At 40.9% G+C, this 124,588-nt stretch overlaps 1 protein-coding gene across 1 annotated transcript; it reads left to right on the forward strand.

Annotated features, from left to right (window-relative positions):
• Positions 1–34,490: 34,490 nt before the first annotated feature.
• On the forward strand, positions 34,491–118,047 carry LOC126092420 (acylglycerol kinase, mitochondrial). Its single transcript, XM_049908006.1, has 8 exons — positions 34,491–34,668; positions 35,039–35,158; positions 55,323–55,494; positions 76,530–76,730; positions 76,955–77,276; positions 95,950–96,105; positions 96,308–96,444; positions 117,688–118,047. The coding sequence occupies exons 1-8, from the start codon at positions 34,559–34,561 to the stop codon at positions 117,799–117,801; spliced, it is 1,332 nt and encodes a 443-aa protein (XP_049763963.1). The 5' UTR covers positions 34,491–34,558; the 3' UTR covers positions 117,802–118,047.
• The last annotated feature ends 6,541 nt before the right edge of the window (positions 118,048–124,588 follow it).

Here is a 124,588-nt window from a genome sequence, read left to right on the forward strand (position 1 = left end):
AACATATTGTGTAAACGAACAGACATCTGTGTCACTATGTGATATAAAAAAACCAGTAATCATTTAATACAATTTTATCAAAGTCATGCTGTAAGCAACACTAACAGGAACTGTAATAGTGTGTTGGTATTCACGGAGGAAGTGTGAACTCTGAGAACTGTATAAGTGATCAACTTGGACAATGAACACTTATGTGCTGTACAACTGAAAAAAAAAACGCGAGGTACAAACATTAACAAAACATATCTGTGTGCAGTGACTGAAAACACAAAACTGTGATCAGTGTGTGTTCGAAACTGTACAGACAACATTTTTAGTTTGGACGCTACCTCCTGTGCGCCAACAATTAAAATGATGTCATGGACCATGTAGTAGGACGTTACTGCAATGGCAACTACGGTGGAACGCCGTCAAACAAAAATTGTGAAACATAAATATTCCATACGAAGTGATGACAACAGGGATGTGCAGTGCTTACTTAAGCATCATATCTCCTGCATCATTCAGCACCAGTACATGCAAACGAACACGAAAATACCAAGTAACTGAGTGTGTGCCTAGATGATGCAATAATGTTGACTAATCAGTTCTTACCCACAGCCATAACATCTTGCAAAATCTGTTCTATAACATATGTGCATTTGTTTCATGATTTGCACGAGTCAACATCCTCTCCCATGCTGAAAACTTTAACGAGCGGTGCGCAACAATGCAGACTCACCACGCAGACAAAATAACGTCGTTCCGTACTCCACATCCTGACCGCCAGCTACGGACAAGAAAGAAGACAACAGTTTCCAGCCGACGCTCCATGGCAACAGGCACGAGGCACCGCGGTAGCGACATACAGCGCCATCCACACCACACGACGAGAAATGCGCCGACAAAAATAAAAAAAACTCAAAATATTACCAACACAATATAAAAAAATTTGATGAACACTTTCATATAAAAACTGTATGTTTGTTTCTTTTTCAGAAAATTTTATATTTGATGTAAATACTTGTAATACCAAAACATGTAGAACCAACTTATGTAAGTAACACAAAGGGTTTAATCTATCAGCTCTGCCGAGGTTTTTCTAGGGTTTCCCTGCGGCCCTTGTCCAAATGAAAGAGCTTGTTATATTGTAACTGTCCCCAGTCATGTTATGTAAAAAGACTCAAAATGAATGTGTACCCATGACCTAATACACGGTAAAGTGAACTGAAAGTGTCCAACGAAAGAAAGAAAAGTGACACTCGTGGTCTACAAGAACCAAACATTAAGCAGTGTGTTCCTTGTAGCCCATGGGGCCGTGTAGTGTCCCTTTTGCAATATTCACCATTATCGAGATGAAACATAAATAAAAATGACTGTATGTGGCTCAAAATGAATTACAAACATTGATTTAGCTGCGAAAGGTAATAACACTAACTGTAAAAATATACAATATAGATCGATAAATGCCGAAAAGACATTATTTTTATTGTATGAGATTATAATGTGATTATCTTTGTAAGATTATAAAACACAATGCATGCTCATTCTTCTGTCTAGTCTGTTTTGTTCTGTTCGTTCTGGTGTTCGCTGGAATAAGGTACTCCAGCTATTGTGCTGCGCTAGCACTTGTTTCTGTCGTAACGTAATTGCAAATATTTAATGGTGTAAACTGTGTCCTAGTAAGAATATATTAGTATAAAGTGATCTCCATGTGTTATTTCAAGCACCTACGCCACATTTATCTTATGAAAAGAATATTTAATGAAAATTATTTAGCATGTTTCCAGCTGCTGCGGAGCGAGTAACAGTGATCTCTGACTGCTAACAATTAGCCGCCATTACGCGGTACATTTAAAAATATTTTTTCACAGCACAATGTCTGATAGCCGGAGCGGAACAAATTATGTTAAAATATTCAGTGAGATTAATTGAAGGAATCCAGTGAACTAATTTTATTAAAACTTGTCTATTTTCTGTGATAGTAATAATTTCAGAGCTGAGTAATACTACGCTATTGCATTTACAGTAATTTGTAGGGAGCCTGGTGCTCAGTAAAACCAGATACAATACGTAATTGGCAACCTACGAAATTCATTATTTTGCTTATTATATCTCTCTTGTATTTTTTTGAAAGCTAAACGTAAAAACTAACTTCACTAAAAATCAGTAACAGATCACGATAAATCAAAGGACAAACAAATTTACTAGGAGAGTGTTTCCTCTAAATAAATAGTTACATTATTTTTTTAAGAGATATAATAAGGCTTCCAAGAGACAGCGAAGCTATTGAGACTGCGTCGTATTAAGTTTATGCCATCAAATGCTATGCATCAAACTGTACCAAATTAAGATGTATGCATGCAGACTGAAGCGACGAATCGAAATTTTGTGGACAAATACAAAAAACTTCCTCCTGTTCTTATTTTTAATTTTATCTCAACCAAACATTTATATGAGATTCTTTACATTAACCTCCAATATCAATACCTTAGAAAGATGAAATGGATAGATCTGAAGGACACATCACAACATTACAACCTGAGGATTTGTTCCCTTGTTCAAACTGATCATGAATTAGGCACTAAAAATTCTTATTGCAACATCAGAAACAGTTATATTTTCACACAACTTCGTAACAGAGCATATACAGGATATGTCTATACAAATCACAGGGTTTGAAAGCATTATCTATTAAATTAACTCTGAAAATCTTTACTGTCCTTCAATCTTATAGTCATCTGCAGTAGCTGTTTTTGGTCCCATCAACACTTCCTCATAAAATGATCTGTACTCATGTGGAATGTATGTAACTATCTTGTACGTACATCCTTGATCCTCTTGTCTTGCAACAGAATTTTTCCACTGTACGCCATTTCCAGGGGAATGTGGGACACACTTGTTCTCTTGCAGCACAGATGTGTTCTCCACCACACCATCAGTGAACTCAGATGCGGTAAAATAACCTTCAGGTAAGAAGTATTCTAACTACCTGTATATGGAAATCGAAAATGAGTACATCTCCAGGGATTTGATTGTTGTCATTTTTGCCAAACTAACATGCTTTTAAACCATCCAGAATAGTTATTTATGAATGTTATTTATTTACCTTTAGTGAAGTATCTCTATTCTCAGACACCACATGTTAAACACAAAGCAGTATTCCAATACACTGGAAACACAGGGTTTTAAGCAAATGAACAGCAGATACACACCGACTTTTAGAGCAACCGCAGCACTGAGGGTGGATGAACTCTAAAGTGGCACATGTTCCCTTCTTCAGACTAACAAATATTTCAAAGTACGATTAAGCTGACACCAGTGGCTTTTGTTCTCTTTTTACAGATTGCAGTGTGCATCTATATGCTAAGACATGTTCGATGAAAACAAAAATCTATGTTTTGGTGCTTGTTCCCTTCTTCTTCAAACTACCGATTACATTTTAATACCAAGACATGTCCAATATCTTTTTGAAAGGTATCTTTAGATGAATAAAACCACTACTACTACTACTACTACTACTACAACTACAACTACTGTTACTACTCCTACTACTTGTCTTACGGAAGCAAACTTGCCAGTTGCTTGGCAATTGTCTTACCTCACAGTGAGTACCATAACCAGAGCAGCTGGTAGAATAAGATTTTCTGCTGTAGGATGAGATTTCTTGCTCTTTACCACAGAGTAGGTAACTTTGTAAGAAGAAATCATAGTTTGTTTCGTGGAAGCTTTTACCTTTGTTCTTTCATTTCGTGTAACTTGTAAGAAAAGTATTCTCATGATTTTTTTCCTAAACTACTATGATTTGACTATAAATGTCGTTACATTTCATGAGCAAGGATGATTTCAATAGACTGTGTAACGAATGACTCATTGCAGTCATTCTTCACTTCTGATAGTAGACCTTGTAAAACCAAAATTTATGTAATGGTTATGTCACAGCCGAAGCCCAACACTGGCCAAAGTAGAAACTGGATGGCCAGCCGAGAAGTGGCCAATGTCACTTTACACTGGCTGGGCAATGTCCGATTTTTCCTGATTTCGGGATTCGGCCAGCAAGTTCGTGAACTGGCTGTGACCGATCGGCCAAACTGCAAAGAAAGAAGGAAAGAAGGTTTGATTGAATAACTGCAAACTGTATAAGTCAGGCAAATGCCAACATTGCTCTAAATTGACTAGCCAATATCTGATCCTTTCTTGAGTTCAGGATCTGGCTGGACAGTTTGCAAAGTGGCGTAGACACATCAGCCACAATAGAAAGATAAATAAAGAATGGATGAACATGTATAATTTCCAGCTGTATGCATGAATTTATTTTCTCTATCTCACTTATAAAAAATATGAACTTTATACTATCTATTCAATTTATAAATCTTTTTAATATAACCGGTGTTCTCTTACTGCAAGTTAAGCTTTTACGGCATTTGGGATTACACAATATTTTCTTATTTCTGCATTTGCATCGATTTGTGGCGCATTTAGTAGAACACTTGCATCCATGTACCCTTGGCCATATATAGCGTGTTGTCAGGCATGTCCTGTTATTGTAAAACCTAAACAATTTTTCGTTTTCATATATCTGACTCCACTTTTGGAAGAACACTCCGCAGCTCGTGGTCTCACGGTTGTTGTGTTCTCGCTTCCCGAGCAAGGGCTCCCAGGTTCGATTCCCGGCGGGGTTAGGGATTTTCACCTGCCTCAAGATGACTGGGTGTTTGTGTTGTCCTCATCATTTCATCATCATTCATGAAATTGGCGAGATCTGTTTCGTAGTGGTTTTTCTTCTTTGGCCATGCATTCCAGCATGATCTGTTTCTCCTGCACAATGGAGAACTCGTTTCTGGTGTATAGTTGCTTGAGATTGCCATGCTCTGTTCCCACCTCGTAGAAAGTGTCTTCGTTGTTCATGACAACTGCAATAACGCAAATGGGCGAACTGGGAGAAAGTAAAAAAAAAAAAAAAAGAAAAACAGACAAACAAAGAAGCAGCTTTTGTAAATAGTAAACGTTCTCTTACCACATGTGAAAGCTGCACAAATATCACAAACAGGTTACCAGAGAACGTACAGTATTCACAATTAATCCAATTTGTCAGGAAGAAAAACAAGGAGCTGAGGTAGGACCTTCTTTGAAAGCAGCAGCTATCACGTGCACGGAATGTTAACACTGAAGCTGAATGAAATGCTGTCTACTGCACAATGTTGTCTCACCGCAGTATGCAGTGCGATTTAGCCAGGGATATCCTGATGTATGCACAAGCACATCGCATTTTAGACAGGCATCTTCAGACAAATCGCAAAATAGCCGGCCAAAGTCAGATCCACTCCAATCCTTTCAAGTAATCGGACTTTGGCCAATCATCTCTGCCGAAGTGCGAAATGGCTGGTAATTCACGATCTGGCTGATCTTCAGGCTTTGACCACGAAGTTATATTTCCTGTGTTTTCGTATAATCACATGTTTAGAACTGTATAACCCACTTGAAATATCATGTTGTAGTGCTTACAATTAAAAATTTGTGCTTGCTGACAGAGAATTACCAGTAACAGAACACAAACAACAATTGAAAACGATCAAAATTCGACAAAACTAAACTTCTAACTAATCGTTACAGAATTTAAAAAATGAGTCGCACAGTACGATTCGAGAGCCATCTACCACAGTATAGTATTGATTTTTTTGTCAAAAAAATAAAGCATGTACATGAGCATAAAGCTTGTAGTTACTCAGAAAGCAAAGAAACCAAACTATTATTTTTTAAAAACCACGAAGAGGCTCTTACTATAAAATATGGCACCCCTTGGAAAGGTAATGCACAGTTTGAAAACCCCTATGTAGTCCTGCTCTTACCTATAATTTCAAGTTGAGTACATCAACTCAGTAGGGACAAATATTAAGTGTTAGAATATAAGGTTTCTGATTTTCAGTTTCTCTATTACATGGTTTTCTCGACCTCTTATATGTTTTTCATCAGTGTTACAGTAATGGATAATTCATTATTATGTTTCATCACAGGCAACTTCTGACATTCTTCTGTGAATAGACTTGAAATATTTAATAAATCTTTATTTTCAATTCGAATGTTGTCAGATATTGGTGAGATAAAAATAAAATAGCTGCCATGCTTTAAATCTGGTGTAATTCACCAAGTCATGTTTCCTGTATCGAAAAGGAATTACGCTTAATAAAAATTATTTGTGGTGTGAATTCTGGAATTTCCCACTGATGTTTCTCCAAGGGACTTTGAATACTTATTAATTACTTCTCAGTACATTCACTAGTTTATGATATTTCTTGCAAGTAATACATCCCTTTTCTCCAGTAATAGGTCCATTCATAATGGCAGTACATATTAATGGAAAAGTCTATAAACAATTAATGCCATTTTGCCCAAATGATATCTATTATTGAGAAAGAAACATTTTCAATAACTTGTCAATATGGAAACACAATCAACTATTAATGAAGAAAGATTTAGGAAGAGCATGAAAAATTTATTCGTTGATGACACCTACTATTCCACTGATAAATTTTTAGTGAATGTATAAAAGCACCGACACCAGCATAAACAGCAGTAATGTGATTGGTATAAGTAAAATTTGTTTTGGTATTTATTTTGATCTGATGACAGTAACCTAGTATCATTTAAAGTATTTTAGAAGACTCACATAAATACATCTGTGTTTCCACAGAGAAGAATTTCTTACATGTGTGCCCCCCAACACCACTTACGTAAGTCAACTTTCGTGTGGAAATACTCTCCTTCCACACTGTCATGTCAACCTATATATAAATTGCTAAAGTTAAAAGCCAATTAATATCCTCACTGATGAAGGAAAAGGAAGCATCATATTTAAAACATCTGTGATCTATCAGAAGCTTGAGTAACTTAACAATATACCTTTATGGTGTTGTATATAGCATCCAAGTACTTAACACAAAATTTTAGAAATAGTGTTCTTCAGTATGCAATACGTGTACTGCAGTGATGAAAAAGATTATTACACTCAGTAGACAGCTGCTTTACTAGTGTATTGGATACTTCCAAACGGTATCTACAAGATACCTATTCACATGTTAAACATTTAAAGGACTGTTTTTTCTTTGTCAACTTCAGAATAATGGACTAAAAGCTGTGCAATCATATTTACCCGCACATGGGGAGAAACTACTTTCACTCAACGATTACTTGTTCACTTTGGGTGAGACAACCTTCTCCCTACAAGAAATTTTACTTGTCGCCATCTTGAAAGCCACATAAGTAGTGTTTCCAACTTCGGTTTGTAGAAACAGTTACATTTGTGAAGGGGTAGTGGTGAGGGGGTGGCATGTGTAAATAATTTATGCCTGTGGAATCCTGGCTTATTATGGGTTTTATACTATCAGTACATATCCATAAAATTCATTCATACTAGTTGTCACATCACAGCACCATCATGTCAGTGTATATTCACACCTTCCATAATGTCATGTGATGTGAATTCGCTTAGCCCAATACCCAGTGTTGAAAGGAGCATTATGAGTTACCATCCAAGGCACAAAAAGTCAGAGTAGAGTATTGGAATTGTGGAATAACAACAATAGAGTTTATTAATGGTCAAAACAAATTTCATAACCTAAATTCTTGATCAGTTTTGTGTTGTAAAGTGGAGAGAAGTGAAACAACATTTCAAAACATGGAAATTTATTTGTTGGCAAAATCTGTATTACAAACACAGCAAACAGTTTTTATGGGGGAATAAACAGAGTATGTTTACGTTATCCATTATATATTTTTTCTTGTGTAGCTAGTAACAACATGAACAACTGTATTTTTTCCTTCATCAGAGCTGACTTATTTACTTAAAATATTAATTAAGGAAAATAACTTCATCATCTTATGTTCTTATGTATGTACAGCGTGTTGTCAGGCCTCTCCTGTTATTGTAAAACCTAAACGATTTTTCGTTTTCATATATCTGACCCCACTTTTGGAAGAACACTCGATGGAAAATGTCCGCAGCTCGTGGTCTCGCTGTCGTGTTCTCGCTTCCCGAGCACGGGTTCCCGGGTTCGATTCCCGGCGGGGTCAGGGATTTTCACCTGCCTCGAGATGACTGGGTGTTTGTGTTGTCCTCATCATTTCATCATCATTCATGAAAGTGGCGAGATTGGATTGAGCAAAGGATGGGAATTTGTACGGGTGCTGATAACCGCGCAAGTTCAGCGCCCCACAAACCAAATATCATGATCATCATCATCGATGGAAAAAATTTCCAAGTCGACAGTGAATATTTGCAGTTTGCTGCGAAAACAAGGCACGAAAATGAAAGAAAGATTAAGAAGGGAAGTAAGCACAAAATCCACTACCAAAACATGAGTGTGCCAGGAGGAAATAGGATAACTTCTGAGGTTAGGAGACAGCACCACCATCAATACTTTCCTCCCAAGAAACTAACGTGACATGACGTCCTTTTAACGGCCTGTAGGAGCGCCTCAATTTGAAATGCATTGTGGAATGTTTTGACATGATGTGACGGCCAGTGTGTATTGGCCTCTGTTTTGAACAGAAAATTTGTAACGGGTGTTCATATGTACAGCCACTGAGAGGGAAGCTGAAGTGCCACCAACTGTGAAATATGTTTATACGCTTCCTTTGAAACTGTCCACTGTAATTCTTATTAAGATTTTATCGGTGTTCTTTAACATGGTTTCATTTTTGCTGTTGGAGATACTTATCGTTAGGGACAGCTCGGCCTGAAACAAGAATAACCACAGCATTTCGTGGCATTCAAGTCGTGTCACGAGACGTCGTTCGCATGCTACTGCAGATACTCCATATCGGATTTCATCGTATTCAGATTCTTTCTGTACTATAACTTTTGATTCACAACACTATGTCACTTACAAACAATGGCGCATCGACGACTTATCGAAAACTTCTTTCTTAGCACAATTTTTTACAATTAAACGTCATTTAATGACACATCAGCAGAGATCCTATAATAATAAATACTGAGCCCAAGACATCTATGTGAATGTTGTCGTTTCACAGTATCTTTGCTTAGCAACCATACAACGCTAATAATTCAGATCGTTCGCAAAAATAATTTAAAATATAGATACATTATTAACATTATTAACATTTCAACGTTAAATTTCGTTGACTGACGTTCAACCTATAGCTCCTGAAATTCATGACTGGCTAACAGAGGTAATTGGAATCCATTCCGATTCTGTACATATCATGCAATCAGATACTGACAATTACTGTGTCTTTCTTAAATTTCTTAATCTGGTGACGGTTGACAAGCTTCTGGGAAAGTGGAGTATTGTAGCTTAATCTGTGCACAGACACGTACCAAAAAGTAATGTTTCTATGAGAAAAGCTGATTTCATATACAAAACTGTGAGTGTGTTGAGTGCCCTGATCAAAATCAATGAACAGTTAATCAAAGATGCTCTTTCCAGATATGGATAGGGTGAAATCTATAGTTAATGAAAAATGGTCAAGATTGTATAAACTGCAGTATTTCAGTGTTATCTGCTCAGTGGAAATGGAAATAAAGGCAAGTATCCAGTCTCACATATCTGTGGATAGTCACAAAACTCACATGTTTTTGTGCCTGGTCCAAAATGGCTCTAAGCACTTTGGGACTTAACATCTGAGGTCATCAGTCCCCTAGATTTAGAACTACTTAAACATAACTAACCTAAGGACATCACACACATCCGTGCCTGAGGTAGGATTCGAAGCTGCGACCGTAGCAGCCGCGTGGTTCTGGACTGAAGCGCCTAGAGGCAGAACCATATTTCAGAGCTAGTAGCATATACAGATATAATTACTGCAACCTCTGTAACTAATGTAAAATGTGCACTCATGTTTATTTATTTTCATGAAGCCTTTGGCTGTGTGGATCATAGGTTTATTACGCAAAATGAGGAAAATGGATTTTCATGAACAAGTTCTGAATGCAACTAAGAATATTGTGACAGGAGTCAGTGCTAACAGATCAGCAAATACAGTTAACATGTGGAATTCTCCAAGGAAGCCCTCCCTCTACGCTCTTGTTTGTCTTTCACTTAGATCCATTCCTTCATAATTCTTATGCCAGACTAACAGGAATAGCATTAACAGGGTATCAGACAGTCATAAGACTGTATGCCAATGATACAGTGAAATTATAATTACAGTTCCAAATTAGAAATAATTATCAAAAAATAGAAACACCAACGAAAATAAATTCATACTTCTAAATATATAGGGCTTCCACCACATTAACACAGAATGGGCAAAGGCAGTAAGTCAATGTAAAGCACTTGGCATAACTCTGACCTCTTGTGCACGAAGTTAATAGCTGTTAATTGGAGAAATATGTCAGGGCAGGAGTTACAAGAGAATATCTACACCATAATATAAACCAAGTGCACACAAAAAAATTAATCGACAACTGCATTCTCTCAACGTTTACTACATGGTGCAACTGTTTATGTTACCCAAAATAATATCCAGGAAGGTTATGTCAACTGTCACCAACTACCTGTGGAAAGGAGAAGTATTCAGAGTAGACACAAGAACAGCACTCTAGAACCCAAAAATGGAGATTTGGGATCAGCTAACATAAAAAACGAGGCCTCTGAACTTTTTATAAAAGGAATCACTGCTACAGTAAAAGAAAATTGAGACAGCATTATATCTAAATTATTCGAAATTCTCAGGCCCAGAAGTCTCCGAGCACCGGTAGATGTGCTAACAATAAACTGATGGTTCCTGCATGTAAGGACATACTTTGTGGAAGTAAGTTACCTCAACAATGGGATCACTACTACGACCAGGGACATTGTACTTCACAGAAAGAAATATGAAAGGAGAAGTAAAATAGAAAGGAAATATTCAAATATGGAATTGGTTGGTGTGTGGAAAAATATCAACGTTGGCAGACTTTCATCTGAAATATGCAGAGCTTAGTATAAAACTGTAAATAATATAGTTAGCACAAATGAAAGGCTGAATGAAATTAGGATTAGCTAAACAAACCTGTAATAAATGTAATATTGTGAAAACAGTAGTACATAGACTTATATGTTTTGGTAATAAACAAAGCTGGAAATGGCTCAGAAATCAGCTAGCTTTTCTTAAAAGGTTTTCAGACGACCATTTTGTACCAGCAATGTTCTACATGCCACAGCCTCGATACTTTCCCATATTACAGAAAATGCCGTTCATTGGTTAATGGGGCAGTATGTGAATTATGCCATTAATGATCTGGGGATGACAGTATAATTAAATTCTGAACATATGTTGTTGTTGTGGTCTTCAGTCCTGAGACTGGTTTGATGCAGCTCTCCATGCTACTCTATCCTGTGCAAGCTTCTTCATCTCCCAGTACCTACTGCAACCTACATCCTTCTGAATCTTTTATTTTTATTTTTATTTATTTATTTATTGTTCCGTGGGACCAAATTAAGGAGAAGTCTCCATGGTCATGGAACGAGTCAATACATGAAATTATAACACGATATTAGAAACAGATAAAATGAGATATAAAAAAACATATTCAGGTGACAAGTCGTAAATTTAAATAAAGGAAATCAACAATGTAACACTGGAATTTGCTTAATTTTTTAGCTCTTCCAGGAGCTCGTCGACAGAATAGAAGGAGTGAGCCATGAGGAAACTCTTCAGTTTAGACTTAAAAGTGTTTGGGGTACTGTTAAGATTTTTGAGTTCTTGTGGTAGCTTATTGAAAATGGATGTAGCAGAATACTGCACTCCTTTCTGCACAAGAGTCTTTTTTTTTTTTTTCTTTTAGGGCGCAAAACTGCTATGGTCATTAGCGCCCGGCTGCACAAGAGTCAAGGAAGTGCATTCCACATGCAGATTGGATTTCTGCCTAGTATTAACTGAGTGAAAGCTGCTAACTCTTGGGAATAGGCTAATATTGCTAACAACAAACGACATTAAAGAAAATATATACTGTGAGGGCAATGCCAGAATTCCCAGACTATTGAATAGGGGTCGACAAGAGGTTCTCGAACTTACAGCACATATAGCTCGAACAGCCCGTTTTTGAGCCAAAAATACCCTTTTTGAATCAGAAGAATTACCTCAAAAAATAATACCATACGACATAAGCGTATGGAAATATGCGAAGTAGACTACTTTTCGTGTTGAAGTGTCACTTATTTCAGATACTGTTCTAATGGTGAATAAAGCAGCATTTAGTTTCTGAACAAGATCCTGAACATGGGCTTTCCACAACAGCTTACTATCTATCCGAACTCCTAGGAACTTGAACTGTTCCATCTTGCTTATAATATGCCCATTCTGTCTGATCAAAATATCGGTTCTTGTTGAATTGTGTGTTAGAAACTGTAAAAGCTGCGTCTTACTGTGATTTGGCATCAAATTATTTTCCACAAGCCACGAACTTACTTCATGAACTACGTTATTTGATATTGTTTCAATATTACACACAAGATCCTTCACTATCAAGCTGGTGTCATCAGCAAACAGAAATATTTTTGAATCACCTGTAATACTAGAAGGCATATCACTTATATAAATAAGAAACAGCAGTGGCCCCAGCACCGACCCTTGGGGAACGCCCCACTTAACAGTGCCCCAGTGGGACTGAACATCACTACCACTCTCAATATTGCGGAGAATTACCTTCTGCTTTCTGTTCTTAAGGTAAGAAGCGAACCAATTGTAAGCTACTCCCCTTACTCCATAATAGTCCTACTTCTGCAGTAACATTTTGTGGTCAACACAGTCAAAAGCCTTCGTTAAATCAAAGAAAACACCTAGCGTTCGCAACCTTTTATTTAATCTGTCCAAAACCTCACAGAGAAAAGAGAATATAGCATTTTCAGTTGTTAAACCATTTCTAAACCCAAACTGAACATTTGACAGCAAATTATGTGAATTTAAATGCTCCAGTAACCTTGCATATACAACCATCTCGATAACTTTAGCAAACACCAATGGCATAGAAATAGGTCCATAATTGTCAACATTATCCCTGTCTCCCTTTTTATAAAGTGGCTTCACTACCAAGTACTTTAATCGGTCAGGAAACCGACCACTCCTAAGGGAAAAGTTACATATATGGCTAAGTACTGGGCTAACATACATAGAACAATACTTCAGTATTCTGCTAGATACCCCGTCATATCCATGAGAGTTCCTGGTCTTTAGTGGTTTAATTATTAACTCAATCTCCCCCTTGTCAGTATCATGGAGGAGCATTTCAGGTAACAGTCTCGGAACACTTTTTTCTAAGAGCGCTATATGATTCCCTGTTGGGACTAGGTTTCTATTTAGTTCACCTGCTATATTCAGAAAGTGATTATTAAATATGCGACTTATCAGTAACACGGACATACCCACTACGCACTGATTCTATATCCTCGACCTGTCTCTGCAGACCAGCCACTTCCTTTACGACTGACCATATGGTTTTAATTTTATCCTGAGACTTAGCTATTCTATCTGCATACCACATACTTTTTGCCTTCCTAATAACATTTTTAAGCACCTTACAATACTGTTTGTAATGGGCTGCTGCATTTAGATTTTGACTGTTTCTAACGTTTTGATATAATTGCCACTTTGTTCTACAAGATATTCTTATCCCTCTACTCAGCCACACAGGCTACCTGTTTGTGCTAGTACCCTATTTTGAACGTTCTAACGGAAGGTAACTTTCAAAGAGCACGAGAAAAGTCTTGAGAAAAGCATTATATTTATCGTCTACTGTATCAGTGCTATAAACATCTTGCCACTCTTGTTCCTTGATAAGGTTTACAAAGGTCTCTACAGCAACTGGATCAGCTTTCCTAAACAGCTGATGACTATATTTAACACGTGTTGCAGCACAAAAATCTTTTACAGTTAAAATTTGTGCATTATGATCTGAAAGGCCATTCACCTTTTTGCTAACAGAATGTCCTTCTAGTAATGAGGAATGAACAAAAATGTTGTCTATGGTTGTTCTACTGTTCCCTTGCACTCTCGTTGGAATTAATACGGTTTGCATAAGATTATATGAATTAAGGAGGGCTACCAGCATCCTTTTCCTTGCACAGTCACTTATACAATTTATATTGAAGTCACCACATATAACTAACTTTTTGTATTTCCTATAAAGTGAACCAAGAACCTCCTCTAGCTTTAGCAAAAACGTTGTGAAATCGGAGTCTGGAGATCTATAAATAACAACAGTTAGAAGCTTAGCTCCGTTAAATTTAACCACACCTGCACAACATTCAAACACCTTTTCAGTGCAGTTCTTTGAAACATCAATTACCTCAAATGGGATGCCGTTTTTCACATACATGGCTACTCCCCCACACCGCAAAGAGCACCTCGAAAAGCTGCCAGCCAACCTGTATCCTGGTAAAGGAAGCCTCTGAATCATCTCCTTATTTAAGAAGTGTTCAGATATACCAATAATTTCAGAGTCAACATCTATAACCAGTTCACTAACTTTATCTCTAATACCTTGTATATTTTGATGAAATATACTAATTCTCTCATTACTCAGATACCTAAGCTTTGTCAAAAGTGGTTCCTTTGTTAGAGAGACTTCCCTTAAGCAGGAATACATATCAGCTGACTTCAATCTAAAAAAGGTGCAGCTCCAACACCCACTACTGTAGGAATTTTCCTATGAGTGATCCCACCAACCCCACCTATGCTGTCACCTATAAGCTTTGCCAACCTCCCCTTCCCATACCTGTTGACGTGCAGGCCATGTCTAGTGAAACCCGTCCTGCTGATAGACTCCACCGACACCACTGAAATGTGACCCATGCTTTCTGTCATCAGCGCACCCCCAAGTCTCATGTTATAACGCCTGACGGCTGTATTAAGATGAGGCCAATCGTGACGCTGAAACAGTTCCACGAAATGCACATTCGTGTTGGCAGTCTGAGAGGCTATCTTTTCCAGGTCACCATCTATGTCATACTCCCCATCCCTGTCAATACTGTTACCAGCCCCACCCACAATCACTCCCGATCCTCTTTAGTAAAATCCCTACATAACCCCCCTATGTTAACAGTCACCTGAGCCAATCCTGCATTAGGCTTCACAATGCTGGTGACCTGGTACTCACTCCCCAGCACTTCCTGCAACTGCTGGCCTACACCTCTGCCATGAGAACTACCTAACAGCAGAACCTTCTTCTTCCTCTTCGACTTTGCAACTGTTCTAGTCACCGTAACTACTGAGGTCTGCTGCATACTTCCTACATCTACAGCTACTAGAGATTCCTCTCCACTAGACTCTGACAGTTGGTCATATCTATTGTAAACAACAATAGTAAAACTATCTGAAAATCTTCTTCTCCTAGCAGATCTCTTGACAACAGCCAGCTCCCATTCTCCAACCCCCTTCTCCCTCCTCATCCTATCTAGCTCCTCCTGTGCGTTTTTCAACTGCACCTGAAGGGCACAGATCTTACGCTCCTGCTGCTCTATCAACTTACTCTTGCTACATAACCTGCAGTTCCAGGACAGGATCTCACCAGAATGCCCACTGGCTTCCCCACTGCATTCCCCCCAGTGAAAATACTTCGAACAAGTCTCACACCGCAATCCACTACTCACGAACCTAAGGCAAAGCCCACACTTCTCACTCATGGTAAAATTTTACTTTTTCTAAGTTCTGCTACTACAATAAGAAGATGTTAAAAACCTGACTACAATAAACACAAACTTACTCTACAAGGTAAGTAACTACTATTATTAACAGTATTAATAAACAACAAATGTGAATAAAACAAAAGACTAATACAGAAAGAGAATCAAACGTCTAATGAGACAGTAATGAAGCTGAAAACAGTTCCCAAAAGGTTCTTCTGAAATTATTTCACCAGAAAACGCTAAAAACTCCGGTTGAAGACTACTATAGTTCCTAAATAAACCACTATACACAAACAATTAATTAGTACTTAGCTTTCGATGCGCCGCTACAGCTGTAACTGGTCAGCGCGGAATGTAAACACAGGTAAGAGGTTACGTTGCTCGATGCGAAACACTCACAAATATCAGGTCACAACTCAACAAAGGCAGAGGTGAATGAAGAAATCACTAATAAGTCACTTATATAGTAAATATTATCACAAAAACCGTTAAAATATATATCTGAAACCTAAAAATACATAAAAACTTGGAGAGCGATCTCACACGCAGTCACTCGCTTATGATGTCTGCTTAGTGTATTCATCTCTTGGTCTCCCTCTACGATTTTTACCCTCCACGCTGCCTTCCAATACTAAATTGGTGATCCCTTGATGCCTCAGAACATGTCTTACCAACCGATCCCTTCTTCTGGTCAAGTTGTGCCATAAACTTCTCTTCTCCCCAATCCTATTCAATACTTCCTCATTAGTTATGTAATCTACCCATCTAATCTTCAGCATTCTTCTGTAGCACCACATTTCGAAAGCTTCTATTCTCTTCTTGTCCAAACTATTTACCATCCATGTTTCACTTCCACACATGGCTACACTCCATACAAATACTTTCAGAAATGACTTCCTGACACTTAAATCTATACTCGATGTTAACAAATTTCTCTTCTTCAGAAACGCTTTCCTTGCCATTGCCAGTCTACATTTAATTTCCTCTCTACTTCGACCATCATCAGTTATTTTGCTCCCCAAATAGCAAAACTCCTTTACTACTTTAAGTGTTTCATTTTCTAATCTAATACCCTCAACATCACCCAACTTAATTCGACTACATTCTATTATCCTCGTTTTGCTTTTGTTGATGTTCATCTTATATCCTCCCTTCAAGACACCATCCATTCCGTTCAACTACTCTTCCAAGTCCTTTGCTGTCTCTGACAGAATTACAATGTCATCGGCGAACCTCAAAGTTTTTATTTCTTCTCGCTGGATTTGCTCAATATACAGATTGAATAACACCGGGGAGAGACTACAACCCTGTCTCACTCCCTTCCCAAACACTGCTTCCCTTTCATGTCCCTCGACTCTTGTAACTGCTATCTGGTTTCTGTACAAATTGTAAATAGCCTTTCGCTCCCTGTATTTTCCCCCTGCCACATTTAGAATTTGAAAGAGAGTATTCCAGTCAACATTGTCAAAAGCTTTCTCTAAGTCTACAAATGCTACAAAAGTAGGGTTGCCTTTCCTTAATCTATTTTCTAAGATAAGTCGTAGGGTCAGTATTGCCTCAAGTGTTCCAACATTTCTATGGAATCCAAACTGATCTTCCCTGAGGTCGGCTTCTACCAGTTTTTCCATTCGTCTCTAAAGAATTGGTGTTAGTATTTTACAGCTGTGGCTTATTAAACTGATAGTTCGGTAATTTTCACATCTGTCAACACCTGCCTCGTTTGGGATTGGAATTATTATATTCTTCTGGAAGTCTGAGGGTGTTTCGCCTGTCTCATACATCTTGCTCACTAGATGGTAGAGTTTTGTTAGGCCTGGCTCTCCCAAGGTCTCAGCAATTCTAGTGGAATGTTGTCTACTCCTGGAGCCTTGTTTCGACTCAGGTCTTTCAGTGCTCTGTCAAACTCTTCATGCAGTATCATATCTCCTATTTCATCTTCATCTACATTCTCTTCCATTTCTATAATATTGTCCTCAGGAACATTGCCCTTGTATAGTCCTTCTATATACTCCTTCCACCTTTCTACTTTCCCTTCTTTGCTTAGAACTGGGTTTCCATCTGAGCTCTTGATATTCATGCAAGTGGTTCTCTTTGCTCCAAAGGTCTTTTTAACTTTCCTATAGGCAGTATCTATCTTACCCCTAAGGATATGCGCCTCTACATCTTTACATTTGTCCTCTAGCCACCCCTGCTTAGCCATTTTGCACTTCCTGTCGATCTCATTTTTGAGTCATTTGTATTCCTATTTGCCTGCTTCATTTACTTATTTTTTGTATTACACTATAATTCGTTGCGTTTTAATACAATAAAACATTTTTGTGAAGAAAAGCATGGTTAGAGATATTTGGTTTGGTGTTGGAGAAAGCAGGTTCATGTTCTGCTACATGCAAAAATTTGTTCCCCTTTTTTGCGTTTGTAACATATTCCGCTTCTTTCTTATAAATGTAATGGAAAAATGTGCTGCATTATTTAATATTGTGCACATCTAAGTGAGTGACTCCCTCAGGAATGAGTTTCCTCGATTTTGTAACTTTGGTTTGAATCAAAATCGATAGATGAAACTCCTCAGCAATGATATTTATATTGTAGCTGGTTACGAATATTTTGCTGTTTATTCTGAGTATACCGCCATTTCCGAGGCTTTGGATACGCAGGAATCTAAGATGATAACTTATATTGCTGTCAGTGAAACAAGAAGCAATCACATTTTTAGTCTAGCTTGTCAGAAATACTTTTGCTTGTTATTCTGAGTACGTCGCGATTTCCGAGTGTGCGGTTAGATAGGAACCTAAGTGCACAGCTGAAATTGCCGAGAGTGGAAAGATGAGTAATGACATGTATATTTTTGCTTGTCACAAATACTCGTATTTTGCTGCAGTCGAATCGTTAACATGTTCGGCAGTCATAAAAAAGATCGGACCACGCAGCGAGTAGTAATGAACTCTGTGCAAAATAGAAAATGGATAATGATATTATGGGGTCTGACGTTGATTTGTACCATTGTGACGTGTACAATTAGTGCAGTGATCAACGATCAAGGTAGGTCGAATTACTAAAGAGTGTACATTGTATGTGTGTCATATCTTTGAACTGACTATCATTGTTTGGTTCCCTTCTCAGCAACCATAACTTGCTCCATTGTTTGGCGGGTCTAGAACTGCTTTCAGATCAGTCTGAGAAATTATTTTGGTTGTGGCTGCCCCTGCAACCAGTTGTGATGCAAGATGTACATGTGCTCCTCTTCTTTGTAATTAGCTTGAGCAGTGTTAAATACAAAAGGGGTGTCAAAATGCTTGTTACATGTGCCTTTCACCCTACAGTGGCGACCCCAAAGTGATTAAGGGGTAAAATTCTTCTTCCAAGCCTTAAGTATGATCCAATGTAATTACGATGACACCTGGCCCTGTGAAGAGGGATCAGCAAGGGCCACCCACAATAGGATCTTCCCTACAGTCGCTTATTGTGCCTGAATCGCCTCATGCCTCTCCTGGCAACACCTTATTGAGACAGGGTCTGTAAAGCAACCACCTTTTTGGCCTATGAGGCCTCAATTGTGGTTTGAACAAGTGGACGCCATTTCTCAACTGCACAACAGTCCTTCAGATGCAGACTAATTCGCAGACTTCATTTTGCTGCTGGACTTGAACGTAATCGAGCCTGTTTTGACTGTTCTGCCTCACCAATCTTTTACCATGTTTAAGAAGACTGTCTTGCAGTGATTTCTTGTCCTCTCCCCCCCCCCCCCCGCCCAGAATCTCTTCTGAAAAAGATTGTGCACAGTATTTTTGGTATCGAGGAATCCCCTTCTCAGCTACAACACTCGCTCCATGCTTTGGCGGTTCTGAAGCTCGTTTCAGATCAGCCCATGACATTATTTTGGTTGAGGCAGCTCCCACAACCTGTTCGTGAAGTTTTATGCGCATTTCCTGACATGTCTATGGACGAATTGGCTTTGAAGGCAGATGTTATGGGATGACTGCAATTTGATGTATCATTTGCTGACAAATCGTTCCCATAATGTTTCACAAGTAAACAGTTAGCTTTTGTTATGTCTGCCATAGAGCCCACAGAATACCAAAGATAAAAATGTCTCCATCGTACTGCACACAAATTCGTAGCTCCTGCTACCATGAAATGCTATTGATTCTTCACATTTCGGGCAGACCTGTCCCTAAAGCTGGATTCACACATGGAACTAATGTGATGCCACAGCTTGTGGCTTTCTGTAGAGGCATTGTGAGTTATTGTTGACACAGGATGCCACAAATTCTATGTATTTGCTCAGCTTTGAGAATGGATTCAACTGAAGTCAAACAGCTGGGTATTATGTTATGGCATTAAAGCTGTGACATGAGTTAAATATAAGAAGACGAAAATATTGGACCTGAAAACATTTCGCGAAGAGATGTATCAGGGGCCACAAACTCATTTACAAAAGAACTAACACTCAAAGACGAAAATGCTATCTGTTATGGAAAACTTGCCAACAGACAGCATGTAAATATCGTCTGTAGATAAGTCACTCTTGCAAGATTTTAGAATTTTATGGTACTCATTGATTTAGGCTTTTCAAATAACTAGTTTTTAGTTTAACAGCTTCCATATCACACTTGGGAGCTATTTCCCATTTGTAATCCTCAATACATACACTGCTTGGTCTCACGAATCAGAGCCGGCCGGGGTGGCCGAGCGGTTCTAGGCGCTACAGTCTGGAACTGCGCGACCGCTACGGTCGCAGTTTCGAATCCTGCCTTGGGCATGGATGTGTGTGATGTCCTTAGGTTTAAGTAGTTCTAAGTTCTAGGGGACTGATGACCTCAGACGTTAAGTCCTATAGTGCTCAGAGCCAGAGCCTCACTAATCATCAAATCTATGCAGCTCGCTTTTCTTTGTTACATATTAAGTTTATTTATTTATTCAACTAAAAATCGTTCAAGACTGCGGGATAGGCCTACATAATTGGTTTTCAAATATTGTGCATGCATACACACACACACACACACACACACACACACACACACACACACACACACACATTGCTACAGAAAATTAAACATCGAGGATTGCAGATTCGAGATGACGTGTTATGTAAATTCGATTGAGGCGACTTGCAGAGTGACTTGTGACATATGTATAGTCAAGTTTGTCGCCATGTATCGTCTCCCATATATTGATTACATGCAATTCCTGTATCATTTGCCGCAGCTCCTAGCGTTTAGTGCGAGCATACAGCTGAAGTCGCCTCCAAATCAGACATGTTCATAACGGCCTAAGAAGAGTGGCGCAATCTCCCCTGCATACACCGAGATCGACTGCACCTTCTGTTGGAACCCTACGTTCATAGACATTGATGATTCGTACTGTTAGCACTGTGAGCGCCAGTTTTCGCACTGATGGCAGGTACACCACGACCTCGGTTACTATGCCTCCTGAATGATGACCATAGATGTTAAGTCCCATAGTGCTCAGAGCCATTTACTATGCCTTCTCATAAAAGTATCACTGTTCTGCTGCCGCTGTCTGTAGTAGGTATAATGTATGTATCATACTCATAGAGACTGGGAAAACTCTCGACACATACTTCCTATAGAAGGACATTGCCGATGTCGGATGCACACAGCATGTCTCGTAATAGTTGCAATTTGATTGGCATTCTAATTGTATTAATGTTAATAGAGGCTGTTGGATACGCTTGGCACTGTTTCTCAGTTTGTAAAGCGGACGTGAATGCCTATGTTAACTAGTGTGATGCTGCTCGGCGACATGGTGTCGGTGCGGCCGTCTGCGTTTTCCGTGTGGTTAACGTCCTGTGGATGCACCACCCACCATTGCGGCTGCGTCGCCAATCTGGGGACCAGTAACCAATTCACTGGCCCAGTTCCTGTGCTGATTGTCCATCTCTCTTCAGGCTGTCCATCGTAGATGACTATTACTCTACATCCGCCGATGAGCATGTATGAGGGTACATGTTGTGTCAGTTTCATTCTGATCTGTCACACCCCACTGAGAACTGGTAGGTCGTGAAGTTCGACTTTTTCCCTCCAAGTAGCTGAGTACTCTTCCATATGGGCATAGAGCATCTATCACCAAGTCAGACAGAAAATTCAAAGATTCATATGCTTCGTAATCCCAGTCGTGCATGATCAATAGTTACCTCACCAACATGTCCGTCAGAAGGACGAAATTTGAGACCATGTTTAGTAACTCGAATGACTTTGTCACGTACTTCACCATTAATCAGTTTGACGTACACATCGTTACTCACTATGGAGAGTTGTATTCAAATAAGTTCGTTATAATCAAGGTTAACTTATTCTCGTAGAAACCTTTCAATTTCATAGGCTTTTGGTCAAGCTTGTTCATTCTAAAAACAAATCTTGAGTGTCGACTTTCAGTATGCTTGTGCCATTTTACAATGAAGAGCAAAATAAACTAGTATAGGCATGCGTATTCAAATACAGAGATATGTAAACAGGTAGGGTACCGCACTGCGGCCGGCAACACCTAAATAAGACAACAAGTGTCTGGCACAGTTGTTAGATCGGTTACTGCTATACAATGACAGTTTATCAAGATTTAAGTGAGTATGAACATGGTGTTACAGTCGGCGAATGAGCGATGGGACACAGCATCTCCGAGGTAGCGATGAAGTGGAGACTATCCAGCACAACCATTTCACGAGTGCAGTGTGAATATCAGGAATCTGGTAAAACATCAAATTTCCGACATTGCTACGACTGGAAAACTATTCTGGAACAACAGGACCAACGACGACTGAAGAGAATCGTTCAACGTGACAAGTGCAAGCCTTCCGCAAATTGCTCCAGATCTCAACACTGGGCCATCAACAAGTGACAGCGTGCGAACCATTCAACGAAACATCATTGCTATGGGCTTTCGGAGCCGAAAGTCCTCTGCTATACCCCTTCTGACTGCACAATACTAAGCTTTAAGCCTTGTCTGGGCCTATCAACACTGACGTTGACTGACTGAAAACATGTGGCTTCACTGGACGAGTCTCTTTTCAGATTGTATCAAGCGAATGGACTTGTATGGCTACGGAGACAACCTCATGAATACATGGACCCTGCATGTGAGCAGGGGACTGTTCAAGCTGGTGGAGGCTCTGTAATGGTGTGGGACGTGTGCAGTTGGAGTGATATGGGACTCCTGATATATCTAGACACGACTCTGACAGGTAACACGTATGTAAGCATCCTGTCTGATCACCTGCATCCATTCATGTCCATTGTGCTTTCCAATGGACTTGGGCAATTCCAGCAGGACAATTCGACACCCCACATGTCCAAAATTGCTACAGAGTGGCTTCAGGAACACTCTTCTGAGTTTAAAAGCTTCCACTGGCCACCAAACTCCCCAGCAATGAACACTATTGAGCATATCTGGGATGCCTTGCACCGTATTGTTCAGAAGAGATCTTCACCCTCTCTTTCTCTTGCAGATTTATGGATAGCCCTGGAGGATTCATGGTGTCAATCACCTCCAGAACTACTTCAGACATTAGTCGAGTCCATGCCACATCGTGTCGTGGCACATCTGCATGCTTGGAGGGGGCCCTAAATGATATTAGTCGGGTGTACCAGTTTCTTTGGCTCTTCATATCGATGTCTTCAAAACCAGCAAGTACACCGGATAGGTAAACAACCGTGCGCCCGAACTTCTGCAGCAGGGACATAAACAGACATCTATGTCGCAGCACTGCCGAAGGCAGACAGAAGAACTGAGCTACTAAACAATGTACATGAAGTTGGATATACCTACAATTTTCACTAAAAGTTTAATTTCGTTGAATGACGCTATCCTTCATTATAATAGTTGGATAGCATGTCTCAGAGATTAATTAATGTTAGCTTCATAGTGCTAGACATTTTTAATTAAGTTAGGGACCTTGTGTGTCGATGAGGTGGCATTTTTCCAGTACAGTGCAGCCACATTTTACGCACTTTCTCATTCTTTCGAACACTCAAAAAATATTTTTCAGGAGTTTTTACAGATGTAGTTGTACAGTGTACTACTACGTTTGTCACCCATTTTCCGAAACATAAATTCCAAAACAAGACATCACTGTGATTGAGCTTTATGACAGTAGAAGCAACGAGCTAGCCAGTGACGTCACAGGCATCACATGACTCAAATGGAGCGTTTTAGCGGACTTTCAAATTATTTGAATTTCGTTTCCGTTTTTATACAAGTACACTGAAAATCAAGAGGAAGAAAAGCATGTTATGAGCATAAAATGACATAATTAACAATTTAAGACGATTTCGATAAAACAGTCAAATACCCTAGTCCATTTCTGTGCATCCGAATACTCACTCCATAGATGTTTATACTGCCTTTTTTTCTTCAGTTAGACACCATTTAGTCACTGCTGTGTACTAATAATATCCATGTTCACTCAGTATCCGCTTCTTTTAGTGTAGCCTCGCTTTTCCTGTTCCTTATATTTTACTATTAAACTTTATCTGTCCATTACATATAAATTCGATCATCTTCTTGTAAGTTTTAATGTTGGGTTCAGATAACAAGGAATTGATTGACACTGGCTGTAGAATTTTATTCCTAATAACAAATGTTAAAAACTTGTTCCTCGCCTCGTTATATTTCCTGCATTGAAATAATATATGGTTCATATTTCCCTGAGTAGTGTCGTCACAATCACAGGCTGGTGTTGGTTTATATGCACAGGAAATGTCCCATAGTTGAGCCTTATTCTGCTTAGTGTGGGTGTTGCTTGTCAGGGTCCATAAACATACTCAAACGATGATCGTTTCAGAATTTGTGGTTGTATTTCTGAATAATTGCCTCCTTTGCGTTGTGAGCTTTGCGCCCATTCATTCTTCCAGGATTCGAATACCCTTTTTCAGAATAATTTGTCTATATGTGTAAAGAATAGATTTCAGCTATCAGTCGTCCTTTGGAATATTTATTGGCAGATCTAGTCCATGAACTGTGTACAAAGCCAGACCAACAGGCTTTACATGCATTGACGAAAAAAGGATAGTGCATTGAGAATGACTAGTTGCTAGCCGAAATCTAGATCTGCCAATAAATATTCCAAAGGACGACTGATAGCTGAAATCTATTATTTACAAATCAAAACAACGGTTGCTGTGTGCAACAGCCTCTGAATGGAGGGTAACCGGATTTGCCTATATTTGGTATAGGGAAGCTTTATGTCTATGGTTTCCCCTTGCTCATAGGTTGCTTTGCCAATTATCTGCTTTTTCATTGCCTTGGATTCCACAGTGGGCTTCCACCCACATAAAGGCAATCTGTTTTTGTCTTCGGAGACATCCGTAATACTAATAATGAAATTGGAGCAGGTACTCATTAGTGGTTTTTGAAACTTTCATATCTGATATTGTTTGAAGTATATTTTCAGAAAGTGGTACTTTTGTATGGGTCTGTATTTCTTACCCATACATCATTGTATTGCCTTTAATACTGCGATTGTTTTGGCCAGATAGGTAGAGGTGGTTGCTGGTAATTTATATTTTTGGCCTATCTGCAATTGTTGGCCAAATATAGCACAACCTGTGTTGTCCTCTCCTGCTATCTTTGATCTATCTTTGTATATGTGGATTACCCATTGTCTTGTTTTATCCATTTGTCTTTGCAGTGCTGTAATTGTCTCCAAGAAAACAGACTTTTCCTCTGTCATTTGGAATGAGATGCAATGCGTGATGATGAAATAGTCATATTGGTAAACAGGGCACTGCATACTTGTGGCGATATCTTTGCACTCATTTGCAAAATTGTTACATGGCAAAAAGAAGTCAAAAGGCTTTCCTGGAGAACAACAGTATAGTCATATAATCTGATGAATTGGATGCAGCGAGCATATGTATCATTCCACGAGCATCTTACTCTTTATATGGAGGGGTATCTCTAGCGCTTCCACCAGGAGTGTATTGGTTGGTGTGGATTTAATTACTCCTAAGCATTTGTGTATACAGTGGTACTGCAATCGATCCAGCTTCTCTAACATTTTGCAAGTAAAGTATTTGCAGTATATATATCCATAATCCAATCTGCATGTAATGAGTGAGCAATGTTGGAGAAACAGCACTGAAGGATGCACTCCCTACCTTATCGTAGAAAGTGATCGAATAATGTTAAACATTTGCACACTGGATTCGATTAAGGTATTAATATGTGACATCTAAGTAAGCTTGCTGTCCAGTGTCATTCCTCAGAACCGAATTAGTGCTTCAAGTTGAATTACTTTAACATCTACATGTGTTAACAATATCTTGGTACATAAATATTCCTAGTGAATATGGCTGCTGAAGATTTCTCTGGTGTCATCAGGCCATTTCCATAAAGCCACCAACTCAGATTCTTTACCTATGATGTAATGTCATCGCCTCTTGTAATGAAAAAGGGGAATTACACACTATGTCATCTGCAAACTACATAATTTTAACTGATTGAGTTGCTGCCCTCTCCATATCATAGGTACAATATATTGCATGTATTAGTGGGCTGAGTACCAACCCTTGTGGTATGCCATTGTTGACGGTGCATGTGCCCTTGAATCCGGTATCCTTTCTAATATAGATAGCTCGTCCACTGATTAATGATGACATACAGTCTAAAAACTGAGATTGAGCTCATAGTAACTTATCTAATAGTGTATTTGTCTGAATATTATGATATGGCTTTGCAATACCTGAAAATTGAGCTACTGTATATTTGCTCTCACCAAAACCAGCTAACTGGAAACTAATATTGCAATGATTTCTATGTATCTTCTACCTATATGGAACCCGAATTGCGACCCAGCTAGTAAAGATGAAGATTCTACCCACCATTCGAATCGACTTTTAATTAAAGAAGATGGTAAAAAAAATCAGCCAAACAGTTGCTAAACAAAGATTTACTAGCCCTTGATCTAGGTTTTGATAGTTCTAAAAATGGATTGTTCAGAAGGAATGAGCCTTATTACATCACATGATGGTACATTAGATTAGCTGAAGCTGAGCGGCTCTTGTCATATACACTCCTGGAAATTGAAATAAGAACACCGTGAATTCATTGTCCCAGGAAGGGGAAACTTTATTGACACATTCCTGGGGTCAGATACATCACATGATCACACTGACAGAACCACAGGCACATAGACACAGGCAACAGAGCATGCACAATGTCGGTACTAGTACAGTGTATATCCACCTTTCGCAGCAATGCAGGCTGCTATTCTCCCATGGAGACGATCGTAGAGATGCTGGATGTAGTCCTGTGGAACGGCTTGCCATGCCATTTTCACCTGGCGCCTCAGTTGGACCAGGGTTCGTGCTGGACGTGCAGACCGCGTGAGACGACGCTTCATCCAGTCCCAAACATGCTCAATGGGGGACAGATCCGGAGATCTTTCTGGCCAGGGTAGTTGACTTACACCTTCTAGAGCACGTTGGGTGGCACGGGATACATGCAGACGTGCATTGTCCTGTTGGAACAGCAAGTTCCCTTGCCGGTCTAGGAATGGTAGAACGATGGGTTCGATGACGGTTTGGATGTACCGTGCACTATTCAGTGTCCCCTCGACGATCACCAGTGGTGTACGGCCAGTGTAGGAGATCGCTCCCCACACCATGATGCCGGGTGTTGGCCCTGTGTGCCTCGGTCGTATGCAGTCCTGATTGTGGCGCTCACCTGCACGGCGCCAAACACGCATACGACCATCATTGGCACCAAGGCAGAAGCGACTCTCATCGCTGAAGACGACACGTCTCCATTCGTCCCTCCATTCACGCCTGTCGCGACACCACTGGAGGCGGGCTGCACGATGATGGGGCGTGAGCGGAAGACGGCCTGACGGTGTGCGGGACCGTAGCCCAGCTTCATGGAGACGGTTGCGAATGGTCCTCGCCGATACCCCAGGAGCAACAGTGTCCCTAATTTGCTGGGAAGTGGCGGTGCGGTCCCCTACGGCAGTGCGTAGGATCCTACGGTCTTGGCGTGCATCCGTGCGTCGCTGCGGTCCGGTCCCAGGTCGACGGGCACGTGCACCTTCCGCCGACCACTGGCGACAACATCGATGTACTGTGGAGACCTCACGCCCCACGTGTTGAGCAATTCGGCGGTACGTCCACCCGGCCTCCCGCATGCCCACTATACGCCCTTGCTCAAAGTCCGTCAACTGCACATACGGTTCACGTCCACGCTGTCGCGGCATGCTACCAGTGTTAAAGACTGCGATGGAGCTCCGTATGCCACGGCAAACTGGCTGACACTGACGGCGGCGGTGCACAAATGCTGCGCAGCTAGCGCCATTCGACGGCCAAGACCGCGGTTCCTGGTGTGTCCGCTGTGCCGTGCGTGTGATCATTGCTTGTACAGCCCTCTCGCAGTGTCCGGAGCAAGTATGGTGGGTCTGACACACCGGTGTCAATGTGTTCTTTTTTCCATTTCCAGGAGTGTATAAAATCGACCAAACAAGAATTATCCCAAGCAATGGCTTTAGATAGCAGCCAGATTACATTTAGCATACTTCAGAATGAATGCTCACTAGTAAATGCCCACAGGTAGAGGCTCTTGCCAACATAAAATTGTAACAGGAGTCACAGAATAAATATTTGCATAAGTTACATGTACATCCTGTCCACTGCTTTAGCAATACGTGATTACAGTGCAATTGGTCTGTAAGGAGTGACTAGTAATGGATCTTTCACGCTTTTCATATATGGGGACTATGATCTGTCTCTTCCATTCTGGGACTGATTCTTGATGCATCCAAATTCCGTTATAGATTTGAAGAAGTAATTCTACAGCACTGTCAGGCATGTTTTGTGTCATGGAATATGTGATCTGATCCATTACTGGGGCAGTGTTAAGGCTGTCTTTGATGACTAATGTCAACCCCGCCAGTACTGAACTGTGTGGTTAGCATATGCTGAGTTGCAGGAATGTCCCTCTGTCTCCTGAATAGCTTATTGCAAACTCATGGTGGAGCAGTAAGGTTACAGAATTTTTCCATCCACTCATATGATCGTATGTTATTGACTGCAGGGGCGATAATACTAAATCTGTTGAAGTTCTGCCATATCTCTAATGATTTAGTATTCTCGCTCAAACTATTTCAATATTTTATCCAACTTTTTGATAGATTTCAATATTTTCTTGGTTCTAGCTGCCATTTGTTTATAAAACAAAAAGTTGTTCACCTTGGATTGTTTATCATCTTCGCATAATGCGCAATTTTATCTTGTATTGCTTTATTGCAGCCTTCATTCCACAATTGATTACCCAATCATCTAGCTTTTGTTGATAAAAGTCGTTTTGGGATGGATTCGTTTGCTGTATGATATATGTTGTTCTCTAGTTGTGTAAAGGCCTGGTGTGGATGTTTTTTTCTGTTGGTTTTACTTCTAATTCAAGAATGTGGCAATATTTATATCAATCTGCTTTGTTCATCTCCCAAGCCAATTTGTTTGCAATATGTGCTTAGCTATTTGTCTAGTATTGTATATTCATAGTCATAGGGAAATGGTCTGATCCCATGCTATCCCTCACAGCCGACCATGCTGTGACTAGCTCATACAGGGAGAATCTAATGTTATATCCACTGCAATTGCTCTCATCCATGGTCCTTGGTTTAATGTTATAAATCCATCATTGTATGTTATCACATTGTAATCATCAATCCAAGACTTCATGCACTCCCCTGCCTTATCATTCATATGATGCCCCCATGCTGTGTGGTCGGCGTTGAATTTGCCACAGATTGGAAAGGGTTTTGGTATGCATTTGCAACACTGTGTACATTTGTTGTTTGAAATTCCTACAGGTTGATGGACGATATGCAGATGTAATGAATGGAGAATTGCCATGTGTTAGTACTTACTTATAGTGCTAAGAGGTTGTGTAGTGGCATGGTAAGTGGTTTATAGTTGAATTTTGTATTAACGAATATGACTACTCCATCTTTCCTGTCCCTTCGATCTGATCTTATTAAGTACTTGATATCCTAGACATCTAACAGACATACTTGGTTTAATCCAGGTTTCACTTATGACAGTGATGAGTAGTCATTAGTATAAATTTGTGCATGTATGACTCTCTGTTAGAATATACAGTTCTGGCATTCCACTGGAGGACTTTAATAATCATCACTCTGTTTATATGAGTGAAGTGTAAGTATGGCCTGTTTCTGTACTGATCCATATTTTTTTGTTGATACTAATGAAGCAACCGTTTTGTATATATTAGCTTGATCCAAGTTATCGTTGTTTAACGAGGTAAGCTGTGTTATTAGATTTGTTATTCTAGGCACCAGCTGTTCGATTATCGCCATATTCTTGTCCTACACTCTTGATACAATTGCCTGATGTGGTACAGGGGTATGTGATCGTGGTGCTTGTGGATTATCTTTAACAGAGATATTAGTAAATTTATATTCACAAAAAGCGGACTTGGAGTTGCCATAGTCTTTATTTGTTTTGTCCTACTGTGGTGAACAATTATCGTGAATCTGTGCTGAATGCTTTCTATGGGGAGGTGGATGGACTATTTCTCCCTCTCCAATTTACTCCTACCAGGATTCCCTGCCACAGTAGCATGGGGTCTTTGGTTTATATATTTTTCACCTTCCTTAAAGGATGCACTGTATCTAGCTGATACTTTCTTAATCTCTTGTTGTTTGAGCTATATTGGGCAAGACTTATCTCTCAATGCATGGTTCCCTTTACAGTAGAAGCAGTATACCGTTTCACATGTGCATTGAGCTGTCTCATAGTTCCCTCCACTTTGACTGCATCGAGTGTGTGACTGACATTGGTTACTAAGATGGCAATATAAAGGCATCTAAAACACTGCCTCGCTAAGGGTTTGTACAGTCTAACATTACACTTCATGCCATATGTTGTCACATTTCTGGTAGGAACTGTGATGTGAATGTGGCCACACATGTTTGCCTGGGTATGTGGTTCGTCGTTTCTAAATTATTTATTCTCTTGATCATTCTGCATACATGGGTGAATGTCTTACAGCTCCAAATCTGTTAATTCGAAATCTACGTTTCTAAAAACTCCCTGCAGATGTCTTCTGTGGTTTAGTATGTATGCTACCATCTATTTATGATGTAGCAGGTTATTCTCCGCAATCTTGTTTGCGATGTGTATGGGTCATCTGGCTAGAAAGGCATGTCGTATTAGGTTTAGGTGCTCCGACGTGGATGGAAGAACTGTGACACACAAATATACTTTTTTTTTCCTGCTAGACTTACCTAAAGTTGTATGGCAGCTCATTGGATGTGCTTGCAGACAGATACAACTAAGAAGTGTTTTGTGTTACTGTATACAGTGTCAGCAAGACTATGTCCATCCTGGATGGCACACTGTCAATCAGAGTAGTAAACACTTGTCCTTATGCGAAAGCTATAGATAGCTCCGCTTCTATACTAAGTCTCACAGGCTGATCTCCACTACTAACTGTAGCTTCAAGCAGCAACCCTGGAACTCCGTACTAGAACTGTCATATGTCAACGCCAAACATGAAACCTGTTGCTACTTGTGGCCGCTGTTTGTCACAATGCAGAAGTCCATCTCATTGGCGGCAGCACGGAGCTTACTGATTGGGCTGTGCTTCTCGTTGGCAGCGAAATTCAAAGCATCACCCATGGCACCAATTGGGAGCTATCTAAGTGGGCCAGCTTTGTTTACATTCCTTTGCAAGGTCACTACAGTTTGCAGCCTCCCTTGCTGGTAAATCTATATGAATTCTTTTTTCCGCACATTCTTGAGATCTGAGATGTGTTCTGCTTGTACCCAGAATCTGAGGTAGATAGTATCTTCCCCAGGGTCATGGTGTGGTATTTACCTACATTACCATTAAGTCCCTCAACAAATACATAAAATGCGACTGCTGCATCATTATAGTATCAATTTTTTGTCATATGTTAGCTCTGTATTTGTTTGTGAACGGTTTTCCCTTAGTATATTATTCTTTTGTTGCGTAAGTTATGTTCTAAATGAGTTACCATCCAGTGCAGTCCTCAAAATCCCTTCCCTCTACGGGGAAGGGGAATTGATCCTTCATTTATATCAAAAAGTGTCAGACGTGCATGTGTTGAGTGTTTTCAAATTCGTTACCTCCTTTGTTATTTTTTGCTGGTGTTGAATGGTGACTGCTCGTCTCTTCTCTTTTACTTCTTCCTTCAGCCCCAATGTGCGTTTTGCTATGGAGCTCGTCGTTTGCTCGATATCCATACTCATGTTTAGGAGAGGTCTCTTCCCTCCCCAAATGGGCCACTGTCCATATTTATTGTACCACTACTTGTTCTGATTATGCAGAGTTTTGGTCCTTTTCTATTTATTTAACACACTCGACTTGGATGTGTCCTAACAACTTTCTCCTGATGTTTTCGCAAAAAATGGGAAATTAACTATTGCAATCCCATTTATACCGTTGCTAACCAAAGATACAGAATTTAATGTATGTTTATACCAGGCCCCCACAACCGCACGAGTGATCGACTGTGAAGAACGGACAAATTGAATAGATGGCCGGCGGCCATTAGAGTGGTAAACTGACGCTCTGAGTTCGAATGTTTATACATCGCGTTTCGTTATAAAATGCCTTCCCTTGAGTTAGGTCGCAAACATAATGCCTCGTTTAAATACGTTACTACAATATACTTTTTAATTTATGAACAAACAGCAACTAGTTATTGTTTATGAATTTATCTTACGTACTACACGGAATCTGCCGTAGCTAAAAGTTATGTACTGGACCCCTAGCATTTTTCGTAGTTCATTTACTATAGATGTACGCAAAATGCATCAAAATACTTGAAGATTTGCCCACTGACTACCTTGCTTTAGATTTTATGACGGGAAGTGCGTTATATATGGCATAGTGCTTTGGCAACTCACGACCAAATTATCAAGTTTCAACCTAACATAGACCATGAAAACACTACCGATCAGCCAACTTTCTTCAAAATGATCAGAACATATGAAATGGTATTCTGTCGGTCGGAAATCTTGCCTCCTGACAGCGTGTAACCATTTTTGCAACAGCTGTGGTTTTGAGAAAGGAAACCTGCAAACAGATGCACAGACATTATGCTAATACCGTGTTCCAAAAACATTTATTAAGCAAGTGCACTGACATACAAAACAACTTAAAATATTCACATACCTGTGAAATGTAATATTCGTTTCTTTCTCGAATTTATTTGTACAATTAATCACTGCATAACTCTTCACCATTGTACTTCTTTTCATTGGAACGTACAGATAGTAGAATACGAGTAACAAATACTGCACGTACGCCCCAACAAATAAACAACGTTGAATCAGGGTCTTCATAAACAACAATACTACACAACACATCAGACTACAACCACTATAATGGCGTCCAGAGGAAGGTTCAAATCACAGTCTAACATAACAGTCGCGACACTTCGCCTCGATTTTGTTGCCTACAGCGCCACAGCGCTACCAAGCGGCTGGTAGGTTGAACTGTGAGTTCGGCGCGATCGTGAAAGGGAATAGTGATTGATTATTTTGATTTATACAATGGTTTTTACCATCGGGAGCGTTAGTAGCGCAATAAATTGCAGCAACAGCAGGAAGAAGACACCACAGCTGTCTCTTTTTAGGTTTCCTAAGGATTCTGAGAGATGTTATGCCATCATGTTACTAATCTGTATCGTCAGGATTCACTTGCAAACTATATGTGTATAAATGATGAATGTATCGTTTTAGGAGCAGAAAATGGCTTGTTAATAGCAGACGAGAAGACCTTATGAAGAAAGACCCAATTTACCTGTATAATAATATTAGGTTTTGTCCGCTACATTTCGAAGAAAACCAGTTCATGAACGCAGACAATAACAAACTCTTGTGGAATGCAGTACCCACACTGTTTGACATCCTAAATAAGCCACCTCAACTGACGATGAAGAGGAAACTGCCACAAAGATTCGACAGTCAATCTAAAGCTGTAAAACAGTCGTATGACACAGAAGCAGCCAGTTCAGTTATCCATGTATCAGTGCCAGATTCGTGCGAATCGTCACCACAGACGTGCTTTGACGATAAAGTGGTTAGATTAAGTGCAGCTGTTCATGTCTTACATAAGCGTGTAAAGTGTCAGAATGGGCAGATCGAGCGAAACTATTACGGGACAAGGAAAGTGCCTACAGACAGATTGTTTGAAAATTATTCAAATATTTGATTTTTCGTGAAATGTAATGTAATCAGCTCATTATAATGTTTTCAGCATATTTCTGCAACTATTTGGCAGTTGCCTTACCCACTTCGAATAATATAAAGATTAAGGTCGTACTTGTGGCAACAATGGCACACACAGTAGGCCTACAGAACGATAAACGAGCTGTCGATCGCTTTTGCATGTAGAGGTACATGTCTGTGCTTCTTACATGTGAATCTGTGTGTTTATATTCTTTTGATATCAACGTGGTAAGCTGCAAATCTGTCCAATGTCACAAGTGTTTCTTCACGAATGTGTTGTAGCTTGCCACTCTATTCATGGTTTTTGTCCATACTTGCGCTTATTTTAGAATCATTAATAGAAACATATATGCCTTCCGATACTAAACAAACTCTTGGAGGCAAGAAAATAACTCGAATAATTCGGAAATTACGTAGGAAATGGATGTAAACAACATTATGCTTACAACGCGTCTGACGTTCACCTTACCTGCCGCTTGGAGCGCTAGTGTCGCTCCATCTGTCAAACGGCAACTTTTACAGCAGTGAGTGTCGCGACTGTTATGTTAGACTGTGGTTCAAATTATCCCGCGACTGCAGCGCCATCAGTGAGTATAGTTATTTTTTATAAGGTCTTTGGTTTATACTCAATGGTACGTTCCAAAGATAAATGTAAACAATTGATGTTGATATCTTCGTTGTAATGGTCCAGAGCACATGTAAGATGTGTCGTCTGCTACTGTAAACATGTCTAGAATTGTGAAGTTCTTTAGAGTTATAAGAAATAATTGGAAGAAAAGTGTATTTGGAACAGTTGCTTTATCATATGGAGTGTCCTATGCCAAGGATAAATACGAGTAAGTTTGCTTTGTAATCACATTTACATTATGTACTTATGGAATTTCCTCGCGGTGCTGTGTAATACTGTCGTGTTGTGGCTACAGTAAAACTATGACCAAAAAATAGGCTAATGTAGTGAGTGTACCGGTGTGATTTAATTGTTGGTCTTTTATTTTCATGTACCTCTTCGTCAAAAAAGTCTCACATTCATTTTCGTTTCCTAATTTGTGTGATGTATGCTGTCCGTGCAGTTGAAAATTTGACAGTTGCATTTCCTGTTAACTTAAAATTTTCTTTCAGTACATTCTTATGTCACTGCTGTCGTACTTGTTCCATTTTTCCCTTTGCTAAACTTCGATAACGTTCATTTTAATTTTGTTTCAACAGGACCAATCAGTTGATGAGAGACTACTGTTTGAAGGCGTTACAATATGGGTCACTACCAATTCCAAACGAATATAATCCTAAGAAAATAGTAGTGATACTGAATCCAGTAGCTAACAAAAGGTAAGAACGCTCGCCATCTACTCAGTTGATAATTCTAGTTGTTGTTTTGCATACAGCTGTTCTTGGTTCTCATAACATAGGCCTGCAAAACCTTTGCTGCATAATTTTTTCTCATATTTGGGAGAAAATTGCGGAATGCCTACAGCTAAATAGGTATGGAGCTACATTTTTATAACATCTGATGTGTATACAAGGTTCCCATTTATTTTTACCGCCCTAAATAACTGTTTGTCCAGATGGAAATTATAAAATGTTTCAAGCAAATGTTCTTTAGCATCACGGGGACACCAATCAGCATGATTGCCCTCATTGTAGCTTTGTTTTCTACAAAGATATGAAAAACGGTATGACTTTTTTAAATGTCACCCTGTATTTTTTATTTGGTAATCCATTTCCTCTTCTAAAGACCTATTCAAAAATGTATCACAGTGTACCATTCACTGAAACTCAATGTTATTAATTACGTAGCACAACATTGATGTTGATGCTTCCAGCATTTGGTGCAGGTACTTGGGGTAATGGAACACATCCACGTGCTGATGTTGACAGAGGACAAATGTAAACATAAGCAGAATGCATACCCATCATTCCATCAGCTATGGTCAGTTGAAGAGTTGTGTGAATAGAATGCACACCAACGAAGAGAAGGTAGAAATGCTACTCATCTATGGGGAACGTAAGTTAGCAGAACAGTAATTACAATACTGTTTTCTTGTGTATGAGTACATTTAGTACAATAGTTTAGTCCTTTTAAATACTGTTGTGTATAGTAGGCATACCGTAAGGGCTGTGCTTCCTACAAACTGCATTGACGTAAGATTTCTTTTATTGTTGTTGTTGAAGGTAGGCGAAATGCTACGCAGGCAGCGGAACTGTACAGAGAGCGATATCCTGACAAGAACCAACCTCCCCAATGGATGTTTTCTCATCTTGTTGTGATGCTTCAGGAAACGTGAAGTTTCAACCCATGACAATGCAATTGTCATATCACTCGCACAGACGAAGCTGCTGAAGTTGCTGTTCTCGCTTCCATTGCTATGAATCCACATGTGAGCACACAACAGCTTGAACACGAGACTGCCATTCCTAAAACCAGTGTACATTGTATTCTTACACATCACCGGTTCCATCCTTACCATGTACACCTACATCAAGAATTGCATGGGAATGATTTCCAGAATTGTTTACATTTCTGTCAGTGGGCACAGCAGCAAATCCTCACCAACCCGAACTACTTCTCCAAGTTCTATTTACTGATGAATGTTCCTTCTCAAATAAAAAACAGGTAAATACAAGGAACATGCATTATTGGTCCAGCGATAACCTACAGTGGCTTAGACAGGTGGAACATCAGCGTCAATGGAGAGTTAATGTCTAGTGTCGGAAGCTTGGTACCACAATTATTGGCCCTTGTTTCGTCAATGGTGGTCTAAACGGCACAGCGTATGCCAACTTTCTCAGACTAATTCTTCCTCCTCTTCTGTCCCACTGAGAACCAGGATGTTTATGTGGTATCAACACGATTGATGTCCATCATGTAATGCCTTGCATGCACGTCATGTTCTGAACTGAAGGTATCCTGCCAGATGGATTGGTCGAGGAGGAACAATTACTTGGCCTGCTAGGTCTCCTGATGTAAATCCTCTGGACTTTTTTCTTCGGGGATGCATTAAAGATGTTGTCTATCGCAATATTCCAACAACTCCAGAGTACAAGCGGGAACATATCGTCCTTGCTTTTAATTCTCTTCAGCAGGCAATACTGGAAGCAATAAATAATTCTTTCATTTAACGAGTGCACCAGTATATTGGGGTCGACAGAAGCGTCCGATCCCACGCGTCTGCTTTGACCCGTGACGTAAGGGTGTTGTCGTGTGTGACGTCATGACGGCGCGGAGTTTGGTTTGAGTGTGACTGTCTCCAGTTCTGTTTTATCTTATTTTATTTACTTTTCTGATCTGTTCGTTCTACCTCGCGAGATTTTTTTTTTTTTTAAATTTTAAAACACTTATTACTTATTTTAATTATCTGTTTCCTCGAATTTCTGTTTTAGTTTATTATATTTATCTTTCTGATCTGTTCGTTCTATCCCGTGAGATTTTTTTTTAAAAAAGACAAAAAACACTAATCAGCTACTGAAGCATCTTTATCTTCTATGGGTTGCAGGGGTTACGACCCCTGGGGAGGTAGGTGGGTATTCATGCATGGCTGTCTTCACTTACACATTGTAGCTACGCAAGGCATCTAAATTTGTTTATATTTAGTTTGCCCCCCACCCAAAACACCCCATTTCCCACGCTTGTCCCGTTAGTGTCATTAGGCTTCTTGTGGAAAGTGTGTGTGTTTGTTTTTGTTTCCGCCATATTTGTGACGTCATGGGTCAAAGCAGACGGGTGGGATCGGACGCTTCCGTATTTCCGTATATTGGTGCCCAGGGTCACCACTTTGAGCACCTTCGAATGTTCTACTCCTGGGCATTGGCACAGGAGAGTCAAAGTCAATTTTGTGTTATGTTTTTCTTGGTTTCCATTTTTTTTCTGACAACTCCAGTAAGGGGATGAGTTTATGGTTCCAGGTTCAAAGTCAGTGTTGTGTTATGTAATTGATAATGTGCTTGAGTGAGTGGTACACTGTGATTCATTTTTGAATAGGTCTTTAGGAGAGGAAATGAATTGCCAAATAAAAAAATACAAGGTGTCATTTAAAAAGTCATATTGCTGTTCATATCTTCGATAAAAACAATCATGCTGATTGATGTCCCCCTGATGGCTAAAGAACATTTGCTTGAAACATTTTGTAATTTGCATCTGGACAAACAGTTATTTAGGGTGGTCAAGATAAATGGGACACCCTGTATTATAATAAACTGCTGCTTCCTCAAGGCACTTTAATCCTACCTTAGTAGTAATTCGCAAGGAAAAATTCAAGTTTCTGCAAGGTAGATAGCTTATACAGGCAGGATGTCCTAGAAGAAATGGTCAATATTCAGGAATGTAACAGGAACAATCATTTGAAGCAAAAAAACATGTGTTCTGAAATGTATCTCTTAAGAGCCATGAGTGCTTCTTCATCTCTGATACAGTGAAATGCATCTCTTGCTCTCAACAAGTGCTCATAGCTCATAAGGTTTGCATTTTAGAGCCCTTGTTTACTAGATTTTTTTTTTTTTTTTTTTTTTTTTTTTTTCTCAAATGATCATTCCAGTCATATGCCTGCATATTGACCACTCATCAGAGGACACCCTGTATATCTGATGTTAGGATGATGATGATGGAGACATCAGAATGAAATACTCCCTCTTCATGCATCGATACAAACATGTTCATGCTGTGGGAAATGTTGCTGGCAGACTCTTTGTGTAAAGATTATCACATTGTAAAACTTCAGAAATAAAAGAGAGAGAAAGCAACAGAAGCTTAAATTTTTTGAGCATGTAGCCTTATTTACATATTAATTTGTGCTGTGAATATAAAATGACTCATTCCACATCATTAAGATTTATCATTCAGATCATCCATGGAACATGAAACTAACAAACAAACTCAGAGACTTTGTCTTTAAATTTACACTTCGGTTTCCAAAACTACCTTTTCCTTTGAATATTACATTCCTACAGATGTTTCACAATAATTAGTTTGTAATAATTTGCTGTTAGATGTGTGCTGCAGTCTTGCCAAACAAATTAGAAAGTTATAGAATAAATGTTAATGCTTCGAGATAGTTAAAATTATATTTAAGATATGGAATTCAAAGGGCAGTTGTAACACCAGGAACTGAAAATTATATCTCATACTGGAAAATTATTTCACACGGCAGCCCACAAGATTCCATCTTAGGCCGAACCCTGTTTTTATTTTACGTAAATGATATACCACTAAGCCGCGCAGGGTAGCCACGTGGTCTGAGGAGGCTTATCACGGTTCACGCTGCTCCCCTTGTCAGAGGTTTGAGTCCTCCCATGGGCTTGGGTGTGTGTGTTGTACTTAGCATAAGTTAGATTAACTAGTGTTTAACCTTAGAGACTGATGACCTGAGCAGTTTGATCTCATAGAAAATTTACCACAAATTTCCAAAATATACCGCTAAATATAACATCGCTCTCAGTTTTATTTGCAGATGACACGTCTGTTCTCATTGGACACGTCTGTTCTCATTGGAATGAGACCACTGGGAAAAATTCCCCAAAGAATCATTGACACACTAAATTGTTTATAACATTTATATACGGAAAAAACACATCATTCATTTAAAACTAAACAGTCTGAATCAAGTGACTTCCAAATTATCCATAAAAATCAGTAACTTAAGGAAGCAGAATCTGTCAAATTCCTGGGGATATTTTTAGGAAAAAATTCATCCTGGTCTTTGCATATAATTTACTTGGCAAACAAGCTAAACAGTCTAGCATCCGCAATGACAGTATTGCCCTATGCAAGTGACATTGACACTAAGGAAGTTGTTTACCACAGCTATTTTGAAGCCATTGTAAGATAGGGAATAATCTTCTGGGGAATGCAAGTAGTGTAAATAGAATATTCTTATTCTGAAAAACTGTTATTAGAAAAATGTGTACTATTAAGCCTAGAGAGTCATGCAGGCATTTATTCGGGAGTCTTAATATTTTAACTATTTGATGTACTTATATTATGAACCATTTGTCTTTATCCTTACCAATCGAGAATTATTTATAGAAAACCATTTTGAACATATGTATGACACAAGTAATGACAAATTCAAGTTGCCACTTCATAGACCAAAGCTCTACTCTCAGATTACTCATTACATGGCTATGAAAATTTATATAAATTAAAAATGTAAAACTTTCACAGTATGAAACTAGGTTTACTGAAGATAAAATTACATCCTACCCTAGTGCAAAATGTTGTTATTCACTCATGGAATTTTTAAATGATGATTTCTTTGTAGAGTGTTGAAACAAATGTATTGTTGTGTGTACCTCTGGTAAATTATCTATATTGATGAGTCCCCTGTACAATCAGTGATTTATATATGTATGTCATGCAACATTAAAACTCTGATTCTGATTCCATTCCTTGAGTCCAAAAACATTTCCCATTTTACTTGTAAGGCTGATGTGTTGGTCACAAATAAGAAAATAATAGGTACCAGTAGTACTCACACTGGAAGCACGATGAAGAGGTAACTGTTATAATTTTGAAGGAAAACCTTTAAATTTGTATGAGACGACTATTGCAAGTGCAATATTCCTTCCAGAAATTCTTTTCTTGCACAGAATTTCTGTAGCGATGAAACTTAATAATAAATTAAAACTGTATGCCACACCAAGAATCAGACCAAATATTTTGTCTTTTGTGTGCACTTGTGTGGCAACTTAGCCTCCAGAACATTCACGATTAATCTGTGTAGGCATGTATCATATTGGCGAAGAGTTCTCGGGCTTCCAGCCGGGTGGCGGTGTCTTCAAACTGCGACGTTTCAACGAGTGATATACTCGTCATCTTCTGGCGAAGATGACGAGTATGTCACTCCTCAAAACTTCGCAGTTTGAAGAGACCGCCACCCGGCTGGAAGCCCGAGAACTCTTCGCCAGCTGTATACGCCGGGAAAGCATACATTCACATGTATCATATTGTTTGTTATGCCTGGAACAGTTTGTAATGGAAGGGAGCCTCCATGTTACATAGTCTACATAAAGATACAGTGACTATGGCACAGCAGGTGTAAAATAAAGCATGAGGCTACAGAGGGAGAGAGATGCTAAGTAACATTTGGCTAATTTGACTTTGAGAAGGGTAATATGTGAAGGCTTCAGTGATTACTATCCCACAACTGTGCTGAAAGACCTCTCTAAACTAAAAAACTCCATCTGAACAGGTCTCAAAAGACCCAATGGTACTGACAAAATGCTGTGTCATCCTCAGTCTATAGGTGTCACTGGATGCAGACATAAAGGGGGTTGCGGTCAGCACACCTCTCCCAGCCATTGTCAGTTTTCGTGACTGGAGCCACTACTTGTCAGTCAAGTAGCTCCTCAGTTTGCTTCACAAGGGTTGAGTGCACCTCATTTGCCATCAGCGCTCGGCAGGCCGGATTGTCACCCATCCAAGTGCCAAGCACAACAGCGCTTAACTCGGGGATCTGACGGGAAACGATGTTACCACTGCAGCAAGGCCATTGGTGAAAGACCTCTCACAAAACCAAAAGAAATTGCCTTCATATGTAATGGCTGGCAGTATCACCAAATTTTGTGTCCAGACATACATTTATATGACAGGATGTGAAATTGAGGGTAAAAAAGCAAAAGCAGAAATGCTGGACTCTGTTTTATAATGCTCCTTTACAAAGATAGAGCCAAGCCTACTTGTTGTTGTTGTGGTCTTCAGTCCTGAGACTGGTTTGATGCAGCTCTCCATGCTACTCTATCCTGTGCAAGCTTCTTCATCTCCCAGTACCTACTGCAACCTACATCCTTCTGAATCTGCTTAGTGTATTCATCTCTTGGTCTCCCTCTACGATTTGCACCCTCCACGCTGCCCTCCAATGCTAAATTTGTGATCCCTTGATGCCTCAAAACATGTCCTACCAACCGATCCCTTCTTCTAGTCACGTTGTGCCACAAACTTCTCTTCTCCCCAATCCTATTCAATACCTCCTCATTAGTTACGTGATCTACCCACCTTATCTTCAGCATTCTTCTGTAGCACCACATTTCGAAAGCTTCTATTCTCTTCTTGTCCATACTAGTTATCGTCCATGTTTCACTTCCATACATGGCTACACTCCATACAAATACTTTCAGAAACAACTTCCTGACACTTAAATCTATACTCGATGTTAACAAATTTCTCTTTTTCAGAAACGATTTCCTTGCCATTGCCAGTCTACATTTTATATTCTCTCTACTTCGACCATCATCAGTTATTTTACTCCCTAAATAGCAAAACTCCTTTACTACTTTAAGTGTCTCATTTCCTAATCTAATTCCCTCAGCATCACCCGACTTAATTCGACTACATTCCATTATCCTTGTTTTACTTTTGTTGATGTTCATCTTATATCCTCCTTTCAAGACACTGTCCATTCCATTCAACTGTTCTTCCAAGTCCTTTGCTGTCTCTGACAGAATTACAATGTCATCGGCGAACCTCAAAGTTTTTACTTCTTCTCCATGAATGTTAATACCTACTCCAAATTTTTCTTTTGTTTCCTTTACTGCTTGCTCAATATACAGATTGAATAACATCGGGGATAGGCTACAACCCTGTCTCACTCCTTTCCCAACCACTGCTTCCCTTTCATGCCCCTCGACTCTTATAACTGCCATCTGGTTTCTGTACAAATTGTAAATAGCCTTTCGCTCCCTGTATTTTACCCTTGCCACCTTTAGAATGTGGAAGAGAGTATTCCAGTCAACATTGTGAAAAGCTTTCTCTAAGTCTACAAATGCTAGAAACGTAGGTTTGCCTTTTCTTAATCTTTCTTCTAAGATAAGTCGTAAGGTTAGTATTGCCTCACGTGTTCCAACATTTCTACGGAATCCAAACTGATCTTCCCCGAGATCCGCTTCTACCAGTTTTTCCATTCGTCTGTAAAGAATTTGCGTTAGTATTTTGCAGCTGTGACTTATTAAACTGATAGTTCGGTAATTTTCACATCTGTCAACACCTGCTTTCTTTTGGATTGGAATTATTATATTCTTCTTGAAGTCTGAGGGTATTTCACCTGTCTCATACATCTTGCTCACCAGATGGTATAGTTTTGTCAGGACTGGCTCTCCCAAGGCCGTCAGTAGTTCTAATGGAATGTTGTCTACTCCCGGGGCCTTGTTTCGACTCAGGTCTTTCAGTGCTCTGTCAAACTCTTCACGCAGTATCGTATCTCCCATTTCATCTTCATCTACATCCTCTTCCATTTCCATAATATTGTCCTCAAGTACATCGCCCTTGTATAAACCCTCTATATACTCCTTCCACCTTTCTGCCTTCCCTTCTTTGCTTAGAACTGGGTTGCCATCTGAGCTCTTGATATTTATACAAGTGGTTCTCTTCTCTCCAAAGGTCTCTTTAATTTTCCTGTAGGCAGTATCTATCTTACCCCCTGTGAGACAAGCCTCTACATCCTTACATTTGTCCTCTAGCCATCCCTGCTTAGCCATTTTGCACTTCCTGTCGATCTCATTTTTGAGACGTTTGTATTCCTTTTTGCCTGCTTCATTTACTGCATTTTTATATTTTCTCCTTTCATCAATTAAATTCAATATTTCTTCTGTTACCCAAGGGTTTCTATTAGGCCTCGTCTTTTTACCTACTTGATCATCTGCTCCTTTCACTACTTCATCCCTCAGAGCTACCCATTCTTCTTCTACTGTATTTCTTTCCCCCATTCCTGTCAATTGTTCCCTTATGCTCTCCCTGAAACTCTCTACAACCTCTCGTTCTTTCAGTTTATCCAGGTCCCATCTCCTTAAATTCCCACCTTTTTGCAGTTTCTTCAGTTTCAATCTGCAGTTCAGATTGTGGTCAGAGTCCACATCTGCCCCTGGAAATGTCTTACAATTTAAAACCTGGTTCCTAAATCTCTGTCTTACCATTATATAATCTATCTGATACCTTTTAGTATCTCCAGGATTCTTCCAGGTATACAACCTTCTTTTATGATTCTTGAACCAAGTGTTGGCTAAGATTAAGTTATGCTCTGTGCAAAATTCTACAAGGCGGCTTCCTCTTTCATTTCTTCCCCCCAATCCATATTCACCTACTATGTTTCCTTCTCTCCCTTTTCCTACTGACGAATTCCAGTCACCCATGACTATTAAATTTTCGTCTCCCTTCACTACCTGAATAATTTCTTTTATCTTGTCATACATTTCATCAATTTCTTCATCATCTGCAGAGCTAGTTGGCATATAAACTTGTACTACTGTAGTAGGCATGGGCTTTGTGTCTATCTTGGCCACAATAATGCGTTCACTATGCTGTTTGTAGTAGCTAACCCGCACTCCTATTTTTTTTATTCATTATTAAACCTACTCCTGCATTACCTCTATTTGATTTTGTATTTATAACCCTGTAATCACCTGACCAAAAGTCTTGTTCCTCCTGCCACCGAACTTCACTAATTCCCACTATATCTAACTTTAACCTATCCATTTCCCTTTTTAAATTTTCTAACCTACCTGCTCGATTAAGGGATCTGACATTCCACGCTCCGATCCGTAGAACGCCAGTTTTCTTTCTCCTGATAACGACGTCCTCTTGAGTAGTCCCCGCCCGGAGATCCGAATGGGGGACTATTTTACCTCCGGAATATTTTACCCAAGAGGACGCCATCATCATTTAATCATACAGTAAAGCAGCATGTCCTCGGGAAAAATTACGGCCGTAGTTTCCCCTTGCTTTCAGCCGTTCGCAGTACCAGCACAGCAAGGCCGTTTTGGTTAATGTTACAAGGCCAGATCAGTCAATCATCCAGACTGTTGCCCCTGCAACTACTGAAAAGGCTGCTGCCCCTCTTCAGGAACCACATGTTTGTCTGGCCTCTCAACAGATACCCCTCCGTTGTGGTTGCACCTATGGTACGGCCATCTGTATCGCTGAGGCACGGAAGCCTCCCCTCCAACGGCAAGATCCATGGTTCATGGACTTACCCAGCTTATTTCTTACATGACTGTAGGGTCATTAAAGACACAGGAAAGGTTTGGATTGTGGGAAGGAAATCAGCAGTCTCCAGTGAAAGGAATCGTCCAAGCATTTACCTTAATGCAATTTAGCTAAACCTTAATCTGAATGGTCGGGTGAAGATTTGACCTGTCGCCCTCCCAAATGTGAATCCATTTTGATAACAATTTCACCATGTCGGTCAATAAAACTTTCCTTAGATTTCTTATATATGATCCAGTTATCCTTATTGGAGTGCTTTTTAAATGTATGTGGACAAATATCCAGTCAGTTCTTATAATATTTCAAACTGGTCCAAATATTGGAAATTGTTTTAAATGATCAGAAATGTAAAAGTGCTTGCTTACAAAAAATGCAGAAAAGTAGTATTGTGTGATTATAATATCAGTGAGTCACTATTAAATCTGTTGTCTCATACAAATTCATGGGTATAGCAATTTTTGGGGATACCAAACAGAGTGATCACATAGGCTTATTTGTAGATAAAGTAGGTGGCAGATTTTGGCTAATTGGTAGGATACAAGGAAAATGCAGTAATTCTGCAGTGGGGACTGCTTGCAAAATACACATGTAGTTCATTGTGGGAACCACACCAAAAAGGACGAACAGAGCATATTGAACATATACAAAGAAGGGCAGCATGAATGATCCAAGTTGTTTTTTTTACTCAGAGGAGAGTTTCACAAAAATTTGTGCCGAGAAGAATTAGTTGAGGAATCTATAAACATGCTGCAGCCCCTTACAGACTGCTCATTTTGAAACTGCAGAGACTAGGTTACACTAATTGTAGTGTGTACAGAAGTCTTTCAGTCTTTCCTTCTCATCCCATCCAGTAAGTCTCCTCTGACCTGAGGTTCTGCATGACTTTTCTGAACTGTACCTGTTTCCCTAAACCTCTCCAGTCCTTTTCCTTCACCCATCTTCCTTCCCCTTCAACTCTTATGCCAGAAGGAGCTACTGGCTCTGAAAGCTTGTAAAAGTTAAACCTTTTGTGTGTGTATGTTCTCCTCCCACCAATTGGTGAGTAGACTTTTTATCCATCCATTTACATTGTATTGTCAGTAATTGATTATTTTCATTCAAGTATTTAAATTATCATTCGTACTGTGCTCAGTGCAGGAAAACCCCATAATATGCTGTACAATGGGAGTACCATTTGCCATGCACTTCACATTCATTTGCTAATTATAGTTGTTGATATAGAGTAAAGGTAACCACTCACAATATAGTGTAGTCCAGTCATTGAATAGCAAGCAAGCACATAAACAAGACTGAAATCATCAATAAGCTTTCAGACAATGTCTATGTCAAGGACAAACTTTTTCAGTTTGTTTTAAAATTTAACTTTGCTGTCTGTCAGACATTTTATATCGGTGATTGTTGTGGTTGTTGTCATCTTCAGTTTGATGACTTGTTTGATGTAGTTATCCACACTACTCTATTTTGTGCAAGCCTCTTTATTTCTGAATAGCTACTGCAACCTACATCTTTCTGAACCTGCTTATTGTGTTCATCTCTTGGTTTTGTCCTACAGTTTAAACCCTCATGCTTCCCTTGAGTACTAAATTGGTGATCTGTTGCTGTCTAAAAATGTCCTGTCAAACGATCTCTTCCTTTAGTCAAATTATGCCACGAATTTATTTGAAGCTCAGTTCTATTCAGTACCTCCTCATTAGATATATGAAGTACCCATCTAGTCTTCAGCATTTTTCTGTAGCACTACATTTCAAAAAGCCTCTATTCACTTCTTGTCTGAACTGTTTTGGTCTACGTTTCACTTCCATACAGGTCTACACTCCATACAAATACCTTCAGAAAAGACTTTGTCACACTTAAAACTGTATGCAATGTTAACAAAGATCTCTTCTTCAGAAATGTTTTTCGTACCATTGCCAGTGTACATTTTATATCATCTCTACTTTGACAACCATAATTTATTTTACAGACCAAATAGCAAAGCTCATCTACCATACTACTTTTAGTGTCTTGTTTCCTAATTTAATTCCCTCTGCATCACTTGATTTAATTCAATTACATTCAGTGACCCTTGTTTTGCTTTTGATACTGTACATCTTATATCTTCCTTTGAAGACACTGTCCATTCCTTTTACAATCCAATGGGTCCACAGTGTAGGAGATATATCTTTGAAACATTATGTAATAAAGTCCAGATTGCTACTATAGTAGTTTAATGATGCATTAATTGTGATGGATCCATTTGAGTTAGAATGCTGTCTTCAGATCATCTGTGAAAGGTTACATAACATTTTATGCAACTTTCACAGATGGTCTGAATATGGCATACTATTCAAAATGGACCCATTACAATAAATACATAATTAAATTACTATAGCAGCAATGAAGACTTTATTACATATTGTCCATGCCCAGCCTCATAAACAGTTCAAAATTTCCCAGTGGGGAACTATGTAGATATACTGTTAAGACTAAACTTTTTCAGTATTAATTCACAACCATACACTTCAATATATTGATCACTGAAAAATCTACATTTTTCAGTGTTTTTGAACTTTAGCTCTGCCTTAATATGTGTAACAACTCTCTCCTTTTCACATATTAGTTTTATATGAGTAAAATGCCGAAGTGTAATATTTTATATTTAATGTATCTAACCTGGTGGTTATATGATGCTCAGATAGGCACAGGAAGTCTATCTTTCCACAGCTCTCTAAGTTTCCCAAACAGACAAGCAGCCCTCTTGCTCATTGATCAGTGGACAAATTACTGATAATACTTAGAAGAGACTGGAAGGTAAGCAAATGGATCAGATGACAAATGTCATTATAAAATGAAATTGAAGTGGACAAGGCATGTAACCATGTGAATTGATGGTAGGTAGACTAAGAAACATCTTTTCTGGACTTGAAGAGAGATGGTCATTTAGTGGAAAACTGGTAGGTGGCCTTAAAAAATGTGAGGAGGCAACGTGAGTCCTTGTATCTAAAACCTTAAAGTCCGCCGCTCGTGGTCTCGCGGTAGCGTTCTCGCTTCCCGAGCACGGGGTCCCGGGTTCGATTCCCGGCGGGGTCAGGGATTTTCACCTGCCTCGAGATGACTGGGTGTTTGTGTTGTCCTCATCATTTCATCATCATCCAGGAAAGTGGCGAAATTGGACTGAGCAAAGGTTGGGAAATTGTACGGGCGCTGATAACCACGCAGTTGAGCGCCCCACAAACCAAACATCATCACGTCATCATAAAACCTTAATGCTTAAAAAAGGCAAGGCCTATATCCAGCAGAAGTTATCAGATGGATGACAATGATGATGGTGTTGATGATGATTCAATAGAAACTACAGCAATCATTCGATGAAAATAAGAGAGAAAAATGAATTTCCAATGAATAACATTTCTGTAACCTTTGTACATGTACACTGATGAGCCAAAATATTACGACCACTGCTCACTGCAAGACCGAATACTGCCTGGTGGCGCTGTGGGCATGTGACACTGTAAGAAAAGTAAAAAGGGGAGCAAAGATGAATGGGGAATCATTGTAGCAACGGTACAGGATGAAGATGGGGAAATCCACCGATATGAGTGGCTGACAAAGGGCAGACTGTTATGACATAGCACCACAGAACAAGGATCACAGAAATGGCAAAGCTTGTTGGCACTTGCATGCAACAGTTGTGAGCATCTATAGACATGGTTGAAGGATGGTGAAACCACACATAGGCGATAAAGTGTCAGATGACCATACCTCATCATGGAATATGTAGTTCGGAGGCTTGCCTGCTCTGTAAAACATGATAGATGATGATCTGTGGCTGATCTCACAACAGAGTACACAAGCATAAGTGTCTCATAACATGCCATTCAGTGAACATTGTTAAACATGAGGCTCCTCTGTGTACAGCCCCTACATACTAGTGTGTAGAACCAAAATCGTCATCTATTACAATTGCAATTTACATGGGATCATCAAGATTTGACCAAGGATCAAAGGAAGCATGAATCAGTTTCCTTATTACACCAAGTTGATGGCCATGTCAAGATATGCCAGCATCCATGCTCTGTACCATGGGTGCAGGCAGGCTAGTGTGTGTGTGTGGGGAGGGGGGGGGGGGAGTATTATGCTATGGGGAATATTCAACTGGTCTTTCATGGGACCTATGGTAAAGCACAGACATGCTAATAGCACCATAAACATTTTTTGAAACTACCTGTCTCCCTTTCATAGGACCTACGGTAAAGCACAGACACTATAACAGCTATGTAAACATTTTTTGAAACTACCTGTCTCCCTTGATGCCTGGTGTCTTTCTTGCCAATGATGGCATCTTCCAGTATGATAACTTCCTTGTCACTATACCAGAATCATGCCACAGTGATTTGAGAGCATAATAGTGAACTCATATTAATGTCCTCACCACAAAATTCGCTTGATCTGACCACTGTGGATCACATCTGTGACACTATCAGGTGCCACAACCGCAAACCACTAGCCCGTAATTTATGGTTATCACATTATTTGTGTCTAGAATTGCTGGTGAATTAAATAAAAATTTAGTTTCTACTGGAAATAATATAACTTTCTTGGCAATTGCCTTTCCGAGATTGATGTCTGAAATACTCCTCTGCGATACAGACAAGAGGGAGATTGAGTCAATAATTAAATCACCGAAGACTAAGTACTATCATGGTTATGATGGAGTGTTTAGCAGAATATTAAAGTACTTTGCTGCACATGTTAACCCTGTATTTAACCCTATTTGTAATTTTTTCTTTAGGAATGGTCAGTTTCCTAAATGATTAAAGTACTCAGTAGTAAAGCTGCTTTATAGAAAGAGAGAAAGGGATAATGTAGATAATTTTAGACCTATTTCTATGTTATCAGCGTTTGCAAAAGTTATTGACAAGGCTGTGTATGTAAGGATAATTGATAATTTTATATCCCACGATTTGCTATTAAATGTACAGTTTGGCTTTAGAAGTCGTTTAACAACTGAAAATGCTATAATCTCTTTTCTCTGTGAGGTACTGGATGGGTTAAACAAAAGGTTTCGAACGCTTGGCATATTTTTTGAATTAACTAAGACATTTGATTGTGTTGATAACAAAATATTGCTCCAGAAGTTGGACCATTACGGAATACGGGGAGTTGCTCACAATTGGTTCACCTCTTACTTTAGCAACGGGCAGCAAAAGGTCACAATTCACAATGTTGATAATGGCTGTGATGTGGGGTCTGAGTGGGGTACTGTCAAGTGGGGGATACCCCAGGGATCAGTATTGGGGCCACTCCTGTTCCTTATTTCCATAAAAGATCTGCCCTCTAGTATTACAGGTAACTCTAAAATACTTCTGTTTGCTGATGACACTAGCTTGGTAGTAAAGGATGTTGGCTCAGTTACAAATAGTGCAGTACGCGACCTAAGTTCATGGCTTGTAGAAAATAAACTAACACTAAATCACAGTAAGACTCAGTTTTTACAGTTTCTAACACACAATTCAATAAAATCTGATGTTTTAATTTCACAGAAAGGGCATATGATTAGTGAAACTGAATGGTTCAAATTTCTAGGTGTTCAGATATATAGTAAGCTGTCATGGAAAGCCCACATTCAGGATCTTGTTCAAAGACTTAATACTGCCATTTTTACTACTCGAACGGTATCTGAAGTGAGTGATCATTCAACATGTAAATTAGTCTACTTTGCTTACTACTATCATTCACTCATGTCATATGGTATTACATTTTGGGGTAACTCTTCCCATTTTCTAAAAGAATTTTTTTGGCTCATAAATGGGCGGTTCGGGCAATAAGTGGTGTAAGTTCACAAACCTCTTGTCGACCCCTGTTCACGAGTTTGGGTATTTTGACATTGGCCTATATATATATATATATATATATATATATATAGTTATAATAGAAGGAAACATTCCACGAAGGAAAAATATATTTAAAAACAAAGATGATGTGACTTACCAAACGAAAGTGCTGGCAGGTCGACAGACACACAAACAAACACAAACATACACACAAAATCCAAGCTTTCGCAACCAACGGTTGCCTCGTCAGGAAAGAGGGAAGGAGAAGGAAAGACAAAAGGATATGGGTTTTAAGGGAGAGGGTAAGGAGTCATTCCAATCCCGGGAGCGGAAAGACTTACCTTAGGGGGAAAAAAGGACAGGTATACACTCGCACACACACACATATCCATCCACACATACACAGACACAAGCAGACATTTGTAAAGGCAAAGAGTTTGGGCCTTTTACAGGTATACACTCGCACACACACACATATCCATCCACACATACACAGACACAAGCAGACATTTGTAAAGGCAAAGAGTTTGGGCAGAGATGTCAGTCGGGACGGAAGTACAGAGGCAAAGATGATGTTGAAAGACAGGTGAGGTATGAGCGGCGGCAGATTGAAATTAGAAATTAGCGGAGATTGAGGCCTGGCGGATAGCGAGAAGAGAGGATATGCTGAAGGGCAAGTTCCCATCTCCGGAGTTCTGACAGGTTGGTGTTAGTGGGAAGTATCCAGATAACCCGGACGGTGTAACACTGTGCCAAGATGTGCTGGCCGTGCACCAAGGCATGTTTAGCCACAGGGTGATCCTCATTACCAACAAACACTGTCTGCCTGTGTCCATTCATGCGAATGGACAGTTTGTTGCTGGTCATTCCCACATAGAATGCATCACAGTGTAGGCAGGTCAGTTGGTAGATCACGTGGGTGCTTTCACACGTGGCTCTGCCTTTGATTGTGTACACCTTCCGGGTTACAGGACTGGAGTAGGTGGTGGTGGGAGGGTGCATGGGACAGGTTTTACACCGGGGGCGGTTACAAGGGTAGGAGCCAGAGGGTAGGGAAGGTGGTTTGGGGATTTCATAGGGATGAACCAAGAGGTTACGAAGGTTAGGTGGACGGCGGAAAGACACTCTTGGTGGAGTGGGGAGGATTTCATGAAGGATGGATCTCATTTCAGGGCAGGATTTGAGGAAGTTGTATCCCTGCTGGAGAGCCACATTCAGAATCTGATCCAGTCCCGGAAAGTATCCTGGCCTGCCAACCCAAAGTTTGGTACAGATTTATTGATGACATCTTCATGATCTGGACTCACAGTGAAGAAGAACTCCAGAATTTCCTCTCCAACCTCAACTCCTTTGGTTCCATCAGATTCACCTGGTCCTACTCCAAATCCCATGCCACTTTCCTTGATGTTGACCTTCACCTGTCCAATGGGCAGCTTCACACGTCCGTCCACATCAAACCCACCAACAAGCAACAGTACCTCCATTACGACAGCTGCCACCCATTCCACATCAAACGGTCCCTTCCCTACAGCCTAGGCCTTCGTGGCAAACGAATCTGCTCCAGTCCGGAATCCCTGAGGCATTACACCAACAACCTGACAACAGCTTTCGCATCCCGCAACTACCCTCCCGACCTGGTACAGAAGCAAATAACCAGAGCCACTTCCTCATCCTCTCAAACCCAGAACCTCCCACAGAAGAACCACAAAAGTGCCCCACTTGTGACAGGATACTTTCCGGGACTGGATCAGATTCTGAATGTGGCTCTCCAGCAGGGATACAACTTCCTCAAATCCTGCCCTGAAATGAGATCCATCCTTCATGAAATCCTCCCCACTCCACCAAGAGTGTCTTTCCGCCGTCCACCTAACCTTCGTAACCTCTTGGTTCATCCCTATGAAATCCCCAAACCACCTTCCCTACCCTCTGGCTCCTACCCTTGTAACCGCCCCCGGTGTAAAACCTGTCCCATGCACCCTCCCACCACCACCTACTCCAGTCCTGTAACCCGGAAGGTGTACACAATCAAAGGCAGAGCCACGTGTGAAAGCACCCACGTGATCTACCAACTGACCTGCCTACACTGTGATGCATTCTATGTGGGAATGACCAGCAACAAACTGTCCATTCGCATGAATGGACACAGGCAGACAGTGTTTGTTGGTAATGAGGATCACCCTGTGGCTAAACATGCCTTGGTGCACGGCCAGCACATCTTGGCACAGTGTTACACCGTCCGGGTTATCTGGATACTTCCCACTAACACCAACCTGTCAGAACTCCAGAGATGGGAACTTGCCCTTCAGCATATCCTCTCTTCTCGCTATCCGCCAGGCCTCAATCTCCGCTAATTTCTAATTTCAATCTGCCGCCGCTCATACCTCACCTGTCTTTCAACATCATCTTTGCCTCTGTACTTCTGTCCCGACTGACATCTCTGCCCAAACTCTTTGCCTTTACAAATGTCTGCTTGTGTCTGTGTATGTGTGGATGGATATGTGTGTGTGTGCGAGTGTATACCTGTAGGCCCAAACTCTTTGCCTTTACAAATGTCTGCTTGTGTCTGTGTATGTGTGGATGGATATGTGTGTGTGTGCGAGTGTATACCTGTCCTTTTTTCCCCCTAAGGTAAGTCTTTCCGCTCCCGGGATTGGAATGACTCCTTACCCTCTCCCTTAAAACCCATATCCTTTTGTCTTTCCTTCTCCTTCCCTCTTTCCTGACGAGGCAACCGTTGGTTGCGAAAGCTTGGATTTTGTGTGTATGTTTGTGTTTGTTTGTGTGTCTGTCGACCTGCCAGCACTTTCGTTTGGTAAGTCACATCATCTTTGTTTTTATATATATATATATATATATATATATATATATATATATATATATATAATGGAAAGCCCACATTCAGGATCTTGTTCAAAGACTTAATACTGCCATTTTTACTATTCGAACGGTATCTGAAGTGAGTGATCATTCAACATATATATATATATATATACACCTAAAAACAAAGATGATGTGACTTACCAAATGAAAGTGCTGGCAGGTCAGCAGACACACAAACGAACACAAACATACACACAAAATTCAAGCTTTCGCAACAAACTGTTGCCTCATCAGGAAAGAAGGAAGGAGAGGGAAAGACGAAAGGATGTGGGTTTTAAGGGAGAGGGTAAGGAGTCATTCCAGTCCCGGGAGCGGAAAGACTTACCTTAGGGGGAAAAAAGGACGGGTATACACTCGCACACACACACATATCCATCCACACATATACAGACACAAGCAGACATATTTAAAGACAAAGAGTTTCAACAGTTTGTTGCGAAAGCTTGAATTTTGTGTGTATGTTTGTGTTCGTTTGTGTGTCTGCCGACCTGCCAGCACTTTCATTTGGTAAGTCACATCATCTTTGTTTTTAGGTATATTTTTCCTTCGTGGAATGTTTCCTTCTATATATATATATATATATATATATATATATATATATATATATATAGTTATAATAGAAGGAAACATTCCACGAAGGAAAAATATACCTAAAAACAAAGATGATGTGACTTACCAAATGAAAGTGCTGGCAGGTCGACAGACACACAAACGAACGCAAACATACACACAAAATCCAAGCTTTCGCAACAAACTGTTGCCTCATCAGGAAAGAGGGAAGGAGAATATATATATATTCCTTACTGTCATTTCTTGTTAACAGTATTAGCTTATTCCCAAGAATAAGCAGCTTTCACTCGGTTAATACTCAGCAGAAATCAAACCTGCATTTGGATTGGATGCGTTTACTTAAACTTATGGACTGACTTTTTGCAGATTCGTAAACATTTATTTTTATCTGTTATCTGTTATTACTTTTATGTTGTAATTTCATGTACTGACACATTCCATGGCCTTTGAGATTTGCTCCTCAATTTGGTCCTACAGAACTAGATGTGTAAATAAAAAAATAAAATTAAAAAAAAAATGACGTCTAGTTTCACATACCTACCAAGGATCTGTCAAATCCATGACAGCAGAATCACTACTGTGATGCATTCTATAGGTACACAAACATGACAATAGGTAGGTAGTTGAAATGTTTTGGCTCATTGATGTATGTATGTATGTATGTACTATTCTACAAGTTACACTTTCAGAGAATTTCCAATATGAATGAAAAGTGTGGCTAATGATGTACTGATTTTAAAATCTGGAACCTTTTGCTGGAATTTAGCATTTGTATGATTCTACTGTGCAAAATCTGTTGTTTTGTGAGTTTCTTCAATCAATGTTCTTTGAATTGTATTATGTAGTGAATTGTTGGCTCATAATATGCCGAAGAAGCTAAAGTCAGAAGTACAATAATTGATGGAAACAGAAAGTTGTGTCTGTATATACTTTCATCCTTGTGCTGTACCATTGTCTACTGTATCCACACAAATAAATCTATAATGGCAACAAAGGGATGTAGTTGACGTCTCTTTCACTAAGCGACATGTGAGGTGTTCGTTGTGTTCCATCAGTATCTTGAAAACCCAATAAAAATGTAAACAGGCATCTAGAAATACATAGCACAAGGAATTATGCATTTATATTTCAGTTTATTAATGTTCATAAAAAATGTGTTCATTGCACATTTATTGGTGTTCCTTCTTCAGTTTTCAATAATTATACTATTCATTGCAGTAGTGTTCATTGGTATAATTCTCTTTTCTGTATTTAATTTCAGGAAAGCAAAGAAAAATTTTGAAAAATACTGTGCTCCATTACTTAATCTTGCAGGAGTATTTGTTGATGTTATGCAGACAGAATCTGTCGGCCATGCTTGTAATATAATAGAGAAAATTGATGCCAGAACTGATGCAGTTGTTGTTGCTGGTGGAGATGGGACTCTCTCTGAGGTAAAGAAGGAAACAAAACTCTAAACCCAAATATGTCAGTTCCTTTTTTTACGTATATAATGTAGGAAGATATTTTCCACGTACCAGGTATTACATTTACATTCCTAACTGCAGCAGTGCTTAACATGAAGTTACATACATTCACTGTATTCAGGCTGTTAAATAACTTTTGTCATTGTTGTTGTCTGAAGACTGGTTTGATGCAGCTCTCCATGCTAAGCATCTTCATCTCAAAATAACAACTGTAATATACATCCTCCTGGATTTGCTTAGTGTATTCATCTCTTGGTCTCCCTCTATGATTTTTACCCCTCACACTTCCCTACAATACTAAGTTCGTGATCCCTTACGTCTCAGAATGTGTCGTATCAACTGATCCCTTTTTCTTGTCAGTTTGTGCCTCAAATTTCTTTTCTCCCCAATTCTGTTCAGTGCCTTCTGATTGGTTATGTGATCCACCCATCTAATCTTCAGCACTCTTCTGCAGCACCATGTTTCAAAAGCTTCTATTCTCTTTATATCTAAATTGTTTATCATCCATGTTTCACTTCCATACATGGCTACACTCCATTCAAACACTTTCAGGAAAGACTTCCTGAAACTTAAATCTCTTACTTGATGTTAACAAATTTCTCTTCTTCAGAAACGTTTTTCTTGCCATTGACAATCTACATTCTATCCTCTCTACTTTGGCCATCATCAGTTATTCTGCTATCCAAAAAACAAAACTCATCCTGTTACCCAAAGCAGTGGATCCGCCCTCACAGCAGACTGAGTGGCAGGTGTATGCATCACTTGAGGCTTCGTCGACTTGTGACAGTTGTGGCTGCGGATTTCTAGGCCTGCATTGTCATGTAGAGATTTTAGTAATCCCCTTGATAGTTCAGGGGTGCACAACATGAAGGAAGCAGCTACTTGGATAGCAGAGCACTTGTGGAGCGCACATGAGGGTTTTTAGGCTAGATGGTAGCTCTGATGAACACTCACTGGTCGATGCACAGCAAGGGAAGTCAGTCAGCATTCGTAGTAAAGTAAACTGTCAAAATATTTGTAATAAAGTTCCTGAATTTACTGCTCTCCAGTAAAGTTCTCACATGCAGATTACCCTTGGATCAAGAGATGGCAAAAACCCGAAGTGGAAAGCTCTGAGATATTTACCGAGAAATGGAAAGTATATCAGAAAGACAGATTAGAAGCCATAGGAGGGGGGGCAGGTCATTGCACTTGACAAAAATATTGTCTCTGTTGAGATCGAAATTGAGTGTGACAGTGAAGTTATCTGGTCACATATAACAGGTGCAGGTGAAACCAAGTTAATTTTTAGATGTTTTTACTGGCCACCTGATTCTACTGTGATAATTCTAGACTCATGCAAAGGAAGTCTTATGATCAATAGTGTGTAAATACCCAGATCGTGCAGTACTTCTTAGGGATGACTTTAACCTACGCTAGCTCAGCAGCCGACATGCAATGGAAATATCTTAGACCTTGTAGCAACAAATAGGCCGGACCTTATTGACAGTGTCAGTATAGGAAAGGGGATTAGCAATCATGATGTAATTACAGCAACTATAGTTACAAATGTTAATAAATCACTCAAGAAGGCTGAAAGTGTGTTTCTGCTAGACAGAGCAGATAAGCAATTGTTAGTATCTCACTTAGAAAGTGGACTGACATCACTTTGTTCCAGTAAGGTGGACATAGAGGAATTATGGGCAAAGTTTAAGCAGATTGTAAATTGTGGTCTGGAGAGTTATGTGGCTAGTAAGTGGACGAAGGATGGACCCACCACGGTTTTATAACAACATTTGTAAGATGCTGAGGAAACAGACTGTTGCCCTTTTCATGCAAAAGAGAACGCACAAATGACAACAAACAAAGGTTAATTGAAATATGTGCCTCTGTGAAAAGATCTATGTGCGAAGCATACAACTACCACCGTCACACCTTAGCAAAAGATCTGGCAGAGAACCCAAGAAGTTTCTGGTCCTATGTAAGACCACTAAGCAGGTCTGAGGCTCCTATTCAGTCCCTTGTTGACCATTCCAGTGTGGCAGTTGTAGATAGCAAAATAAAAGCTGAAGTTTTAAATTTCACGTTCAAGAAATTGTTCACATGGGAGAATCATACAAACATACTGTCATCTGACCACTAGACAGACTCCCATTTGGACGACATAGTAGTAAGTATCCCTGGCGTAAAAATACAACTGAAACATTTGAAAGCAAATTAATCACCTGGTTCAGATGGAATCCCGATGTGGTTTTACAAAGAGTGCTCCATGGCATTGGTCCCTTACGTAGTCTGCATTTCTCGTGAATCTCTCACCCAGCAAGTGAGTAGAAAAAAGCAAAAAAATGGACCCACAAAATTACAGACCAGTATCCCTAACTTCAGTCTGCTGAAGAATTCTTGAACATGTTCTCAGTTCAAATGTAAATAAATAATAATAATAATAATAATATTCTTGAGATTAAGAAGCTTATGTCCACGAATCATCAAGGTTAACAAAAGCATCACTCGTGTGAAACTCAGCTTGCCCTTTTCTAACATGGTATACTATGAACTATGGATGAAGGGCAACAGGCAGATCCCATATTTCTAGATTTCTGGAAGGCTTTTAACACGGTGCCCCATTGCAAGCTGTTAATGAAGTTACAAGCATTTGGAATAAGTTAACAGATATGTGAGAGGCTTGAAGACTTCTTAAGTTATAGAACCCAGTATGTTGTCCTTGATGGTGAGTGTTCATCAGAGACAAGGGTATTGTCAGGAGTGCCCCAAGGAAGTGTGATAGGACCACTGTTGTTCTCTATATATATAAATGATTTGGAAGACAGGGTGGGCAGCAATCTGCAGTTGTTTGCTGATGATGCTGTGGTGTTCAATAAGGTGTCAAAGTTGAGTGACTGTAGGAAGATACAAGATGATTGAGACAAACTTCCTAGTTGCTGTGATGAATGGCAGCTAGCTCTAAATGTGGAAAAATGTAAGTTAATGTGGATGAGTCGGAGGAACAAACCTGTAACATTCAGAAAGAGTATTACTATTGTCCTGCTTGACAGTGTCAAGTCATTTAAATATCTGGGCATAATGTTGCAAAGTGATATGAAATGAAACAACCATGTGAGAATTGTGGTAGGGAAGGTGAATGCTTGACTTTGGTTTATTGGGAGAATTTTAGGAAAGAATGGTTCACCTCTAAAGGAGACCACATATAGGATGCTGGTGCGATCCATTCTTGAGAACTGGTTGAGTGTTTGGGATCTGTATCAAGCCAGATTGAAGGAAGACATTGAAGCAATTCAGAGACAGGCTGCTAGATTTGTTACCGGTAGGTTTGAACCACACGTAAGTGTTACGGGATGCTTCAGGAACTTAAATGGGAATCCCTGGAGGGAAAGCGACATTCTTTTTGAGAAACACTATTGAAAAAATGTAGAGAACTAGCATTTGAAGCTAACTGCTGAATGATTCTACTGCCACCAATCCTCCCACCAATACATTGAGCATAAGGACCATGAAGATAAGATACCAGATATTCGGTCTCATATGAAGACATATAGACAGTTGTTTCTCCCTCATTCTGTTTGCAGGTGGAACAGGAAAGGAAATGACTAGTAGTGGTTCAGGGTACCTGCTGTCACACACCATATGGTGGCTTGCAGATTACCTATGTATATGTAGATGTTATACTTTAAATGTCTCATTTCCTAATCTAATTCCCTCAGCATCACCTGATTTAATTCCACTACATTCCATTATCTTTGTTTGCTTTTGTTGATGCTCATCTTATACCCATCTTTCAAGGCACTATCCATTCTGTTCAGTTGCTCTTCCAAGTCCTTTGCTGTATCTGACAAGAATTACAATGTCATTGGCAAACCTCAAAGTTTTTATTTCTTATCCCTGAACTTTAAATATAAATTTTTCTTTCGTTCCCTTAGTGCTTGCTGAATGTCAGATTAAATAACATCAGGGATAGACTACAACCATGTCGCACTCCCTTCTCAGTCATTGCTTCTTTTTCAAGCCCCTTGACACATAACTGCCGTCTGAGTTCTGTAAAAGTTGTACATAGCCTCCTGCTCCCTGTATTTTACTCCTCCTACCTTCATAATTTCACAGAGTATTCCAGTCAGCCTTGTCAAGAGCTTTCTCTAAGGCTGCAAAAGCTATAAACGTAGATTTTCCTTTCCATAACCTGTCTTCTAAGATAAGTTATAGTGTCAGTATTGCCTCACATGTTCCTATTTTTCTGCAGAATCCAATCTGATCTGGGTTCTACCTGTTTTTCCATTCTTCTGTGAAGAATTGTTGTTAGTATTTTGCAAATTCTTGAAGTCTATGGGTATTTCGCCTGTCTGATACATCTTGCACACCAAATGGTAGAGTTTTGTCATAGTTGGCTCTCCAAAGGCTATCAGTAGGTGTGACGGAATGTCGTCTACCCCTGGCCCCCTTGTTTCAGTGTAGATCTTTGAGTGCTCTGTCAAACTTTTCTTGCAGTATCACATCTCCCATCTCATCTTAATCCACGTCCTCTTCCATTTCTATAACATTGCCTCCAAGTTTATCTCCATTGTACAGACCCTCTATGTACTCCTTTTACCTTTCAGCTTTCCCTTCTTTGCTAGGGGCTGGTTTTTTTATCTGAGCTCTTGATATTCATACTACTTCTTCTGTTTTCTCCAGAAGACTCTGTCTTTCCCTGATTATATGTGCTTGTAAATCCTTACATTTGTCCTTTATCTATTCCTCTTTAGCCATTTTGCACTTTCTGTCAGTCTCATTTTTAGACGCTTGTATTCCCTTTTGTCTTCTTCATTTACTGCATGTATATATTTTCTCCTTTCATCAATTAATTTCAGTATCTCCTGTGTCGCACAAGGACTTCTACTAGGCCTTGTCATTTTATCTATTTGATCCTCAGCTGCCTTCACTATTTCATCTCTCAAAGCTAACCATTCATCTTCCATTTTTTCCGTTCTCCTGTTATAGTCAATAATTCCCTAATGCTCCCTCTGAATCTCTCGACATCCTCTGGGTTCTTTCAACTTATCCAGGTCCCATCTTAATTTCCTATCTTTTTGCAATTTCTTTAGTTTTAATCTACAGTTCATAACCAATACAGTGTGGTCAGAGTCCACATCTGCCCCTGGAAATGACTCGCAATTTGAAATCTGGTTCCAAAATCTCTGTCCTAGCAATGTATAGTCAGTCTGAAACCTTCTGGTGTCTCCAGGTCTCTTCTATGTTTTCAGGCTTCTTTCATGATACCTAAGCCAAGTGTTAGCGATGATTAAATTATGCTCTGTGCAAAATTCTACCAGGTGGCTTCCTCTTATATTCCTTTCCCCCAGTCCATATTCACCTACTGTTTTTCCTTCCCATCCTTTTCCAACTATTGAATTCCAGTCTGTCATCACAATTAAGTTTTTGTCTCCCTTAATTACCTAGATAATTTCTTTTATCTAATCATACATTTCTTTGATTTCTTCATCATCTGCAGAGCTTGTTGGCATGTAAACTTGTACTGCTGTGGTGGATGTGGGTTTTGTGTCTATCTTGGCTACAATGATATGTTCACTATGCTGTTCACAGTAGCTTACCCATATTTGATCTTATATTTATAACCCTGAATTCACCTGACTAGAAGTCCTGTTCCTGCATATCTAACTTCAACCTATCCATTTCCCTTTTTAAATTTTCTAATCTACTTATCTGATTAAGGGTTCTAACATTCCGCACTCCGATCCATAGGATGACAGTTTTTTAAAATAATATCACAATAAAAAGTATTTCTGCTAGCACCTAAAATGTTCTATAACACTGTGATGACAAATTTTTGGATTGCAAGTTATTACATACCACAATAAGATTGTGTCATGTGCTCAACTAACAGCAAAGTACACGTTTGTACACATGTATCTCTGTAACAGAGGAACACACTTATCACTTCTGTTGTATGCAAAATTTGGATTGCAAATGTCTCCTAAGTTAACAATCCATATTCTGTTAATATATGACTTGTTGTTATGAGTATGGTTTAGACATCATGACATGTCGTGTTAGATGACAGTTCTACATTGTGAATATCAAATAAACATACTGGTACTTCAAGATTTTTCATTTATCTTAGGACAGTATCCAAGACAGAAAATGAATGCCCAATTACCAGTTATTGACACAGCCAGCACAGGAGGTCTCACAGACATATGAACAGAGAAATTGTAGATTTTTAAACTTCCAGTCCTCTCATTGAGATGAGTTTGGAAATGGGAAGAGAAAAAGGTATAGATAAGTGGGAAGGGAGGTTACTTCAAATCCCAGATTAAATGAGACAAACAACAACCACTTAGGAGCAATTGAAAATTTATAAAGTGCAATTGCAAATGAAAGTCAAAGAGACAATTGTAGGAGTGGTGAACTAAATACTTATAAAAGGGAAGTGGGAGTATTAATTTTTTAAAGTACACATTAAGCCAAGAAATAAGAGGGAAAGGCTATTGAGGAGAACTGAGAAAATGTGAAGGAATAATAATTACCTTAAGTAGAGCTATAGTAGGTGGTGAGAACCAAATTTATACTGAAGCCCAGTTTCCCTTTTTGATTGTTAAAAGTAGGTTTGTTGGGAGTAGGGTCCTAAATGGACAGAATAGTGAAGCCAGTGTACAGATCTATTGCATCGTTAATCAACTACATGTTGTGTTATATTAGTGTTAAGTTTGTTTTCTTCTTACACCTTGTTGGAATGTTACAGGAATGGAAATTATAGCTTATAAAAAAACATACCGACATGACAAGCAACCACTTAACTACAAGTGAAAAGTGTATGGTGCACCGGCACTATTAGTCAAGAGCTAATACAGATGGGAGGGGTTGGCTTCCATTTATTCATTTTTATTTCTTACATGGTTGTTGGAAGTTTGATAGCGACCATCTCAAAATAAAATTATAAGTAGACTTTTCATCTCAGGTGAAACAACAGAATCGTATCTTTAAAATTGCCACTCTCTTTACTACTAAAATCTTGCCAGTAGTTCAGTTCATATGTGCAACACTTAAGAATGAAAGTAACATTTGCCCCATAATATGTAACTACCAAGAAATGTAACTCAATGGAAGTAGAATCATACATAGAAAGAACTGCTGTGGCATAGTACATAAGGTAATTGAAAGAAATACACAATGACACAAACATAAATGACACTTTTGTTCAAAGGAAATAACTACACTGAAGTCACTGCAATTAATGATGATCCCCACTGCATTACAAAAGATGGGACATAGTTCTTAACAGAGTGTGTGATCACTGTGGAGAGCAATGCATGCTTTGCGATGTGCCCCCATGCTGAGCACAAGGTTTGGAAAGAAGTTCTCATTGTAGGGTGTTCCATTCATATCAGTGTGGTTGACAGCTGCTGGATGGGCTCTGGTGCATGTGGACATGCAGCAATATGTCTCCCCAATGTGTACCTCACAGGCTCAATGGGATTTAAGCAGTGCAATGTGCAGGCCAGTCCATTCACCAAATATCCTTCTGATCCAAGAACTGCTCCACCAGTGTTGCTCAGTGGGGTCACATCCATAAAAATGAAGTCAGGGCCATATGGACTTCTGAAAAGATTCACATGGGGAAACAGTACTGTGTCACAACAACACTGACCAATGAGTGTACTGTGTTAAAAGATTTGTAGTTCAGTATGCCAAGCAATGTAATGTCTTCCCATGCCATAACACACGGACCACCCAAATGTTCAGCAATGGTGTGTTCCAAAATGTCTCCATACGAGGGACCAGGGAACCATCACAATTTGCGGTGACTTCAGTGTAATTGTTGTCTTTGAATAAAAGTGTCATTTTTGTTTCATTGTATTTCTTTGAATTTTCCTCTTAACTATGTGATAGCAATTCTTTCTATGTGCGGTTCAAGTTTCATTGAGCTATGTTATTTGGCAGTGTCACATCATGTGAAAGTTACTTTCGTACTTAAGTTTTGCACACGTGTATGCCCTGCTTACTAAAGCTGTTCGTGTGTGGGTAGATAGTATGTGGGTCATGAAAACTCTCTCTGTGAGTTGTCAGAATAATTTGAGTCTGTTGCATAAGGAAGTTATAACATGATGCTCATCTCTACATAACTTGAAAGTGGCCATTCTGACAAAAATCAGCTGACTGTATATGGCATATAGACTTCTGTCTAATTATTGCACACCAACAAAGGAGCAATGACTTCACTTTATAGACATAAAAGCTCATCATTTGACTTCATTTGTGGATTATTTAATAGTGGGAATGATGCATTATCATGCAGTGCAGGCTTTCATAGCCCATATTTGTGTGCTTTCTGATTTTTACTTTATGCACTTTAGGCTGTGGTCCAAGGCATGTTTATTTGAATAACATTTTGTTTTCAATGGTAGAGACATTATCAGAGGGTAAAGAATCAGAAAGCAATACTCAACTTAAACAAGTGCAGAAGCCTAAGTGCTTATATATATCCAAGTAATGGTCAGTCCATGATATCTTCAGATTGTTGCATAAGATTACAGATTTATGCTGAATTGTGTTGTGGAGCTTGCAGTGGAGAAGAGTTGGTGCTGTTTGCTTTGTTTATCACTAAGAGTCACAACTTGTGTGATTTAAATCCTTTCCTTTTCTGTGCTTTTGAGTTTCAATGGTCTCTCAGTATGTCCTACCATAGTAGTAGCTGCTAATAAACCTTTCAGGATGTGACGTCATGGTCCAAGAAACTCTTCTGATCCTGACGTTTCATCCAGGATTGCGCTGAACATCTTCAGAGGCGCACCTTCACTGAGTCTTGGCGACTACTATAGTAGTGTTTGGATCTTGATAAAACCGTAGTATCGAAGAAACAAATTTGATGGCTCCCTGATCCCAGAGCATGATCTGCTGTGTTATACCCCACTTAAGGAACACGAACAGTTGTCATCTGGGAAAGATGGATAAATTGGCAGTAGATTGTGCTCCAGGACCAGTAAACCACCAAATTTGTTTCTTTGATACTGTGGTTTTTTAAGGTCTAATGATTACTATGTTAGAATGTATGGAGAGGCCATTGCAATTTAAAAGCACAAAAATAACTTTAACAGAAAAAAAGGATCAAAATTGGACAAATTGTGGGTCCTAGAGCTAAATAAAGCTAACAATATCAACTGTCCCCTACTACAAGTGCATAGCAGACATTGGCACAACTGCAGAGTCTTAGACAGCAGTCTGATGACATCAAAAACCAACCATTCCCCAGATATGTATAAACAGTGCAGCTTACTGAGCTGCTTTATGTTCGAAATTGCTTTCTTACTCATTATAGCCTCTGATGACATCAGCAGCTCTGAGAGACAAAATGTAAGGCAGAGAAATATGCTTAGGACAGTGACCTAAAACCTAAAAAGCAAAATTCATCAATGATATATGAGTTAAGCTTTATTACCGTATTTACTCGAATCTGAGCCGCACTCGAATCTAAGCCGCACCTGAAAAATGAGACTCAAAATAAAGGAAAAAAAGATTTCCCGAATCTAGGCCGCACCTGAAATTTGAGACTCGAAATTCAATGGGAGAGAAAAGTTTTAGGCCGCACCTCCAAATCGAAACAAAGTTGGTCCATTGTAATATGAGACACAATTTAGGTCGAATGAATGATGATACAGCTACAGTAGTTTGGTTCGAGTCGTAAGCTTAGCAGTTAAGCTTTACCAGGTAGCCATTGCTATGCGTCAGGCGCTCCGTCCGTATTTATACGGGTACCCTTCCTTTTTCACGTGCTTCGTCTGGTTTGAATCGATTGCTTATTTTGCTTTGATCTGATAAGTGCCGTTTTCTCTGTTATAGGTGTTTACGTCACTCTAAGTTGAAAATGCATCACTGTAATGTGTCATGCATTGTTTGTCGCATTCTGATAGTGCGTGTTTATGGCCTGTTGCCACTCGCGGCATGGCTTGCTTTTGTGCGCGCTAGCGCCGCTTACAACTAAAAAGAGGTGAATCGTCTCATTAGCGAAGCAATGACAAGAGACTGCTATTTGTTGTTGCTTACACTGCTGCTTTCTTTGAGAATGATCAACAAGAGCCAAATAATAGGCTGCGTATGATAGAACACATTCTGAACGAGAGTTAGGCGAAAAATTTTCTCCGTTTGAAAATCTTTGCGGCCGCTTCTTTAGTACATCAAATTCTGCACAGAAATTAGAGTCATCTTAGATTTAAAAATCTAGTCAGTTGCCGTGCTTCATTTCTGACTATATCACTATTAGGCATAAGAAAAATACGAATATCAACATGACACGATAAGTATATTCTTCTGCGTTTGCTGTTGTCTCACTCTAGTTTCGTAGTTTATTAGGCAGACAGGATTTAAATGAGATAGCAACAAACACGGAAGAATACATGGCAAAATGTTTATATTCGTATTATTCTTTTGGTGAATGGTGAAGAGAATACTGCTTGTGATTCACATTTCATCAGGTTACTATTAGCAACCATCTCTTCTCACAGTTAGGAAAAAATTCAGAACGTACTAACGTAGAGTTGGCCACATTGAAAAACATCCCAGTCTTGCCAGTCGGATTTTCGTAGTACATTGAAATTCTACTACATTCGAAGATGAACAATACGGAATTTGTATTTACTTCGTTGGATAATGTATGAAAATGCAGTGGTCTAAACTCGGGGCGGAGAAAATAAAGCTCGTCTTCCACCTTTCTTTTTTTTTTTTTTTTTAATTTATTTACTGACACAGAGGTTTTGGCGCCAGTATTTATCTTTGTGCCTACAGAGCATGCCTTTGTAGCGCTACATATATTCGACGACAGAAGTTAGTTGTGGCGGCACCTACCAACATTTTTCAGAACTTCCGCTTGCTTTGCACTCGATTCTAAGCCGCAGGCGGTTTTTTGGATTACAAAAACCGGAAAAAAAGTGCGGCTTAGATTCGAGTAAATACGGTACTTTTGTACTAGTGTTAGCATGTGGCAGGATGGATTAGGAGACTTGTCACATAAGTCCATGTGAATTGTTTAGAAAGTGAAAGCCTGCATGAGATTAGTCATATACTTTGTGATTGTATATCAGAACATATGTGTGACCATGAAGCTCATGACTGTACAAAAAGAAACATGTTACATGGAATGAATGGCATGTGTACATATTAAGAGACCATTGTCTGTTGGTGGGTTCAATGAGAACATGACTCTGGAGTAACCTCTGAACATTTGTATGACAAATAAACTGAGAGGTGAAGGATGACGGTGACCTCTTCCCCCATCCCACCCCATATGTTTATTCATTTCCTCTGTTGGGTCATTATTATTCTTCCTGTTCCATGTTTTCATTTCATATGTTGTTGTGTGTATTTATTCACTTCCATACCCCTGTGTTTTACACATGGTGTTTTTTCCCAAAGACGTCTTGTCGTATCATTGTGGTTTTTACTCCTTACCTTTGATATTTTGTATTCTTCCTGCTCACTGTTAGAACTCAGGACTTGACTATTGTTTGTAACCAGTTACTTTTGTCTGCATTTCTTGCTTTGCCCTCCTGTCACTTGACTGCTTTTCCACATGACAAAGAAATTGTTCTTAAGTTCTGGAAGATCAGGATATGGTGTATATTTCCTTCTGGGATTGCTCCTAGATGGCAAGTGTAAACATCTTTTCTGTCTCACATAGCAAGCCTCTGTTTATTTCTCTTTTATATTTCATATTTGCATATTCATATCAGTGGACAATCCAATGTGGAATAACAGGAGATGTAATATCCCTCATCCCAGGGTTGCATCTTCCATCCCACCTGCGAGCATGGCTTAAGTCCCTAAGGAAGATCCAGTTAAAAGACCTGTCACATACTTGTAATGACCACATCCTATTCCGTTCCTACCATCATCATTTCCCACCCCATCAGAGGCAGGGACACATGTGAAAACCTTCATGTTGTTGCTGCAACTAAATACATTTCAGTTCACAACCCAACTATCCATGTGGGTGATTTACTGCATGTAGGCTTGTTCCAAGGATCAACTGCCCAATGTGGAACATGCTGCTCAGCTCAGTGTGAATGATTTTAATGGTGGATGCCATCTGTGTCATCCCCCACCCTCAACACCACCCCCTGAAGTACACAGATGCCGACTCTCCTTCCAACATAACCCATTCCTGCAAATTTCCTGGTGCAGTCTTCTCAAATCCCTGCCCTCTACCTGTGTCTACCCCTATGTCAGCTACCACACCATTCCACCATTCTGTTCCAAGCTAACCAATATACTCCATCGTAACCCAATTATCACATCATCTCTGTACCTTTTCACTCAGGATCATCTAACTTCCCATTGTGCTATATTCTTAGTGATTTTCATATTGTCATTTCCTATGCACTTGTTTGCTACTGTTCCATAAATAGACATTTATCCTTTCTCTTTTTGACCCACTAATTCAAGCATCAAATTATTTGTTACCTCATAATTTAAATCTGTGCTATTATTTTCTGTTGTTACTTTTATCCTCATTATTCATCCATAGTGCAATATTTTATCTATGACTGAGTGAGATGGTGCAGTGGTAAACACAATGGGCTTATAACCTGGAGGACAGCAGTTCAAGTCCGTGTCTGGCCATCCATATTTAGGTTTTCCATGATTTCCCTAAATATCATATGGTGAATGCTGGGATGGTTCCTGATAAGGCACACCTGACTTCTTTCACCATTCCTTTCATCCATACTTTTGCTCTGACCCGTATGACCTCATCATTGACAGGATATTAAATCCTAATCTTCCTTCCTCTCCTGAGGTCTAAGGAGTCTTAATTTGGGGCACGAATAACAGTGCAGTCACAATTAACCAAGGTTTATTCATCCATGTACAAAAGAACAACAAGCTGTTACAAATAAACAGTAAGAACACATTTGTCAGTGAGTGCCTTGAGTGCCTGCTGCTCTGTCTTTATATAGAGAAGGGCTCTGGTAGACAGCACAGCAGCTGCCATGACATGTGCACAAGTCCTGCGACCCACCACAGGTAGCCTCTTGTGGATGGCCCACACAGGTGCCATTGGCAGGCAGACAATTTGAAGTGTATGCATCAGCGGTCTGGTGCCATGGTACATATACAGGTACTGCGTACAGTGTCTTTTCACCCCTCCTCCATTGGGGAGAGGACGCTCCTCCGACGCAGGTGTTGAGGCAACTTATGAAGCATCCATGGCCTCTGCAGTGTGCACTGCAGGCGATGACTGCAGCGGTTGGAGGAGATTTTGGGCCAGAACGGGTGAGGAGGGGTGGAGGTGAGGCATTCGTGGACACACATGGTGGCCGCCACTGCCTCCTGCATAGTACCATAAAAGAGGACTGGTGGAAAGGGTGCTGGTATCATCTTGACTTCCAGAACCTTAACATGGCAGAACAGCACTGACAGTGAAGTCCCAGCCACTTGGGTGGGGATATCAGTAGTGAAAGAGACCATACAGTGTCAAACAGCCGGTGGTGGAAGCACTGGTGGAAACAATGTGTAATGGGAAGGACCAGCAGCATGCTGTGCCCCAAAGGAGAGGCAGGCAGCAGTGAACCTGTGGCCCTCACTGTTGCGCAAGGTCGCAGTTGATCATGGTTGTGTGCCACCAGCCCCTCACTAGTTCACACTTTACAGATAAGGTGGCTGCAGAAGTTGTGGCCAGTGTACAGAATCCACTCTGAGGAGCCAAGAGCAAACTGTGACAAAGGCCACACTCACGGGTGTTGTTGGGGCAGCATAAGCAGATGCAGGAAAGTGGCTGGCAACTATGGAGCATCTTTAGAAAGTCTCTGTTCCCCCATCAGTGTAAACTTGTAGAAACTCAAGAAGTGTGCCAAGACATCATCTGTGGAGAAGTTCGTGATATACTTTTTCATTTGAAACTTGAATGTGCTGATGAGACATTCTGCCTTACCACTAGTCTGGGGGTAGAAAAAGAGGAACAGTCACATGGTGAATGTCGTGATGGGTGCCACTGATGACCTCACCGTTGAGTGCCCATAAGCTCCTCCTTGATGGGGGCTACATGGAAAATACTTCAGTGCCGGAAACCATTCTTGTAACCATTTATGCCACTTCCTTATACACAAATATTCCGCACATCCAGGGCCTCGCTGCAGTGGAGCACTTCCTTTCACGCCGATCACCTGCCACCCTACCTAAAACCTCTTTCCTCATTTCCTTAGCCAGCTTCATCCTGACTCACAACATCTTCACTTTCGAAGGCCAGACATACCAACAATTAAAGGGAACAGCCATGGGTACCAGGATGGCCCCCTCGTACGCCAACCTATTCATGGGTCGCTTAGAGGAAGCCTTCTTGGTTACCCAGGCCTGCCAACCCAAAGTTTGGTACAGATTTATTGATGACATCTTCACGATCTGGACTCTCAGTGAAGAAGAACTCCAGAATTTCCTCTCCAACCTCAACTCCTTTGGTTCCATCAGATTCACCTGGTCCTACTTCAAATCCCATGCCACTTTCCTTGACGTTGACCTCCACCTGTCCAATGGCCAGTTTCACACATCTGTCCACATCAAACCTACCAACAAGCAACAGTACCTCCATTATGACAGCTGCCACCCATTCCATATCAAACGGTCCCTTCCCTACAGCCTAGGTCTTCGTGGTAAAGGAATCTGCTTCAGTCCTGAATCCCTGAACCATTACACCAACAACCTGAAAACAGCTTTCGCATCCCGCAACTACCCTCCCGACCTGGTACAGAAGCAAATAATCAGAGCCAATTCCTCATCCCCTCAAACCCAGAATCTCCCACAGAAGAACCCCAAAAGTGCGCCACTTGTGACAGGATACTTTCCGGGACTGGATCAGACTCTGAATGTGGCTCTCCAGCAGGGATGTGACATCCTCAAATCCTGCCCTGAAATGAGATCCATCCTTCATGAAATCCTCCCCACTCCACCTAGAGTGTCTTTCCGCCGTCCACCTAACCTTTGTAACCTCTTGGTTCATCCCTATGAAATCCCCAAACCACCTTTCCTACCCTCTGACTCCAACCCTTGTAACTGCCCCCAGTGTAAAAACCTGTCCCATGCACCCTCCCACCACCACCTACTCCAGTCCTGTAACCCGGAAGGTGTACACGATCAAAGGCAGAGCCACGTTTGAAAGCACCCACGTGATTTACCAACTGACCTGCCTACACTGTGAAACTTTCTATGTGGGAATGACCAGTAACAAACTGTCCATTCCCATGAACAGACACAGGCAGACAGTGTTTGTTGGTAATGAGGATCACCCTGTGGCTAAACATGCCTTGGTGCACGGCCAGCACATCTTGGCACAGTGTTACACTGTCCGGGTTATCTGGATACTTTCCACTAACACCAACCTATCAGAACTCCAGAGATGGGAACTTGCCCTTCAATATATCCTCTCTTCCCGTTACCCACCAGGCCTCAACTTCCGCTAATTTCAAGTTGCCGCCGACTGACATCTCTGCCCAAACTCTTGACCTTTACAATGTCTGCCTGTGGCTGTATATGTGCGGATGGGTATGTGTGTGTGTGTGTGTGTGTGTGGGGGGGGGGGGGGGGGGGGGCGTGTATACCTGTCCTTTTTTTCTCCCTAAAGTAAGTCTTTCCGCTCCCGGGATTGGAATGACTCCTTCCCCTTTCCCTTAAAACCCACATCCTTTTGTCTTTCCCTCTCCTTCTCTCTTTCCTGATGAAGCAACCGTGGGTTGCGAAAGCTTGAATTTTGTGTGTGTGTGTGTGTGTGTGTGTTTGTTAGTTAGTGTCTCTATCAACATACCAACACTTTCATTTGGTAAGTTACATCATCTTTGTTTTTAGATATATTTTTCCCACGTGGAATGTTTCCGTCTATTTGATGTATATAATAGAGGGAAGCATCCCACGTGGGAAAAATATATCTGAAAACAAAGATGATGTAACTTACCAAACGAAAGCCTTGGTATGTTTATAGAGTCACTAACTAACACACACACACACACACACACACACACACACACACACACACACACATATGCAAGATTCAAACTTTCGCAATCCACGGTTTCTTCATCAGGAAAGAGGAAAGGGTGTGGGTTTTAAGGGAGAGGGTAGGGAGCCATTCCAATCCCGGGAGCGGAAAGACTTACCTTAGGGATAGAAAAGGACAGGTATACATTCGCGCACACACACACACATCCATCCACACATATACAGACACAAGCAGACATATGTAAAGGCAAAGAGTTTGGGCAGAGATGTCAGATTAGGCGGAAATACATAGGCAAAGATGTTGTTGAATGACAGGTGAGGTATGAGCGGCGGCAACTTGAAATTAGCGGAGGTTGAGGCCTGGTGGGTAACAGGAAGAGAGAATATATTGAAGGGCAAGTTCCCATCACCGGAGTTCTGATAGGTTGGTGTTAGTCGGAAATATCCAGATAACCCGGATGGTGTAACACTGTGCCAAGATGTGCTGGCCGTGCACCAAGGCATGTTTAGCCACAGGGTGATCCTCATTACCAACAAACACTGTCTGCCCGTGTCCGTTCATGTGAATGGACAGTTTGTTGCTGGTCATTCCTTCATAGAAAGCTTCACAGTGGAGGCAGGTCAGTTGGTAAATCACGTGGGTGCTTTCACACTTGGCTCTGCCTTTGATCGTGTACACCTTCCGGGTTACAGGACTGGAGTAGGTGGTGGTGGGAGGGTGCATGGGACAGGTTTTACACTGGGGGCAGTTACAAGGGTAGGAGCCAGAGGGTAGGAAAGGTGGTTTGGGGATTTCATAGGGTTGAACCAAGAGGTTACGAAGGTTAGGTGGACGGGAGAAAGACACTCTTGGTGGAGTGGGGAGGATTTCATGAAGGATGGATCTCATTTCAGGGCAGGATTTGAGGAAGTCGTATCCCTGCTGGGGAGCCACATTCTGAGTCTGATCCAGTCCCGGAAAGTATCCTGTCACAAGTGGGGCACTTTTGGGGTTCTTCTGTTGGAGGTTCTTGGTTTGAGGGGATATAAAAATTGGAGAGGGCCTGAATTGTAACCCAGCTGCCATTGAAGGACAGCAGACAATGTATGGAAATTTAGAGAAAGCATCGACAACCAACACTGAGTAAGAATTAAGGAAGGGCCCTGCAAAATCAACATGGATGCATTCCCATGGTGCAGGTGATGATGAGAGCTTCGCCTGTCGTGCCACCTTTTGGGTAATGCTTTGAAAGCAGGCTGCAACAAGATGTGCTGGGCCAAAACATGAGCTGATGGGCCAATGACTTAGTAAGCGAGGATCTACCTCTCATCCCTCCCCCCCCCCCCCCGCCCCCCACCTCCTCCCCCAGTATCCCTGATGTAGAAGCTGATGCACATCCCACCATAGGGCAGCTGAGATCACAAACATGGGTGACAGCCTGTTGGTAGCTGAAAGAATACCACAATTAAATACCGAAAGGTGGTGACGAAGGGCAAAATAGTTATGCAGAGAATCAGAAACCAATCCCAGAGGTCTGTTTGGTCAAATATACTGAACGAGGTGAACAAGTTGATGCAAAAATGGGTCGGCAGTGACAGCAGCTGTGATCTGAGAGCCTGCAGCAGGAAACCCTTCAATTGTACATTGCGTCTCAACATCTAAGTGGAAACAAAGGAGTTCATCCTGGTCAAAAGTAGGGTCCGACCCCATCATAAGCTGGGACAGCACATTGGTGTTCACATGTTGCGCGGTAGGCCAGAAATGTATTTCAAGATTGTGGCAAGACAGAAAGAAGGCCCAGTGCGGGAGACAGTTACCAGCTTGGTCAAGCAACAAAGCAGTAGGATTAAACAACAAAACCAAGGGCTTGTAGTCAGCAATGTGGTGGAACTTAGACCAATAAAAGAACACATGGAAGTTTTTGATGTCGTAGATGATAACAAGTGCTTCCTTTTCAACTTAGGAGTAGCGCTTATAAATGGAGTTGAGCGTTTTTGATGTTTAAGCTATTGACTGTTTGAAACCACTCTCATATAAGTTTGTGAGAATGGCCCTGAGACAAGAATGAGAAGCATCTGTAGCCAAAACCAGGTGGTGGCCAGGATGGAAAGTAGCCAAACAAGGAGCAGAATGTAATTTACGATTTCAAAAGTTTGAAGGCATGCTTGCAGGCCAGTGTCCACTGAAAAGGAACGTTCTTCTGGAGTAACTCGTGGAAGGGATGGACAATGTGGCCACACCTGGAATGAATTTGTGAGGGTATTCAGATTTACCTAAGAATGCATGGAGTTCTTTGAGGCTTGTAGGGTGAGGCAGAGCTGTGGTGGCAGCAACGTGATGACATAAAGGCTTAACACCATGCTGAGAAACTTCAAACTCCAAATACACAGTGGATGGCTGAAGAATGTGTAACTTGGCCAAGTTGCATTTGAACCCTGCAATATTGAAGAACATGAACAAAGTGCATAAATTATGTAAATGCTCTTCTGTGGATGCACCTGTAATGACAATATTGTCAAGATAGTTGAGGCAATCTGGAAGGGACATTGTCAGTTGTTCCAAAAAGCACTGAAACATTGCTGGGGCACTAGCCACACCAAATGGGAGGTGCTGATATTAGTACAACATAAAGAGCGTGTTAATCACAAGGAGTCATTTAGAATCCTCACCCTACATAACCTGTAAATAGTCTTCAGATAAATCAGTTTTGTAGAAAAACTGGCCCCCAGTCACTTTAGCCAGTAACTCATCCTGAAAGGGCAAATTCAGCTTTTTAACAGTCATGAGGGGGATAGCCCACTCATTCAACATAGTTGGCCCAATGACATCAGGTATCCACTTTATTGTGCAGAGTCACAGAATAAGGCACACATGGAAATAGTGTGGCTGTGCCATAGGTTTCAGGGTAATGTGGGTCACAAAATTAGTGTCACATCCAAAAAAAGAAGTGAGAACTCAGAACATCTAACTGCTGGTAAGGGACCTGGTCTGAAATGAGGTGCACCTTATCTGAAATGAAAAAACCAAAAGCATTGAAAGCAGACAGACTGAACAAATTGTCAGTGCAAGCGTCACCCACTACCAAGAAAGGCAAGGAACGAACCACAGATTTATGCATAGCAGGGGCTGTAAATTACCCCAAAATTGGAATATGCTGCTTGTTGTAACTCGCCTAACGTCAAGTAACTGGAGACAGTGCTGCAGGTCCCAAATCCACATATGCATGCAAGTTCAATGAAGTCACGGTTGCACCCATGTGCACATGTTGTCTGAACTTTGTGTCCCATCACTCACACTTTAATAAACAGTTGTTGTGAGTGATAAACACTGGAGAGAGAGAATTAACGTACATGTCCATGTCCACTTGGAGGGGGGGGGGGGGGGGGCTGGGAACAACACACAGACGATATGTGTCCTTTCTGCTACAGTTGTGGCATGTTGACCAGCACTTAGGGCATGTGGCCCTGTCATGTTGCACAAAACTGTATGGGCAAGATAGGAGGGCAGAGCACCGTCATTGCTACGGTGGTGGTTGTTCGGCAGGGAGTGGAGGCCACATTCATACAGCTTACATGTTGTCCCTCCCCCAATGACTGACTGATGGCCCCTGACCAGGGACAGGAGCCGCTGTGGCAATGTGACACCAAACCTCAATCTGATCACCTGCAGCACAAAATACTTTGAAAGGTTCAGCAGTATTTAACACTTCATCCAAAGATGGATTCTCACACTCCAATGCATGTTCCTTATTGGAAGTCAACCTAATGATTGTGTCATGGACCATAGAATCAGCATAGGAATCAAGATGAGCACTGGTAACAACCTGACATTTGTAACTGAAGCTATTGTGTCTGACCGCCCAAGCTTGGCAGGACTGGCGATGCTGTTTCTGATGACGAAAGAACTTTTATGTGTGGCACAATGATGTGTGCATTTATGGCCATAATTTGACAACTTACACATTTTATCAAATGAAAACAATGCAGGTTCCTGGAATATCATAAGGGGGGAAAGGCGGCAGCTACAGCGACGGCTTGGAAGCCACCATTGTGGCCGATAAGTTTGTGATAGCAACTGTAAGAGCCTGCTGCTGCTCCTCAAGGAGAGAGCACTGCCTCCATGGACTTAGCCAATAGACTAAGCTCATGGAAGTGTATGCCACACTCCACCAATTGTGTCATAATGCAAGATATAAATAACAGGCCTAATTAACCAAAGTGTATTCATCCATATACAAATGAACAATGCACATAGAAGCTGAAACGATTAGAACATGTTGATAGCCAGTGCCTGTGGCAGTGTCCTTATATAAAGGAGGGCTCCAGTAGACGGCAGCTGCTATGCCGTATGGACAAGTCTTGTGCTTCACCACAGATGGTCTCTGGTGGTGGCCAGCGCAGATGCTATTGACAGATGATTTGGAGTGTAGTGCACCAGTGGCCAAGTGCCATGGTGCATATCCAGGTATTGTGTACAGGGTTATAGCATAAAGGTTCTGAGTGACTTCCCTGTTCCTTCACTGCTTTTCTAATGGTAAGCCAGTGCTCATTTCATTTTCCACATAACTCCAATCTGTTTATTTGACTTTAACAACTGAATAAATCAATGGGCACTTTTCTGATATTGTTTCCTTCCTATAATTTTCCTTTTGCTCTTAAGCTCTAAAAGCTGCGAATTTGTTACACAGACATAAAACTGATTACAGTGTCATACTGGTTTTACCTGACATTATATAGTGAATAGTTATTATTGTTTTAATATTTGATTTATGACCCCTTATTTTAGTCCTACCATGACTATTTACTTCACACATAGGGTACTGTAACTGGCAACCACTGGTATTACACAAAGGGAGCAGAAAATTCTTAGGAAGAAACTCATGGTATTTGGTGAAATATTTTAAATTTGAAAGAAATACTTAGACTGTATTAGGTGACACACATTCCTTGCCTTAATATTATTATAGTTAAATGTTAGTGGTAACTGACATTGTAGTTAATGCACTTTCATTTGTACCAGCAACTATATAGTACACATAATTATGCATATGATTTATTAGGTTGTCACTGGTATGCTCCGCAATGGAAACGCAGTTAATTATCCTGTTGGGGTAATACCACTTGGCCAGACCAACACACTTGCCAAGTCACTGTTTTATGATTCTGATACCAATGTTGTGAAACATATTGCTGAGGCAACGATGGCTGTAATTCGAGAGGCAAAGAAACCTGTAGATGTAATGAAAATTGAAGTCTTAGGGGTAAGTTAACTAACTCATAATTTAAAACAGTGAGAATTATTATAATGTGCTTGGATACCTGTGAGCTCACATAGATCAGTCCAAGACCTCCATTCCTAACATTTGTCAAAGAGAAGCTGCATTAGTGTTCTGAGTATTGTTCCTGAATTTTGTCATGACTTTGTTGGTAGATCATTAATATTTATCTTCTGTGCAGTTATTATTTTGTCATTCTTTATGTACAGGAAGATGAAAACAAACCAGTAAAGCCAGTGTATGGACTGGGTAGTATACAGTGGGGAGCCTACCGAGATGCACATGCTAAGAGGGATAAATACTGGTACTGGGGAAGCTTACGGTCCTATGTTACATATGTTTTCACTGGTCTTAAAAGTGAAAAAAGTGGTATATCTTGGCAGTGTGATGCAGATTTGGACTACATCTATCCATGTGGTGGCTGTTCAAAATGTTTCAATCCAAATGTTGTCAGGAATAGAGCCACTGCATCACAGCCGAGACGTTGGTGGCAGTCATTTCTTCCAAGACAGACAGCTGTATCAGGAACAGGTTAGTGTACAAGTACAATCAGCAAAGCGAAACTGTTCGCCTGTCTTGATAAGCTCGATTATCTTCGGTTGTGTACAGCTCGCACCAAAAGGAACACAATACACACTGGCAATGCCCACAGCACCACATGTAGCGCACTTTCAGCAGTTTATTTGTTCCCTTCTTAATGTAATTATTTTACTTATAGACCTTTCTAATTTTCTCTGATTGCATATAATTTCCACATATTGTTTTATGTATACACTCTACTACTTTTATCTGTTTGAAACACCAAGATGTCTGTGCCTCAAATATGCAATTAAGAGCAGAGTTTTACAGTTATGTGGTAGCTGCGTGGCAAAATTTGAGGATCAAGATTTCCATGCAAGTAATTAAGGTTTGCATCCCCTTGGTACCATATACTATTTTTACATTGTATAGTTTGTTATTGTATTGCAAATGTAACACGTGTATAGCCGAGGTATGCCGAAAATGAGAACATACAGTACCATTGATGGGTTGTTGTTGTTGTGGTCTTCAGTCCTGAGACTGGTTTGATGTAGCTCTCCATGCTACTCTATCCTGTGCAAGCTTCTTCATCTCCCAGTACCTACTGCAACCTACATCCTTCTGAATCTGCTTAGTGTATTCATCTCTTGGTCTCCCTCTACGATTTTTACCCTCCACTCTGCCCTCCAATACTAAATTGGTGATCCCTTGATGCCTCAGAACATGTCCTACCAACCAATCCCTTCTTCTGGTCAAGTTGTGCCACAAACTTCTCTTCTCCCCATTCCTATTCAATACTTCCTCATTAGTTATGTGATCTACCCATCTAATCTTCAGCATTCTTCTGTAGCACCATATTTCGAAAGCTTCTATTCTCTTCTTGTCCAAACTATTTACCGTCCATGTTTCACTTCCACACATGGCTACACTCCATACAAATACTTTCAGAAATGACTTCCTGACACTTAAATCTATACTCGATGTTAACAAATTTCTCTTCTTCAGGAACGCTTTCCTTGCCATTGCCAGTCTACATTTTATATCCTCTCTACGTTGACCATCATCAGTTATTTTGCTCCCCAAATAGCAAAACTCCTTTACTACTTTAAGTGTCTCATTTCCTAATCTAATACCCTCAACATCACCCGACTTAATTCGACTACATTCCATTATCCTCATTTTGCTTTTGTTGATGTTCATCTTATATCCTCCCTTCAAGACACCATCCATTCCGTTCAACTGCTCTTCCAAGTTTTTTGCTGTCTCTGACAGAATTACAATGTCATCGGCGAACCTCAAAGTTTTTATTTCTTCTCCCTGGATTTTAATACTTACTCTGAACTTTTCTTTTGTTTCCTTTACTGCTTGCTCAATATACAGATTGAATAACACCGGGGAGACACTTCAACCCTGTCTCACTCCCTTCCCAAACACTGCTTCCCTTTCATGTCCCTCGACTCTTATAACTGCCATCTAGTTTCTGTACAAATTGTAAATAGCCTTTTGCTCCCTGTATTTTACCCCTGCCACCTTTAGAATTTGAAAGAGAGTATTCCAGTCAACATTGTCAAAAGCTTTCTCTAAGTCTACAAATGCTAGAAACGTAGGTTTGCCTTTCCTTAATCTTTCTTCTAAGATAAGTCGTAAGGTCAGTATTGCCTCACGTGTTCCAGTATTTCTACGGAATCCAAACTGATCTTCCCCGAGGTCGGCTTCTACTAGTTTTTCCATTCGTCTGTGAAGAATTCGTGTTAGTATTTTGCAGCTGTGGCTTATTAAACTGATTGTTCGGTAATTTTCACATCTGTCAACCTTGCTCACCAGATGATAGAGTTTTGTCAGGACTGGCTCTCCCAAGGCCGTCAGTAGTTCCAATGGAATGTTGTCTACTCCGGGGGCCTTGTTTCGACTCAGGTCTTTCAGTGCTCTGTCAAACTCTTCACGCAGTATCGTATCTCCCATTCCATCTTCATCTACATCCTCTTCCATTTCCATAATATTGTCCTCAAGTACATCGCCCTTGTATAGACCCTCTATATACTCCTTCCACCTTTCTGCTTTCCCTTCTTTGCTTAGAACTGGGTTTCCATCTGAGCTCTTGATGTTCATACAAGTGGTTCTCTTATCTCCAAAGGTCTCTTTAATTTTCCTGTAGGCAGTATCTATCTTACAACTAGTGAGATTGATGGGTATATGACAGTTATTTACTGACAGGATGTCTCAGCGTACATGGGCCATGAGAGACACTGTCCTGGCACTCGTCCAGTATGGCGGTTTTTGTGCACTGTGCCATTGATGTGATCCAGTTCCAGGAGGACCACTCACTGATTTACACAAGTCAAATCTTTATCAATGGTTTATGCAACAGGCTGGCATCGACCTGACTGATTGGCCTGTTTGAGTGGCGAACTTGAATCTCATTGAAAATTTTTGGACCAAAGTGAAGCATCACATTAACTTACACTGCCTGGCACATGCCCCCGTTTCTAGTGTTAGATACATAGGAGAGTATTGCAGTCAATGAGATCTATTTCCAGAGGCTGACCACCTTCATGCCTCATCAAATGAGACAGGTAATTGATGCCAGTGGTTGGGTAGCTTTCATACTATCCTCATTCCTTACATGAAACTTTCCTTGTCTCACATTACTCCACTTCATATTACAACATTCACTACAACTGTATATTTGTTAATTAGAAATTTACATTAAATCATTGTACTTCACATTTTACTTATTGAGTTCTGCTACTTAACACTTAATACATCTAAATTACAGAAAGAAACCTCAGAGCAAGTTAATTACAATGGAAATAGAAATTGTGTGTTAATATGAGACAGTCAGAGAAAACACTTAATATCAACCAATATAAGAACAGGTAAAACCTAAAATAATAATATTCTCTTCTTTACTGCCTCTCCAAGATTTTATGTGTTTACTGTGCAAAAGAAGTGTAGTCAGGATGTATAAAAGCTTGTTTTCAAGTTAACATTCTTCGGGGCCCAAGGATAGCATTCCATGCACTGTGCCCATTTCTCTGTTAGTTTTCAGAGAAATGTCCACTACAAAATATGCATTCAGTGTCTTCTTCTTCAGATTGTACATCTGAAGCATTGTCCTCAATTAACTTTGTATCAACATATGAATGACTGGAAGACTGAATCGTGTTTTTTTTTTTTTTTTTTTTCTATTTTTCTTTCCCAGGAACAAAACTTTTGCTTCTGTCTCCTTTGATTCCACTACAACTCTCATCTCTCTGATTTTTTTCAAACATTCGCTGTATGGAGACTATACTAGCTATGTAACAGATTCAGAATGTGCACTGATTTTTTTAGATCAGGTCATTCTTGAAGTAGCATGCAGATTTTGGGAGCTTGTCAGCTACCAATTGGACCCAAATTTACTCTGTTGTTTTTATCTTGTATGTCATACTCCTGGTGTATTGTAAAGTCATTGCCTCTAAGTTTATGCCTGTTCTGTGGGAACAGTCCCATTTTCCAGAGGCCATTTATAGCATTTTCCATTGTTACTGGTCTCAAGTAGGTAACTCCATGTAACCTCATTATCAAAAATGAGGTTGCTACTTGACTTGTGTTTTTGCCCACCAGGTTTCTGTTTCTTGAGGGTAATGTGTTTTAAATGGCCTCATGAATTCCCACAAGAGGCTGTATTTTGTGCATGGAATGGGGTGATTGACAGATGATGTGGACAGAGTTTTCTCTTGCTTTATCTATCACTCAAATGTGAAATGATGTCCATCATGTATTAGCACAACAGGATCATTGGCTTCTTAAACTTTACAAATTTGTCAAACCACTTAGAAAAATATGAGTCTGAATTCAGCTACAGGATAGCAAAATGAAGTTACCCTAATATTAGATACCATGCCCTATTGTCTTATGCTAGAAAACTAGCCACATAGTTACATTGCTGAGTTTGAAGGACAGTTGATTATAGCAAATGAAAGAGTACTTCATGAATGATGTAATGTATGAATATTGTTGCAACAGCTACTCAATTTTAGTATTAAAGTGCCACAACCATATACCTCAAAAAACTTGACATTTGGCACTTTTAAAATCAAGAACACTCAAAAATATCCAGGTCCATGATTATCTTATTGTCACTGCTCTATGCCACAGGCACTGTGAGAACAATGTTCTGATACCTCCCAGAAGAGCTGAGAACTTATTGTAGTCATAATCTAGCCTTCTCACATTAACAAAATCTCTCATAACAGGCACCTTTCATCAATATTCAAAGTTATTTTCAGTAGTGCCAGTATCTTTGGTTAAATTAAAAACAATGTCAAATCAGAACTTAAATAGTCATTTTCTCAAATTAAATTCTAATTGCAGTAAGGAAAAGAGTTGTCGTTCCGTCATCTGACGTCTGTAGTTTCATACCTACAGGCCACTGACATTGCTAAGTTCCATTTTCCTTGAAAATTATGGAGAAACAAACCATAATTTTCTGTTGGAAAGTCATATTCTGCAATTGTCTTGTCAATTAGTAGGTTGTGCAATTTTGTATGTGCTTACCCCTTTTGATAATTAAACTGGATTTTAATAAATATTGTCTGGCAGACTTTAAACATTGAATAGCTGACATTTTTACCAGTGTATTTGCAATTTAGTAATAAAGGAGTTTTGATATTTGGGGAGCAAAATAACTGATGATGGTCGAAGTAGAGAAGATATAAAATGTAGACTGTCAATGGCACGAAAAGCGTTTCTGAAAAAGAGAAATTTGTTAACATCGAGTATAGATTTAAGTGTCAGGAAGTCATTTCTGAAAGTATTTGTATGGAGTGTAGCCATGTATGGAAGTGAAACATGGACGATAAATAGTTTGGTCAGGAAGAGAATAGAAGCTTTCGAAATGTGGTGCTACAGAAGAATGCTGAAGATTAGAGGGGTAGATCACATAACTAATGAGGAAGTATTGAATAGAATTGGGGAGAAGAGGAGTTTGTGGCACAACTTGACAAGAAGAAGGGACCGGTTAGTAGGACACGTTTTGTGGCATCAAGGGATCACAAATTTAGCATTGGAGGGCTGCGTGGAGGGTAAAAATCGTAGAGGGAGACCAAGAGATGAATACACTAAACAGATTCAGAAGGATGTAGGCTGCAGTAGGTACTAGGAGATGAAGAAACTTGCACAGGATAGAGTAGCATGGAGAGCTGCATCAAACCAGTCTCAGGACTGAAGACCACAACAACAGCAACAAAAACATTTGCAATTGTACTTAGAGACCAAAATGTATTAGCTCATTGTTATCTTTCTTACTCAAGTTCATTATAATAATTTTTTCGGATGCATTTGCTTTCCCATTCTGTCTGGTACTTCTGTGAATAGCTTTATGCATACAGACAGAACTTTTGCAGCTTAATTCAGACCTGATTGCTTTTGACATTGAGAACAGGTCAAAAGTTTTTCTGTTGATCTTAGTACTTACATCTGAGTGCATAATTTGATAAATGGTGTATCGTTATGAGTTTCATTCATGGCAAAGAATTCAATATTCATTCAGTTAGTTACTCTCTCCAACATTTGATATACGAGCTTCGTAAAAGATAAAATTTTGCTACAAGTCTGTTTGTTTACTCTCTTCATTGTGCCTGTCTGTGACACAGCATCTCCTCTGAACAGTAAGTAGCAGCCTATCCTTTTCATAATACTTCTGATCAAAACTCATTTTCTCCTCAATATAGTAATATTCTCTCACACCTATAAAACAAATATCTTTACTATAACTTGGATGAATTTTGTTTAGCATTTTGTGAATTTATCTTTGATACTGTTTTCTTTATCTCATACTACAATATCTCTCTTAAAGACTACAGATACCATGCATCATTGTTGTACTCATTAGGACAAGAGAAACTATCACAGAAAGGCTATCAGCACGTACCAGATGGTGGAAAAAAAACTCGTTCACTGCATGATGATCAGGCATTGACTGCGAGTTATTTGACACTAACACCTCCTTCGGACTACATCTAGCGCTACCTGTCAAATCATTACACTTTCCATGATTGCTGTTGATGCCCTATACTTCTGTGTATAATATTTAATTGGTATTAATTTCCATTGTCATGTATAGTACATCTCACTAGTATGATAATATGTTGTTGCTCGACATGGGCGTTATGGTGCAAAAGCATTGCCACAAATTGCAACAGGGCTGTACATGCCAAGAATGCCTGATGTGGTACTTTGTCATATTTTGTGGAAACAGTTTTGTTTTGTTGGCTGTAATTGAGAAATAAATAAATAAAATAAACATTATTATGGGAAGGAAAGTTGCTACTCAGCATCTCCACTATGTGGTGAGTAGCAACTTTCCTTCTCATAACATTGTTACATTCCATCCTGGACTTTCCATTGTTTAAAATAAACATTAAAAATAAATCATGCTGCTGAAGTTATTAAGGTGCAACAACTTTAGTAGTAGTAGTAGTAGTAGTAGTAGAATAGTCCAAAAATTGCCAGAGATTTAATTTTTTATGTTTTACACTTTAGACTTACATTGCATATTCAAAAATGTGATATTGCATCACAGAGACAGGCTGCTTTTACTACCAGCATTTCTGAAATTGCAAATGTTTATTTCCTGTTTCCCTGTCTCTATTTGTATATGCTTCTTTACTCCACTTTCTATTCAAATTTGTACTTTCTTACAATAACGAACAAACGGATGTTAGTGACTTGTATATGTTAATGCTTTCAACTCTTCTCCATTTCCTCACAGGGTTTCTGAGTGGTATTTTCCAATTTTTTCATAGTTTTTGTTTCTGTTTGTATACTGAAATTGTCTTCCATTAACAATAAATGCCAAACGTTCTAACTAGCTGCACTTTCTAAATTATAGCATTGCATCCAATGCAGTGATCTCACATTAATCCTAAAAGCTGACTATCATGTAATGATTGTGCAGATTTTTTAAAAATGATTTTTAAGCTTATTGACAACACGTAAGAATTTTGCAATGGAAATAGTTATTCACCATTATGGAGTGAACTACTGCAGTTGAATTTGTTATGTGCCACATTGGGCACTGACCTGTTATTGCCTACACTTCTTCATGTGTCAGGCACCATGTGTTTGGGCAGATACCTCACATTGCATTACCCCTGCAGCCTGACTCACACTTGACTGAAAATTCCCCTCTGCCCCTCTGAATTTTGTCACTGCTGAGAAAAGATAAATACAGAGACTGTAAATTTTATTTTTGCACTTGAAGTTTCCAACCTCCAGGTTTCTCTGAAGGTATCACACTGAAAACTATAGAGAGATCTTAAACCCGCTTTTGAAACAGAAGATTAGGCCTTTCCAACAGTTTCTGACATGATTTTAGCAGCCTATGATTTGCCCAGTTAACCTCGACAATTTTCAGGTACTCATCTGTAATTCCTTCAGTTCTGGCTGTGCTATCTCAAGAAGTGAATAAATCTGCCAGTAGATAATCTGATATTTTTAGGTCAAACATCATGCTATGGTGTTTGAAATGGTGCATATTACACCGTTAACTGTCTGTTAAAGATAAAAGGTCTAGTCACATTAATGTGACTGCCACCTATGTTTGATGTCAGCATGCAATAACCAATCACAGATGGCATATGGCAGCAGCAGCAGTGGAAGGTATATGAAGTGTGCTGTGTGGGGTTGCAGAAAACAGTGCAGCCGTTGTCGTAATGCACTATCAAAAACTGGTGCTGAGGCAACTGTGGTGCATCATGAACCATATATGACAGGGGTAAACAGTGGCTGCAGAGATGTGCACGAGTGAATAGAAATGAAACCGTCAAACAATTGACTGCCCAGATGAATCAAGGGACTACCAACAATATCTCCTCAATGACCATTCAGCAAATGTTGCTGCTTATGAGCCTCCGCAGCAGGCACCTGATTGTGCACCCATGCTGACTGCTTTTCATCAGTGATGAAGGCTGGAATTTGTTTTGCAATGGGTGTCCACTGAGTGGTGACAGTGAATCACATTTCATGCTCCATCGGACAGATGGCTGTTGTATCATCAGAAGAGTCCACGCCAGAGGAGGGAGTGTTTTGGTCTAGGGAATGTTTTCGTGGTATTGCCTGTGTTAGCTTGTCATTCCAGAAGGCACATTGGATCAACATAAGTATGTACTTATCCTTGGGGACCTCATTCTCCCCTATGTGCAGTTGGTTCTTCCTTGGCAGGATGGCATCTACCAGCAGTACAATGCAACATGTCACACAGCTCAAAGTGTACCAGAATGAGTATACCATACTTTTCTGGCCACCAAACTCCCTGGATTTAAACCCAATTGAGAATCTGTGGAACTATCTAGATTGGGCTGTTCGCACCATGGATCCTCAACCAAAAAACATAGCACAGCTGGCTGTCAGCATGGCTCCACATCCCTGTGTGTACCTCCAGTACCTCACTGACACTCTACCTGCATGTCTCACGGCAGTCCACACTGAAAAATGTGGTATTCAGGCTTTTGACAGGTGATCACATTAATGTTCCACATCCCTGTCTGTACCTCCAGTACCTCACTGACACTCTACCTGCATGTCTCACGGCAGTCCACACTGAAAAATGTGGTATTCAGGCTTTTGACAGGTGATCACATTAATGTTCCACATCCCTGTCTGTACCTCCAGTACCTCACTGACACTCTACCTGCATGTCTCACAGCAGTCCACACTGAAAAATGTGGTATTCAGGCTTTTGACAAGTGGTCACATTAATGGTCAACATGTCCTATAGCATTACGTGTAAGTGAGTGAATTATGCTAACCATACATTGTTCTATTGCTGTGGCATCATTATAAAGCACAGTACCAAATATATTATAAAAAATACAGATTACTTCTCACTATAAAGATGGCACATTGAGTGTTGCAGACAGGCACAACATGTGAAGACTGTTCCAAATTGAGCTTTCAACCAGTGCCTTCTTCAGAAAGGAAGACATGTTCACATTCACACAAGCAAGTTCACCTCACGCATACATGATAGCGGTCATTACACAGTGATTTGTGCAAGTTAAAAATTAGCACATGATCATATCTACGTATTTGCATTACACTTTTATCATGATGTGTGATCTTAAGCTTCCCTGACAAATCAGCTGTTTGTATTGTTCTCTGGTTTCCAGCCAGATGCAGTCTTTTACAAAACACAATGTTTCAACAGAGTATTTGTCCTCATCTTCAGGTGATACTTATAGAATGAATGTCTTTGCTACATCATGCCTCCTGTATACTCGTATTGTTCCCCACCTTTTCCCTCACTACCTGCCTGCGTACCGCATTGGATGGAATGGTGGACACAATAACCCATCAATCTTAAAAGCTGAGATGTCTGTGTGATAGGACACAGTTCACAATTAACAGACAAATTTGAAGCAAATAAGCAGTCCTTAATGTGTGGATTGGAAATAACATTATCTGCAAGACTTTTCAAAAAGTAAGGACCATTTGGTAATTAAAAATATATTAGTTGAAAAAGCTTTTATTGGCACTTTTAATTTTCTACAGACCTCTTTCACTTTTAAATGTAATCATCATTTGCTGCTAAACACTTCTTGTAACATTGCACTGCCTTGTAAAATGCCTGTAACATTGCACTGTCTTGTAAAATGCCTGTAACATTGCACTGTCTTGTAAAATGCCTGTAACATTGCACTGTCTTGTAAAATGCCTGTAACATTGCACTGTCTTGTAAAATTCCTGTGCATAGACATTCTTCACCTATGAATTGAACCAGTTGACACTGGCAATTTTCAGTTCATTACTGTCTTCCAACTGTTGTACTTCAAGCCATTGTTTCAAGTGGAAGAAGATGTAACAGTTACTTTGTACAAGATCAGGACTATGGAGTGAGTAGTCAAGAAGTTTCCAGTGTGTAGCGTAAAATAATAGAAAATAAAGGCTCTTTACTTCAGTGTGGTTTGTTATGGTTGTGAGTGTAGCATGTAAAGTACTTGGTGATATTGTCTTTGCTTTAAACATGTTGTAGGTTAAAATGCAAATGGTAACTTTAATTATTTTACTTTTAAATAGACTTTGAGCAGAATTATCTTCAGCATTTCTATTAAGTGTGCTTGTGGAGCTTTGGAATTATAACATAACATGCAAACCTTTTTTCCCACATCAGCAGCTACAAATTCTTTGAAGTATGATCTCTGTTATTTATCTAAAGTGTCTGGTTTGATGTATATGTAGACAATACAGATTTTATTTGGCTAAGTTCACTGAATATCATTTACTTAATAGAAAGTAAAATTTCCCTGTTCCAGCTGCTATAATGTAATGCACTTAGCATATGAAATCTGGTAATAGTGAAAGTTGAAGCAAAATTTGAAAATTCTTATGACTATTATTCAGTATTTCATTAGATGCTAAGAATTTATCACTTCTCTTTAGCAAAACTTGGCTCTCTGAGCCGTATTTAACAAAATTAATATTGTGTGCTGTTATGGTAACCAACAATGGGAATAGTCCACTAATCTTAATACTGTACTACCTAGGAAAGGACACTACTTGTACACAAACAAAAGAATATTACCTTAAACTTTACAATAATAAATATATTTTCAAACACAAATCAGGAAATTATTAATTGTTACAGACATTGAGAAACATACCTTGATCCAAATGTTAGTGCATCCATTCGTTTTAGCAGTACTAGCCAGAGGGATGAAAGATTTCATCAAACAAAAAATTTGCCATGTTGTTTTTGTGATGTCTTTGTCCTTTTCTGTGCAGTCAAATGCACACGCTACTCAATTTTAAGTCTTTGGTTCAATTCACCTTGCGAATTAAACATGAGAATTTTTAATGTACATTTAATGTCTTTACTAAAGTCAATTGCAGGAGACAGTACAAGCAGCAACATGCATTGTTGTAGAGTAGGAATCTTCCAAATGACATTTTACCACAGTGTCAATTTTTGGTGTCTTTTCTCAGTTTGGTTACACGTCAGCTGTAGTTGTTGACCCATGTTCCACAAAAATCAACCAGAAAAATTCCCATTATGCCACAGAAAATGTTAACCATCATGTTTTGACTCAAGTAGGGAAACAGCTTGAATTCATTTGATTTGGGTGAAGTTGACTGGTGCCATTGCATTGATTGTCACTTTGATTCTGCATTAGTGTAGGATATACCTGTTTTATTACCCGGAACAATCTGAGATTACAAATAATCTTTGTCTCGTTCGTAGCAGCCCAAAAAAAAAAAAAAAAAAAAAATTCTCCTTGTTATTCTTTTTGTTAATCCATAAGCACATTCAGTAAGTTGTGATAACTAAACTTTTCTGTGGGAGTCATGTTGAAAGTGGCATGTCCAACATGAAGAAATTGATCAGCTGGTTATTTGTTGAAATAAATTAAAAATGAAATGAAATGATTGTATGGCATTGTTGGCTGGGAGGCCCCATGCGGGGAAGTTCGACTGCCGTATTGCAAGTCCATTTTAGTTGACGCCACTTTGGCGAATTGCGAGTCAATGATGATGAAATGATGATAAAGAACACACAACACCCAGTCATCACGAGGCAGAGAAAATCCCTGACCCCGCCGGGAATCGAACCCGGGACCCCGTGCGCAGGAAGCGAGAACGCTACTGCAAGACCATGAGCTGCGGACGAATAAATTAAAATGTAACTAAGACTGCAAATTCTGTAGTTTCTTCAGATCTCGAGGTGTCTGGTCTCCTCTAAATGTCAAGGCAATGACATTTCATCACTTTTAAAGTCTCAAGGCTATTGTCAACCTTTCATTAACTCACTACTGTAGGCCCATAAACTTTGCACAGGCTTGTGGAATCTGAGTAAATGTAGATCCTTTGCACCCAAAAATTGAATTGCAGCACGCATTACTCTGCTTCTGAATGCAGCAGACCCTCATGTGGAGGTCCCAGGTTCAGTTCCCAGTGCTGCCAGAGTTTTTTCCTTGGTGGGGGAACTGGACTGGAGTGCACTACATTTTGTGATGCCAATTAAGAAGCTTCCTGATTGAGAGGTAGTGGCTCCAAGGTCTGAATGTCGACATTGACCAGGAGTGAGGTGTGCTGACCTCGTGCACCTTCACATTGCATCCAGTAATGAATTGCTGAGGGTGACATGCTGGTCAGTTGACTATCATGCGGTCTTACGGGCCTGATTGTGGGATTGTCGTGTTTTTTAATTCCTCAAGTGGCGAAAACAAAGAGTTTTGAACTGTTGGTTTCACCCTCTGCCAGGCAACCATGAAATCAAAATGATGATTTCTGTAGGTTCATAATAAGCAGTCAGTAGATAGCACTTCATTCATACAACTATGTGAGGAGTTACTGTCATTTAAATATAATCAGCAATAAAAATTTAATATAATCAATATTGTTCAGATACACCCTGTTGTATTGGCACAATACTCTTGGTATTTAACTTATTGTACTTCACACATGACATAGGCATGCGACATCTGAAACTTCAGGAGTGTGTGTGTGTTTGTCAGTGCAGTAATTCATCTGGGAAGAAGATTCTAGATACATATAATCATGAATTTAGTTTCATTTTATTGTGTGCAGTGTCGAATGATTAGTACTTCTCATTGTTAAAAGTCTTGAAACATGGTAGTGGTGTGTTGTGATCTTCAGTCCTGAGACTGGTTTGATGCAGCTCTCCATGCTACTCTATCCTGTGCAAGCTTCTTCATCTCCCAGTACCTACTGCAACCTACATCCTTCTGAATCTGCTTAGTGTATTCATCTCTTGGTCTCCCTCTACGATTTTTACCCTCCATTCTGCCCTTCAATACTAAATTGGTGATCCCTTGATGCCTCAGAACATGTCCTACCAACCAATCCCTTCTTCTGGTCAAGTTGTGCCACAAACTTCTCTTCTCCCCAATCCTATTCAATACTTCCTCATTAGTTATGTGATCTACTCATCTAATCTTCAGCATTCTTCTGTAGCACCACATTTCGAAAGCTTCTATTCTCTTCTTGTCCAAACTATTTACCGTCCATGTTTCACTTCCATACATGGCTACACTCCATACAAATACTTTCAGAAATGACTTCCTGACACTTAAATCTATACTCGATGTTAACAAATTTCTCTTCTTCTGGAAAGCTTTCCTTGCCATTGCCAGTCTACATTTTATATCCTCTCTACTTCGACCATCATCAGTTATTTTGCTCCCCAAATAGCAAAACTCCTTTACTACTTTAAGTGTCTCATTTCCTAATCTAATTCCCTCGGCATCACCCGACTTAATTCCACTACATTCCATTATCCTCGTTTTGCTTTTGTTGATGTTCATCTTATACCCTCCCTTCAAGATACCATCCATTCCGTTCAACTGCTCTTCCAAGTCCTTTGCTGTCTCTGACAGAATTACAATGTCATCGGCAAACCTCAAAGTTTTTATTTCTTCTCCATGGATTTTAATACCTACTCTGAAATTTTCTTTTGTTTCCTTTACTGCTTGCTCAATATACAGATTGAATAACATCGGGGAGAGGCTACAACCCTGTCTTACTCCCTTCCCAACCACTGCTTCCCTTTCATGTCCCTTTCCTTAATCTTTCTTCTAAGATAAGTCGTAAGGTCAGTATTGCCTCACGTGTTGCAGTATTTCTACGGAATCCAAACTGATCTTCCCCGAGGTTGGCTTCTACTAGTTTCTCTATTCGTCTGTAAAGAATTCGTGTTAGTATTTTGCAGCTGTGGCTTATTAAACTGATTGTTCGGTAATTTTCATATCTGTCAACACCTGCTTTCTTTGGGATTGGAATTATTATATTCTTCTTGAAGTCTGAGGGTATTTCACCTGTCTCATACATTTTGCTCACCAGATGGTAGAGTTTTGTCAGGACTGGCTCTCCCAAGGCCGTCAGTAGTTCCAATGGAATGTTGTCTACTCCGGGGGCCTTGTTTCGACTCAGGTCTTTCAGTGCTCTGTCAAACTCTTCACGCAGTATTATATCTCCCATTTCATCTTCATCTACATCCTCTTCCATTTCCATAATATTGTCCTCAAGTACATTGCCCTTGTATAGACCCTCTATATACTCCTTCCACCTTTCTGCTTTCCCTTCTTTGCTTAGAACTGGGTTTCCATCTGAGCTCTTGATGTTCATACAAGTGGTTCACTTATCTCCAAAGGTCTCTTTAATTTTCCTGTAGGCAGTATCTATCTTACCCCTAGTGAGATAGGCCTCTACATCCTTACATTTGTCCTCTAGCCATCCCTGCTTAGCCATTTTGCACTTCCTGTCGATCTCATTTTTGAGACGTTTGTATTCCTTTTTGCCTGCTTCATGGTAGTGGTATGTTGCATGTTTTGCACTTATGTCTGGTTTCTTGGCACAAAATTTGTATATTTATCAGGTGTTCAGTAAGAAATATGAGAAAAGATGAAGTAATGATTGAATCATTCATTAGTTGACATTGTGTCTTGAATCTGAATAATGAGATATGCTGTTAAATAAACTTTCTTATGTTTGTCAATAGAATGTCTTGGTAAAAAGAGCTTGTTTTACATGTGGTGTAGTAACACACATAGATTATTCTCATTCAGAACAGCTATCTACTATGTCTTTTGTAGAAACAAAAGAATAGTTTGTAATACACAGTTTTATGCACGGCTTAGGACTGTTACCTTGACACTATATAGAAGAGTCATCACAGTTATGAATATTGAGGAATTTATTTTACTGTCACTTTTCTTGGTTTTCTTCCTCTGCTTCACACAGATGCGCTATCATCAAATGTATATTTTACTCCAATTACATAGAGCAGAAAAGTAAATCAGTCTTCACAAATAGTTGGTCACTGTTGAAATCAAAAACAGAAACAACAGACCACAGCAGCAAATGAGCATATAATCCCAAATAAAAGGCCAAAAATCTGAACAAGTACTAGGAGATTTAGATAGAAATGTGGCTGTATGTGCCAATGTGTACACAATACCCAGGTAACGGAGTGGCCGTGCTTTTGAAAAATCCGTAATATACAGTGCCATTTAGTGTGGTGAGTAATCATGTCTATAGTGCCAGAGGAAAGTCATTCCAGTGTGATTAAACACATACTCCACATTTGAGGAATAATGCAGACCAAGTCAAAAAATTAATCATTTTAAGTGGTGACCCACAACAGTGGCAGACTATTACAATAATCTTAGCTCAACTGTGGAGCGAAAGAATAAAGTGTTCATAATAAGATCCTATCAGTATTCGCAATTGGCAATAACAATGGAGTGATTAAATAAATTCCTAACAGGAGTACAAGTTTAGTTCATTTGAACAGAATGGAAGAAAATAGGAGCCTGACAGCGTAAGATGCTGTAGGAAAAGCACGTGCTTAAAGAAGAAGAAGAGAAGAGAAAAACAATATGGGTGTGCATTCTTATATAGAACAAAACACAGATAATTAATGATACATCACTCACAATATTCTGGGCGTACATATCACTGACTTCCAGTGCAGTTCATTGACTTAGTGCTTAAACTGTATCATTAAATCTTAATAATTCAATAGAAAAAGAAAATAGTATGTTATTACATCGCGGGCAGAGCACAATATTATAAGAACCATGTACTGAATGTGAGAGTGATGCTATGTCTTAAACCAACTAATTCAGACACAATACTTGAGTTACTAAGAAAACTATTGTGAGACACTTGTGGTAAATATAAAATGTAAACATAATAATTTAATATCATTCTCGAAAAAATTATCGGGACATGGGAAAAAGAAGTCAAAGGAATCCAAATTGGCATTAGAAAAGATAATAGATTCAATTTGAAGTGTTTAGCTTTTGCGGATGACCTTGCAATCCTCACAAATAATAGAAAAGAAGCCACTAACGCCATAGAGAAGTTACACGAAATTGCACAAAGAACTGGCCTGCAAATCTCATATGAGAAAACCCAGTACATAGAAAGAGTGCCACAAGACAAATTGCCTATTGTGACAACCCATGAGAAAATCGTACAAGTACCACATTTTAAGTACCTGGGAGAAATCATCCAGCCATCAGGGATCAACCTAAAGGCCAATGAGGAAAGAATAAAAAAAACTACAGAAAGCATATAAACTCACGTGGAACTATTATAACAAAAAGTCCATATCCATTAACGCAAAATTGAGGCACTACAACACTGTCGTACTTCCGGAGGCACTGTATGCATCTGAAACAACACAAATAGGTGGGCAAACTAAAATCAAAGAAATGGAGAAACAAGAAAGGAAAATTTTTGGCCCGATACAAGAGCAAGGAATCTGGATGAAGAGACCAACATCAGAATTATACAAATACACAGACAAGATTACGGATACAATAAGGAAAAGAAGAATGCGGTTCTACGGACATATCCACAGGATGAATGAAAACAGAATTTCAAAGCGAATTCTTAAAGTCATCAACTCAGGCAGGGGAAAAACAAAATGGATAAAAGAAGTTGAAGAGGACCTCAGACAAGCACACATAACAGTAAACAATGCAGAAAATAGAACTGAATTCAGGAACATCATCAAAAAACATAAATTTGACACCACAACACAGAAGAGACCAGGATGCAAATGGACAGCGGAGCAAAAGAAACAACACAGTGAACACATGAAGAAAATTTGGGCTCAGAAAAAACATAAACAATCATCATAAAGGAATTCAAGTTCAAACGCTCTCTTAAATGGGAATAATCGAAAATAATAATAATAATAATAAACACCAGATATTACAGCAAGCATATTATTAAAGATCCCAATACCACGACAGATAAATGCAGACTTTGCAAAAAAATAAATAGAAACAGTAGATCACATCACAAGCGGATGTACAATACTAGCAAATACAGAATACCCCAGAAGACATGACAATGTAGCAAAAATAATACATCAACAACTTGCCATACAACATAAACTAATAAAACAACACGTTCCGACATACAAGTATGCACCACAAAATGTGCTGGAGAATGATGAATACAAATTATACTGGAACAGAACCATTATAACAGATAAAACAACACCACATAACAAACCCGACATCATACTCACCAATAAAAAGAAGAAATTAACACAACTAATCGAAATATCCATACCCAATACAACAAATATACAGAAGAAAACAGGAGAAAAAATTGAAAAATACATTCAACTGGCTGAGGAAGTCAAGGCCATGTGGCATCAGGATAAAGTTGACATCATACCAATTATACTATCAACTACAGAAGTCATACCACGCAATATCCACCAGTACACCAACGCAATACAGCTACATCCAAACATATATATACAACTACAGAAATGTGTAATTATTGATACATGTTCAATTACCCGAACATTCCTAAATGCAATGTAACATATACCGTACAGTTAAAAGGAAGTCACACTTGATCAAGGTCCACGTCACTTTCCATTTTTAACCAGACATAACGTCTCAGACAGGAAAGAGAAATAATAATAATGTTTATTTGTCCATGTTAACTTTACAGTCTTGGACATCGTCATTTTTTGTACAATTATATGAATATCATGTCATTCCAAGAATGAATATATACATCAAGTAGCACATTGTATATCATTCCATACAATAATGTTATAAACACATTAGCACATTATATATCACTCCATACATATAATGATTATATACATCAATTATCCAATTATAACAATACCACCACTAATACACTGCAGTATGTAAAGGAATAAACTAACAGTACTGCAGCTCATAATTCTTTTAATGAGTATAAACATCTTTCTATTAACAAATTTTTCAACTTGCCCTTGAAAAGATTGCCTTGGAGTTGCTTTATATTTTTTGGCAACTTATTATAGAATTGTCTCCCAGTTACATATGGACTGTGGTCTGTAGCTTTCTTGTTAGTCCGTATCCTATGATAGTCACTTTTGGCTCGAGTATTGTAATTATGGGTGTCACTGTTCTTTACACTATTTTCCTCGTTCTCTTTTACAAACATTGTATTTGGTCTTAGTTTAAGTTTATGGAATGGTACTGAGGATATTACCTGCAAGTGCACATTGAAGAGCAGAGACTTAAGTTCCTGACAATCACACACAGCAGAGCTTGGTGCTGTCACAGAACACAGTTTCACAGATGAAAATGACAACTTGACGTCGTCGTCAACATTCCTGGTACTCTTGGAACCTCGATAAGGCTGCTAGATCCAAACTGGCGATTTGGCTGCAGTACCCTAACAGTAAAGGCAGTGCAACACACCCTGTTCAATTCTCGTACATTTACCACCACCCTTGGAAGAGACACAAAATTGATACAGTTGACTGACTCTGTGGTTGATATATCTACATCCGTAGTAGGCAGAATGTTAAGAATTCACACAAAACACTTAAAGGCAAAATAAGATTTGCATAATAAACTTAAGAGAAAGTGAAAATGGTACAGAACCGCCTACTATTAATACCAACATAAAATTTCCTGCAATCTTCCAAGGATTAGTTTAACAAGATATTTCTAGGATTTTCCCAGAATTTGCAAATATTAAATGGCAAATACTGGCAGGAAGGCAGAATGGGACCGGTGTATTTCTAGCAGTCTAATCATTAGAGCTGGCCGAATAAAAGCTTTGTCAATATTTCACTGAAGTTATTGTGAACTTATAGATATTCTAATTATCAATGTATTTTGAATATATATGTGTTCTTTGTTTATGTTTACAGAATTTAAAAAGAAAATTGACTACAGTCAAGTTGTTAATGAAGAATGTGGAAATGCTCACAATCTGCAAATATCAACAGTTGATTTGTCTGTGACAACATCGAATGTTTATCCCAACTGTGAGCAAGAAGGAGAGCCACATATGAAAGTTAAAGTTGGTAAGGCACAAAATGGCTCTATACATACATGTTGTGTGTTTATCAGTAGCACCACCCCCTCTCTCTCTCTCTCTCTCTCTCTCTCTCTCTCTCTCTGTGTGTGTGTGTGTGTGTGTGTGTGTGTGTGTGTGTGCATGTTCCTATGTTTCTCTCCCCCACATGACACATGCACTAAATTTTTAACTGTATCACTTTTTTGTAGGACCTCCAAATGTGGGATACTTTTCCTTTTTAACTGAAGGCTGGAGCTCAGAACAAGGAAATGACAGGACAATTCAGAATGAGCTCAGTGTACGAGAAATTAATATTAATCCTCTGAAAGTTGAGAACATGCCTGAAGTAAGTTATAAAATGTTATAAATTACACATAATTATATCATACTAATCTGTTTTATATTTGTAATGTGAAAATTGTGTTTTACATGCTTTACAACACAAAAATGGATAGGTAAAAATAATCTACTTACCCAGTGGTGGCAGGAGAAAATGCATATTTAAGTTATGGAAATGTTCACACTTGTGGAGCCAGTGGCTTCTTCTTCTGGCAGAAGGGTTGAAAGGAAAGGAAGAGGGATGAAGGAAACGGGTAAAGTTATAGGAAAGTTAACCAGAATCCTGAGACTTATAGGACAGCATGAGAAGGAAAGACTGATTGTTGGGGTCTGCAAAAGCTTGTACATTTCCACAACTTTAAATGTACTTTCTCTTCCCATTGCTTGGTGAGTAGATTTTTTTTCTATTTGGTTATATTTTAAAAATTGATTATTTTTGTTGGTATATTAGTTTTTACAGTATAAAATCATTACTTCAGTTAATTCTGATGATTTGAAGTTACACACACACACACACACACACACACACACACACAATCACACGTCAAGAAGTACCTGTCTTGGTGCATGTGGGTGGCATATCTGTAATGGGAAGTAGACTGATAACCATGCCAGACCTGTAGTAACACTGTTCACGTTACGTCGCACTTCACTTAGCGTAGACCGGGACTGTGTCCTAGGCATGCCCGATGTTGACTGACTGCGCACGGCCTGTCCTGCCGGAGTTGTTGTTGTTGTTCTTGTTGTTACACTGGCAGAGGTCGCGTCCGAATTCTCGCGTGCCCTCTGGTGGGCGGGACTCTACTGACGGCAACTACCATCCGTGACGTGCCGTGCCAATGTGCGCCTCCCGCGATCTTTCTGGTGGCTACTACACTCCTCCTCCTTCGGGGGGTGAAGCCACTGTGATCCACGGCGTCGGAAGGTGGAGCGTCGGGCAGGAGCGATGACCTCCACATCCACTGGATGGCCAGAGTCGAGGGGATCTGCCAACCCTCGAGCTGGAACCTTCGAATACGGCTGGAAGTGACCCACACGAAGAGGCCCCCGTCGTCCCACATCCGGAGCCCGGGACAGAACGGGCGACAAGCTGTCGAACTCTGGATTCTGTTCCACCTCAGGAGGGGCAAGACCCAGTGGCAGGGACGAAGGGGAAGGGACGACCACAGGGGAACTAGCCCCCTAAGAAACTGGGCCGGCTAGGGGGGCCGGCTCTCGCTGGGGCATCTCGAATGACGGCGATGCCGGTGCTGGAGCCACTGGAGGCTGCCAAGGCTGAGAACCATCGCAGTGCGGCAGAGTCACAACGGGGAGAGGAGGTAACGTCCCCTGTGAAACCAATACAGGTGCCGGCAATGGGGAAGCCGGTGTCCGAGAGGTCGGAGGGTGGGTGTCCGAACGTGGACGGAGCTGATTTTGGTGACGACGTACCACCCGGTCCCCCACCTGCAAGGTATAGAGCCGGCGGCCATGTCGGTGCAGGACCACCGCCGGTATCCAATGTGGATTGCGACCAAACCCACGGGCCCAGACTGACATACCCAGTGGAAAACCAGGTACTCCGTTTTGTGAAGACTGGCGAGGACCAGGCTGGAGGAGGTGCAGCAGAGTCGTAGGTTGACGCCCATGGAGGAGCTCTGCAGGGCTGCGGTCTCCCATTGGTGTGGTCCGGTATGCCGTCAAGAAAAACGTCAATGCTTCCTCTGCCGGAAATTCGTGCACATACTTTTTCATCTGCGTCTTAAAGGTGCGCACCATGCGCTCAGCTTCCCCATTCAATTGTGGATGGAAGGGGGGAGAGCAAACGTGTTGAATACCGAAGCGCCTACAAAATTCCTGGAAGGCCTGCGAAAGAAACTGCGGTCCATTGTCCGAGACCAGGGTGATTGGCAGACCTTCCACAGAAAAGATTTTTGCGAGTGCCTGGATTGCAACTTCTGAAGTGGTTGAGGAGCAGCGAACCACATATGGGAATCGGGAATAAGCATCAATGACAATGAGCCAAAAGCCATTGAGAAACGGGCCCGCAAAATTGATGTGAACACGTTCCCACGCCTGGGTTGCCAGCGGCCATGAAGAGAACGCTGCCCTGGGAGATGCTTGTTGGCTCGCACACTGGGAACAGGCGGCCACCAAGTGCTCAATTTCTCTGTCAATACCGGGCCAGTACACATGTCTGCGAGCCAAGGTTTTAGTACGGGAAACACCCCAGTGCCCCGCATGTAATAACTTGAGGACATCCCTTCGTAAACTCGCAGGAACAACCACGTGAGGAGCTGTATCATCGGTAGCCAGAAGGAGAACTCCTTCCAAGACCGAGAGACGGTCTCGTAGAAGAAAATAATTACGAAGAGGGTCCGAGGCCCGGCCCGGAGGGCGGGACGACCACCCCTGCTGAATGAGGCGAACTACTTGCCGGAGAACCTGGCGACTCGAGAACCAGTGATCGGGAAGCCATCAACCGCTTGGCGGGACGCCACATCCAAATGAAAACACATAATCTCCTCTCAATCAAATGTAGGGTCCGGGCCCACCGGAAGACGGGAAAGAGCGTCGGCGTTGGCATGCTGGCCTGTAGGGCGAAAACGAATGTCATAATGGTACTTAGAGAGGAACAAGGCCCAGTGCTGTAGTCTGTGGGCCGCCCTATCCGGAATCTGAGATGCGGGGCCAAATATCGATATTAACGGCTTATGGTCAGTGATTAACTGAAATTTCGTGCCATACAAGAAAGGGTGAAACTTGGTAACAGCGTAGACAATGGCCAAAGCCTCTTTTTCCACCTGGGAGTAATGGGCCTGCGCGGGACTAAGCGTTTTCGACGCAAACGCCAGTGGTTGCTCGGAACCATCTGCGTTGCGATGGGCCAGGACCGCCCCCACCCCATACTGCGAAGCATCCGTAGCCAGGACCAACGGCTTATGGGGATCAAAAGTAGCCAAACAAGGGGCTGACATGAGGAGGCCCTTCAACGAGGTGAATGCTCGCTCGCATGCAGGCGACCAATCAAAAGGAACACCCTTGTGCAGAAGGCAGTACAGGGGGTGGGCTATAGTGGAAGCCCTGGGAATGAACCGGTGGTAATAGGCTATCTTGCCTAAAAAAGCTTGTAACTCCTTCAACGAAGTGGGCCGAGGAAGGTTGACGATACCTTGGACCAAACTTCCTAGTGGCTGGATGCTGTGCCGAGATATGGTGTAGCCCACATACTCAATGGACGGTTGGAAGAAGGTTGACTTATGCAGGTTGCAACGCAAGCCCACAGACCTGAATTTGAGAAAGAGGGTGCGAAGGTTGTGCAAGTGGTCTGTCGTGCTGTGGCCCGTGACAATTATGTCATCCAGGTAATTAATACAATGAGGGATTGTCGACGTGACATGCTCAAGATAACGCTGGAATATCGCCGGGGCACTGGATATTCCAAAAGCCAACCGCTGGTATTGGTAAAGGCCAAACGGGGTGTTGACGACTGCCAGCTGTTTGGAGTCCTCATCAAGTGGTATCTGATGATAAGCCTCTGACAGATTGATTTTCGAAAAAATAGTGGCCTCCCGCCACGGCGGAGAACAATTCATCAGCACGAGGCAAAGGATAGGTGTCCACCACCAATTGGGAATTAATGGTGGCCTTAAAATCGCCACAAAGATGTAATTTTCCCGAGGGCTTCTTGACAATAACGAGGGGCGAAGCCCACTCACTGGAAGAAATGGGAAGAACGACCCCTAGGGCTGTCAGCCGGTCTAGCTCTTCCTTTACCTGAGGGCGGAGAGCCAAGGGGATCTGCCTCGCGCGTAGAAAACGCGGGCGAGCCGACGCCTTCAACGTTAAGTGAGCTTCAAAATCTGAAACACGCCCCAGGCCCTCCTCAAAAATATCTGGAAAGTCTGAGATCAAAGATTCCAATGAGTGATAGGGAACGTCTTCGGAGACCAACTGTATGGTGTCAGCGATAGAAAAACCGAAAGCTTGAAAGGCATCCAGGCCAAAAAGGTTAGCGGAGCTCGCATCACTGACAACAATAAAAGTAATAGACCGAGTGACTGATTTGTAAGTCACGTCGGTAGTGAATTGACCCAGTAGGGGAATGAACTGTTTACCATAACCGCGTAGACGCCGGTAAACTGGCGCCAACGGGGGCGATCCAAGGTCGGAATACGTTTGTGCATTCAACAACGAAACTGCCGCGCCCATATCTACTTGCAGTTGTAACCGGCGTGACCGAACCGACACCTCGATAAAGAGTTTGCGTGCCGATGCGTCGGGAGCCTGACCCGATGAAACTTCCTGAATGTCAACGTCCATGTCCTCTGGACTTGCTTCCTTCGATTCCTTTGAGGCTGAGCGGCAAACTTTAGCAATGTGACCGTTTTTATGACATTTGCGACAAACGGCCCAACGCTGGGGGCACTTTGACTGATCGTGATGTAGATAGCACGACGCACAGGACGGCAACAGGGGCCGGCGGCCGGAATTCTGTTTACGCACCGCGTGGGAGCGGCCGTAACGGCCGGATTGTACCGCTTACACGTCGTCCACCCCGGACACCGTGGACGCAGCCGTGCCGCCCTGAACCTCCGCGACGTCGCACCACGCCTCCAGCTGTTGACCTGCAGCGTGAGAGACTTCATACGATTGAGCAATGGACAGGACTTCCTCGAGGGAAGGGTCTTCTAACTGCAGGGCCTGTTGCCGGACCTCCCGCTCAGGGGCCGAACGAACAATGACGTCGCGGACCATAACATGGGCATACGACTCCCGCGACTGCTCCGTGACAAATGACACTTGCGACTAAGACCGTGCAGGGTAGTGGCCCACGCCCGGTAAGACTGATGGGGCTGTTTCTTGCATTGATAGAACTCGACCCTAGCCGCCACAACATGCGTGCGGCGGCGATAATATGAAGACAGCAATGAACACAATGCGTCAAACGACAAGGACGAGGGTTCCTGCAACGGCGCTATCTGCCGCAAAACTTGATACAGCGAGGGAGATATCCAAGACAAGAAGAGAGCACGACATACCTCCGCATCGGCAACATGAAACGCCTGGAAATGTTGCCGAAGGCAATGTTCATATGCGTCCCAATCCTCCGCCGTCTCGTCATACGGGGGAAAGGGAGGAGGGAACTGCGCCGGAGCAGACGGCGTGGAGAGCAACACCGGAAGCACTTGTTTCATGGTGGCCATGAGCTCCGTCTGCTGCGCAACCAAAATCCGCACCAAATCCTCCATGCCGTGGAGAAACTACGAAACCGGAAGAACGACGCAACACGCGAAAGAACGACCCTACTCGTCGCCAATTGTGTAGTAACACTGTTCACGTTACGTCGCACTTCACTTAGCGTAGACCGGGACTGTGTCCTAGGCATGCCCGATGTTGACTGACTGCACACGGCCTGTCCTGCCGGAGTTGTTGTTGTTGTTCTTGTTGTTACGCCGGCAGAGGTCGCGTCCGAATTCTCGCGTGCCCTCTGGTGGGCAGGACTCTACTGGCGGCAACTACCGTCCGTGACGTGCCGTGCCAATGTGCGCCTCCCGCGATCTTTCTGGTGGCTACTACAAGACCCTTTACACAACTTATATTACACACACACACGCACACACACACACACACACACACACACACACACACACACACGACTGCAGTCTCAGGCAACTGACACCACACAAGTTTCTATGAGGATGATATTGTCATACATAGTTAGTGTCTCTGTTGGTATGAATGATATTGCATTTTTCAAGGCTTTGATGTTCCATAAGAGGATATTTGCATGCTTAATGCAGTTCTTCTCCTTTGAGTGTCAGGTTGTCTGAAAACAAAATCTGCTTCTTACTTCTTGTGGCCAGATTCCTATCTAGATAACTTCTAACGTTTTCTGAAGTGGTGGTTTTCTTTACGTTGCCTGGTCACACCCAGGCCTTTTTTTCCATGAATTCAAGATCATTGTTTTTGTCTACTCTTGTCCCAATGATGTATCTGATTGGTAAATTTGCAGCCAAACACACATGCCCGTGGCCTTGACAAGACTGACTGTCATTATCAATAATGGCTGCCTGCTCAGATGGAGTTTGAAAGCGGATACTGAAAGATGCACAGGGTGAGGATAGTGGGATAGCATGAAGCAGGGACTTCCACTGATGACTTGGCGGCCACACAGTAAGATAAAAGGAGTTTAGAGGGTATAGGAAAAGGAAGAGATGGGGGGAGGGGGGGGAAGGGGGGGAGGAGAGGAAGGTAGAGATGAAGAGGGAGAAATGGGGAGAGGAGAGAGAATATGCATGCATGAAGAGTGAGGAAGAGTAGTGGGAGAAGGCAATGCACAACCTAGATGGGGGAGTGGTGTTATGGACAGAAGAGAGATGGGGAAAGGTAAGGTGAGGTAGTTGGGAAACGGATTAGCAGAGGTTTAGGCATGGGGGGGGGGGGGGGGCTGCAAGAGTGCAGGATATGTTGGAAAGACAATTCCCAGTTCATAGAAACTAGTGTTGGAAGGGAGTAACAAATGGCTCGATAGTAAAGCAGCTGTTGAAGTCATTAGTGCTATAGTGTGCAGCATGTTCGGTAGCTGGGTGGTCAAGCTTGTGGTTTGCCACCGTTTGGCAGTGATCAGTCATGTGAAGTAGAAAGTTGGTTACTTGTCATGTCCACATGGAATGCTGTACAGTATTTGTAGTATAGCTAATAATAACATGGGTGTTTTCACATATGCCCATGCCTTTTATAGGGTAGGAAATGCCTGTGACATCACTGCGGTAGGAGATGGTGGGTGGGTGTAAGGAGTAGATCTTGCACCTGGGTTGACCAAAGGGAATGACCCATGAGGTGCACGATTGCAACCACGATTGGAATAGGGGTATACAAAGATAATCTGTAGGTTGGGTAGGTTGGATGTGCAGCAGAACACAACTTTGGGCGATGTGGGCAGGATTTTAAATAGAAGATCCCTCATCTCACGGCCATGCCTAGTAAATCTGAAGTATTTTTTTCCATAAAATAAAGTATTGAAACGATTTAGCAAAATTTATAGGTAGCAAAACTTGTTTCTCCATCACTATGAAACTTTTTGTCACTTAGCATATTTTTATCTTGAAAAAGGAGTGCTATCATGATGCAGTGATAAATATTTTATCCATCTTAGTGCAGATTTTAGGAAACCATTAAATCACACACCAGTTGTGTGAACTTCTTTTCATTTCCAAGAGAGGCTCTTCATAGAATCTGTGACATCTTCTGTTTCAATTTATGTGGATGGGTCAAAAAGTAAGGTAGTAAGTCCTCTGCGAAATAAGGTTTACTCAGAAAACCAAAGATATACCCAAAATAATTTGGGCAGTAGTATAATTTCACATAGTCACCATGGTTATCTAAGTGCTTCTTCCATTAGTAAACCAGGCTGTTGAAAGTAAGCTAATAGAAATCAAGGTTCAGGTCTAAGAGTCACTAAACAACAGCCTCTTGGGTGTTGGCATCAATTTTGAAATGGCAATTTCTTTAACGGTCCAAAGAGAAGGAAAATAAATGAACACATAGTTATTCTTATGGAGCAACCGCAACTGTACAAATCCATTAACTGTACAGATCCATTCTGAAAAATGAAGAAATCACAGGACAGTTGCTTAATTCACACTCTTTTATTGTGTACACAACTGGTTTTGAACACTTAAAAGTTCCATCATCTTGTGTAAAACAATAAAATCACTTAATCATCTGAGGTCATCCTAACCCCATTGATGTCATGGAAGCAAAGGTTCCGAGTGAAAATGGTAAAAGGGACAAAAATTCCATGACAGCTGTCCCCCCATGCTGCACGAACAGGAACACAAACAGGAAAATTATGTAATAGTAAATACTAGCCATGAGACCCACTGGCAGCATTTGTGGGTCTCTCCACAGGTGAAGAAATAAATCACCAGCACATCATCCATGACCATAACTTTCCACATGGATACCATTGTTTAGAACTTATTGGGGCAGACACTGGATGCCTCCTTGGCATTGACATTTGCTTTATGCCAGGTGTCGCATGATGCAGCATTGTTTCATTCCATGTGATGATATGGTGCAATAATGGAACACCATCCAACTGATGCTGCAGTAAGTGCTGGAGAGACAACCCCACTTTCTTGGCTATATTCTCGACTGAAAATTGCTGAGGAGCTCAGTGAGGACATGTTTTCTGGTGGTCCAATGTGTTGTGGACAGTATCCGGTACACTTCCAATACAGACACTGAGTTTTTGTACCACCTGCCCCACATGAGTGCATCGATCAGCTTGAATCAGCCCTTCAGTACAGTACATGTTGTCATCTGAGGTGCCCTTACCTTTGCTCACCTCTCACTTCTGTTCACCTCTATAAAATTCTTGGCAAGGAAACCACACTTGTTTTCATGAAATTCCACATGTTTCATAAACTTCCACTAGTTGGCAGTGAAAGATAAAATATTCTTTAAATGCAGTAATTACATTACATTTCACACTTCAGTCACCAACCATATATTCATCAAGACCTGTATCTTGAAGACGTATTACAAAATGCTGCTGCACAATGATCCCCAGGATTGTTTGGAAACTTTGATTGTCTCTTCTACCTAGACATCATCATCACCATCATTTAAGACTGATTATGCCTTTCAGCATTCAGTCTGGAGCATAGTCCCTCTTATAAAATTCCTCCATGATCCCCTATTCAGTGCTAACATTGGTGCCTCTTCTGAAGTTAAGCCTATTACTTCAAAATCATTCTTAACTGAATCCAGGTACCTTCTCCTTGGTCTGCCCAGACTCCTCCTACGCTCTACTGCTGAAACCATGAGTCTCTTGGGTAACCTTGCTTCTCCCATGCATGTAACATTACCCCACCATCTAAGCCTGTTCGCCCGGACTGCTACATCTATAGAGTTCACTCCCAGTTTTTCTTTGATTTCCTCATTGTGGACACCCTCCTGCCATTGTTCCCATCTACTAGTACCTGCAATCATCCTAGCTACTTTCATATCCGTAACCTCAGAATCCACCCAGCTTTCGCTCCCATACAACAAAGTTGGTCGAAAGATTGAACGGTGCACAGATAACTTAGTCTTGGTACTGACTTCCTTCTTGCAGAAGAGAGTAGATCGTAGCTGAGCACTCACTGCATTAGCTTTGCTACACCTCGCTTCCAGTTCTTTCACTATGTTGCCATCCTGTGAGAATATGCATCCTAAGTACTTGAAATTGTCCACCTGTTCTAACTTTGTTCCTCCTATTTGGCACTCAATCCGTTTATATCTCTTTCCCACTGACATTACTTTCGTTTTGGAGATGCTAATCTTCATACCATAGTCCTTACATTTCTGATCTAGCTCTGAAATATTACTTTGCAAACTTTCAATCGAATCTGCCATCACAACTAAGTCATCCGCATATGCAAGACTGCTTAATTTGTGTTCACATATCTTAATCTCACCCAGCCAGTCTATTGTTTTCAACATATGATCCATAAATAATATGAACAACAGTGGAGACAGGTTGCAGTCTTGTCTCACCCCTGAAACTACTCTAAACCATGGACTCAATTTACCGTCCACTCCGACTGCTGCCTGACTATCCATGTAAAGACCTTTAATTGCTTGCAAAAGTTTGCCTCCTATTCCATAATCTCGTAGAACAGACAATAACTTCCTCCTAGGAACCCCGTATATGCCTTTTCTAGATCTATAAAGCATAGATACAGTTCCCTGTTCCACTCATAACACTTCTCCATTATTTGCCATAAGCTAAAGATCTGGTCCCGACAACCTCTAAGAGGCCTAAACCCACACTGATTTTCATCCAATTGGTTCTCAACTAATACTCACACTTTCCTTTCAACAATACCTGAGAAGATTTTACCCACAACACTGATTAAAGAGATACCTCTGTAGTTGTTACAATCTTTTCTGTTTCCATGTTTAAAGATTGGTGTGATTATTGCTTTTGTCCAGTCTGATGGAACCTGTCCCGACTCCCAGGCCATTTCAATTATCCTGTGTAGCCATTTAAGACCTGACACACCACTGTATTTGATGAGTTCCGACTTAATTTCATCCACCCCAGTTGCTTTATTGCACTGCAGTCTATTGACCATTTTCTCCACTTCCTCAAATGTGATTCTATTTCCATCATCATTCCTATCCCATTGTACATCGAAATCTGAAACATTACTGATCATATTTTCACCTACATTGAGCAACTCTTCAAAATATTCCCTCCATCTGCCCAAGGAATCCACAGGATTCACCAGCAGTTTTCCTGACCTGTCCAAAATACATGTCATTTCCTTCTTACCTCCCTTTCAAAGACTGCTAATTACACTCCAGAATGGTTTTCCTGCAGCTTGACCCAAAGTCTCCAACCTGTTTCCAAAGTCATCCCAAGATTTCTTCTTGGATGCTGCAATTATCTGTTTAGCTTTGTTTCTTTCTTCAACGTAACTTTCTCTGTCTACCTGAGTTCTAGTATGTAGCCATTTTTGATACACCTTCTTTTTCCTTTTACAGGCTGCCTTGACTGTGTCATTCCACCAAGCTGTTTGCTTCATCCTACCTTTGCACACTACTGTTCCAAGACATTCTTTAGCCACTTCTAGTACTGTGTCCCTGTACCTTGTCCATTCCTGTTCCAATGACTGTAATTGACTACATTCAACTAACTGGTACCTTTCTGAGATCACTCTTATGTACTTGTGCCTGATTTCCTTATCCTGAAGTTTCTCCACTCTTATCCTCCTACATATGGACCTGACCTCCTGCACTTTTGGCCTCACAATACCAATTTCACTGCAGATTAAATAGTGATCAGTGTCATCAAAGAATCCTCTGAATACACATGTGTCCCTCACAGCCTTCCTGAATTCCTGATCTTTTATTATATAGTCAATGACAGATCTGGTTCCCCTGCCTTCCCAAGTATACTGCGGAATGTTCTTATGTTTAAAAACGGAGTTTGTGATTACTAAGCCCATACTCGCACAGAAATCCAAGAGTTGTTTCCCGTTCCTGTTGGCCTCCATATCCTCTCCAAATTTACCCATAACCTTTTCATACCCTTCTGTTCGATTTTCAATCCTGGCATTAAAATCACCCATGAGCAGAACACTGTCCTTGTCTTTTACTCTAACAACTACATCACTGAGTGCATCATAAAAACTATCCACCTTATCTTGATCTGTCCCTTCACAATGCGAATATACTGACACAATCCTAATTTTCTTGCTAGACACTGTCAAATCTATCCACATCAGTCATTCGTTTACATACCTTATTGCAACTATGCTGAGTTCGATTTCTTTCCTGATGTAAAGCCCTACACCCCATTGTGCTATTCCTAATTTGACTCCTGACAGGTAGACCTTGTATTCTCCCACTTCCTCTTCTTTCTCACCCCTTACCCTAATGTCACTAACAGGTAAAACGTACAGCCCCATCTTACTTGCAGCCTCTGCCAGCTCTACCTTCTTCCCAGAGTAGCCCCCATTGATATTAATAGCTCCCCATCTCATTACCATTTGTTTGCCGAGTCGTATCTTAGGAGTCCCTGGTTTGTCAGTTAGAGGTGGGACTCCGTCACCTCCAAAGGTCCAAGGCATTTTGCTCTGATTGTTGCCAGCATCATATTTAAAGTACCAGGGAAGCAGGTTGCTAGCCTTACTTGCCCTGAGTCCCATTGAGTTTTACCCGTAATGATATGTCACAACAAATTCTTGACCACCACATTGGAAGGAACAGTTTTAGGGAAGAAAGAAGAGGAAGGCTGTGGAAGAATAATGTGAATTCACTTAAATTAAAACAGTACACTGACTAGAAATGCTCAACAGAGGAGAGACAGATATGTCTGCAGTAAAAAGGCCTAGCCTTTAGAACATATTGATGATGAAAATGGAGCTGTTGTATTAGGCTCACACACAGAGGAAAAAAGACAGATTGGACTAAGATTGCTTGTTTGGAATATTTAGAAGCAGCAGTCATCTACACTTAAAAAATTCAGAATTGTGAGAAGTCTTTCTATATTTGAAATAGTAAATGGACGACTTTCCATATGCATCTGCAAAGCTGACTTGTGTTCCCAAAATGTGGCTTCTTAGCTATGGGATGCCTGGTCTGTACTCTTACAATATAGAAATTTTATTTTATGTAAGCCAGATTTCGAAACTTATTCTTATAATCTATAATTTTGTGCCTCACAGCAACCACAAAATGTGATTAGACAAGAAGATTACTTTAACATTTAACTGTAGATTCTTTTATGGATTACTTCTGTGGTATGTCATGTTAACACGCTTAATTATCTTATCAAGCTGCTTCTCTTTGTTGCTATCTGTGTGTGGCCCACAGGTTTTATTTTTTCCTGGTTGTTTTCACAATGTTATGTCTTCATTCTGAAATGTGATTTGATGCATCTTTCCATGCTAGTACCTCCCGTGCAAGGCTTTTTATCTCTGCATAACTACTGTAACCTTTATCCATTTTGACCTGCTTAATATATTTAAGCATTTTCCCACTAAGATATTGCCTATCTTCCTCCCTACTTGCTTCCATTGCCAAACAATTGTTTTTTGATGCCTCAGGATGTCCTCTATCAATGTATCTCTGTCTTTAGTTAATAAATAAAGTTTCCTATCCCCAGCTTGACAAGTTTTTAGCCTGTATACCCTCCTTGTCTGTACCATTTATCATCCACATTTCACTTCCATATAATGCTACTGTCCAGGTATATAACAACTGTCTTTTTCAAGAATATATGAGATGTTCTGAAAATAAGTTATGTCATTGTTTTTGAAAGAGAAGATGGCACACTAGGTGATACAAACAAACACCATATGAATGCACACCCATTGCCGGTTCAGTGACAGAAGGGACGTAAGCAGAGGGGGAATGACATGTGCACACAGTGCCAAAGAAGAGAGGAGTAGCAGCAAACCACCATGCCCAAGGTTATTTGAGTACACAATGGCAGACAGACATATACTGGTAGTGTGGTCACCAGCAGAAGTGCTTGCTGTTATCCAGTATGAACGGGCATGTGGAACTAGTATGTCCATCATCCATGAACACCTATAGGCCATGTATGGTGAAGATGTCATGTCTCAGCAAAAGGTTGGTCGTTAGGTTGCATATTCAGCGAAAGTAGTTAGTGTGGGGAGGATGAAGGTCGAAGAGGACGTCCCTCCACATTCACAAGTGAAAACAACATTGCTAGAGTACAGGACATTGTTTTAAGGTACAGGCACACAGTGGTGTTAGATGTGACATCTACACTGTGAATTATGAATCACCTCAAAGGGAACGATCTATTGATACGTAATCAGCATGGTTTCAGAAAACATCGTTCTGGTGCAACGCAGCTAGCTCTTTATTCGCACGAAGTAATGGCCACTATCGACAGGGGATCTCAAGTTGATTCCGTATTTCTAGATTTCCGGAAAGCTTTTGACACCGTTCCTCACAAGCAACATCTAATCAAGCTGCGGGCCTATGGGGTATCGTCTCAGTTGTGCGACTGGATTCGTGATTTCCTGTCAGGAAGGTCACAGTTCGTAGTAATAGATGGCAAATCATCGGGTAAAACTGAAGTGATATCAGGTGTTCCCCAGGAAAGCGTCCTGGGATCTCTGCTGTTCCTGATCTATATAAATGACCTGGGACCTCAGCTGTTCCTGATCTATATAAATGACCTGGGTGACAATCTGAGCAGTTCTCTTAGGTTGTTCACAGGTGATGCTGTCATCCGAAGACCAGTATCAGTTGCAAAGCGATTTAGAAAAGATTACTGTATGGTGTGGCAGGTGGCAGTTGACGCTAAATAACGAAAAGTGTGAGGTGATCCACATGAGTTCCAAAAGAAATCCGTCGGAATTCGATTACTCGATAAATAGTACAATTCTCAAGGCTGTCAATTCAACTAAGTACTTGGGTGTTAAAATTATGAACAACTTCAGTTGGAAAGACCACATAAATAATATTGTGGGGAAGGCAAGCCAAAGGTTGCGTTTCATTGGCAGGACACTTAGAAGATGCAACAAGTCCACTAAAGACACAGCTTACACTACACTCGTTCGTCCTCTGTTAGAATATTGCTGCGCGGTGTGGGATCCTTACCAGGTGGGATTGACGGAGGACATTGAAAGGGTGCAAAAAAGGGCAGCTCGTTTTGTATTATCACGTAATAGGGGAGAGAGTGTGGCAGATATGATACGCAAGTTAGGATGGAAGTCATTAAAGCGAAGACTTTTTTGTCGCGGCGAGATCTATTTACGAAATTTCAGTCACCAACTTTCTCTTCCGAATGCGAAAATATTTTGTTGAGCCCAACCTACATAGGTAGGAATGATCATCAAAACAAAATAAGAGAAGTCAGAGCTCGAACAGAAAGGTTTAGGTGTTCATTTTTCCCGCGCGCTGTTCGGGAGTGGAATGGTAGAGAGATAGTATGATTGTGGTTCGATGAACCCTCTGCCAAGCACTTAAATGTGAATTGCAGAGTAATCATGTAGATGTAGATGTAGCCATGCTCAGGTATGTCACATGCTCCATGATGTGTTGGGTTACCAGAAAGTGTCTGCAAGATGAGTGCCAAGAACCCTGACCCCAGATCACAAGAGTGCAAAAATGGGAGCCAGCCTCGATCACTTGATGCAGCATGTGCGAGAGGGAAATGAGTTCCTGTTCAGAATCATCACAGGTGATGAGACATGGATGCACCACTTTACCCTGAATTAGGGCCAACACAGTGATGTGGAAGCATCTTAGTTCACCAGTGAAATATTCAAAGTGTCACCCTATGCAGGAAAGGTTATGGCCACAGTGTTCTTGGACACAAAAGATGTGATTCTCCTTGATTTCCTTCAGCAAGGGACCATCAGTGTGGCTTTGTTACTGCAATACCCTCAACAAACTCAGGTCTGCCATTTGATGAAAGAGACCAAGGCTCGTGAGTGAAGTTGTTTTACTCTTGTACAACACTGCAAAACCAAACATGGCAAGACTCGCATAGGATCAGATTTGTCGCATTAGATAGGACAGATTGGATCACCAGACCTACAGCCCTGATCGTTGCTCATCATATTTTCACCTGTTCCCTGCATAGAAAGCCACACTCTCAGGACGTCACTTCCAAACCAATGCTGAGATGAAGCGGGCTGTGCGACAGTTTCTTGTCTCACAATGCACCGAATTTTACCAGACTGGTTTCTTCAAACTGACTGTATGCTACAACAAATCTCTCAATGTCAGTGGCGACTATGTCAGAAATTGTGGTATGTGTATTGTTCGTGATGCCATTGTGTGTTTGTTTTTGGCAATAAAGTATCAGTATGAAAAACACGGATGAGACATACTTTCAGAGTGTCCCTCGCAATTTTCTACGTGTTCCCAGAGAGCACTTGATATTCTTTTTACTTCAGCCACTGGCATTTATTTTGATGCTGAGATAACAAAACTCATTTCCTGATCTAATTCCCTCAGCATCACTAGATTTAACTTAACTACACTCCTTTACTCTTCATTTACTATTGTTTATGTTCCTTGTGTATGCTCCCTACAAGACACAATCTATTATGTTCAGCTTATTGTCCAAGTCCTTTGCCATTTCTGGCAGAATAACAGTGACATCAACAAACTTCAAAGTTTTTATTTCTTCACCCTGAACTTGAATTCTCTTCACAGATTTCTCCTCTATGCACAAACTGAATAACATTGAGGATAGGCTATAACTCTGATTCACTTCCTTCTCAAGAACTACTGCCTTCCCTTCACATCCTCCAAATGCAGCCTGGTTTCCATACAAGTTGTAGATAATCTTTTATTCCCTGTATTTTATCCCCGATAAGTTCAGTAATCAAAGAGTGTATTCCATTTAATGCTGTCATACGCTTTTTCTAATTCTATACTTGCAATAAATTTCGATTTGTGTTCCTTCAGTGTGTTGTTGTTGTTGTGGTCTTCAGTCCTGAGACTGGTTTGATGCAGCTCTCCATGCTACTCTATCTTGTGCAAGCTTCTTCATCTCCCAGTACCTACTGCAACCTACATCCTTCTGAATCTGCTTAGTGTATTCATCTCTTGGTCTCCCCCTACGATTTTTACCCTCCAATACTAAATTGGTGATCCCTTGATGCCTCAGAACATGTCCTACCAACCGATCCCTTCTTCTGGTCAAGTTGTGCCACAAACTTCTCTTCTCCCCAATCCTATTCAATACTTCCTCATTAGTTATGTGATCTACCCATCTAATCTTCAGCATTCTTCTGTAGCACCACATTTCGAAAGCTTCTATTCTCTTCTTGTCCAAACTATTTACCGTCCATGTTTCACTTCCATACATGGCTACACTCCATACAAATACTTTCAGAAATGACTTCGTGACACTTAAATCTATACTCGATGTTAACAAATTTCTCTTCTTCAGAAACGCTTTCCTTGCCATTGCCAGTCTACATTTTATATCCTCTCTACTTCGACCATCATCAGTTATTTTGCTCCCCAAATAGCAAAACTCCTTTACTACTTTAAGTGTCTCATTTCCTAATCTAATACCCTCAGCATCACCCGACTTAATTCGACTACATTCCATTATCCGCGTTTTGCTTTTGTTGATGTTCATCTTATATCCTCCCTTCAAGACACCATCCATTCCGTTCAACTGCTCTTCCAAGTCTTTGCTGTCTCTGACAGAATTACAATGTCATCGGCGAACCTCAAAGTTTTTATTTCTTCTCCATGGATTTTAATACCTACTCCGAAATTTTCTTTTGTTTCCTTTACTGCTTGCTCAATATACAGATTGAATAACATCGGGGAGAGGCTACAACCCTGTCTTACTCCCTTCCCAACCATTGCTTCCCTTTCATGTCCCTCGACTCTTATAACTGCCATCTGGTTTCTGTACAAATTGTAAATAGCCTTTCGCTCCCTGTATTTTACCCCTGCCACCTTCAGTGTAGCTTCTAAAATAAGTTGTACAGTCACTATTGACTTGCGTGTTTTTGTATTTCTCCAGAATTCAAACTGATCTTCCCAAAGATTAGATTTCACAATAACGGTGTGCACTTATGAAGTCAGATGGTGCGCAGTGTCAAGGAGCGTTGTATCACGCAATGTTCCACTGGCCAGTAGTGTCATTCTTCTGTAGTATTAATTAGGAATGGCATAAAGTAAACACAACAAGTATTACAATAAGAAGTTAAAGAGAGAGTTTTCCAAGCATATAAATTCTACTAAGAGAAGTCAGAAGCAGAAACAGTGGTCCAGTGTAGTGCTCATCCCAGCATTGCCAATCACCAGTGTAGTCAACAGCTGGAGCAGCATGAGGTGTAGGGGACAGACAGAGTGGTGCATACTAGCAATGCTGCAAAACCCATTCTCCCCCCCCCCCCCCCCAAATCTCTCTCTCTCTCTCTCTGCCTAGAGCAGCTGACTTCTAATGTTTACACCACTTTACACTTTAGTCATTCCATTCTTCTGTTGATTATCTGCACTAGTACTCTGCAATCCTGACTTATTAAAATGATGGTTTGCCAATACTCACATGTCATCTTCTGCCTTCTTTGTTGTTGTTACATACTACTCAGAGCTTGGGGTATTTTGCTTGTCTCATACATCCTGCATATAAAGTGGAACAATTTGTCATCATTGGTTCTCACAAGGCTCTTAATGATCCTGCAGGAATGTCACCTACTCCATGTGTCTTGTTTCTACATAGCACTATCAGTGCTCTGCCAACTTCTTCTGACATTACCACATCACTTACATGTCTTCACCCTCTTCCTCTTTCTTTTCCAAAATATTGCCCTTTCTTTTCTTTACATAGCCCTTCCACCTCTCAGCCTCATTGCTTAGTACTGCCTTGCCATCTGAGCTCTTGATGTTCTTATAACTACTTCTCTTCATCTCTCAATGCTACCCATTTATTTCCTTGTGTATTTCTTCTGCCTATACTTAGTGCTTCCTGTGGAACATCCAACTACTTCAGATTGTTCTGCCACATTCAGGTCCCATCTCTTTAATTAACCATCTTTCTGCAGTTTATTCATATATATTCTGCAACTAATAAATTATGATCTTAGTACACACCTGCTCCTGGAAATGATTTCCAATTTAAAATCAGTTTTATAAATCTCTGTTTTACCATTATGTAATTTATCTGAAGCCTTCTGGTGTCTCCAAGTGTCTTCAACTTGCAATAGTTAAATTATGCACTGTGAAAATTCTAAGAGACAGCTTCACATTTCATTCATTTCCCACAGTCCATTTTGCCCCACTCTCCTTTCTTCTCTTTGTCACTACTGATTTCCAATTCACACATCCCTTAATTGACTGAAAATGTCTTATATCTCATCATTTATTTCAGTCTCTTCATCATTTGCAGAGCAATCAGCCTTATATATTTGAACCACTGTGATGGATTGTTGCTTTGTATGAACTCTGGCTACAGTAATCCATTCAGTATGTTATTTATAAAAGTTCACCCTCATTCCTATTTCATTGTTTTTATTAGACCTACTCCAGCAGTCCCACTATGTCTTAACTTCAACCTACCCAATTCTTTCTTCAAGTGCTCTAACCCACCATATGAAATGGACAGCTACCCGTATCTTCAAGTATGTAAGCAACCACCCTCAGCAAGGTCCAAGGTTTGTGTCTTTTGCTATGTCTGTATCAATTTTCATCCTGTAGCCATTTTAGTGATGTTTTGTTTAAGAATATTAATATCCTTTGTTGTTTTGTAAGGTATAATGGTAACCATATTAACCAGTAAAACACAGAAATGAAAATATCTCTTGCAGTGTGATATGTTGTAGAAATATGCATTCATAATTACATCTGTATGCATTGGTTGTTTTACAGGAGGTGAGGGAGTGGGGTAGGGGAGACCAAAGACGTATTGCTGGATTGTGTAATAGTACGACCCAGATAATTAATGTTTCCTGTTTATTCCACCACTGGGATGAATTATGTATCTCAGTGTGTAATACTGTTTTTAGTACACTGAGGTGTCAAAAGTCATGAGGTACCTCCCAGTATCATGTTAGACCACCTTTCGCTTGGTTTAGTGTGGCAACTCGATGTGGCATGGACTGAACAAGCTATTTTAAGTCCCTTGCAGAAATATTGAGCCATGCTACATTTATAGCTGTCCATAACTGCTAAAGAGTTGCCCGTCCTGAATTTTGTGCATGAACTAACCCCTCAATTATGACCCATAAATGTTCGATGGGATTCATGTTGGGCGATCTGGGTGGTCAAGTCATTTGCTCAAATTGTCCAGAATGTTCTTCAAATCAATTGTGAACAATTGTGGCCTGGTGACACAGTCCATTGTCATCCATAAAAATTCTATCATTGTGTGGGTATGTGAAGTCCATGAATGGCTGAAAATAGTCTTCAAGTAGCCGAACATAACCATTTCCAGTCAATGATCAGTTCAGTTGGATCAGAGGATCCAGTCCATTCCATGAAAACACAATCCAAACCAGTACGGAGCCACCACCAGCTTGCACAGTGCCTTGTTGATAACTTGGGTCCATGGCTTCATGAGGTCTGCGCAACCATCATCTCTTACCAGCTGAAATTAGGAAGCACCTAACCAGGCTGCAGTTTTTCAGTCATTTAGAGTCCAACCAATGTGATCGAGTCCAGGAGAGGTGCTGCAGGCAATGTTGTGCTATTAGCTTAGGCACTCACATCAGTCATCTGCTGTCATAGCCCATTAGCATCAAATTTCACTGTCCTATCCTAATGGATACATTTTTCGTACATCCCACATTGATTTCTGCAGTTATTTCATCCAGTATTGCTTGTCTGTTAGTGCTGAAAACCCTAATGCTGTTAATCTCAGTCATTAAATGAAGGCTGTCAGCCACTGTGTTGTCCGTGGTGAGAAGTAATGCCTAAAATTTGATATTCTTGGCACACTCTTGACACTGTGTTTCTCAGAATACTGAACTCCCTAACAATTTCTGAAATGTATGGCCCAGGTGTGTAGCTCCAACTACCACTCTGTGTACATAGTCTGTTAATTTCTGTCCAGGGGCCATAATTATATCAGAAACTTTTTCACATGAATCACCCTTGTACAAATGAGAGCCATGACAATGCCCTGCCCTTTTCTACTTTGTGCATGCAATACTACTACCATCTATATTTGTGAATATCAGTATCACATTACTTTTGTCACGTCAGTGTATACCGCCTTCCACACAAGGTCTGGAACAACATACGTTCAAGATTATTAATGAAAATACTGGTGAGTGTGCCAGCCAGCCAAACCTGTAATGCAGCATTAGTAGTATCCTACTTGATACAGTCACATCATTTAAATATCTGGGCCTAATGTTGCTAAGCACATGAGGATTGTGGTAGGAAAGACGAATGGTACTTTGGTTTATTTGGAGAATTCTAGGAAAGTGTGGTTCATCTGTAAAGGAGACCTGGTGTAGGATGCTAGTGCGACCCATTCTTGAGTACTGCTCGATTGTTTGGTGTCCATATCAGGTGGGATTACAGGAAGATTTGAAGCAATTCACAGGCGGGCTGCTAGATTTGTAATTGGTAGGTTTGAACAACACGCAAGTGTTACGGAGATGCTTTGGGAATTGAAATCAGAATCCCTGGAGGGAAGGCAACATTATTTTCAAGGAACACTGTTGTGAAAATTTAGAGAATCATCATTTGAAGCTGACTGCAGAATGATTCTGTTGGCTCCAAAATACAATGCGTGTGAAGACCATGAGCTAAGATACGAGAATTAGAGCTCGTAAGGCGATGTATAGAGAGTCATTTTCCCGTGTTCTGTTTGCGAGTGGAACAGGAATGGCAGTGACTAGTAGTGGTACGGGTACCCTCTGCCAAGCACCATAAGATGGATTTGGGGAGTATCAATGTCGATGTAGAATGGCTGGCTAGTCCTAAAGTTCACAAGCTAAAGTTTCAGGTAATGGTGGGAGACACATAAGGAGTGAGGGGAGCTATCCACTTTCCTGTTACTTCCTTCCTTTGGGAGGTTGAGGAATGTTGGAAAGGCAGGCTTAATCATTTAGTCCGCAGGTTGACAGGTATGTTGCAAGCATGAAGATATACAAGGAAGGGAAGCATGAGAAACAGAAAAATGAAAAGTTCAAGCAGTTTGGTCATTGCACTTAACCATTTGAGTTACAAAATAATTATTTTTGAGCTTGCCATGCTGTCCTGGACAATGACTTTTCTTTTAACCCCGTTACCCACTTTTTTCTTCCAGGGTAAGGACCAGATGCTGTCCATTGACAATGAAGATTACGAAGTGAGACCAGTGCATGTCACACTTCTACCAAAAATTGTTTCTGTATTTTGCAAGACTGAGGCTGCATTGTGAACTGGTAAAATATTAGTTTAGTACTGAACTATGTGTGTTCAAATTTTGATGTGTGTATACCATTTGCAGTTAAAATTCACCTAATTCAAGGTTCAGTGTTCCTGCAACTTAACTTCAAACACACCCAAATTTGTCAAATATATGTCCAATAATGATTTTTGTATTACATATTTGTATGAATTTACAGTCTTAAAACAGATTCTCAATGCGACTGTATCTCATTTTATATTGGAAATATACTTTTAATTCATTTCTTCATTACATTCCTTTCCCTTTCTCATGCTGGAGTTTCGAAGCCTGTCTGAGAGAGAGAGAGAGAGAGAGAGAGAGAGAGAGAGAGAGAGAGTGTCCATAGTATAACTAAAAGAAAAGATAAGCCTTCACATATTATATTGGCCTTTTTTAAAGTGTGTTACCCTTTCAGATATATCAAACACAAATGTGCTAATAAAATTTAAATAATGGCATGGATAGCAGGTCTTCTGTGTCCAAAACTTTTCTATGTGACTGGCTCTCGGTGTTAAGTTTTGAATGAGAGTCAAATGCTCGTTACTTAAGAAAACCATTGGACATTCTCACCTGTGTATCGTAATTTATTCCGCGTCAAGGACATTTACTTCGAAAGTAACGGTTCTCAAACCACCATTCACAATATTTTCCTGCGACCTGTTAAGGGCTCCACAAATGAGCAATGAATTGAAGCAATCCATCTAATGTGATGTGCCTGTAATCAGTTGCTTGCCTTGACAGCCCATGCATGATCAATTTGCCGAGCAATTTCAATCAGTATTATGAACATCACTGTGTTGAGGAGTTCTGCTATGGCAAATGAACTGCTATGTTTAGCAGCAGCTGCAGCTGATTTCCATGTCTCCAGGAATACTTGCAAGGCATAAATTTAAAATAAATTAGATTGAGAATTTATTAAACTTGTTTTGAAGTGCTTTTTGTGGGAAATGTAGGTCACCTTACAGAATACATTACATTTTTCACTGACACCAAATGGGCTCTGTACATATTTGCAGTGTGCTGATACACTTAGTATTACATTTATTAGTCCTTAATTCCTTTTTATTCATTAGTCTTATAATTTAACAAATATTTACACTATTTACTCGATATGTCTATAGAGATGAGTCAATTGCAGTGCTTCTGGTTATCATAACTCTTGTTATAAATTGTATGAAGGAGAGTTAGTGTTGTGACTCGCCGATTATTCAAAGTGCCGCCGCGCAATTACGCACATCCTCTACATGCGGCGCTGTCTGCCAGCCAGGCAGCAGCTGCGCCACCTAAGCGGCCAGCCGAGCAGCGGCCGCTAGACTGAGACTCAGTGTTTAATCGAATGCCGACTTGTACACAGGTCAACTTACTCAGTGACTTATATGTGTTGTTGTGTTGTCCGAAAAATGTGTTAAATTTGAAGATATAAAAATTGGCGACGAGGTAGTGGATTTTTCCTTTTCACCGTTGACTCACAGGGTTCCATGGCTACTGTCGAGCAGCTCTTGCAAAATCTCCTTGAACAGCAAACGCTTCTAACAGCGGCGATTCGCGATTTCGTCGCGGCGTCCAATGCGGGGCGTTTCTCGTCGTTGGCTGTACCTCCTTTTCCACCTTACGACGAGACGGCGGAAGACTGGTCTGATTATGAAAAACGTCTTCGACAGCACTTCGTGGCATTTCATGTCACGGATGAACAACCATGTAAGTCTCTGTTCCTTTCCTGGATTTCACCTCAAATGTATCGGTTGTTGTCGCAGTTGGCTCCTTTGAAGGATCCTGCGTCTTTGTCCTTTGCTGAAATGTGCTCCCTTCTGTCTGTCTATTTTCAAAAGCAAACGCATGTGGTAGCCTCTCGTGTTGCCGTGGTAGCGTCTCGTGTTGCCTTTTATCGTTGTCAAAAACAACCAAATCAGTCCTATCGCGCTTGGGCTGCTGAACTTCACGGCCTCAGTCGAAAGTGTCAATTTGTTACTGACGTTCACAAAGAATCCTATGCCGATTCCATGGCACGGGATGCTATTATCCGGTCGGCGCCCGACAAAGAAGTTCGGCAACGTGCCCTTCAGTTGGCGAATCCGACTCTCGATGAAGTTCTCTCCATTGCGCAGTCTTTTGAAATTTCTCGCGCCGCTGGGGCGCAAATAGAGGCGTGGGGTGATGTCGGGGAAATACAACCTCTGTGCGCTGTTGACGACGCGTGCGGCGCGTCCCCGCCGGCCGACGTGGCCGCAGTACGCTCCCACGCGCAGCCTCGGCCTAGCCATAAACAACCCACTAAGAAACTGCAGCAAAATCCCCGGCAACTTCCTTCATGTCCGCGGTGTTTTACGAAACATTCACGCGAGGATTGTCCCCAACGTTGGGCTGTGTATCACAATTGCAAAAAGAAAGGTCATGTGTCTTCCGTTTGTAAATCCGACCGCATACATGATGTTCATGAACGTAACACTGATTCTGATTCTGTGTTGTCTGTCAATTGCACTTCTTCCCTTTCAGGGAAGTTATTCCTCACTGTCCAAATCCTTGGTCGAGATGTTCGCATGCACTATAATTAATTCTTAGACGTATCTTCAGCTGGGTTCTCCACTCCTGTCCCCTGTCACTCGGCAATTACAGACGTACAATAAACAGAAGATTTCTCTCTTGGGACAGTTTAATGCTGAAGTATCTTACAAATCCGTCGTTCGCACTGTTCCCATATTTGTGGTCGACCAGAGCACCGCAGAAAATCTTTTTGGTTTCGATGCCTTTCGCGTTTTTGGGTTCTCCATAGATGATTCTGTCAATATTTTCTCTGACGCTATTCCTTATGCTCAACTGGATTCCTTGTCGACGACATTTTCGTCCCTTTTTTCTCCTGGGTTAGGCCGTGCAAACGACTTTGAAGCTCATATCACGCTCAAACCCACTGCGCGGCCTAAGTTTTTTCAGGCTCGGCCCATTCCTGTGGCCCTTCGTGATGGGGTAAAACAGGAGTTGGATCGTCTCACTGCTTCAGGGGTCTTGCTTCCTGTCACTTCCAGTGAGTGGTCCTCTCCTGTCGTTGTAGTTGCTAAGCCCAATGGTGATATTTGTCTCTGTGGCGATTTCAAAGCCACTGTAAATGCTCAATGCCTCATCGACACTTACCCTATGCCCCGTCCTGAAGAACTGTTCACTAAACTCGCTGGAGGACAGTATTTTTCTAAAATTGACCTGTCGGAAGCTTATCATCAACTTCCTCTCGACGCTGCTTCCCGGCAGTTTCTGGTCGTTAACACGCCTTTCGGCCTCTATCAATACCAACGCTTGCCATTCGGGATTGCTAGCACCCCTGCTCTCTTTCAGCGATTCTTGGAACAATTATTGCTCCCTGTCCCGGGGTGTATCAATTACGTGGACGACATTGTTGTCACTGGCTCCACCACTGAAGAACATCTTCAAAATCTCCGCACACTTTTTAATGTCTTACAGACTGCCGGTCTTAAATGTAATCTTCAGAAATCACAATTTTTTCAGGCATCTATCATGTACTTGGGGTTTCAACTCTCTCGGGATGGTATTCGTCCGCTTCAACACACTGTTGCTGCGATCGATGCCCTTCCTCGCCCTACATCTGTTAAGGAACTGCAGGCTTTCTTGGGGAAAATAGCATACTATCACAAGTTTTTACCGTCTGCGGCATCGGTGGCTCAGCCGTTGCATCGCCTGTTGCATAAAAACGTGCCTTTTCACTGGTCCGCGTCATGTGACGTGGCTTTCCGGAAATTAAAGACTATGCTGAAACAGGCCCCGTGCCTGGCTACTTATCGACCTGGCCAACATCTTGTTCTTGCCACAGACGCCTCTCAATACGGGGTTGGTGCAGTCCTTGCGCACCGTTTTTCTGACGGTTCGGAACAACCCATCGCTTATGCCTCCAAAACGCTCACGGATGCCCAACAAAAGTATTCTCAAATTGAGAAAGAAGCTTTGGCCATCATTTATGCTCTTCATAAGTTTGGTGTTTTTCTCTATGGCTCAAAATTTCATCTTGTTACGGATCACAAACCGCTTGTTTCCTTGTTTCATCCATCAACATCACTTCCCGACAAGGCTGCACACCGCCTCCAGCGTTGGGCTCTTTACTTGTCCCGTTTCAATTATGAGATTCATTTCCCGCCAATGGCTCAACATGCGAATGCTGATGCTTTGTCTCGCCTTCCCATGGGTCCTGATCAGGCATTCGATAGGGACGAACTTTTGTGTTTCCACCTGGATGTTGCCGAGCAACGGGTTGTGGACGGGTTCCCCATCACTGGGGACAGGCTGGCGGCTGCTACGGGTTCTGACCCTACCCTCTCCCGGGTTTTACGCTGTATTCAGAAGGGTTGGCCAGACTGCCCGTCCGCTAAGACTTCTGATCCGTTGCGGAACTACTACACTTTGCGCTACCGCCTCACGGCTAGGGATGGTGTTATCCTCCTCTCCACTGACAATGCTTCGCCGCGTGTTGTGGTACCTGTGTCTTTGCGTGCTTCGGTCTTGCGCCTCCTTCACCAGGGGCACTGGGGTGTCTCTCGCACAAAATCTCTGGCACGCCGTCATGTGTACTGGCCTGGCATCGACTCTGACATCGCACACATGGTCGCTGCCTGCGGCCCTTGTGCGTCACAGGCCGCTGCCCCAAAGTCATCTTTGTCACCGTGGCCTTCGCCTGAGAAGCCCTGGGAGCGCATTCATGCTGACTTTGCGGGACCCTTTATAGGTACTTATTGGCTCCTTGTAATTGACGCCTATTCTAACTTTTCTTTCATTGTCCGTTGCACGTCACCTACCACCGCGGCAACCACCAGTGCTCTCGCCCGCATTTTTTCTTTGGAAGGGCTCCCCTCTACTCTTGTTACTGATAATGGTCCGCAATTTGCCTCTTCCGGCTTTGTGGATTTTTGTGCTCGTCACGGCGTTACGCATGTCACGGCCCCGCCATTCCATCCACAATCCAACGGTGAGGCTGAACGACTGGTCCGCACATTTAAGGCTCAGATGCGGAAACTTCTGACTTCTTCTGCTGCTGATGACACGCTTCTCCAGTTCCTGGCGTCTTACCGTTTCACCCCCATGGGCGATCACAGCCCGGCTGAGCTCTTACATGGCCCGACAGCCCCGCACGCTACTTCATCTTCTGCGGCCTCCCACCTCACGGCCACGGGTGCCTTCACTTGGCCGGTTCACCGCCGACGACCTCGTCTGGGTATGGGGATATGGCAGGCGGCCAAAATGGAGCCCGGGCCGCATCTTACGACACCGTGGCAGACGCCTGTATGAAATCCAGATGGACACGGGTGTTGCAGTGCGTCATTCGGACCAGCTTCGGCCTCGGGTGCCAGCAACGCCTGTTCCGAATGCCGCCACACCACCTTTGGCTCTACCTGATGCTCGGGATCTTGGCATCTCTCAATACTCACAACGCAGCCCTCTCACCGTCATCGCGATGCCAGCACCAGAACGGACGCCACCAGGAGACGTGTCCATGCAGGAACCGGAGGACCATCCTCTGTCAGAGTACATCTACTCGCCTCCTCCTCCAACAGACGCCGACACATTGCCCATGTCTCCTGTCATATCAACTGGACTTGCCGGAACGGGCAGATTGGTGCAGGGGGCCCCAGCAGATTCAACCCCTACGTCTCCTGTCATCTCAACCCGTTATCATCGGGGACACTTCCGTCCGTACGGGAAGCCTCCTCCTCGAGACTTTACGGCGAGTCAAACAACGCCTATGGACGTTAGCCATCTCCAGGACACCTCCATCAAGACCAGTGCAACAATTTCAAAGGGGGGAAAAGTGTTGTGACTCGCCGATTATTCCAAGTGCCGCCGCGCAATTACGCACGTCCTCTACGTGCGGCGCTGTCTGCCAGCCAGGCAGCAGCTGCGCCACCTAAGCGGCCAGCCGAGCAGCGGCCGCTAGACTGAGACTCAGTGTTTAATCGAATGCCGACTTGTACACAGGTCAACTTACTCAGTGACTTATATGTGTTGTTGTGTTGTCCGAAAAATGTGTTAAATTTGAAGATATAAAAGTTAGATAGTATGAAATGACAAGCAATTTGAGTATAGTTGTATAATGGATATGCCCTCAGCATTTAAATTAAAATATCCTCTTAATATTACAATAGGTGCTGGTACTTGTGTCATTCTGTTTAAAGGTTAAAAACTTTAACAGTGCATATAATTATTTAATACATAACTCAAAATCACAAGAGAGAGTTCTTTCTGTCAGGACTATGAACTTCTCATCTTCTATTTCAAGATTCAAAATGCCAAATGGGAAGGTACATTTTGTATTACTTCTTGATAAAAATGGTAACACTGGCACCCACTTCCCTTCTCAGAGTAGTTCGTGGTCCATGAATAACTTTAACTTAAATTTCCTACTCACTGTGGGCAAGGCAAAATGAAACAAAACTGCACAACCATGCTTAATAAATAGAGAAGTGAACCATTGCCATATTGACACACACCGCTGCTAACAGTATTGCCAGGTCTGCGTCTTTTTATTTTTTTTTTAAATCATGTTTCCATACATTGTCCAGCATGCTGGATAAGTCTCACTGCCAGAGTGTAAATTAATATAGTTTGTGTAGAAGTGTGTGTAGTTATATAACAACTGGACATCAAAATGGAGGCAGACAGATGGACACTAACTGAAAAAAGCTACTATACTGTCGTAAGCCAGCACCCAGCATTATGCTAGCAATGATGATGTAACTTCCTGAAACCGTCTGAAGATGAACCTGAAAAGGTTCGAAAACCAGTT

The sequence above is a fragment of the Schistocerca cancellata genome, chromosome 7 (assembly GCF_023864275.1).
Source record: "Schistocerca cancellata isolate TAMUIC-IGC-003103 chromosome 7, iqSchCanc2.1, whole genome shotgun sequence".
Taxonomy (NCBI): Eukaryota; Metazoa; Arthropoda; class Insecta; order Orthoptera; family Acrididae; genus Schistocerca; species Schistocerca cancellata.

Excerpts from the sequence above, each read along its gene's own strand:
- LOC126092420 (XM_049908006.1), top strand. The coding sequence starts at position 34,559 with ATGTCTAGAATTGTGAAGTTCTTTAGAGTTATAAGAAATAATTGGAAG. Across the intron at positions 34,669-35,038 it reads TATGCCAAGGATAAATACGA|GACCAATCAGTTGATGAGAG; the intron begins GTAAGTTTGCTT and ends TTGTTTCAACAG. Across the intron at positions 96,106-96,307 it reads ACATATGAAAGTTAAAGTTG|GACCTCCAAATGTGGGATAC; the intron begins GTAAGGCACAAA and ends ACTTTTTTGTAG.